Source organism: Erythrolamprus reginae, chromosome 1, assembly GCF_031021105.1.
Source record: "Erythrolamprus reginae isolate rEryReg1 chromosome 1, rEryReg1.hap1, whole genome shotgun sequence".
Taxonomy (NCBI): Eukaryota; Metazoa; Chordata; class Lepidosauria; order Squamata; family Dipsadidae; genus Erythrolamprus; species Erythrolamprus reginae.
In genome coordinates, this window is record NC_091950.1 from 37819495 (window position 1) to 37962570 (window position 143076).

The 143076-nt window shown below is 40.5% G+C and overlaps 5 protein-coding genes across 13 annotated transcripts in view; 4 read left to right on the top strand and 1 right to left on the bottom strand.

The window, feature by feature from the left end:
* Positions 1-21998: 21998 nt before the first annotated feature.
* MAPK1IP1L (mitogen-activated protein kinase 1 interacting protein 1 like) lies at positions 21999-38122 on the top strand. Its single transcript, XM_070749614.1, has 4 exons — positions 21999-22292; positions 30289-30317; positions 32239-32937; positions 34849-38122. The coding sequence occupies exons 2-4, from the start codon at positions 30294-30296 to the stop codon at positions 34858-34860; spliced, it is 735 nt and encodes a 244-aa protein (XP_070605715.1). The 5' UTR covers positions 21999-22292; positions 30289-30293; the 3' UTR covers positions 34861-38122.
* A 7677-nt stretch (positions 38123-45799) lies between these two features.
* Positions 45800-79364, top strand: LGALS3 (galectin 3). Of its 3 annotated transcripts, none has more exons than XM_070749627.1 (6): positions 45800-45985; positions 72036-72057; positions 72307-72810; positions 74343-74431; positions 76813-76981; positions 79090-79364. In XM_070749627.1, exons 1-6 carry the CDS (start codon positions 45936-45938, stop codon positions 79243-79245), a joined length of 990 nt encoding a protein of 329 aa, XP_070605728.1. In that variant the 5' UTR covers positions 45800-45935; the 3' UTR covers positions 79246-79364. The 3 variants fall into 3 exon arrangements, with proteins under 3 accessions (XP_070605728.1, XP_070605735.1, XP_070605744.1); XM_070749634.1 differs by lacking the exon at positions 45800-45985 and adding an exon at positions 55368-55836; XM_070749643.1 differs by lacking the exon at positions 45800-45985 and adding an exon at positions 55796-55836 and having other exon boundaries at positions 72040-72057.
* Positions 79365-82374: 3010 nt separating this feature from the next.
* DLGAP5 (DLG associated protein 5) lies at positions 82375-116784 on the bottom strand. Of its 4 annotated transcripts, none has more exons than XM_070749654.1 (19): positions 116636-116784; positions 113511-113733; positions 110997-111184; positions 108509-108586; positions 107832-107931; positions 107429-107533; positions 106939-107009; positions 105600-105871; positions 104068-104195; positions 103769-103862; positions 100640-100725; positions 99725-99885; positions 98224-98319; positions 93322-93526; positions 90577-90763; positions 88447-88504; positions 86954-87152; positions 86455-86489; positions 82375-82887 (listed from the first exon to the last, which is right to left on the bottom strand). In XM_070749654.1, the coding sequence occupies exons 2-19, from the start codon at positions 113725-113727 to the stop codon at positions 82768-82770; spliced, it is 2400 nt and encodes a 799-aa protein (XP_070605755.1). In that variant the 5' UTR covers positions 113728-113733; positions 116636-116784; the 3' UTR covers positions 82375-82767. The 4 variants fall into 4 exon arrangements, with proteins under 4 accessions (XP_070605755.1, XP_070605764.1, XP_070605779.1 ...); XM_070749663.1 differs by having other exon boundaries at positions 105600-105868; positions 116636-116761; XM_070749678.1 differs by having other exon boundaries at positions 104068-104192; positions 105600-105868; positions 116636-116725.
* A 1609-nt stretch (positions 116785-118393) lies between these two features.
* IMP3 (IMP U3 small nucleolar ribonucleoprotein 3) lies at positions 118394-121635 on the top strand. The gene is made up of 2 exons (XM_070733051.1): positions 118394-118525; positions 119939-121635. Exon 2 carries the CDS (start codon positions 119957-119959, stop codon positions 120518-120520), a length of 564 nt encoding a protein of 187 aa, XP_070589152.1. The 5' UTR covers positions 118394-118525; positions 119939-119956; the 3' UTR covers positions 120521-121635.
* Positions 121636-129905: 8270 nt separating this feature from the next.
* FBXO34 (F-box protein 34) overlaps positions 129906-143076 on the top strand; it is an 87435-nt gene continuing 74264 nt past the window's right edge. For 2 of the 4 annotated variants that reach the window (XM_070749691.1, XM_070749700.1), the window contains exon 1: positions 129906-130176. The gene's annotated coding sequence lies outside the window, so the exon portion shown is untranslated. Of the gene's footprint in view, positions 130177-130385; positions 130409-131842; positions 131898-143076 lie in introns of those variants that run through there. The other 2 variants (XM_070749719.1, XM_070749711.1) reach the window with 2 other exon arrangements.

Genomic DNA, 143076 nt, shown 5'->3' on the forward strand with positions numbered 1-143076 from the left:
TAGAAGACTGACGGCAGAAAAAGACCTCATGGTTCATCTAGTCTGCCCTTATACTATTTTCTGTATTTTATCTTAGGATGGATGGATGTTTATCCCAGGCATGTTTAAATTCAGTTACTGTGGATTTACCAACCACGTCTGCTGGAAGTTTGTTCCAAGGATCTACTACTCTTGCAGTAAAATAATATTTTCTCATGTTGCTTTTGATCTTTCCCCCAACTAACTTCAGATTGTGTCCCCTTGTTCTTGTGTTCATCTATGACAGTTTTCTGTGTCCCAGAGACATGTGATCATTTTTTGCAACCTTCTGACAAGCAAAATCAATAGGGAAGCCAGATTCATTTAACAACCAGGTTACTAATTCAACAACTACAGTGATTCACTTAACAAATGTGGCTGGTCGTAAAATGGGGAAAACTCACTTAACAAATGTCTCCCCTACCAACATAAATTCTGGGCCTGATTGTGGTCGTAAGTCGAGGACTACACCATTGGGCTGCTATCACTACTCCAGCCTATATTTTTATACATGGGCATAATTATTAAAACGTTCCGCAGTTATCTTTTCAAAAGAAACTAAACCTGGATAAATCACAGACCAAATCAAATGCATCTTGCTTTCAGAACTGAGGGCATTCCATGAGTTTATTAGCTTTCATTTGGAAATCGTTCGTTCGTTCGTTCATTCATTCATTCATTCATTCATTCATTCATTCATTCATTTATTGGATTTGTATGCTGCCCCACTCCGTGGACTCGGGGCGGCTAACAACAGTGATAAAAACAATATGTAGCAATCCAATAATAAAACAACTAAAAACCCTTATTATAAAAACCAGATATACATACTGACATACCATGCATAAATTGTAGAGGCCCAGGTGGAAAGAACATCTCAGTCCCCACATGACTGACGGCAGAGGTGGATTTTAAGGAGCTTACGAAAGGCAAGGAGGGTGGGGGCAATTTTGATCTCTGGAGGGAGTTGGTTCCAGAGGGCCGGGGCCACCACAGAGAAGGCTCTTCCCCTGGGTCCCGCCAAACGACATTGTTTAGTTGACAGGACTCGGAGAAGGCCCACTCTGTGGGACCTTATCGGTCGCTGGGATTCGTGCAGCAGAAGGCGGTCCCTGAGGTAATCTGGTCCGGTGCCATGAAGGGCTTTATAGGTCATAACCAACACTTTGAATTGTGACCAGAAACTGATCGGCAACCAAGGAATAATAATACACATCGAAGAGAATAGATATGTAATAATATAAATAAAGAAAAGAATAGAAGAAAAGATATAAAAGTATAGGTGAACATATTTGAAAGGAAGAAAAGATAAATGAGATAAGGAGAGACAATTGGACAGGGGATGAAAGGCACACTGGTGCACTTATGCACGCCCCTTACTGACCTCTAAGGAACCTGGAGAGGTCAATCATGGATAGTCTAAGGGAAAAATGTTGGGGGTTAGGGGTTGACACTACTGAGTCAGGTAATGAGTTCCACGCTTCGACAACTCGGTTGCTGAAGTCATATTTTTTACAGTCAAGTTTGGAGCGGTTAATATTAAGTTTGAATCTGTTGCGTGCTCTTGTGTTGTTGCGGTTGAAGCTGAAGTAGTCATTGACAGGTAGAACGTTGCGGTATATGATCTTGTGGGCAATACTTAGATCGTGTTTTAGGTGACGTAGTTCTAAGCTTTCTAGACCTAGGATTGACAGTCTGCTTTCGTAGGGTATTCTGTTTCGAGTGGAGGAGTGAAGGGCTGTTCTGGTGAAGTATCTTTGGACATTTTCAAGGGTGTTGATGTCCGAGATGTGGTATGGGTTCCAGACAGATGAACTGTATTCAAGGATGGGTCTGGCAAAAGTTTTGCCCTCTGCACATGCGCAAAGTGTTCTGCACCTGTGCAGAGGGAAAAGAACCCAAATGGCAGTGTCCGGGTGGGTCGCGCTGCCGTCATGACTGGCCCTCCGATCACCCGCAGGCACGCCCAAACCGGGAGCATTTTACCCCTGCCCCCTCCACACCACAATGGGCTAGCAAGGGGGAAAATGTTGATATAGCAGCCCTACTGTGCCTTGTCAGAGACAGGCAGCCTAGATGTCTCAGAAATTAATGAACATATCGATATTTAGGAACACAATCCTCTTGCATTAGTTCCATGCTGCTGTTACTGCTGTTATCTATGAAGCCCCATTGATTTCCCCCCCCCTCCTTGCCTCCAGCTTGTTGGATCAACTTGTCAGGGTTTCACTATCACTGGAAAAAACAACAACACACTTGCTGTCCTATTCCCTGTCTCTCCTTCAAAAAGAAAAATGTCTATGAACACATTTTCTCATAGACGACTTCCCCCTTTTCTGGATAAGTAACCTATTTGGGGAGTTTGTTTCTGTGATGAATGCAGTATCCCTATGATAAATGGAGTACAGTGTTAATCTTCGGTCTCTCTTTAGTGTCTATTTATTTAGTATACACTTATTCTACCCTCCTTCAAAGGACCACATTCAATCTTCATGTCATCTTGTAAAATACAGTGCCCACCCTTTGTGTAAATTCGGCTGGCACAAGTCTGCCCCAAGCGATACTTCTAAGCCAACTCTCTTAGACCTATGCTTTTTATTCTTGTCGGATTACAATTTCCATCTACAGTTGAGAGCATATGCACCAAGACAAATTCCTTGTGTGTCCAATCACACTTGCCTAGCTACCCAGCCAGGAAGGAGAGCGCGGGAAACGCGAAGCAAATTGTCACCCCAGCAAGTGAGACTGGTAAGGTTGTAAGTCGACGACTTAACAGTTCACTTGAACGACGATGATCATTCAAGACTCTCCCACCTGGTCACATGGCCGGCAAGCCACTCCTGCACAGTCACATGACCATTAAGCCACACCCACAAAATAAGCCACACCCACAATGTGGCAGTAAAAATTTTGGCTGCCCATTACTGGGTTAAGGTACCAGGTTAGATAGCAGGAGACAGTGAGTTCTAGTCCTGCTTTAGACATGAAATCCAGATGAGTGACTTTGTGCCCATCCCTAGGAGATTGGGAGTTCTAGTGCTGCCTTACATATGAAAGGCACATGGGTGATATGAGGGCAGTCTCTCTCTCAGCCCAAGTCACCTCACAGGGTTGTTGTTGTGAGGAAAATAGGAGAAGGAGTATTGCATATCGCAAAGGTGCTTTTTCAAGAGGCAACTGGACTTTCTTTTTTTTTCCTTTGAAGACTTTTCGCTTCTCATCCTAAAAAATTCTTGAAGAAACGTTTGTCAAAGAAAAACAAAAATAAATCCAGTCAACTCTCGAAAGAACTTCTTTGGGACAACCAAGACCTGGATGTTTGAGAATCTCCATAGACATGAGTATTGTATGTTTTGCAGGATATAAATAAATAGATAAATGTTCTGTCTGGGTCACTCCAGAAGCCAATACCAACCCAAAAAGAGAAGCCAGACACACTGGTAAAAGGCAAAGGCAGTTTATATAATTCATAGAAAACACAGGTAACAGAAAATGTCCTTACAAACAGGAAAAACGCTGGAACTTCAAATATATACATGAAGGCAATAGTCCATGAAGCAATACCAGATTCTTGCTGCCAAGACGAAGCTGTAGATAGCAAACAGACGCCTCCCACGAGTCTTCCAGACTGCTAGGCCACAAGCCAAGATCAGAGACGATGAGAATCAAAACAGGTCACCGCAACTCCAATTGATAACACTCCACATGGCTTCAAGGCCTTGCCTGCCTTTTAAACCCTGCTGATGAGGACCACACCCAAATCCAGCTGTTTCTAATTCAATGGTGATAATATTTCTTTAACTGCTCCTTTCGTTGCTCTGAACGTCTCTGTCTCATGTCAATGACAGCTTGTGCGTCATCACCTAATGACTCCAAGCTACTGGCTGGGGAGAGCCCCCCCCCCGGGGCTCTCATGCTGTTCTCCTTCATCCCATTCCTGACTCTCCTCTCCCCCGTCCGACTGTTCAGCCCCCTCCTCTGCACTGTCATCCTCCTCCGGGCATGGAGCCAGCAGAGACGCAGCCGGTCCCTGAGCAGCCTCAGGCTGAACCACAACAATAAATAGTGAACATCTGAGAAGATTGCACACATTACCATGTGCTTCTCTGGAAGCAGCCAAGATCAAGCTTTCTCCGTTGCCACCTCAACTGTCTGGAATGTATTCCCAGCAGAGATCGGAGACTGGCGTCTTTATTAATTTATTCAAACATAAAACACCTAACTTTGTACAAGCTTTTAACTTCTAACTATTAATTTTAATTATTAATTTCACTGTCATATTAACCTATTTTATTGTTTCAGTTTAGGAAAAAGTATCATAATGTGCTGAGAGGTCTGAATGGTTGACATCATTTTAATTTAAATAACTGTTTTTTCCTTAGCCCTTCTTAGAGTTTTGCAAAAGTAATACTGGAGAGAGGAAAACTATGTACATCACTGTAAAATGTTTGGGGAAAGGGGGATAAAATATAATAAATAACCAGATATTTGATTTCAATATACAGTGGTATCTCATCATACGAACTTAATTGGTTCCAGGAGGAGGTTCGTAAGGTGAAAAGTTTGTAAGATGAAACAATGTTTCCCATAGGAATCAATGTAAAAGCAAATAATGCGTGCAAATCCTTCAGGAAAATCCCAAACTTTAGAAGGGAGGCGAACAGAGGGCAGGGAGGAGCAGCTAAAGGGGGCGGGTGGAAGAAGCAAGGCTAGGCTAAAGGGTGAGTGGGAAGGAAGAAAGGCAAGGGGGACGCCCCTCCCTTTTCTTTCTTCAAAGGACACCGTTTCAGTTCCTTTGCAAGCACGTTGTTCTCTGCAAAATGTTTCCTACTCCAAGCAGCCCCTCCCTTTTCTTTCTTCAAAAAAGGGGGGGAAAGAAACCCCTTCATCCCAGCAGCAGCTGCTTGGGTTTGTAAGGTGAAAATAGTTCGGAAGAAGAGGCAAAAAAATCTTAAACACCGGATTCGTATCTTGAAAAGTTCGTTAGAAAAGGAGTTCGTAAGATGAGATACCACTGTACATGCTATCTAGGGAATTCCAGTTATTTCATTGTCCCAGGATTTATGATATTCTTCCTTATTTTTTATCTTCTTTTATATTACAAAATGCACATATGAACAGAACATCAGCCATCAACTTTACTCTCACATCTTTTTCTTTTCTTCTTTGCTTTCTATTATATCTTTTGTTTTATTATTTGTTTGTTTGTTTGTTTGTTTGTTTATTTATTTATTTGTCAAGTACATATTAGTAGTATACATAGATATAACACTGTTTATATACATGATATGGGTACTAATAAGAGGGCAACAATGGGACAGGGATGGAAGGCACTCTGGTGCATTTATGCACGCCTTTTATTGACCTCTTAGGAATCGGGTAAGGTCAATAGTGGATAGCCTAAGGGTAAAGTTTGGGGGGTTTCAGGATGAAACTACAGAGTCAGGTAATGAGCTCCAGGCATTAACTACTCAGTTGCTAAAGCTGTATTTTCTACAGTCACGTTTGGAGCGGTTTACTTTGAGTTTGTATCTGTTGTATGCTCGTCTGTTGTTGTGGTTGAAGCTGAAGTAGTCGTTGACAGGAAGGACATTGCAGCAGATGATTTTATGGACTATGCCTAGGTTGTGTTTAAGGCGACATAGTTCTAAGCTTTCTAAGCCTAGGATTTCAAGTCCGGTTGTGTAAGATATTCCGTTGCAAGTAGAGCAGTGGAGGGCTCTTCTTGTAAAGTATCTTTTTAATGTATTTATGTCCAAAATGCAGTGTGGGCTAAAGACAGATGAGCTGTATTCAAGGATTGGTCTGGCGAAAGTTTTGTATGCTCTGGTTAGTAGTGTGATATTTCCAGAGAAAAAGCTAGCCTCCCCGAGTCTGCAGAGAGGGGTGGCATACAAATCTAATAAATTATTATTATTATTATTATTATTATTATTATTATTATTATTATTAACTATTTATTATTATTATTATTAATTATTGTTATTATTACATAAGGGGCATACATAAGTACACTGGTGTGCCTTCCGTCTCCTGTCCTAATGTTCCTCTCTTACTAGTATCATGTTGATAAACATTGTTATATCTTTGTATACTACCGTACCAATACCTACTTGACAAAACAAATAATTAAAAAAAAAAGAAAAAGATAAGATTAACAACTCTTGAAGCCTTTTTGGCACTCAGGTCATTTGATATGAATATTCCAAGATGTTTTACAGAGTGAGGGTTGTTTGCAATTGTCTTGTCTATTCAGCTTGTCTTTGGTGTTCTGGTGGAGAATGCCCGAGACTGCAAAAGTTCCACGCCGGTTTGTAATCTTGAGTTGGCTTAATTTTAAAAAATGGATTTCCTGTGGGTTTTGCAGCATTGAATGGTTGAATCTTAGGTTTAAGTCGGCAGACGACTGGGGCTTGCATTCATCATAAAAAGAGTGCAGTGACAGAGAAGGGTAATATGGGGCTGAATATAACAGTACAGCTGTCTCCTTTAGAGACTCGGGAAAAAGATTGATGGCTTCGACTATACATTTGATTTCCTCAGATGTTGCCCAGGGCCACAGGAGCACTTCCAGTTTTCTTCTTTTATTCAGAGAGCGGGAAACCAGGCAATGCCTGATTCTAAAGCAGGGCAGGAGACAATTTCTGTCCCCACCCCCCTTTAGCTAGCTAGCAGGCACTTGAGTGAACTAATTTGGACCAACTGCCTACTCTTAAAACACTCCAGCCTCTTGTGATACTTGTAGCAGGGCTCATGTGCAGGAAGCCGGTGTTCTGTCTGGGTCACTCCAGAAGCCAATACCAACCCAAAAAGAGAAGCCAGACACACTGGTAAAAGGCAAAGGCAGTTTATATAATTCATAGAAAACACAGGTAGCAGAAAATGTCCTTACAAACAGGAGAAACGCTAGAACTTCAAATATATACACGAAGGGAATAGTCCATGAAGCAATACCAGATTCTTGCTGCCAAGACGAAGCTGTAGATAGCAAACAGACGCCTCCCACGAGTCTTCCAGACTGCGAGGCCACAAGCCAAGATCAGAGACGCTGAGAATCAAAACAGGTCACCGCAACTCCAATTGATAACACTCCACATGGCTTCAAGGCCTTGACTGCCTTTTAAATCCTGCTGATGAGGACCACACCCAAACCCAGCTGTTTCTAATTCAATGGTGAAAATATTTCTTTAACTGCTCCTTTCGTTGCTGTGAACGTCTCTGTCTCATGTCAATGACAGCTTGTGCGTCATCACCTAATGACTCCAAGCTACTGGCTGGGGAGAGCCCCCCCCCCGGGGCTATCATGCTGTTCTCCTTCATCCCATTCTTGACTCTCCTCTCCCCCGCCCGACTGTTCAGCCCCCTCCTCTGCGCTGTCATCCTCCTCCGGGCATGGAGCCAGCAGAGACACAGCTGGTCCCTGAGCAGCCTCAGGCTGAAGCACAACAGCCGGTAAGCTCCTTCTTTCAATTTATCACTGAAATGTCCATCAAACTCCCCAAGGGACACTGGCTGCTATTTTGTAAAGACTCTTTTCCAACTTCTCTTCGCAGATGGGAAGAGGAACTGGTAGGCATTACATTAATAGTTCTGAGAACTGGAAGAATTAGAGGACTAATGAATCTGTTACCCTTGTTATCAGAAGCAGCGTGAAGAGCAGGCGGGAAAATGGTGGGGGTGGAGATTTCAGCTATTTATATTATGCTACCAAAGGGGATAAGAATGAAAAGAAGTTTAAGGGGGGGGGAATTAACAGCCGGGGTGGTGCAGCAGGTAGAGTGCTGTACTGCAGGCCACTGAAGCTGACTGTAGATCCGAAGGTCAGCGGTTCAAATCTCATCACCGGCTCAAGGTTGACTCAGCCTTCCATCCTTCCGAGGTGGGTAAAATGAGGACCCGGATTGTGGGGGCAATAGCCTTGCTCTGTTAAAAAGTGCTATTGCTAACATGTTGTAAGCCGCCCTGAGTCTAAGGAGAAGGGCGGCATAAAAATCAAATAAATAAATCAATAAATAAATTAGCAGTGCTTGTTATTAAAGCAGTGTTTCTCAGTCTCTGCTACTTTAAGATTTTTATTTATTTATTTTATTTAACTAAGCAATGTCGCCTGGCGGGACCCAGGGGAAGAGCCTTCTCTGTGGCGGCCCCGGCCCTCTGGAACCAACTCCCCCCAGAGATTAGAACTGCCCCCACCCTCCTTGCTTTTCGTAAACAACTTAAAACCCACCTCTGCCGCCAGGCATGGGGGAATTGAGATCCTCTTTCCCCCTAGGCCTTTACAATTCTATGCATGGTATGTATGTGTGTATGTTTGGTTTTTATATTAATTGATTTTTAATCATCAATACCAAATTACTATTGTACACTGTTTTATTGTCGCTGTTAGCCACCCCGAGTCTCTGGAGAGGGGTGGCATACAAATCCAATAAATAAATAAGTAAGTAAGTAAGTAAGTAAGTAAGTAAGTAAGTAAGTAAGTAAGTAAATAAATAAATAAACAAACAAACAAACAAACAAATTTGTATGCTGCCCCTCTCCGTAGACTCAACGCGTGGACTTCAACTCCCAGAATTCTCTACCCAGAAACACTTTATTAGGATTAAGATAGAGAGCAGTGGAGATATCCCTTTTTAAAAAACTACCGGTTCTGTGAGCGTGGCTTGGTGGGCGTGGCAGGGGAAGGATAATACAAAATCTCTATTTCCACCCCACTCCTGGGGCAAGGATATTGAGAAATCTCTGGGCCAGCCAGAGGTGGTATTTACTACCCTGCTCAAAAAAATAAAGGGGACACTCAAATAACACATCCTAAATCTGAATGAATGAAATATTATCCTTTAATACTTTGTTCTGTACAAAGTTGAATGTGCACAACAGCATGTGAAATGGATTGTCAATCAGTGTTGCTTCCTAAGTGGACAGTTTGATTTCACCGAAGTTTTGATTTATTTAGTTTTTTGAGCAATGTATGATTTTGTAAGACAGTTTTAGAATAATAATTTTGCCACCTCTTGTTTTCAGAACTTTGGGAAGCAGTTTCAGAAGCAATAACAACGTAAAGACACTCATGAGATTCACTCCAAACAACATCCATATGTCATGGAAGACATTTGATTTACTTGGAGTTATATTGTGTTGTTTAAGTGTTCCCTTTTTTTTTTCTGAGCCGTGTAGTTCCCCAAACTACTCAAAATTTCAGCAAACCAGTTCTCCGAACTACTCAAAATTTTTGCTACCGGTTCTCCAGAACCTGTCAGAACCTGCTGGATTTCACCCCTTGATAGGTTATGAAATAAGCAAAATATAATTTGGGACACTGCTTGCAAAGGTAGCAGCATTTAGCTGACCTTGACTATCACGGGAATTACTGCAAAGACAATCTCCACCCACACTATAGTTGTGATACCCTGGAAATTCTAGAATTGTTGACTAGCGTAGGACGTCAAGAAAGTATTTCAGAATTAAAGCATCGGGAAACCACTTGCACAATGCAGCAAAAAGTGCATGAGTGGACCAGAACCTCCCACTAGTACTACCACCTTCTAGAAAATTATCAAATAACACTTCAATTTTTCTTTTTTTCTTTTTTTTTCTTTTACTTTTTATTTTATTTTACAAATGTGACTGACATACAAGACAAAGGAAAAACACATACATAAAAACATATATATACAACATTTGGGAAATGAAAGTTTCCCCACTTTTTTTTTTGGATATTTGATCAGAGAATTACACTTCTTTTACATAATATTAATTTTTAAATTCTTTTATTTGACGTGTTGCTTTGCATATTTCTTTCTTTCTTTCTTTCTTTTAGCCAATCATAAAATTTTGCCCATGTTTTATAGTAATCTGATTCTTCTTTTCCCTCTAATCTTTTGGATAGTCTGTCCATCTCTGCACAGTGTAGTATTTTTTAAATTATTATGTTTTCTTCTGGTATTTTATCTGTTTTCCACTGTTGGGCATCACACTGGAGGCAGAATGACAGAAGAATGGTTTTGCAATTAGTAGCTTATAACCAGTAAATGATGATCCTCAGTCTCGCTAGTGATGAAATAGAAGAGCCAATAAAATGAGTCAGGAAAAATCCCCTCCCCTTCAGTGAATAATTGATCACAATCCCACAACACATGACTGATAGTTTCCACAATGCCACAATCAAGGTGTGGAGTATCTGTCTTCCCAATAATAAGTAACTTGTCCTTTGCCCAGACAACACCCTCAGGAGAGAAACTTGGCGAGCTCTACTAGGAGCATCAAAACACCAAAAGTCACTACGCTTCTGACAATAAACGCCTTCTGACCAGCAACATCAACTAGAGTCAGGCAAGTCTTTGCTGCCCTCCGATGGAGTGATAACCACCAATTTATCTCAGTGCTTTATTCTCAGCTACTATATATTTTAATTTTGGCATTTTTAAAAATTGGTTTATTTTTTTTTAACATTTTATTCACCATCTGCAGTGGAATTGGGCAGCACAGATATCAAACAAACAAACAAATCTGCAGTCACTTGGTGAAATGGATGACTGTTAGAATGTTTAGGTAATATAATAAACCTTCAACAAACTTTAAGTAGAGTTAATGTAGCAATGAGGGTTAGTGCATGCATGAGGGTGGAGCATTTCCATGCGCTGTGCTGGGGAAAGAAATTGGGGAGATGGGAGAAGGCATGGGAGGGAGGAATCCAGGAGGAAACGCTCTCTATATGGGGCTATCTTTGAAGAGTGTTCGGAAACTTCAGATTGTGCAGAACGCGGCGGTGAGCTTTCGTGGGGCTCCCTAGATTTGCCCACATTTCGTCAACACTCCTTGACCTGCATTGGCTGCTGATCCGTTTCCGGTCACAATTCAAAGTGTTGGTAATGACCTATAAAGCCCTACATGGCATCGAACCAGAATACTTTCGGAACCGTCTTCTGCTGCACGAATCCCAGTGACCGATAAGGTCCACATAGTTGGCCTTCTCCAGGTCCCGTCGACTAAACAATGTTGTCTGGTGGGCCCCAGGGAAGAACCTTCTCTGTGATGGCTCCAGCCCTCTGGAATCAACTCCCCCCGGAGATTAGAACCGCCCCCACCCTCCTTGCCTTTTTTTTTTTTAAATAAATTTTTATTGATTTTTAAAAGTTTACATAAAACAAACATATAACAGTGCACAGTGCATGTGCCCATCACCTAACAACAACACACACCCCATCACCCCCACCACCCATACAAGAGGATTCAAGAAAAAAATTTTTTTAATTGTTTATCTATTATTCCTTGGCTCTATCTTGATCAAGTATTACTAAAAGAGTGATTGCAATTTATTTTTCATATTTACATCACAGATTCTACTTAACATATACTCTTTTACCTTGTTCCATCGCACCATCAGCTTCTCCAATTTATTCTTATCAAAATTATTTAATCTTATTTCCATAATTTCAAAATGTATGTGATCCACCATATACCAGTACCAATTTTGTAGTGTCCATTTTGTAGAATCTTTCCATCCTAATACCATCACCGCTTGAGCACTTTCCAATGCTGCGGTTTTAATTTCCTTAAATTCTCCTAGTTCTCTATATTTGATTAAAATTGCTATTTCTTTTGTAATAATCCAATTAATGTTTAACATTTTATTAATTTCATTCTGGACTACATTCCAGAATTTCTGAATTTCTGCACACTCCCAAATCATATGCATAAAAATCCCTTTTTTCTGGCATCCGTGCCAACATATGCCCTTCTCTTTCCCCTGAAAGTGTGCAATTTGTACAGGTGTATAGTACCATTTATGTAAGATTTTTCTTCTCATCTCTCTAACTCTCGTATTTTTAATCTTGTATATATTTTCTATTATTTCTTTCATTTCTCTTTCATCTATTTGTAAATCATCCTGCCAACATCTTGTTAAACTTTTTGTTACTTCTTCTTCCATTTGCAGTAGCATTCTATATATACTACCGGCTTGTGCTTTACTTTCATTTGTCTTTTCACTTATTATTTTTTCTACACTATTTTCTTCCCGTAAGAAGGCTTCTTTATTCTCACTTTTGTTTAAGTATGTACATATTGCATTAATCTGCAACCATTTCTGTTTACCAATCCACCATTCCAATCTAGTTCTACTAACTCTTCCATCTTTCTCATATAATTGCTCAATTCTCGTTATTCCTTTACTATTTAATATTTTAATAATTCTACTTAGATTAACGTCATCCCCTATATTCAATACATGTAACGTTGATAGCCTGGATACCTTTATTCCACTTATCCTCTGCCATTTAAGCCATATTTCTAAACATGCTTTAAAAGGATCACTTAAGGTACTGGTTTCAATTCTACTCCAATTTTTAAATAATAGTTCTTTATTATTTATATTATTAATTTCTTTTTCCATTCGTACCCATTTCTTTTCCCCCCATAACTGTAGCTCCATTAACCTTTCCATTTGAAATGCATTTCTATATAATACTAGACATGGGCTGCCCCACCCGCCCTCTTTCTCTTGTGCAATCTGCCAGTGTTTCCTTATTCTGGGTTTTTTATCTCCTTCAATCCAAAAATTTAGTCTGTTATCCCATTCTTTTAATTTTGCCTCAGGAAAACTACCAGGTAGAACCTGAAACAAATACATCATTTTTGGTATTATCATCATCTTAAGAGCCCTAATCTTAGCCATTCTTCCTAACTTTTTACCCTTCCAATTTTTAATCTGCTTCTGGATTTTTTTCCATATTAGGTTATAATTGGCCGTTGCTATTTTTATTGGATTCTTGAATAACCAAATTCCCAAATATTTCATTTTTTTACAACCTAGTTTTAGTCCTGAAGTTTTTTGAATCTCAATTTGCTCTTTAGGGCCTGTATTTAAACATATTATCTCTGATTTGTCTATATTAACCTTCAGTCCAGATTGATCTTTAAATTCCTGAAGTAGTATCATTATTCTTTTCATCATTTCAATTGGGGTTTCAGACATCACTATAGCATCATCTGCAAATAAGTTTAATTTCAATTCCAATTCCCCTATTTGATAGCCTCTCCATTCCTTATCATTTCTAATGTTGTTTGCTAGGGTCTCAATTGCTAATGCAAATAACATTGGGGATAGTGGGCAACCCTGCTTAGTTCCATTTTGAATTTTAACTATTTCTGTTCTATTGCCATTTACTCTAATTTGAGCCACATTATCCTTATACATTGTTTCTATAACTACAAAATATGTTTCCCATATTTAAATCTTTACATAATTGAAATAGGTAGTCATGGTTAACTTTGTCAAAAGCCTTATAGACATCTAATTTTAAAATGCATAATTTTCTTTTGGTACTGGTAGCATGGTGTAAAACATTGACCACGTTTCTTATTGGTTCATAAATTTTCCTTCCTTTCACAAATCCATTTTGATCTTCTCCAATTATTTTTGGTAATATATTCTCCACCCTATTTGCCAATATTTTCATAAATATCTTATAATCTTGATTTAATAAGCTGATGGGGCGATAAGAACTCGGATCCATTAAATCACGATCTGGTTTTGGGACCGTTATAATTTCTGACATTTTCCACGTCTTTGGAGTTTCAAAAGTCTCCAATACATTATTGAACAATTTCTCCATATGCGGTAATAATTCATTCATATACACTTTATAATATTCAGCAGTAAAACCATCTGGACCTGGAGCTTTGGCCGGTTTCAATCCCTTAATAACTCTAGATATCTCCTCACTTGTAATTTTTGCATTTAACATTTGGGCATCTTCTTCTTCTAATTTCTTTTTAACCTCTGAGGTTTGCGAAACAACATACTCTTTTTTATATAATTCCCCATAGAAATCTCTCATTATTTTTCCCATTTCTACATTACTACGTTTTATTACACCATCCTTATCTTTTAAAGCAGAGATGTAAGATTTCTCTTTTCTTTTTTTCAAATAATGTACCATTTGCTTCATTGATTTTTGACTCCAACCTCTAATTCTATGTTTCATAATCATATTCATTTTATTCCATCTTTCTTCATCAAGTAATTGCAATTTCTTTTTCTTAAATGATAATAATAAATTCCATTCTCTATTTCTTGTAATTTTTAATGTTTCTTGGATTAAATCTATTTCTTTTAATAAATTATTCCTCTTAACACCCCAGGATTTCCTAATAAAAGCTTCAGTACTAATGCAGTTGCCCCTCATTACTGCTTTATGTGTATCCCAAACTATTGTTTGTTTAACCTCACCTGTTGCATTAATACAAAAGAATCCACTAAGTTCCCTTTGTAATTTAATTCTACTCTCCTCATTTGCTGAGACAATGGGGTTATACCTCCAAATTCTTTGTTTACTACAAACTTCTATCTCTATCACAGCTAACAGAGGAGCATGGTCTGATAGCCAAATAGTTTTTACTTCCGCTTTCTTAAACTTTATCTTATCTGTTTTATTAATTAACATATAGTCTATACAGCTAAATTTATTATGTCTTGCAGAATAGAAAGTATCTCTATTAACTACGTTTTCATGAAGATCCATCATATTGAGTTTATTTAGATGTAATTTTTTCTTTTCCCCCTTCCCTGATGTTAATTCCAGATTAAAGTCTCCTGCTAAAATCACAATACCTTCCGCAAATTCATCTAGTTTCCATTTTACATTTATTATAAATTGTTTTGCATTTACATTGGGAGCATAAATTACCGCTAAGGTTACTAGCTTGTTACTTGTTTTCCCCTTAATAAATAACATTCTGCCATCTTTGTCCCTTTTAATATTACTTAACTGAAAATGCACTCTTCGGTGCAACAAGATGGCAACTCCTTTTGCCTTATTCGTTGCTCTCGACTCATAAACTTCCTGCCATTCTGCATTTGTGACTAATCTGTCTGTTTTTTCCCTTCCCTTATGAGTTTCAGATAAAAATAAAACATCTGCCTTACTGTCCTTTGCCAGCTTCATGATTCTATAACGTTTTTTCTGTGATGAGAGACCATTTACATTCAGCGATAATAATCCTATATCACCCATTTACATAATTTAAATTCATTTTTCCTTCCAACAAAACAGAGCCTACCGGAAAAATATTTTTTCATTACAATGAATCCCCACCCTGGTGCCCCTATCCTGGCCTCCCCCCCCAGGGGGAGGCAACGAAAAAAACTTCCGTTACTAAGAGGCACTCCTGGATCTGCGTTCCCTCAGAAAGCCCCCCCTTCTTCCCCATTTTACAACATAATAAAAGATTCCCCCCTCCTTCCCTCCTCTCCCCGTTAACTAACGAGAACAACCAAACAAGAAATACAGAAAAAAGAATAATTGGTTGAAAAACTTGATACCATATTAGCAAGTCAACTCAGTTCAGTTTATTATTTTTTTCTTCTGTCGAGTGACCCTTGGCTCGTCTTTCTTCTCTGCCTGGAGTGAGGCCAGTTCTCTCTGAAGTGCTGCAATCTTTTCTCCCTTACTTTGCCCTTCATCACGGAACGGTTGGAGAAACAATTCTTCTTCTTCTGCATCTGGTCGATCCACCGATGATTGACTCTGGGTTGCTCCCTCTGGATTTAACCCCAATTGAAAAAGCAGCTTTTTTCCCTCTTCTAACGATCTCGCCTGGAAAACCTTGGAATCTTTAAACACAATTATTGTAGCAGGATAGCGCCACGAAAATCTGATCCCATTTTCATAAAGTTGGGAGGATACTTCTCTCATCTGGCTTCTCATCTTGAGGGTTTCAGAAGACAAATCTTTTAAAACGCGTATTGGAGAAGCTTTGTAACGTAAATTTAAAATCTTTTTCAATTCTTTAAATATTTCTGCAGCTCTCCTCTCTGAAACAAATCTTACAACAATGTCCTTTGAGTCTCCACGCTTGCAGGATCCAAAAGCCCAATGCGCTCTTTCAAATTCTTGCAACTCACATTTAACTTTGTTCTCGATGAGCCACTGAAGGATTTCTTGAACAAGTTGTTTGCTCTCCGCAAAATCTTTGGGGAAACCTCTCAAACGAAGATTAGCTCGGCGCTGTCTGTCCTCCAGATTTATGATGCGAAGTTCCTGGCGGGATTTTCCCACCTCCAGTTTCCTAATTCTTTGATCTTGTGCTTTGGAATGTTCTTTCAACTCAGTCATTCCAGTTCCCAATGCAGATAAATCTTTTTTCATTTCTTGGAGCAGTTTCCCCATGTCAGCAAAGCCTTTAAGTAGCGAATCCATCTTTCCCTCCAACTCCTCGGTAGACGCCATCTTCTCTTTGTTCTCGCTTCTTCACACAGACACGTTAAAAACAGTCACTTGCTTCAATTTTTAACTCCTTCTAATAAAGTTTTTCCACAGCTTGCTCAGTTCGCTCTCCTCTCAATCCACTTTCACCAAGCTAGAGAGGTTGTTGAGGGTTAACTTTTACTTTTACTTTTCCACATCTGGGAGCTTCTTTCGGAGCGTTCAGCTATACCAACGCATGCGCAGATCTCGCCCCACCCTCCTTGCCTTTCGTAAGTTACTGAAGACCCACCTATGTCACCAGACATGGGGAAATTGAGATACCCCTAGGCTCATATAGTTTATGTATGGTATGACTGTGTTGTATGGTTTTAATGATGGGTTTTTAGATGGTTTTTTTAAATATTGGATTTGTCACTTGTTATTATTGTTGTGAGCTGCCCCGAGTCTTCGGAGAGGGGCGACATACAAATCTAATAAATTATTATTATTATTGTTGTTATTATTATTATTGTTGTTGTTGTTATTATTATTATTATTATTATTATTATATACTGGGGAAAGGAATTGCTGTGAGAGTCATAAATCTGAGGACCGATTTTTTTCCCAGTTCTGTTGTAATTTCAAATGGTCACTAAATGAATAATTGTAAAAGCAAAGACCGTGGGCGGTTCACAATTCTTTGTTAGCTATGTTCTGCTAGTTCTAATTGTTTACTTTAGATCGAACACACTAAATAAACAAATCAACAGTCTTAAATTAATCACAAAATATGGAGAAATAAGAGTTCGATGTCTTGTCATATTGAAGGACAATGTGGAGAAATGATATGTACAGCTGTGCACTGCCTGTGTGTTGCAACATGTGGGAGGCAGAAGGATATTGTTCTCCCGTTGGATTTGAACTGAAAAGCCTTTCAAACAGAGAATGATTCTTCATATAAAACAGAACCTCCAGCAAGGTCAGACTGACCATATCTTAAGAGACAGAGACTGTTTCAGCACACAATTTCTATGACAGCTAATCTTTTGGTTTAGGCAGGAAAATTCATCTGTTTTGAACTGATGGATTTAATTATCATGCATAGCTTTAAAGAGTGTAGCAAAGTTCTCAAAAGTAGCTCATTAACTCTGAGCTGGTTCTGTCAATGACCTGTAGTACAGTGGTACTATCCTCTACTACTATGGCAGGCCCTCCCAAGTTTTTATGACCTAGTATTTTCAAAAAGTGGTTTGTATATTATTGTAGGTTCTTTCTAACAGATGGTGCCAAGACCACCTAGAGCAGTGTTTCCCAACCTTGTCAACTTGAAGATATCTGGACTTTAACTCCCAGAATTCCCCTGCCAGCAAATGACCTAGAGGATAAATAAGTTCATTGAAGTACAAATATACTTCAAGATAAACATTCCTATTTGAAATATTTGTATTTTAAGAAGTTTGATTTGTTTTTGTGAAAGATCTATTTCTCAGACAGAAGCCTGGAAAAGCACCAGGCCCAGACAAGATAACTCCTTCTTGCTTAAAAGTCTGTGCTGACCAATTGGCCCCCATCTTCACCCAAATCTTCAACAAATCACTAGAGTTGTGCTATGTTCCTTCCTGCTTCAAACGCTCGACTATCATCCCAGTGCCAAAGAAGCCCTCCATCAAGGAACTGAATGACTACAGACCAGTTGCTCTAACATCTGTAGTTATGAAAACCTTTGAAAGGCTAGTGATGTTCCATTTGAAAGCCATCACGGATCCACTGTTAGACCGCCTGCAATTTGCATACCGAGCAAATAGATCAACAGATGATGCTGTTAATATGGCTCTACACTACATCCTTCAACATCTTGAATCTCCAATGACCTACGCCAGGGTCCTCTTTGTGGACTTCAGTTCAGCATTCAATACCATCGTACCGGACATTCTCTTAACCAAACTAAATCAGCTAGCGGTACCTGAACACACTTGTAAGTGGATCACAAGCTTCCTAACAGACAGCAAGCAGCAGGTGAAGCTAGGAAAAATCACATCAGATATATGTACAATTAGCACAGGTGCCCCCCAAGGCTGTGTACTCTCACCACTTCTCTTCTCTCTATACACTAATGACTGCATCTCATACGATCCATCTGTTAAACTACTGAAGTTTGCAGATGATACAACAGTGATCGGACTCATTCGAGACAATGATGAATCTGCATACAGACGGGAAGTTGAACAACTATCCTTGTGGTGTGACCAGAACAATCTAGAACTGAACACACTCAAAACCGTAGAAATGGTGATAGACTTTAAGAGAAACCCTTCCACCCTTCCACCTCTCACAATACAGTAATACCCCGGTTATTGCGTCCCCGACCATTGCGAACAGGGTAATTTGCGATTTTTCAACCCGGAAGTCAAAACACCATCTGCGCATGTGTGCCCTTTTTTTCTATGGGCACGCATGCGTAGATGGCGCCCGGCAGATCAGCTGCTGGGCGGCTTCCCTGGGTCTTCCCCCTCTTGCTGGCGGGAGGGCGAGCAGCGGGCATCAGCAAGGAGTTTCCCCACCGCCCACGCAAACTCCTCGCTGCCGCCCGCCCTTCGCTCGCCCACGCCGTTCATTCTCGCCGCTTTCGAGCTGAGTCCCGAAGCGAATTCGCTCCGGGGCTCAGCTCGAAAGCGGCGACAGCCAGCGCGGAGAAGCCGTTCGCTGGCGCTGGCTGTCGGCGCTTTTGAGCTGAGTCCCGGAGCGAATTCGCTCCGGGACTCAGCTCGAAAGCGCCGACAGCCAGCGCGGAGAAGCCGTTCGCTGGCGCTGGCTGTCGGCGCTTTTAAGCTGAGTCCCGGAGCAAATTCGCTCCGGGACTCAGCTCGAAAGCGCCGACAGCCAGCGCGGAGAAGCCGTTCGCTGGCGCTGGCTGTCGGCGCTTTTGAGCTGAGTCCCGGAGCGAATTCGCTCCGGGACTCAGCTCGAAAGCGCCGACAGCCAGCGCGGAGAAGCCGTTCGCTGGCGCTGGCTGTCGGCGCTTTTGAGCTGAGTCCCGGAGCGAATTCGCTCCGGGACTCAGCTCAAAAGCGCCGACAGCCAGCGCGGCGCGGCTGTTTTAAAATGTCGCCGCCGGCATGGGGGGCTTGCCAGCACCCCCCGGACCCCCAACCCGGGTTTGGGGGGCTGCTAGGAAGCCCCCCATGCCGGCGGCGACATTTTAAAACAGACGCGCCGCCCCCAATCTTCGGCTCCTCGCTAGCGCTGCGGGAGTAAAAACACCATCTGCACATGCGCAGATGGTGTTTTTACTTCCGCAGCGCTACTTCGCGAAAACCCGCTCGTTGCGGGGGGTCCTGGAACGGAACCCTCGCAACGAGCGGGGGATCACTGTACTAGACAACACAGTATCAACAGTAGAGACCTTCAAATTTCTAGGTTCTATCATATCTCAAGACCTAAAATGGTCACCTAACATCAAAAACATCATCAAAAAAGCACAACAAAGAATGTTCTTTCTGCGCCAGCTCAGGAAGCTCAAACTGCCCAAGGAGCTGCTGATTCAGTTCTATAGAGGAATCATTGAGTCTGTCATCTGCACCTCTATAACTGTCTGGTTTGGTGCTGCAACCCAACAGGACCGACACAGACTTCAGAGGATAATCAGAATTGCAGAAAAAACAATTGCTGCCAATCTGCCTTCCATTGAGGACCTGTATACTGCACGAGTCAAAAAGAGGGCGGGTAAAATATTTCACATCCTGGACACAAATTGTTTCAACTCCTACCCTCAAAACGTCGCTACAGAGCACTGCACACCAAGACAACTAGACACAAGAACAGTTTTTTCCCGAACGCCATCACTCTACTAAACAAATAATTCCCTCAACACTGTCAGACTTTCTACTAAATCTGCACTTCTATTCTACTAGTTTTTCTCATCATTCCTATCACCCATTTCCTCCCATGTTGACTGTATGACTATAACTTGTTGCGTATATCCTAAGATTTTTATTAATATTGCTTCTTCATTGCTTATTTGACCCCTATGACAATCATTAAGTGTTGTACCACATGATTCTTGACAAATGTATATTTTATTTTATGTATGTTGAGAGCATATGCACCAAGACAAATTCCTTGTGTGTCCAATCACACTTGGCCAATAAAATTCTATTCTATTCTATTCCCACAAATCATTTTTAGGTTTGATTGATGATCTCTGAGCTTGGTTGTTTTCTTGCAGATATTTCAATACTCAAACTAGATATATCATCATCAGTGATGCTACCTAGCTTGGGTAATGAAACATCTGCAAGAATGATTCAATTTTATTTTATTATTCTATGGTCTATTCAAGAATGTTGAAAAATTGTGAAGCTATAGGGCTAGAAAACATAATGGAAAAATAGTAGAATATGCATGTGGTTGTTTATAGAAGGGCTGTTTAATATCTGTGTGGAAACTGGATCTGTCTGATAATTGGGTGCATGCTATTATTATTCCCCAATGTAAAACACAAAGTAGCACGAGTCAATGCTCCAGTTTGGGTCATATTTCTTTTTTCCCCCCATGCTTAAATTCTGTAAATAGTTTAGTAATTCAATATTGATCTTGTTCTCAGATTGATACATTTTAGAACAATGGAGCCTACAATATAAATGATTTAGAGGGAAGTTTCATTTATTTATTCATCATATTATTTGAATGGGTATGTGTGCATGTTAATAGGCCTTTTAGCTATGTAATTCTAAATTTTAACTTTATTATATCTCGATGTATACTGCTTTTATATGTTGTAAACCGCCCCAAGTCTTCAGAGACGGGTGGCATAAAAATTTAATAAATAATAATAAATAATATTTTATAAGCGCTCATTACACACATACAAACACACACAACCTGCTCTATTAATATGATTTTGTGGGTTACTTTTGTGCATCCCTTTTTATTCTTGATAGATTTGTACAATGTCATCAGGTCAATCACATCTACATCTCATATATTACCTGAACTCAGATCATGTATGTCCTACAAACATATCCTGTAAGCTAGGAGTAAAATATACAACCCACAGAACAACAACTTCAAAATATACTGCAGACTCTTCATTTGTCCCTGTTCTACTGTCCTATTGTCTTTTTTATCATTATTTTCTATGTTATGTTTATATAAACTACTATCCTATAATTGATTGACAAGTAAATAAAATAAGTAATAAATATCACCACTTTAATTTTACTAGTAAAAAAAAAAGGATGCATTGCCATGTGCTTCATTGGTGGGTATCTTAAATTAATTTCCTGGCCAACACCTTCCAAGATTGTTGATATGCTCTTAAGAATTAGAAACTTCAACCCATATAAAGACAACATTTGAGAGGATGTTACAGAGAAGAGAGTGTTAACTTATTTGGCAAAGCACCAAAGGGCAAGACAAGAAATAATGGACAGAACTTTATCAAGCAAAGAGACAACTCAGAACGCGCAAAACGTGAACTTCCCTGGTGATGCAAACCGATGGGGAAGGTAAGTAGAACCCAGCCCCGAGTCAAAGCTGAAGAAGATTCTTGTATGAGAAGCAAAACGTCTTCAAAGAAAAAACCCAGAAAGTCCAACTGCCTCTTGAAGAAGGGGGGAAACACCCCCCCACACACCTTTGGTACATCCAAACATGTAACTTTCTCCTCCACCCCTAGGAGACGCTGTGAGCGAGAGGGAAGTCAGCGCCTTTTAAGGAGGAGGGCCGCGCACCTGGGATCGGTCACGTGCACAAGCCCTATTTGGGCCGCGGGAAGAGTTAAAGTTCGGGAATGGAGGATTGAGATCACGTGCCCTCCCGATCCAGCCAATGGAAGTCGCGGTAACGTGTTAGGTGGCGGACCCTGTCACGTGATCAGTGTTCTCTCCCCCCCGCCTTTCCCTTTCTCTCTCCGGGAAGGCGGATGCAGTGATAAAGTGACAACAACACTCACTTCCGCTTGGTTGAGAAGAGCGAGAGAGAGAAGAGGGAGGAAGGAATCAGCGAGAGAACGAGCAAGAGAGGATCTGTGGCTGTTGTGGCCGTTGGTGGCGTCCTTCTGTCGTCAAGCTCCCTCAGCGCGGCCAGGTAAGTCGACGCGGCCTGGCCCTTCTCGCCTTTCCCTCCTTTCTGTCTCGGGTTGAACCGGGGCGGGGAGAAGGAGGCCTGGCTCTCCTCTTCACTCTCGGGTGCTGGCGGGGCCTTCTCTAAAACGGGACCGTTTCCCCATTTCCCCCCCCTTTCCCTCCAGCTCACGCGGGAAGCGGCCGCGGGCTTTCCTAGGGGTTCGCTTCAGGTAAGTTTGCAGTGTTAAGAGCGGCTAACCGAAAGGGCTTCGGAAGGCCTCGAAAGTTGAAGGGCCAAAAGAGCTTCTTGTCCACACATGGCTGGCAAAACACACCGCGCTGCCTCAGAGGAGCTGCTGCTGTTTTAGTCCCTTGTAACGTGGCGACGAACCATCGTGCCTACAGTCCCTGTTCTATGGCCTCTTTTACTTGGACCTACCTTGCTAATTCTTATGTTTGTACCAGTACCTACTTGCTTGACAAATAACTAACTAACTAACTGAGGGTGGTTATTTTGTTGCCTAGTTGTAGGACTCATATAGATCTATCTTTATAAATGTATAAATATAACTATATATTTGTTTTCAAAGATTTTCACAGGTATATGTGAATATATGTGTTTTTTCTATCGAATCCCAGTGAGGGAATGGCTCCTGATGAGGACAGAACAAGGCCGAAATAGATCTATCCTAGCATCCCTTAATTTTCAAATTCAGCAAAAATATGTGGCATATATATATATGTGTGTGTATACATATATGTGTGTGTGTGTGTATAGGTATATGTGTGTGTGTGTGTGTGTGTGTGTAGGTATATGTGTCTACACACACACACATAACCCTTAACCCTTCCCTGGTACAAGCTGATTAGAGACTAGCCTGTAGCCTAAAGGCTAACCCTCTACCTTACAAGGCAGAGGCCCCAGGTTCAAATCCCAGTAAAAGGGTATGGCTACCTGATGAAGGCAAATAAGCCCGAAGAACTATAGATCTATAGTAGTTTCCCTTCCTTTTCATTATCAGCAAAATGTGTGTGTGTGTACTCTCCACACTTTGCACATTTATTTATTGTGCTTATATGCTGCCCAATTCCCAAAGGACTCTGGGTGGCTTTCAATAAATAAGAACAATGCATAAAACAGCGCAAGAATATTAATTTTTTTAAAAGCCCACTCAGACATACATATTCTCACTCTCATTTCTAGCCAAATCTAGGTTCCAATCACTCAACAGTTCCAGACCTGCTGGAAGAGCCAGGTCTTCACGGCTTTACGGAGGCCGGTAAGGTGGGAAGGGTGTGGATCTCTGGAGGCAGTTGGTTCCATAGAGTCTGAGCCCCCACAGAGAAGGCCCTTCCCTGCAGGCCTGCCAGTCAACATTGTTTGGCTGATGGGACCCCGAGAAAGCTGACTCTGGGCAAGTCTTCTTGGTCGCTGGGAGGTGTGCGACAGAAGGTGGTCCCGAAGATAGTCTGATCCTGTGCCATGTAGGGCTTTATAGGTGATAACCATCGCCTTGAATTGTGTTCAATTCAATATACATCAATACATATTACCTTAAGAATATATCAGTAGCATACACATTTCCCAATCAATCAAAATTCAATAGCCTATTTTTTACATGTGGTCTTCTTCTTATTAATCAGTCTCTTACTTTTATCCACACTCCCCTCTCTCTTACTACTTCTTTCCCCCTTCCTTCCTACTTCTTCTTTCTCCTTCTAAACCCTTCCCTGAGTGACTTTAATTCTAATACATATTACATTTAACAGACTGATAACATTTCCCTATACTTCTTTAAATTGTCAGCACCACTTTTAAATTTCTTATTTTTTAACATCACATCTGTACTGTTAGCTCTTTATTTTAGGTGTATGCTATTAATTAATGCCACCTCAGTCTAATTCATCTGGGTTACCTCAATTTCTTTTCCATTTTATTTTTCGTTTAATCATAATGGTTTAATCTCTATATTCCTTTTCTATCCATTCATAAAATTTCACCCATACATTATATTAATTATACATTATATTAATCATTAATTATATTTCCGAATCTTTCTTATCTTTGAGTTTCATTGTCAGGCTATTCATATAGACTTATCTAAAGCTGTATGGTTAGGCTTTTGCAGCAGTGATGTGGTTCACACACCAACCCTAAATTTCTAATGTGTTTTATAGGTAAGTGGGATATTGCACTTTGTAAGCTATGGTGGCTCAGTTAATGAAGGTGGGTCCCAAATGCTTCCTTTGTGCTGCCTCTAGCATTTTGAGATTGCTGCTTCTGGACAACGTGACTTTCTTTGGATTCTGGGGTTTGAAAATGTTACGTGCTATTTGTGGTGAAAATGGTGGTCTTTTCCTATTAATATTCAAGGCCCAGTAATCTCATTCAGATTCTTAACAAGCTCTAAAAGATGCTCATCTAAATATTGGGTATATATGATGTCCTCAGTAAAGGAAATAAGTGATGTATGGGAATTTCCTGCTATATCCTTTCAAAGATAATGAAATCATGGAACACCACCACTTGCAAAACACAAAATCACATTCCTGAAGTTTGAATATTAGGCAAAGGTATATTGCCTGACCTTACCATTCTGAGTGTAAAGATTGAAAAAATATTTTGGATGGAAAATGGAACATTTTTAGCATCAATCAAGATATCTTTTAAAGTTCTGGCTACAGTTGAAAGTGATTTGCTGAACTGGGTTCAAATTAGGTATTTTAGCAAGAATGCTGGATTTTAGCTCTTGAAATACAGGGCTGTCATATCTGGACCTCCAGATGGTTGCTAAATAGCAGCAGAGATTATTCTGTATCTCTCTTATATCTTGTAACTTGTCAGGATATTTTAAACCAAGCTTTAATAGCTCTGGTGAAGTTCAGAGAAATTCTTTGTCACATTCTTCTGCAGTGTTTCTAAAAGAACAAGTTTCTTTTGTAAGAGTACTGTAAACCTAGTTCTGATAAGGCTGAGAAAACATGGAACATATATATTTTCAAGACACTGAAATACCACCTGGTATCTCTTCATTATATATTTGAGCTTCTTTAGAGGGGAGAGTATTTTGGAATCAGAGTTGCAAGAGATCACAAAAAGATATTGACAAAATTGAACGGGTCCAAAGACGGGCTACAAGAATGGTGGAAGGTCTTAAGTATAAAACGTATCAGGAAAGACTTCATGAACTCAATCTGTATAGTCTGGAGGACAGAAGGAAAAGGGGGGACATGATCGAAACATTTAAATATGTTAAAGGGTTAAATAAGGTTCAGGAGGGAAGTGTTTTTAATAGGAAAGTGAACACAAGAACAAGGGGACACAATTTGAAGTTAGTTGGGGGAAAGATCAAAGGCAACATGAGAAAATATTATTTTACTGAAAGAGTAGTAGATCCTTGGAACAAACTTCCAGCAGACGTGGTTGGTAAATCCACAGTAACCGAATTTAAACATGCCTGGGATAAACATATATCCATTGTAAGATAAAATACAGGAAATCGTATAAGGGCAGACTAGATGGACCATGAGGTCTTTTTCTGCCGTCAGTCTTCTATGTTTCTATCTATCCAGTGCAACAATTTGAATCAACATCCTGAATTGTCCAGCTTCCACTTGAGATAACCTCACTCTTCTGGGCAACTTTTATTGTTATTAAGTTACTGTTACTATTAGAAAAGGTTTTTTTGTCACATTCAATGGGAATCAGTGTTCTGTGACTTAAAATCCACTTTTATCTATTCTTTGGTTTAGAATGGAAGTGGACAAATCTTGACTTTCTCATTGAAATCCTGCCAGGAATATAATAATTGTTTTAAATTCTAAGCATGCACTCAGTTCTTTCCGCTTCTTCTGATGAAGGAAAATTAAAAGGGCAGATGTCGGGAAGTGATCCTTTCTTCATTAAACACATAGTTTCTGGCTATATGATCATGTCTTTTGTCATGGCACCTGTTCCAATTTCTTTTCATTCTTCTGAATATAACTATTTGAGATTGGATTTGCTGAAAACAGAATAAAATTAAACTTTGCTTTTTTCAAGAAATTATACTTGTTTCAACCTAAAATTGTGCTTCTATCATTTCTATTCCAAGATTTTCTTTTGCTAATAGTAAGACATGTTCCCGTTTCACATCTATATTTGATTTTTAAAGCAAACAACACTGAACTTGTCTCTCTTAATACTCATGGTAACTGTAATTGTTTTATTTTATTGGAATTTTATTATGCTAATTTTGTTTCTACTGATTTCTTATGCATGCCTTGCACCTTGCAGCTTTCCTGCTAATATTTTTCTATATTTTAGTACCCATCTCCTTAAGCAAAATGATGCTGCTACACTTTAAGAGTATAAGCCAGAGGGCAGTTGATCCTACTTAACTCTCTGCTGTTTGAATTAGATGGGATTTTATCAGCTAATCAGTTAGCTAATGAGAAGAATGGTATACTGTAAGATTTAGAAATAGTTTCTTAGTTGTCTTTGGTTAATCATTGGGAAATAAAGATATGTTCTAGAACAGTGGTCCCCAACCTTTCCAACTTGGGACCACCCAGCAGGGGTATGTGTGAGAGAGTGGAGGGACGGGTATGCACGTCCTCCATTTGCGCGAATGGAGGCGGAGGGTACATGAGCTCACACACAAAGTTCCACTTGTGTGAGCCCAACTTCCCCATATCCTCTTGTCCATTGCTCACGCAACCTGGTTTTGAACAAGCCATGGCCCAGTATGGGCCACAGCAAAGGGGTTGGGGGCCTCTGTTCTAAAAGTTCTGATTACATCAGATTGTTTTGTGGTTGTTAAATAGGATGCCACTGTGATCAGAGTAAAATCATTATTTATGATAATAGTAGCCTTTAAGGGCTCTATAGGACATTGAACTTCCAGGGGGGTGGGATGGGCGGCAGCTTTGTTTTTTAGTGGAACCAATAACTGCAGCAGAACAAGGTGCCAGCAATTAAACTGGCATTTTGAAATCCCTCTGGATAAAGATGAGATCCTGGGATTGTCCACAAGTACTCCATACAGAAATACCCTGTGAAGAGACCATAAAACAGACTCTGGCAAGTTTTATTGGTCTGGAAACTAAGGGAAAGTCAGCTTTGCCTAATCCCTGATTTGGAGTCTTCAAATGGACATTGTGTTTACCCATTTTTCTGGAAATTGCTTGTTAGCTGTTTTCTATTTTTTTAAAAAAAGGAACATATACATTTAGAACCTTCAGAACAGGTTTCATTACAATAGGTGATTCTCCTTCAGTTCTCAGCTAAAGAAATTTCATATGCATTTAAGGACTTAACTTTTTTTTAAACTTTGAAATAAATAGAAAAAGGGTGATTAAACAATGATTTTTGGAAAATTATAAAACTAAGGGCCACATGGATTGGAAATAAGATTTTAAAATTAATTATAAGAAATCCTTCCTGTGGGTTATTTAAAATCCCATTAAACATAAATTTTGAATCTAAAAGCTGCATAAGCGCACCATTGTGCCTACCGTCCGTGTCCTACTGTCCTATTGTCTTCTTTTATCATTACTTTCTATGTTATATTTATATAAACTACTATCCTATACTTGATTGACAAATAAAAAGAAATAAATACATAAAAATAAAATAAATCTTCCTGTGGGGAAATGTGCTTTATTTCCCGTTTTAGTTTTTTCTCTGCACTTTTTTTGGTATGTTTTCCTTGGTTTGTATTTGTTTGTTATGTCTATACCTGCCAATTTTAATATAAATTATTAAAAAGTGTTTATAGAACATTAATTGTATAGTGTGTTAAATATTGTGTTTTAGGTGTTTAATATGTTTAATAAAACTGAGCTGCTTGTGGGATTATTTTCTCTCAAGAACACCTGCCTGTGCCACAGACTCCCATAGGGCAGGAATATTCCATGTTCCCATATTTAAACATTATCATCTTATGGAAGTTAGGGAATGTGTTATCAATGGCTGCCTTTGAATTCTGGAACAATCTACAGTACTTCCAATATATAAACTCTACTTTCCTTTAGGGAAGCCATTTTAAAAAAAAGTTCTTTTTAATAATAAAATAACCAGAAGAGATTCCATTAAACAACATTCAATGCCAATAGGATGGATTTTAATGGAATCTCTTGGTTATTTCATTTGGCTGCCATTTTACATGCTCCAAGGTAGTATGTTGCTCTGGGCAAACTTACAAATGCATTAAATAAATAGGTAAAATGTTTATATATTGATGTAAGCCACCTTTAGTCACCATGTGTGAATGGGCAGCAATATGAATTTTCAAAAATAAATATATAAATTAAAATAGTATCAATATTGAAACAAATATTGTAAAGAGATAATTGGTTACATCACTTGAGAGAATTCAGTTTATGGTCATTATACTGTCTTCACATATTTGTGTATCCTTGCCTAATATGAGCTGTTTCTTCTGACTCTTGTTACATTCTGCCATAAAATAGTATATTCAAAGAAATTATGCAGGCAGTATAGTATGATGTCTCTCCTTATACCTCTTGATCCGCTACTTGAGTTTCAGTGTTGCTGTCTTCTCAGTGGGTATTTTATTTCCTGTTTCTAGACTTCCTCCTGAGGGTGAGATGAGCAAGAACCTTTGTGCCACTTTTGGCCACAGCTAAGTCTAACCTAGGTTTAATAAGCAGCAAGCAAGAACTATCTGGTTATATTTATCTTTCCCCATTCCTAACCTAGGTGTGGTGCCAACAATGGTGATTAGTAGAGTAGCAGCTATTGCCACTGAAAAATTTCTATCTTTAGCTTTTCCATAACTGAATGGCAGAGTAATTATTATTATTTTTTTGCCAGCATATGTTCTTTTAGAATGCTACAGCTGAAGCCATTGATTTCCTCTTTCAGCACAAGGAGCCAAAGCCAGATTTGGTAGAATTCCTAAGTGCATATTGAAGTGGGGAGGAAAGAGTTTCTCTCATGCCGAAAATGACAGAAGCAGATTTTATCATTACTGGCTGGCTAACCTTGATATTTGGCTTATGGTTTGTGGGGCTGAATTGCAAGTAATCTTCAACTTACCACCACAATTGGAGCCAGAATCTTCACTGCTAAGTTATGCAGCCATTTAAATGAGCATGCCTGATTTTATGATTTATTTTTTTCCGCAAGGGTCATTAAATGAATCCGATTTTCCCATTGACTTTGGCGAAGCCTTCTGGGAAGATCACAAATGGTGATCATGTGATCCTGGGATTATGCAGCCATCATAAATACATGCTGGTTGCCAAGCAAACAAATTTTGATTACATGGCTCCTGGGATGTTATTAACAGTCATACTTGTGAAGACCAGTCATAAGTCACTTTTCCAGCACTGTTTTAACTTTGAACAGTTGTTAAATTAATGGTTGTAAGTTGAGGCCTAACACATTTGAGATTTAATAACTAAAGTTGGGAAGATGTGAATAATGCCAGCTGCAATAAAGATATCTGAGGACAACATTTATCTGTGGGAGCCCTCCTTTATACAGGTTTCGTTATAAATTGTCCTCAATGAATATTAGCTCAGAGGCTTGATACAGGCAGGCAGATCTTGGAGTTGTGATGTTTTGGAGAGCCATTCAGGAAGATCAAAACAGAATGTCTGATGGTTCTCCAAAACAGGTTTTGAAGACTTCCAGCAGGTTTTCCTAATGCTTCATGTCACACCTTATTGCTCACTTAAGAAGATGGAATCACCATGAACATTGTGTTTGGCAGATGAAGGTTTGTTATTTGACAAGCTTGTTTCCCCCCCTTTTTTCAAGTTCTGTCATAACCTCCAACTTCAGTCAGAATCCTTCATCTAAGCACTAATATGGTATATCTCTGTTTTATTGTATATTTATAGTCTTTGCTCCTAAATTGTAACCTATGCATATTTCTTTAAAGGCAGACTTAAAGATATGTAACTCAGGAGTTGCAGATGAATCCTGCAATCAGACCAAGAAATTTTATTTAATTTTTGTATACTGCAGCCAGAGGTTCATTAAACTAAACATTGTTTTTCTTTTTCAGGAAAAATGTTAGCGGCTGATGAATTTTCGGTGAGTGGTCCATTCTGCCAGCCTTATAAAGTATAAATAGATGTGTTTTTTTATAGAGGAAAATCTCACTATAGTATGGTAAATAGGTGAAAAGTGAGTTTTTAGTGTTTTCATAAAGTGATTTTTATAAGCACTAAATAAGCAAGGATGTACCCAAAATGGAAAATATGCTTTGTTTGGAATTGAAAACAAGCCCATCACATTTTGGAAATTATGCTGAAGCTGTAGCTCAGCTTAGTGCAAAGAAAATTTGGAATACGGGTAGTCCTTGGTTAATGACTAGTCATTCAGGTAATCAAAAGAGTAATAGCTGCATTCCCTCAACAAAACAAATACAGTGGAACCCCGACATAAGAGCTGCTCTACTTAAGAGCAACTCGAGATAAGAGCTGGGAGGGGAGAGATATTTTTGTTCTACTTACAAGCCCAAATTCGAGATACAAGCGCCAAGGAGCTGTCTCCTGAAGCCAAACGCTAACTTCCGCGTTCGGCTTCAGGAGACAGCTGCGAAGCGGCGCGCGTGTTTTAAAAGGTTGCAGCCGGCCTGGGGGGCTCGGGGGGGTGCTTGCAGCTTTCTTTCTTGCTCTTTTTCTTTCTCTATTTTACCTTCCCTTCCTCTATTTCTTCTTTTCTTTCTCCTTCCCACCTTCTTCTTCCCTCCCTCCCTCCCTTCACTCATTCCTCTCTTACTCTCCCCTTTCATAAGTTTCCTTGCTTCCTTCCTCTGTTCCTGTCCCTTCCCCCTTTCTTTCTTTCTTTCTTTCTTTCTTTCTTGCTCTTTTTCTTTCTCTCTTTTACCTTCCCTTCCTCTATTTCTTCTTTTCTTTCTCCTTCCCACCTTCTTCCCTCCCTCCCTCCCGTCACTCATTCCTCTCTTACTCTCCCCTTTCATAAGTTTCCTTGCTTCCTTCCTCTGTTCCTGTCCCTTCCCCCTTTCTTTCTTTCTTTCTTTCTTTCTTTCTTGCTCTTTTTCTTTCTCTCTTTTACCTTCCCTTCCTCTATTTCTTCTTTTCTTTCTCCTTCCCACCTTCTTCCCTCCCTCCCTCCCTTCACTCATTCCTCTCTTACTCTCCCCTTTCATAAGTTTCCTTGCTTCCTTCCTCTGTTCCTGTCCCTTCCCTCTTTCCTTCCTTCCTTCCCACCCTCCGTCCATTCATTCACCCATTCCTCTCTTGATCGCTTAAAGCCGGTCCCTGGTGCAAAAAGGGTTGGGGACCTCTGTCCTACAGGATTGGGTGGCAGAGAAGTTGAACATATGTAAATTTAAAAGTTTAAGAAAGTTTACAAGTTAAGTGAAAGAAACTTCATTATTCATTTATATGTACATGTACGTTTCTTCATTAAAAACATGTCTTTCTGCATAATTTAGACTAACTTTGTGAGTTTTTTGAGGGCTGGAACCAATTAAAATTATTTACATTAATTCCTATGGGGAAAAGTCGTTCGAGATAAGAGCTGCTCGACTTAAGAGCCCAGGTCCGGAACGAATTAAACTCGTATCTCGAGGTACCACTGTACATCATTTCCAGCATTTATCCTTCTCTGCCTCCCTCCCTGTTCCCTCCCCATAGATTTATTTATATTTCCTATTTCTGAACCGCCCATCCCCCTCTGTAGATGCTCCAGCATAGTATACAGCATCCCACCAACTTGCCTTTCGGGCTCACCTCTGACCTTCTCATTCTCTTCCATCCCTGCCTTCAGCTACTGCTGCCACTGAACTAGCCTATGTAACTGTTCCTTACTGTGATGGTCTCAGCACTAGGCTCCCAGCATGGCATATTCCACAGGCCTGTACACACACGTGCGCGCACATACACGCACACACACACACACCTCTCTTTCATTGTCTCCAGTTTTAAAAGTAGGTGAGTGAGTAAGGCATTAGTCTCACATTCCCACTGATATTTTGTTTCCCCAGCTGTCCGATGCTCTACCGGATAGTTCTCCAGCCAAAAGTTCCTCAGTGGGCAATACGAAGCCACCTCAGCAGCCCAGCCAGCCTCCACAAGCCTGGCCAACCTCCAGTCCCTGGAATAACGCACCGAGCGCTCCTCCTGCAGCTCCATCTGGTTTGCCTCCTAACTCATCGACTTCAAACGTGCCTTTTGGACCGCCACCAACAGGAATGTATCCTTCCCTCCCCCCTGGGGCACCAGTTCCTTTTCCTCCTCCTGGTTCTACTTGTCCTCCCGGTGCTCCATATCCACCCCCTGGTCCTGCCCCACCAGGGCAATATCCACCACCCAACATGCCCTACCCAGAGATTCCAAGGCCATATGGGGGTCCCACCGAACCAGGCGCTCCCCCTGCTGCTGTTGGAGCATGGGGATCCATGCCCACTGGAGGGTGGGGAGCCTCAGTTGGAGGACAGTATCCTGCACCTAGTGTGCCATATCCACCTCCAGGGCCATATTCCACTCCCACTCAGACTCCAGGGGCTGCTCCTACAGTGCCATGGGGAGCTGTCCCCCCAGGACCGTGGGGACCTTCGCCTCCCGGCCCATATCCTCCGCCAACAGGATCCTATCCAGCTCCAGGGATGTACCCAACACCACCTAATCCTTACCAAGTGCCACCTGCGCCTGCTGGAGCACCATCCATACCTGGTGGCCCTCATGTAAGTAAGACTTTTCTCAGTTATGGTGCAGCTAAACCTCAGAGGCAAAGGAGTCTAACAGATTCGTGCTCATTTGATGTAGTCCTTGTTTATTGCTAAGTGTTTCTGTGTGAATTTGTCTAAGAAGCTGTGGTTGGTTGCAAAATGTGTCTAGGGTGCACATTGTTTACATGGCAAACTAAACTTCATAATTGCCCCATACCAAACCTTGAAACTGGGTATTTCCAGGGAAAGTCCAATATCTGTGAATAAGATGACTTCCCCTGTTCTTTAGAACTTTTCCTAGAGTTCCCAGAAAGCAATATAGCTAAAATGATTGGATTTAACACAGATGTAAAATGATTGGGCCTACCGTCAAATTTATCAAACTCTTAAATTGTGAGAATATTACCTTCATCTCCTTGGAAAAGGAATAATTATAGTGCACTGTATAAACATGTGTTTAAAATAAATTATTAATCTCATTGCACTTCTACCAACAATAACTTATTCAACCCTTTCCTACTGTATAAGTGTAGTGAAGTCCAGTTAGTTCGCAATAACACCTTTTGTCAATAAAATGTCATGTAAGATACTTTTGGTGTTGATGTTGATAGTTCTACACACTGTCCAGGTAAAATTGCAAGCACAAATTCTTTGTGCAGTTGACTGTAACCCTTGGAGCAGAGGTCTTCAAACTTGGCAACTTTAAGACTTGTGGATTTCAACTCCCAGAATTCTCCAGCCAGAGTAGCGAATTCTGGGAGTTGAAGTCCATAAGTCTTAAAGTTGCCAAGTTTGAAGACTTCTGTCTTAGAATTTGTGTGTAAAATATCTGTTGGTTTAGGGAAAAAAGGGGGAAAGATCAGGCATGGCCCTTGTTGGTAAGAAGGTTGGAATTACCATACAGACTAGTCGCTTCACATTGTGTGTTGTCTGGCAACTAGAGAGTGTATGTCACAAAGAATGCCACTCTATGAGACAGTGCCATTCTCTGGCCAACGCCATTTAAAAGCATGCCATTTTATTGGCTTAGTAGAGGGAGTCTTTGACCTACAACCGCAATTGAGCCCAACATTTCCATTGATAAACAACACAGTTGTTAAGTGAATCACTGCAATTCTTAAGAAAGTAACAAGATTGTTAATTGAATCTGGCTCCCTCCACTGACTTTGCTTGTCAGAAGGTTACAAAATACCCTGGGACACTGCAAGCATCATAAATACATGCCAGTTGCCAGTGTTGATCATTTGACCGTGGAGATGCTGGATGCTAAGTGTGAAAAACAGTCATTAGTTGCTTTTTGAAGTATCACTGCGACTGCAAACAGTCACTAAATGAATGGTTATAAATCAATAAGTACCTGTGCCCATTTTCCACAAGCCATTCTGTCACAAGGGAGTGGCATGGTGGCTCAGCGGTTAGGATGCTGGGCATGTCAGCTAGAAAGGCAACAGCCAGGTTCTAGACCCAAGCGTCACGCAACAAGGGTAAGCTCCCATTGTCTCCCCAGCTCCTGCCAACCTAGCGGTTCAAAAGCATGCAAATGCTGCCACTTTGGTGGGAAGGCAACAGTGCGCCATGATGCACTGGGGTGGAAATGTCTTTAAATAGCACTGGCTCAGTGGCCCTAAAACAGAGATGAACAGCGCCCCCTACAGAGTAAATCCCCAGGAACTCCTTTATCTTTTACCTTTATTCTCTTCACAAGCATCAAATATTTCTGTGCCAATCATTGCTGTTTCCCCTTGTCAGAATTTGATGTTACCTGTTTTGACCCCATGCAAGTGGTATCAGGAAGCTTTAGGTAGTTCATATAAAATGGCAATGACAGATTCTATCTTTTTTATTTCATTATTTTTAGCTAAAATAGCTAATTTGATCTTGGAATAATAAAAACTGATTGTTTTCATATTTATCTTTTTTTTCCAGCCCTACCGTTGAACTTGTGGCAGGCTGATGAGGTACTGCCTCACTACCTATTTACACAGAAAAGTTTTTAGTAATCTTTTGGAGTCTTGAAAGGCCTATCTGTGTTCTGCCAGCCCATTTGTGGTGTGAGGGAGCACTCCTCCAACGCTTATTTTGTGTGAGATATGGATTAGGATAAACAAGTTGACTGCCCCAGCTCTCTAATCCTTACTCTAGTCAAGATTTTATCAAGTGAAATTAGCCTAATGAGTAAGGACTAACCCCGGATCAATACTACGACTGTTTCTTAATTGCTGATTTTAGAGGATTGACTGACCACATCTTAATTTAAATAATTTCAATTATCTGGAGAAGCTTTTGAAGAAATGATCTAGGCAACTTTCGTCAAATAGAAGAGAAGCAAAGAACAATCTGAAGCAGTTCTTAGTATCAGACTTGAAAAACCTTTGTAAAGATGAACACCTGATATTTGATGCTTAGTTCATACAACAAACAACCTTGGGGAACACCAGTTTTGTTTAGATGTTCAGGTAGTTCAAAGAGATATTTCTGATATGAGTTTTCCAGCTCTATTAGCAATCATATTTGTTGTGAGCCATCTAAAAATAAGCTGCTTTTAATTCTGAAGCTAGAACATTTTGGCTTTAGCTTGAGTGAGTCTCAAAAGTATTTAAAGAGTTTTGTGAGCTTCACTTCTGTAAAGCAAAATTTCTTTTTAAAAGTTATTGGAAGGAGGAGGGGGCTGTAATCAGTATAATCTCTTCTCTGGCAGCTCCAGAGTCTTTGAAAAGTAATTTGGAAACTTTACAAACTAAACAGGGAGGTTTCTCTACTTGAGGATGTCTCTTAATGCTCATGATTAGAATATTGCAAGGTAATTAGTTAAAATGTACTTGATGAATATTGGCAGTAGATGCAACAATCTAGATGTACAGTTTTCTCATTTCAGTTTTGGGGTGAACACCAAAAAGCCAATCCCTTGTGGAATTTCCCATGGAAGAAATATGTTAGACTCGTTTATCACAGTTCACAAAGAATACAACATTTCATCACTGTCTTACTGATAAGTCCATGTTCTCAACTTCCTTCTGTGGACTCCAGAAATTTGCTAAACACAGATGTCTTTTATCATAAATTTATCACAAATTGGCTATTTCCAAGCATTCTTTGGAAAATAACTTTGCAGAAGAGATTTTTAGGGAATCAATATTCTTTTAAAGAAATAATGGACTAGCTTAATTAGAAACTTAGGCATGGGTCCTGTAGGGTTTGTGGAAATATTTATTTCCTCAAATCAAATGGATTTGAAAAGGCTCTTCATTTTCTTCCTCATCCCTTCTTGTCCTAGTTTCCCCACCTGCATTGGTTTCATGTTATCTTCCTGTCTTTCCTCAACGGTTAGCTTCTCTTGAAGGATATTACATCTTCCCATTAATTTTAAACCACAGAAATGTGCATAGGCAATGGGTTTAGAATTCCAGTGATGTTTGGGAATACCAGATAATTTAGCTTAATAGTGAGAAATGCAGCTTTGCCAAAAAATTTTAAAAAGCTAAATTATTAGCTATTTTCAGTTAGCATTGATGAGCTCCAGTGCTAATGAACTTTGAAGTGACATCCCATTTAACTTTGTATTATCTAAAGTGGTTATTTGAGGATAGGTGCGTTTTTCTTCATTGTAGGGGCATCCCATTTTCTCACTTTTGAGTATGCGGTTGATAAATGGTAGCTGTCTCTCATGACATCTTCATATGTTCCAGTTTGCACTGCATGGTTGGCTTTGAAAAGGAGTCCGCTATAACGTAGAAATATTTAAATGAAGTATTGAAAAGTTTCAATTGTGTGAAGATACTAAGAAGCTTTGTCAGAATTCCAGTTCAGATTTGAAAAAGTGAGATATTTCCTATGTTGGCTTACAGTGAGGGAGACTAAATATGACTGACAATAAAAATATGTAAGTTTGTGATACTTGGCAGAACACTCTTGAGGTGAATGAAATTACATGAAATAAGAATTGTGGATCGAGATATAGAATAGGTTACTATTAATTCTTCTGTGCTCTGCCTACTCTATAGAAATATTACATTTTACAAACTCCTGAAGAATGCTGAAAGAAGTTTTGCAAAGTTTTTCTGACAATACTTTTTTTGCTAAATCTTAAAATCAAGCACATAGGATAGATTTGCCCTAATACACGTTGATTTCTCCCTAACCTAAAGCTAAATTATGATAAAAACACAATTTTGTGTTTCTAGCTATCGGTGCAATCCCAGTACAAACCTACTCAGAAGGAAATTCTGTTACCTTCAGTGATTTTTATGTAAGCGGCTATAGGGTTGGAGCTATGTCAGACTGGGACCCTGCTTAAACTAGAGGTAAAAGCATTCTGGCAGGACTTCCTCCATGCTACATCTGCTGGGGGGGATTGGCTGAGATTCTGGGCCATGTACCTGAGAAAGGTGGTCAGCCATTGCTACGAATAAAGGATTGTAGCATAAGAAAACTGCAATGCAGCATTTTATATAGCTATAAATCTCTAAATGTTACCTGTACATAGCATTCAGATTCTGCTGCATAAGGGTTGGGAAGGCAGAAAGGACTCCATTGGTAGCCCTGCAGCAACATTTGCGCCATCCTTCGTCGCTGGAACTTTTGCAAGCCTATTAGCTGTTTGCTTGACTTTTCTTGTGGCATAATACCACATTCAATGCCTTGGCCCCCTTTCCACAGAAATACTCCACAAACACCTTTTCTGCCTACATAAGACTCTGTCAGCCTTTAATTTACCTTTGTTACATCGCTTAGATGCATGGAGGCAAAGAGGACTGTTTAGAAACTTCAGGGGCAGCAAAACAGTGATATGCAGCTGACACAGTTCGTCTTTGTATTAAGACATTTGAGGCTAGCTTGTAAGTTGCATATAAGTGTGGTGCCATCATCCTATGCACGTTATTTGTCGTTCAATGCCCCTGGCTAGAATTCCGTTCATGTATTGTCCAAGAGAATATATATATACACACATACACATGCACATATAGGAAGAAAGGACAAAATACAATCAGATTTTTAAAACGGGCAAGCTCTGGTTCAAAACCCAACTAAAACTAAGCTTGCAAGTCTTGATGGTGGTTCAGCATCTCTGCTTATCTTATTCCTTCATGTTAAGAAGTTTTTTCCTCGCCACCTGGAGATACTATTCCTCCAATAGTGGAAGAAGACTCCCTTTCAGAAAGCAATTGTAGTTTGATGCTGTGTAGTAAAACCTTTTTAACCCTTCTGTCTCACGTGTGAGTGATTTGGGGCATGATGCTTGTTAAGCAATGAAATTTGTACTGTTTGTCTATTGTGTTCCTTGTGAGCTAAAGCTGCTGAGAAGTTTGGGGTGGATTGTTCAGCTTGTGTTTATGGGATGTTTATTTAACTGCTTTGTTTCTTCCATGAAATTATTAAGCAATCACACTTTTGAAGTATAGACCATATCACCTGCTGCTGTATTTTTTTTCTTTATAGATGACAAATATTTGCTGTATGATGGTAGCAAAGAGGCTTTAAATACAGGATTTGATATTTTTGGAAAAATGGTGTTAACTTTTTGTACACACTTAGACATTTAGAATATTTCAAGATGAGACTGTACACACAGTACACTTCATAAAAGTTTTATTTCACCTTTATAACGGGCTTTTACTGGTACTTACAAAGTGATTTTAATACACTGATTAGTTGACACATCACAAAAGATTCTAGGTAATTAATTTTGATTAGGTGCTAGATCACTGATGGCAAACCTATGGCATGGGTGGCATGTGGAGCCATATCTGCTGGCATGCGAGCTGTTGCCCTAGCTCAGCTCCAATGTGCATGTGCTGATTTTCAGCTCTCCAGAGGGTCTGGGAGGGCATTTTTGGCTTCCGGAGAGTCTCTGGGGGGATGGGAAGGGCATTTGTTCCCCTCCCCAGGCTCCAGAGAAGCCTCTGGAGCCTCTGAGGAATGAAAAACAAGCCTACTGGGCCCACCAGGGGTTGGGAATGGTTTGTTTCAGGCCTCCAGAGGGGGACGGGGGAGGTCATTTTTGCCGTCTCCAGGCATTGAATTATGGAGCCCACACATGCACGATAGCACACGTACACACCCTTTTGGTACGCGAACCAAAAAAAGTTCACCATCACTGCTCTAGATCTTTATTACCCCCTTACTTTAATTCATTATGTTTCAGAAAGTGGCACAGACGGAGAAGGGTGGCATACAAGTCTAATAAATAATAATAATAATAATAATAATAATAATAATAATAATAATAATAATATAGGGGCATCCAATTCAAATTGACAAATTCAGTTTTGCCAATTCAATTAAAAAATGTAATTTTGGACTATAAAATGGAACACCAAAACATTTGAATCTGTTTTAGCTTTGGACAGCACAAGGAAAAATCATAGATCCTTTAGAGCAAAATTTAGTCAGACAATTTCATGGGTATTTCTACTATTTCTAGAAATATTCTTAGGGTAGAAATAATAGAAATCAGTACAGCCCCAGATTATCCCCCAACCCTATAGTAAATGTGTGCTGTCCCAATATAAAACAATGTTCAACTTAAACACTTTCTCTGCCCCTTAATACTGGGAAAAATAAGTTTCTACTAAAGATTAAGCAGTGGGCTATGTCCTTCTAGTTTGAACAGTTCTGGAAATTGCTGAATCTCTTGGACAACATGATCTGAATCGGTGAATTTGCATACTGTACAGTAACTCTTAAATCAGAATATGGAAAGTAAGCTGCATAGGAAAAAGAAAATCCCTTGAATTATCCATAACCTGAACCCCCAAGTTCTCATAGAAGGGATCAGGATGAGTCAGAGCCAGCATTCAAAAAAGGTGAAGCCCCTGCCTATCCAAGGCAAGGCACCATGACCTTAACCAAGGATGTCCTCCACCCACCACCAATTCATCGGAATTAAAGAGGCAGCAACCAAAGGCACAATGTTGATGGCCTACAGCCAGCTAGAATCAGTTAATCCCAAAGGCCAGGGCAGATGAGATACAGCTGTGTTTGGGTGGAGCTTTGGGCTGAGGTTGTTTAGAAAACAACAGGTGAGATTTTCAGAAATGATACCTACCTTTTGAATATTGAAAGATTTCCTTCTTTCTGAAATCACGACCTTTGAGCAGTCTCAGACCGCTGCCTGCTTGGTATGTCTAACATACACAAACCCTAGGTCATAAATGTAGATTTATGACTAGGGAGAGACCTGATAATTTGACATTTGTCAGCAACTGATAAGCATTTCTGGAAAGCCTGAACACGCAGGATGAACAAATGCTGCTGTGGAGACAGACCTATGTTGGGATCCCAACCTGGTTGGCTGCCAGGATTTATAGAAGCACTGGTTTTAACTGGTACATTATTTATTCTATGTGCAATACAATACTTATTTTTCTTCGCACACAAGCAAACTTTTAAGGATAGTTGAACTAAGAGTGTTACTGGCCTAACGTCCCCCAATGAGTTTCTGTGTTTAATGGGGGACTCAAGTAGCATCTCAACATCAGTAGAATATAAAACAAAAGTAATTAGGGGCCCTATGCACATTGGCTCCGGAAAATAGTGCTACTCACACTTGAGTTGCTAAAATTAAGCCAACAACTTAAAATATATTGCATATGCTAAAATGAGCTAAATAAATTTCTATAGATTCCAGTTCTTTTTTTTAAAAAAACAAGTTTTTATTGAATATAAATATTGAACCACAAACTTCAAAACAAACCTATACAAACATCACATATAAGCATATAAAGAAAAATAAAAATTCCCTCCTTGGTGCTCCTTCAAAACGTACAGCACCAATTATATTTCTATCTTATTAACCATTATGCCAAAGTGCTTCCTTCTTTCTTTATACATTTTTCTACAAGCCAAGAAAACCTTGTAAAGCCAATCAGATGTTAACAAAAGAAAATTAAAAACAAAACAAACATATATGAATTTCAGATTTCTTACCCCCCTCTAAATAGCACGTTCCCATTTTGTTTTTTACTTTAAAATAAGGTATGTGCAGTGCGCATATGGATTTGTTCATAGTTTTTTTTTTTATAGTCCGGCCCTCCAACAGTCAGAGGGACAGTGAACTGGCCCCCTGTGTAAAAAGTTTGGGGACCTGTGTTCTAACCCTTTCTTTTACAGTAAGACTGTTGGTGTTATATTTCTATATCCCTTCTAGTATGTTAAACTATTTCTTCTACAGTTTTCAGTTTTCAATCTAATCTATCATTAATATCACATTTAAGTATATATAGTAACTCTAGTCTTGCTATATCTTCACTAAACTCTATATTGTACTATACTCACTATAGGACACTATATTTGTCCTATCATATTTATTCTTTTCTATATCTATACCCATACCTCTGTCTATTTCTATCAGTATATACACTATATAGATTCCAGTTCTATCAGATGTGTAACAATGTTTTACTGTTATTTATTGCTCACATATCATTCCACAATGCAACAGGACTCTCGTTGATTTTATGGAAATATACAAGCAAATATCCACAGTCCATTTAGCAATGCTTAATAAAATGGAAAGAAATAGGAAAAACATTCAAACACTCTAACAAAGGATGTTTTTAGTTGCTTCTAGGGGGCAGCTAAAGTTGGAATTAATCTAAAACGTACAAGGAACCAATCCATGAAGATTGGTGCTGCTATAAAAAATCTGTACTTCCAAACTTTCCAAAAGCAAATCCCCTATTCCTCCTGAAACTGAGGAACTGCTAGCTACTTTCTCCAAGAAGATCCAATTAGTTCCAGTGGGCAAATGCTCCTGATAACCTGGGCCAAATCATAAAAGGCTATAAATTAAAGCCGTCATTTAAAATCCTCGGGGAGTCCAGAGGGAGCCAATCCAGGGGTAGGTATCCCCATAGCAAAGCTATCATTTGCTCCCACCAGCAAGTATGGGATAATATGGGATAATTCTGAGTGGTCTTCAAGGGCAGCCCCATGGAAATGCATTGCAATAATCCAGTAATATTCTAGTAGCATCTCATCCTCGAATTTCTTGTATAAACCTCAGTTAACATGAATCTACAGTAGATCTTGTCTTAAGATCACAGTTGGAACCAGAATTTCTATTGCTGAGCAAGGTGAGTGAGTCATGCTTGGTACAACCTTTTTTTGCCATGTTTGTTAAGAAAATCCCAGTAGTTATACAGTGATCCCCCGATTATCGCGAGGGTTCCGTTCCAAGACCCCTCGCGATAATCGATATTTCGGGATGTAGTGGTGTGGAAGTAAAAACACCATCTGCGCATGCGCGCCCCTTTTTCCATGGCCGCACATGCGCAGATGGTGGAGTTTGCATGTGGGCGGCGGGGAAGACCCGGGGAAGACCCAGGGAAGGTTCCTTCGGCCGCCCAACAGCTGATCTGCTCCGCAGCGCGGCAGCAGCGAGGAGCCGAAGATGGGCAACGGGGAAACCCCATCTTCGGCTCCTCGCTGCTGCCGCGCTGCGGAACAGATCAGCTGTTGGGCGGCCAAAGGAACCTTCCCTGGGTCTTCCCGCCGCCCAGGCAAAGGGGAAACCCCAAGATCGCTTGCCCGTCACCCCCTCGCCCGGCTGCTCGCTTGCCGCTTGCCCGTTCGCCCGCCCGCCCGGCTGCTCGCTTGCCCGTTCGCCCGCCCGCCCGGCTGCTCGCTTGCCGCTCGAGAGCAAGAGGGGGAGAAATAGAGAAAGAGAGAGAAGGAAAGAAAGAGATGAGAGAGGGAGGAAGAGAGTGTGAGAGAGGAAGAAGCAAGATAGAGAAAGAGAGAGAGAAAGAAAGATGAGAAAGGAAGGGAGTGACGTCATCGGGTGGAAAAATCGCGATATAGCGTTTCGCAATGATCGGGATCGCGAAACTCGGGGGATCACTGTAGAGTGAACCAATGCAGTCATTAAATGAATTAAATGCACTTGGCTCCAACTTCCCCCATTGACTGCTTGTTTGAAGCTGTCTGAGAAGGCTGCAAATGGCAAATCATATGACCATGAGGATGCTGCCATGGTCTTAAGTGCGACTTCATAAGTAACTTCAGTGTAACTTTGCTAAACGCAATTGTAAAGCAAGGAGTACCTGTTCTTACAAGTGCAGTTCCATGGTTCAGCCAGAAGGTAGCACTGTTTTTCAACAAACTTCCAACTTCGCCACTCATTCTGCAGACTTGGGATATCTGAAAGAATGTCCCATAGAAGAGTACTGTATTAATGTAGTTCTTCATTCTATGTCCAGCACATGGAAATATAACTTGTAAGTCAGCTTCCTAATAGTACAAGGATTCTGAAAGTGCAAATAGTTTCCCCTCGAGTGGGGGGTAATGGGTTTCTTTTCATTCAGAATATTTTTTAATTTAATTTTATTTATTTATCAAACATGTATAGCAGTGATGGCGAACCTATGGCACAGGTGGCACGCAAAGCCATATCTGCTGCCTCGCAAGCTGTTGCTGTAGTTCAGCTCCAATGTGCATGTGTGTGCTGGCCAGCTGATTTTTGGCTTGCACAGGGGCTCTTGGAGGGCGTTTTTGGCTTCCTGAAGACCTCCAGGGGAATGGAGGGGAACGTTTTTACCCTTCCGCAGCTCCAGAGGGAAACCTTTGGAGGCTGGGGAGGGTGAAACACGAGCGTACTGGGCCCATCAGAAGTTGGGAAACGGGTTGGGGCAGGGGAAGCTGTTTTTGCCCTCCCCCGGCATTAAATTATGGGTGTGGGCACTCGTGCATGTGTGATAGCATGTGCACACACACTTTCGGCACCCAAGGAAAAAAAGGTTCGCCATCACTGATGTATAGGATTGTAATAGTTTGTATAAACATACCTAAAAAAAGTAACAATAAAAGAGGACAGTAGGACAGGGATGGTAGGCATTTTGATACCATCGAACATGGTATCCTTCTGCGCCGGCTGGAGGGGTTGGGAGTGGGAGGCACTGTCCTTCAGTGGTTCTCCTCCTACCTCTCCGGTCGGTCGCAGTCAGTGTTAGTGGGGGGTCAGAGGTCGACCTCTGGGCTTCTCCCTTGTGGGGTGCCTTGGGTCGGTCCTCTCCCCCCTGCTATTTAATATCTACATAAAACCGCTGGGTGAGGTCATCCAGGGGCATGGGGTGAGGTATCATCAGAACGCTGATGATACCCAGTTCTACATCTCCACCCTATGTCTAGTCAACGAAGCAGTGGAAGTGATGTGCTGGTGCCTGGAGGCTGTTAGGGTCTGGATGGGTGTCAACAGACTCAAACTCAACCCTGATAAGACGGAGTGGCTGTGGGTCTTGCCTCCCAAGGACAATTCCATCTGTCCGTCCATTACCTGGAAGGGGGGATTATTGACCCCCTCAGAGAGGGTCCACAACTTGGGCATCCTCCTCGATCCATAGCTCACATTAGAGAACCATCTTTCAGCTGTGGCGAGGGGGGTGGTTGCCCAGGTTTGCCTGGTGCATCAGTTGTGGCCCTACCTGGACCGGGAGTCACTACTCACAGTCACTCATGCCCTCATCACCTCAAGGTTCGACTACTGTAATGCTCTCTACATGGGGCTACCCCTGAAGAGTGTTCAGAAACTTCAGATCGTGCAAAATGCAGCTGCGAGAGCAATCATGGGCTTTCCCAGATATGCCCATGTCACACCAACACTCCACAGTCTGCATTGGTTGCCGATCAGTTTCCGGTCACAATTCAAAGTGTTGGTTATGACCTATTAAGCCCTTCATGGCATCGGACCAGAATATCTCCGGGACCGCCTTCTGTCGCACGAATCCCAGTGACCGGTTATGTCCCACAGAGTTGGCCTTCTCCGGGTCCTGTCGAAGAAACAATGTTGTCTGGCGGGACCCAGGGGAAGAGCCTTCTCTGTGGCGGCCCCGACCCTCTGGCATCAACTCTCCCCGGAGATTAGGATTGCCCCCATCTTCTTTGCCTTTCGTAAACTCCTTAAAACCCACCTCTGTCGTCAGGCATGGGGAAATTGATTCCCCTGGGCCGTTTCTGTTTTATGTATGGCTTATATGAGATTTATAATTGATTTTTATATTAAGGGTTGACTTTGTACTGTTTTATTGTTGTGAACTGCTCGGAGTCTTCGGAGAGGGGCGGCATACAAATCAACTCAACTCAACTATAAATAAATAAATAAATGTGCGCTTATGCACGCCCCTTACAGACCTCGTAGAAATGGGGAGAGGTTGACTGTAGACGGTCTAAGGTTAAAGTTTTGGGGCTTTGGGGAAGAAACCACAGAGTCAGGTAGTGCATTCCAGGCATTGATCGCTCTATTGCTGAAGTTGTATTTTCTGCAGTTGAGTTTGGAGCGGTTTACACTTAGTTTGAATCTATTACATGCTTGTGTATTGCTGCAGTTGAAGGTGAAGTAGTCATTAACAGGAAGAACATTTTGCTATATGATTTTATTCACAGAAACCTGAAATCTGACAACAACCAATAGAATATTAAGAGGACATGTGCTTGCACAGGAAGCTCAAATATAAAGCCCAAAGAAGATATAAAACCCACTCACTCTCAACTCCATTTTGTCAGCTGCCCAGAGTCACATGTGGTTGGTGGTTCTGCTTCATCAATAAACCCTTTTTTCCAATCGGCCTCCGTGTTTTCTAATGTCTCTCTCCCAACTGAAGCAGATGGATTTTCCTTCCAACACTTTCTTCACAGGTTTGCTGGATAGGTTCCTGGGGGAATGCATATTATGTGGATCTTTTAAGACTGGGAAAGGAATTTTAATTGCTTCAAAATGTGTGACTCATAGCTGTTTTTGCAGAATAAGTTGTGTCATCAATCTGGAGCTGTGGCTTGTGACTTAGATCCATCTGATTCCAATAGATAGGGTACTCACATGATCTGATTGCAGCAATAATAAGCTCTCCTGGCTACTCACTCTCCATGTGATTCTGATGTTTGTAGAAAAGGAGGAAGGTCTTGCATCACAAGGGGCTACCTTCCACCCCATTGAATGCCACTGAGTTAGAAGAGCTGCCTTGACTTAAGCCAGGACTAAAAACTCATGACCAGATGAGAACTGAAGCTCAATAGGTAAAATGAGAAGAGGCATATACCCCAGTCTTACCCACTATATGCCTGCAGAAAGGTGAGTAATTCTGATTTTTTTTTAACCTGGACATATTAAGAAACAGGCACCCATTTTAAATAACTATGAGCAGCCCTGAATGGAAAGGTGGCTTGGAATGAAGAAATTATGCAGCTTTAGGCAGAAATTTATTTATTTTATTTATTTATTTTGTCCAATACACAATGAGGGTTTTAGTGGGTATATATATACACATAGTAAAATACATGATGAAGGTTATAGAGGACATTCTCATAGTAAAATATATCTAAGAAATAATAGAAAAGAAGATATAGTAATAGAACATATCAATGAAAGAATAGAAGAAGAGATATAGGAACAGAAGAAAGGTATAGGAGATATAGGAGAGCAATAGAACAGGGGACAGAAGGCACTCTAGTGCACTTGTACTCGCCCCTTACTGACCTCTTAGGAATCTGGATAGGTCAACCGTAGATAATCTAAGGGTAAAGTGTTGGGGGTTTGGGGATGACACTGTGGAGTCCGGTAATGAGTTCCACGCTTCGACAACTCGGTTACTGAAGTCATATTTTTTACAGTCAAGTTTGGAGCGCTTAATATTAAGTTTAAATCTGTTGTGTGCTCTTGTGTTGTTGTGGTTGAAGCTGAAGTAGTCGCTGACAGGCAGGATGTTACAGCATATGATCTTGTGGGCAATACTTAGATCTTGTTTAAGGCGTCTTAGTTCTAGGCTTTTTAGGCCCAGGATAGGCCCAGAAATTGGTCACTGGCTCCCAGTTCATTATTTGCTCAAAAACTTGAATAAAAAATTCAATCAGTATGCACATGTGAAAGAAATGAGAGGTACGTGATTCCCCCAAATAAAGTTCATCCCAGATTAGTTGGATTTGAAGAGCGGATGGCAGTCGTGGCTAGGAGGACCCTTTGCACAACTTTGTGTTTTATGCCACTTGCGATTCCTAGATCAAGTGGGTTCACTCGGAGTCATTCACATTCATACTCACTTATTATTATTATTTATTAGATTTGTATGCCGCCCCTCTCCGAAGACTCAGGGTGACTCACAACAGTAATAAAAAACAGTATAATAATGGAACAAATCTAATAATAAAAGTTACATAAAAACGCCCAACAATTAAAAGCCATACAACACATTCATACCAAACATAAAATATAAGAAAGCCTGGGGGAGATGTCTTAGTTCCCCCATGCCTGACAATATAGGTGGGTCTTGAGTAACTTGCGAAAGACAAGGTGGGTGGGGGCTGTTCTAATCTCCGGGGGGAGTTGATTCCAGAGGGCTGGGGCCGCCACAGAGAAGGCTCTTCCCCTGGGGCCTGCCAAATGACATTGTTTGGTCGACGGGACTCAGAGAAGGCCAACTCTGTGGGACCTTATCGGCCGCTGGGATTTGTGCAGTAGGAGGCGGTTCCAGAGGTATTCTGGTCCAATGCCATGAAGGGCTTTCTATGTAGTCCACACGGAGTTGTCCTTGAAGAGCATTTGAAAGCTTCAACTGGTGCATAATGCAGTAGCACAGGCAGTTACAATATGTGTTTATAGTGGAGCTGCATTGGTTACCAGTTTGTTTCTGGATCCACTTTAAAAGTGTTGTTTTGACCTTTAAAATCTGTAGCTGCCCAGACACGTTTGCTGAGATGGGTAGCTATAGAAATTGAATGACTGATCGACAAAATATACAACCAGGCATAGAATGGAATTAGGCTATTTGAAAAAACTGTCTCTGTACATCTACCCCAACCCAACTGATCCAAGAGAGAGGATATCTGCGGTTCCCATTGCCTAGGGAGTTATACTTGGTGAGCTCTAGGTGAAGAACCTGCTTTGATGCCCTCTTTATGGAGCATGCTTGCCATCCAAAGTGAGGCTGACTTCATCACTTTTGACTTTCAGAAGATCCATTAAAACCTGGCTTAGGCATCAGGTCCGTGGATCAATAGGTTAGGTCAGTGTTTCCCAACCTTGGCCACTTGAAGATATTTGGACTTCAACTCCCAGAATTCCCCAGCCAGCTGGCTGGGGAATTCTGGGAGTTGAAGTCCAAATATCTTCAAGTGGCCAAGGTTGGGAAATACTGGGTTAGGTGAATGATTGAGGTGACTCCACTATTATTGATATTTATTTTATTAATTGGACTTATATGCCGTCCCTCTCCGTGAATTATCTCTTCATCTATTTTTTTTTAGTTTTGTTTTCATAGCTTTTTAATGACAATTGGATTTTTTTTTTCATAACTCCCCCAAAGACAATGTCCAGATTTACACAAACTACAATCCTTAAGCTATGGCTTACAAACCACATTGGCATGTAAACCTATGACAATAATCTACGAAGCGGCCTGTTTAGTTTGGTTTGGCCAGTTTTGTCTCCTGTCAAAGTATTAGCCTAGCACCAGCAATGTTAATAAAAGGACTTCCCCATCGCCCCTTCTTGCCGCTGTGGCAACATCACAGGAATAAAAAACAAGTGATGAACAATTCTTGTGCAGGTCTCCATAGCAATAAGCCCACCGATGTACTTCACAAGGCAAACATTTAATCTAATTGCAATAGCCAGAACCTTGGATTTATAACTGTGAGAGGATGACTTCCTGTGGTTGCCACACATTGGAGATGGTTGATAAGGGTTATGCTTGCTTTGGGTTCACATTGCTACATGGGGAGGAAGCAGGGGTGGGCTATTGCCCAGACAGGGGGAAACGCAGTGCGGTAGCAAAAATGGAGCTCCACTCCAGAGCGCTCAATTTGCACTGGAAGATGTTGAAAGAAAATGCAGGGCGTCTTGCATAAGCCATGCCCACAGTATGATAGTAAAAATTGTGGTAGCCCTTCACTGGGACGAAGTCGGGGGTGGGGGGATATTTCTGCAGCTGTGGCCTGGTTCTCTAATGCAATAAATGGAATGTAGTTCCTTTTGTTGTGTCAACAGCCAATTGTGGTTTATATTTAATATAACATGGTTCATTTAGTTATCTGAAGCGTAGATATCAGAGGGTTGTTGTTAATGGCGAGTATTCTGAGCAGAGCCTGGTTACAAGCTGTTCTGTCTGGGTTTTCCCAGACCTCCACACCCACTGAAAAAACAGCCAGACACTCTGGTAAAATCCAAAAGTAATTTATAGCAGGAAAAAATAAGCACAAAGGAAAACCTGTCTTCACAGCAGACAGGTTACAATACTTTACAACAGGGTCCTGATGTCCAGTCAATTCCAAAAGCTTCTTGCTGGCACCCCCCCCCCAAGGTTTCAAGAGTCCAAGGCACAAACCAGGATTGTAGCCACCAAAGTTCACAGACAGGTCTCACGAATCTCCAAGATAAAACTCCACAAGCCAGGAAGGGTGGGGCCGCCTTTTATCCTTTCCCAAGAGCACCACACCCAAACCCAGCTGTGACCTCTAATGCTGGAAATATCTAGCCAATTGCGTTCTTCTCTCGTTAGCTCTCCTCTGTCGCATATCTATGAAGTCACTAGCATCTTCCCCCAGGGAATCCAGGCTGCTTGCTGGGGAGAGCTCCCCCTGGTGGAACTCTGGCTGTCCTTCATCTTCAGCCTGGGATTCAGCTTCTTCGTCAGTCTGCCCCTCCTGGTCCTCAGCCTCTGAGCTGGACACCGACAGCAAATCAGCCATTCCCAGAGGGGTCCCAGGCTGAACCACAACACAAGCGGTGTGCCACAAAGATCTGTTTCTATTTTTTTAAATATCTTTTGAAAGTGACACAGGGGAAGGTTTGGTAGGGAAGGTTTGCCTACTTGCCGATGACTCTAAAGTGTGCAATAGGGTTGATATTCCTGGAGGCGTCTGTAATATGGCAAATGATTTAGCTTTACTAGATAAGTGGTCAAAGCAATGGAAACTGCAGTTTTAATGTTTCCAAATGTAAAATAATGCACTTGGGGAAAAGGGATCCTCAATCTGAGTATTGTATTGGCAGTTCTGTGTTAGCAAAAAATCTCAGAAGAGATTTAGAGGTAATGATTTCTGACAGTCTCAAAATGGGTGAACAGTGCGGTCAGGCGGTAGGGAAAGCAAGTAGAATTCTTGGCTGCATAGCTAGAGGTATAACAAGCAGGAAGAGGGAGATTATGATCCCGCTATATAGAATGCTGGTGAGACCACATTTGGAATACTGTGTTCAGTTCTGGAGACCTCACCTACAAAAAGATATTGATAAAATTGAAAGGGTCCAAAGATGGGCTACAAGAATGGTGGAAGGTCTTAAGCATAAAACGTATCAGGAAAGATTTAATAAACTCAATCTGTATAGTATGGAGGAGGGAAGGAAAAGGGGGGACATGATCGAAACATTTAAATATGTTAAAGGGTTAAATAAGGTTCAGGAGGGAAGTGTTTTTAATAGGAAAGTGAACACAAGAACAAGGGGACACAATCTGAGGTGTCGCTCTTTGAGGTGACAATTTGCTTTGCGTTTCCCGCACTGTCCTTCCTGGGTCACTCCCTGCCTCAGGCTAGCTAACTAGGCAAACAGGTGCCAATCATCTGTTAAGAAAAGAGGGGGGAGTAAATGGGCCCCCTGCAACACCTGTTGGTGCTGGTCGCCCTGCCGCTTTCCGAGGAGGAGGAGGATGGGAGGTGGGCATGGTCAGATACAGCTGGGCACACAGCTTCATTTCCACCGGGGGAACTGTGCTCCACCCCGTCCTGCCTGCTGCCCACCCCTGTGTGTGACCCATCTGACCCACAAGCTTGGCGTTTGATAGTCCTGCTCTACACCATTTCATACAAATGGTTATTCAATCTCCTCTTTAAAGCTTCTAGTTGTTTCACAACTTCTGAAGGCAAGCTGTTTTACTGATTCATTTTTTTGTCAGGAAATTTCTCCTTAGTTCTAAGATGGTTCTCTCCTTGATTACTTTCCATCCATTGCTTCTTGTCTTGACTTCAGGTGCTTTGGAGAATAGGTTGACTCCCTGTTCTTTGTGGCAACTCCTGAGATATTGGAACATTGCTATCATTTCACCTCTAGTCCTTCTTTTCATTAAACTAGACACACCCAATTCCAGCAACCGTTCTGTGTTTTCCAACAGTGGCAGTTTCCGTGTGTAGATTTCAGTCTCCCGAATTCCACAACCAGCATGGCTGTTGAAAATAATTCTATGAGCTGAAGTTCACACTAGAAGTTGTCAAGATTAGATTAGATTAGATTTATTGGATTTATATGCCGCCCCTCTCCGCAAACTCGGGGCGGCTCACAACAAGGTAAAAACAATACATAATAACAAATCCAATACCCACCAATCCAATTACAATGTTAAGCTAAAAAATTCATAAAAAACAACCCCAGAATATTAAAAAACAAGCACACAATCAATCTAACACCAGAACAACATGGGCAAGGGGGAGATGTTTCAGTTCCCCCATGCCTGATGGCAGAGGCGGGTTTTAAGGAGTTTGCGAAAGGCAAGGAGGGTGGGGGCAATCCTAATCTCAGGGGGGAGCTGGTTCCAGAGGGTCGGAGCCACCACAGAGAAGGCTCTTCCCCTGGGTCCCGCCAGACGACATTGTTTAGTCGATGGGACCCGGAGAAGGCCAACTCTGTGGGACCGAACCGGTCGCTGGGATTCGTGCGGCAGAAGGCGGTCCCGGAGATATTCTGGTCCGGTGCCATGAAGGGCTTTATAGGTCATAACCAAGGTTGGAAGACATGGGGTAAACTCCTTCAATCTTGGTGTAGAAATCAGTTAATAAAGCTAAGAAAATGTTGCTTTCTAAGTTTCCATTTTTATCATAGGATATAAAGTGAAACCCTTAGTATAAATAAGCTGTTCCACCTCTCCTACTGCCCCACGAAGGTCTACACTACAAGGGGCCAGTTGATGGACAGGGACCAGATTACAGATTAAGATTATCAAGTAGTATGTATATATACTTTAATGCATATGTTATGAAATGTAACTTGGACAACAAGATACTTATCTCAATGGCAAAGACAACCTTCTGTATATTTTAAGGCATACAGTATCATTATGCATTAATATGTAACAATATTTTTATTTTCTTACATCCTCTTGACTTTATGTACACCCCTTCCCCCTTTTACCATTTAAAACTTAATAAACTATTTTAAAAAAAAAGAGTTGGAAGGAACCTTGTAGGCAGTGAAGGGCTACAATTTTTTTTACTACCACACTGTGGGTGTGGCTTGCCGCCCATGTGACCAGGTGGAAGTGGCTTGATGATCATGTGACTGGGAGTGGCTTAAAGGTCATGTGACTGGCTTAAAGATGGCAAACTTGATGTCACTCATGTCAAGGGTTTGGGTTAGGGTGCCCGGCCTCTCCTTGCCTCAAAGAGATACAACTTCTCCAACTATTTACTATTACTGTACATTCAAAATATACTATTTAATTCTATGTATATATGCCATATGTGTACATACATATTACACACAGGCACACAAAAATATACATTATCTACTATATAAACTGTATGTGTATGTACGCACACACACGCACGCACAGCTCTTCTAAAATTATACACATTCAACCTCATTTACTGTGATAGGAAAAACATACCCAGAGCCCAGAAGGGGAAAAAAGAAAAAAATGTCAAAATTTTGCTACCGGTACTGTGTACCTGACCATACCTATAGGAGCCCACCACTGCTTGTAGGTCATCTGGTCCAAACCCCCGCTCAAGCAGGAGAACCTACACCATTTCCAACAAATGGCAGTCCAATCTCGTATTGAAAATCTCAAGAGTAGAAGCTCCCACAATTTCCCTGGTTGATCGTTCTCACCATCAGAACGTTCTTCCTTATTTTCAGGTTGAATCTCTCCTTGATCAATTTCCATCCATTATTCCTTGTTTAGCCTTCTGGTGCTTTGGAGAACAGCTTGACCCCCTCCTCTCTGTGGAAGCCCCTCAAATATTAGAACACTATCATGTTCTTTATCATTACCCTTAGATTATCTACGGTTGACCTATCCAGATTCCTAAGAGGTCAGTAAGGAGCGAGTACAAGTGCACTAGAGTGCCTTCCGTCCCCTGTCCTATTGCTCTCCTATATCTCCTATACCTTTCTTCTATTCCTATATCTCTTCTTCTATTCTTTCATTGATATGTTCTATTACTATACCTTCTTTTCTATTATTTCTTAGATATATTTTACTATGAGTATCTCCTCTATAACCATCATCATGTATTTTACTATGTGTATATAGATATATACCCACTAAAACCCTCATTGTGTATTTGAATGAATGAATGAATGAATGAATGAATAAGTAAATAAGTAAATAAATAATTAAGTAAGTGAGTGAATGAATGAATGAATGAATGAATGAATGAATGAATGAATGAATGAATGAATATGTCCCCTGGTCCTTCTCTTCTCTAGACTAGCCATGCCCAGTCCCAGTTCTTCATGTTTTAGTTTCTAGTCCTCATTTCCTATATGCTTCATGAAAAACTGGAACAGATAGTATGTCACACAGAGAGAGAGAGAGAAAGAGAGAGAAAGCGAGAGGGGGAGGGAGGGAGGGAGGGAAGGAAGGAGATCCAACAAAACTGTTGAATTTTGAAAGTGCTATATGTCTGACATTTCCTTAGTGACTATTCTCCACCCTGGCTTTCATGACAGTAAGGGCGTGATTGCCTAATCTGATTACTTTGTGTTTAAAAATACCAGTGTACTATATTGTGCAATCTCAAACACTGGTCTACATTTACAAGTTGTGATTTTTAAAAAACGGGTAGTGTCTTGTGTAAACACAGCTCATCTATGAATGTTAAAGGAACTAATCAACTGGATCGCTTTGGCTCTATTGAATAGGAATCTCTGGGTGAAACTATGCTGGTTAGATTCCTGCTTTCCTAACAACTGTTTAAGAAAGTCTTTTTTTTTTCTTTTTGACAAAACCAGCCTGATATTTGCTCACCTTTTCAACCCGATTCTTGAGTAAAGACAGAAACTTTTCCAGAAAGTCCATTGGCAGGCAAATAAAAATCCCTTGCTGTCTTGGGGAGACAGGCTATCCCCATGGAAGATACTTCCTCCAGTTGCTGGACTGCCAAATGGCCAGCACTGCTCCATGTTTGTTTGTTTGTTTATTTATTTATTTATTGGATTTGTATGCCGCCCCTCTCCGTGGACTCGGGCGGCTAACAACAGTGATAAAACAACATGTGACAATCCAATGGTGAAACAATTAAAAACCCTTATTATAAAACCAAACATACATACAAAACATACCATGCATAAATTGTAAAGGCCTAAGCAGGAAAGAATCTCAGTTCCCCCATGACTGACGGCAGAGGTGGGTTTTAAGAAGCTTATGAAAGGCGAGGAGGGTGGGGGCAATTCTAATCTCTGGGGGGAGTTGGTTCCAGAGGGCCGGGGCCGCCACAGAGAAGGCTCTTCCCCTGGGTCCCGCCAAATGACATTGTTTAGTTGACGGGACCCGGAGAAGGCCCACTCTGTGGGACCTAACTGGTCGCTGGGATTCGTGCAGCAATCAGAAAGGTGTAAGCCTTTAGCTTCCCCTTAAGTCTTATACGATTTCCAAATTTCATAACTTTTAGGGATAAAGGAAGAACCCTGCATTTATTAGGCATAGCATCAGTATCTCAATTTTCTCTTTCCCGGGAGACACAGTTCTAGGTTGCATTAAGAGAGCAATAAAATCAAGATCTATCAAGATATTGTTGTGAGCCGCTCTGAGTCTTCAGAGAGGAGCTGCATACAAATCTAATAAATTATTATTATTAAATTAAGATCACGTGAAGTGTTAATACCACTATATAAGGCCTTGGTAAGGCCACCCTTGGAATACTGCATTCAGTTTTGGTCGCCATGATGCAAAAAGGATATTGAGAGTGCTCTAGAAAGAGTGCAGAGAAGAGCAACAAAGATGATTAGGGCACTGGAGGCTAAAACACATGGAGGAACTGGGCATGGCTCGTTTAATGAAAAGAAGGACCAGGGGAGACATGATAGCAATGTTCCCATATCTCAAGGGTTGCCACAAAGAAGGAGTCAACCTATTCTCCAAAGCACCTGAGTGTAGAACAAGAAGCAATAGGTGGAAACTAATCAAGAAGAGAAGCAACTTAGAACTAAGAAAAAATTTCCTGACAGAACAATTAACCAGTGGAACAGCTTGCCTCCAGAAGTTGTGAATGCTCCAACACTGGAAGTTTTTAAGATGCTGGATAACCATCTGTCTGAAGAAGTGTAGGGCTTCTTGCCTAAGCAGGGGGTTGGAGTAGAAGACCTCCGAGGTCCCTTCCAAATCTGTTGTTATTATTATTTATTATTAATTTATTATTATTATTACAATTATTGTAAATAATAGCAATGTTGTTGTGTTGTTGTTGTTGTTATTATTATTATTATTATTATTATTATTATTATTATTATTATTATTATTATTATCCAGCAAATACGGTTGAGTTGGATTCCTCTCACAAGCACAAATTCCAAGCCCAATTTATCTTTGCAACTCTGCGAAGTGACTGTTTGTAGCTTAGTGTTGAACCGTCCCTGATGCCTGGATGGTTTCCTCACAGCCCTTTCTCTCATCACCCGATTCACTGATGATGTTATCTACTCGGGCCATGAAACATCTGCCACCTCAGAGAGCACCAAGGACCTGGGCGAAGTGGGTCTGAACGTTTCTCCCAATACGTATTAGAGTTAGTTATTATATAACGCGTATTATAGGGGAGTGTCGCTGGCAAGTCAGGCTGAGCGGGGGAAGCCGGCCGGGGCAAGTCAGGCGGCCGCCGGAGCGGAAAGGACGGGGCGGTCCGGGGACGAGCCCACAAGTATTAGAGCTGCTCTGACGTCCCGCCCAGCCTGAGTCGTTCTCTGCCGCTCCGCCGAGTCAGCCTAGGGATCCGGCCCGGGTAAGTCGCGGCGGGAAGCCGAGGACGGGACAGCTTTGGCTGGACGGGCAGGGTGGGTAGGTGAGGGCGGGGGGGACGGACGCGGCCCTCTTCCTTCGCCTTTGGCCGCTTCGCCCTCGCGTGCCTCCATCGCCAACTTTTAATTTGGGAGGGAAACAAAAAACTCCGGAGCTCGCACTTGTGGGGGAAAAAAAAAAAGCTTGGAAGGAAAAGTCTGCCTGTAGCTGGATTGGGAGACAGATCCATCCCGCCTTTTCGGGAAGCCGTGTGGAAAAGTTGGCCGGACTTTTTCTTCTCTTCTTTCTTCTCTCTCGCCCCGCCCAAAGCAGCAATTTGGGAGAAGGGGTGGATTTCCCCAATGGAGGCTCCGCGAGGAGCCGCCAGTCAGGGCGGATCGGAGGGAGGAAGCCGCTCGAAGAGTCGAGCGGTGTGACGCGGGAGCTTCTTCCTAGAGATAATATAAAACGAGGGGTGTGCATAAGCACACTCATTGTGCCTATCGTCCCTGTCTTACTGTCTTACTGTCCTACTGTCCAAATGTATCCATATCGACTTTGCTTTTGTTTATGTTCATATCAATATTTGACGGACGGACGGACGGACGGACGGATAGATAGATAGATAGATAGATAGATAGATAGATAGATGGATAGATGGATAGATGGATAGATGGATAGATGGATAGATGGATAGATGGATAGATGGATGGGTAGACAGACAGATGTATGTATCGATAGATAGACAGATGGATAGATAGATAGATGGATAGACAGATGGATGGATGGGTGGATGGAGGGATGGAAGGATGGACAGACAGATGGATGTACGTATGTATGGATAGATAGACAGGCAGACAGACAGACAGACGGATGGATGGATAGATGGATAGACAGATTGATGGATGGGTGGGTGGGTGGGTGGGTGGATAAATGGATGGAGGGATGGAGGGATGGACAGACAGACGTATGTACGTATGTACGGATAGATAGATAGGCAGACAGACAGACAGACAGACAGACAGACAGACAGATAGATAATACATATAATACAGATAGTCCTCGATTTACAACACTAGATTTAGTGACTGTAGCTACAATGGTCCTGAGAAAAAGTGACATGCCCGCTTTTCACCCTTATGACCAATGATGGGCGGCACTTACCTTTTCCTACTCAATCGGTCTCAGAGGCCTGTGGTAGCGGCAGGCACGCACACCCTCTATGGGGAGATTTTGCATGTGGGGAAACCAAGAAATCAGCAAAAATCGACGAAATCTCAAGAGGATGCTCATACACATGAGATTTCAGCAATTTCCAGAATTGGAAAGGACCTTCCCACTGCAGGGTTTACTTTCCTATCCCTGATAGATGACCATCCACAGGATGTTTGAAAAACTCCAACGAAAGGGGGGAAATCTTTCATATCATACTTCTATTCTAGTCAAATAGGTAGAATTTCTGTCAAGGATTTCTTCCTAATTTCTAATATGTACCTTAACATCTTGACATGATATTCCATTTCAGTGTTACAGTATTGAAATAGCATCAGGTAACTGCAAAATCCCCCCAGTTGTCAACTTCTTGAAAGCAGCCACCCGTGTATAACGTCAGACCAGGAATGGTTTAGATGCAGAATTTGAAAGTTGCCATCATCAGACAGAAACAATAGAGAATAGTTTCAATCTCTACCTACTGTGCAGAAATCAAATGACAAATGATGTATTTACCCCAAGTTTTAACAAATTGGGGGTAGCCCAAGAACAAAACACTACTTTGATTAGTAGCCGTGGTTAATGCTTAATTATGGATTGCGCTACAGTGAGTTAAATTAATGCAATATGCTAAATTATTAAGTATAATTTTCAAATTACATTGGCTAGGTTCATATAAGATGTTCAGCCAAAGCTACTTTTTGAGTTAGTATAATACGTAAACCCAGACAAAGCTTAATTTCCATCTCCTTAACTCTTCCTTACTTTATTGCATTTAGTGCAAATTCAAATCTAATCTTTGTGTAAAGCATGACCTTTAGGAAGGGAGGGAAGGAGAGAGGGAAGGGGGAGGAAGGAAGGAAGGAAGGAAGGAAGGAAGGAAGGAAGGGACACAAATTGGCATCATCTAGTGGCAGATAGAAGAGGCAATAACTGGGAAACTGAGTTCTAATCCCATTTTAGGCAGTAATCAGCTGGGTGACCTTGGACCTGTCACTCTATCTCAGCCTTGAAGGTAGAAAAGAAAAAGGAAAAAGGAGTTGGATACTTTACATTAAATGTATGGTCGTTACTGTATTTGTATATTACAACAATAATAAAAAAAATGAAAAATAATAATAAAAACAGCATCTTTAATCAACTGCTAGGTAGCCATCCAGCAGGCATATTTTAATTTGGACACCCCACTGAGAGGTGGGTGTGACTTTTTCTAAATCTAAGCTGTTTTTACCTCCCTCCTGCCCCCACCCTTCCCCTGGGGCTTTGCATTCCTTCTCAGATGAACCCTGATGTCATAAATGAGAACATTGCAGGAATACAAAATACAAATTCGATGATTAAAAAGGCAAAACAGTTAAAAACCCTTGATTAAAAACACTCATACAACCCAAACAAACCATACATAATTTCCCCATGCGTGGCGGCAAAGGTAGGTTTTTAGGAGTTTGCAAAAGGCAAGGAGGGTGGGGGCAGTCCTAATCTCCAGGGGGAGTTCATTCCAGAGGGCCAGGGCTGCCACAGAAAAGGCTCTTCCCCTGGGCCCTGCCAGACAGCATTGTTTTGTCGACAGGACCCGGAGAAGGCCAACTCTGTGGGACCTAATCGGTCGCTGGGATTCGTGCAGGAGAGATTGCAGTAAGAACAGGAGGCTTCTGGCCTACTTCCCCTTCCCCCTGCCAAAACTCCAGGTCCTGGTATCCCTTCCAATTGGCTGCATGGCTGCAGGTGCTGGAAATGGCATCGGACCAGAATACCTTCGGGACCGCCTTCTGCCGCACAAATCCCAGCGACTGATTAGGTCCCACAGAGTTGGCCTTCTCCGGGTCCTGTCGACAAAACAATGCTGTCTGGCAGGACCCAGGGGAAGAGCCTTTTCTGTGGCGGCCCCGACCCTCTGGAATCAACTCCCCCCGGAGATTAGGATTGCCACCACCCTCCTTGCCTTTCGCAAACTCCTAAAATCCCACCTTTGCCGCCAGGCATGGGGAAATTCATTCCCCTCAGCCGCTCCGTTTTATGTATGGTTTGTTTGGGTTGTATGAGTGTTTTTAAATCAAGGGTTTTTAAGTGTTTTGCTTTTTTAATCGTCGGATTTGTATTTTGTATTCCTGTTGTGAGCCGCTCCGAGTCTTCGGAGAGGGGCAGCATACAAATCTAATAATAAATAAATAAATAAATAAAATAAGTAAATAAATGACCCTTCAGCAGTACAGAGCCACAGGTTTCAGTACAGGAAAGAAAACTGCAGTGTGAGGGGAATCTTACCACTTACTCTTACCTTTCGAGGAAGGCAGGTCAAGGTTCTAGCAAGTGGATCTGTTTCCCTCAGCTTGGTTCTTTTCTTGTAGGGGTTTGTTCACCATAAACTAGATAACTTCGTTAGTACTAATGATGTTACCTAGTTTTAGTAATGAAACGTCTGCTAGTAAACAACCAAGCTCAGAGAACATCAAGGACCCCTCATTTCAACCTTGAGCTATTAATTTATTGATTGATTTTGTCTATTACACAATGAGGGTTATAGTGGGTATACATATAGTAAATACACAATGAAGGTTATAGAGGATATACTTATAGAAAAATATATCTAAGAAAGAATAGAAGAGAAGATATAGGAATAAAATATATCAGTGAAAGAATAGAAGAAATATAAGAAAAAAAGAATGGTATAGGACAGTGTTTTCCAACCTTGGCAGCCTGCTGGCTGGGGAATTCTGGGAGTTGAAGTCCAGATATCTTCAATTTGCCAAGGTTGGGAAACACTGGTATAGGAGATACAGGAGAGCACTTATGCCCACCCCTTACTGACATCTTAGGAATCTGGAAATGTGTATATGTATGTATGTGTGTGTGTGTGTGTGTGTGTGTGTGTGTGTGTGTGTGTGTGTGTATGTATGTATGTATGTATATATATATATATCAAATGTTTTTCTAGCTGAAATTTTAAAATTAAGGGAGACTAGGATGGTACCATTTCGGCCTTATTTTGGCCTCATCAGCTAGCCATTGGGACCTGAACCTGCAACCTTTGCCTTGTAAGGCAGAGAATTATCCTCTAGGCTACAGTATCCAAACCCTTCAGCTCTGCACCAGGGAAGGGTTACATATTTTTGTGTCAAATCACCCTGGTGTATTGAAGGAACATCACAGCTCCTTATTTGCCTCTCGGCCCAACTCAGGGCCATTTCAAAGGCAGTTAATTTTTATTGATAGCCGACAATTCTATCTGTATGTGTTACATTTTTTTTTTTGCTGAATTTGAAAATTAAGGGAGACTAGGATAGATCTATTTCAGCCTTATTTTGGCCTCATCAGCTAGCCATATTTATATATATATACACTGTAGGTATAGGTATAGTTGTTCTCCTTTATTATTTCTGTTTCCATGGCGAGGCTGGGCCTCTTTGGAAAAGAAAAGAAATTTTACTCGTGGTCAGGTATTATGTCCCCTGACAAATACAGCTGTGTGTTACTTGATCGGCGTTCTCCTATGACACACTTACCCAGGTCAGTAGGAGGAAGGTGAGTGTGATACAGCAACAGCACGAAAGAGCCAGTCAACTGAATCAGCTAACTCTGAGAATTAGATTAAACCCAGAATAAATTCAGCCATGCATAGGATTAACTAGCGCTACAATCAGTTGTGTTGTATAAGCAGCTGGAGGGGGGGGTGTAGGAGAAAGCAAGGTTTTCCATCATAGAACTCAATGTGGACATCTAGCAATGGAGAACACGCCTGCGGACATTGTATACAGTGTCCACATTGTGGCTACTGCTGCCTGGTTGTCCAATGAAGAAGGAGCTAGTGATGCAAGGAAGTGTGTCAGGGTTCACTTGGTAATTCCAAAATGCTAGTTAGTGTGATTATGTGCAGCTAGAACCATCAGAAAGAGGATTTGATTGAGCTAATTGATGATAGTGATGGTGCCAACAGGCCTGGGGCCATTAGATACTAGCCCCTGGCTGATGAATGAAATGTATGTTTGATTGTTTGAATGAGAGTGATTGATTTTTAAGAAACTTGGGATTTTAGACTAGTTAGTTTAATTTTAAAATTGATTTAGGATATTTAAATTGTTCTTTTATATGTTGTAGGACGCACTGAGTCCTCAGAGAGGAGCAGCATATAAATCCGATAGATAGGTAGGTAGGTAGGTAGGTAGATAGATAGATAGATAGATAGATAGATAGGAAGGAAGGAAGAAAGAAGAAAGAAAGGAAAGAAAGAAAAAGAAGGAAAGAAAGGAAAAGAAAGAAGGAAAGAAAGAAAAAGAAAGAAAGAAAGAGAAAGAAAGAAAGAAAGAAAGAAAGAAAGAAAGAAAGAAAGGCTGACTGATCTAAGGATGTGGTGGGAAGGAATGACTATTTCATCTCTTGGTTTAACCAGATTAAATGAGTTGCCACTGAATATGTAACATGGTAGAGTTAAAAATTGGCATTGATAGAGATACCTATATAACCATTTTTCATTTAATGGTGTGAGTTGCACAAAGGGGACTCAGAAGTAGTTTAGGTGGGATATGGGTCGAGCCTTAATGAAGTATTTAGAAGTTACCATAAATTGTTTTCCCAGTTGCAATATATGGCTGTGAAAGCTGGACCATCAAAAAGGCTGAGCACTGAGGCCTTTGAACTATGGTGCTGTAGAAAAATTATTTTCTCTATCACACAATACTAAGACAAGGGGGCACTCCCTAAAGCTCATAGGTAAGAAAGTGAGGACAAATCAAGGGAAATATTTCTTCACCCAGAGGGTCGTTGGTTTATGGAATTCACTTCCAGAAGAGGTTGTGACAGCTGTTAGCCTGGATAGCTTCAAGGCAGGATTAGACAGATTCATGGATGCCAAGTGTATCAGTGATTATTGAAACAGGTGTCCATGTGCCACTTCTATGTTGGTTGAGGCAGGCAGGATTCCCTTGAGTACCATTTGTTGGGGGTCAAGGGAAAGGGAGGGTCTTGCCTTCTCTTTCTGCTCAAGATCCCCATGGACAATTGGTGGGCCACTGTGTGACACAGAATGCTGGACTCGATGGGCTTTGGACTCATTCAGCATGGCTCTTCTTATGTTCTTATGTTCTTAAGACTGCTTTGTGCAATCTTGCCATGGCAATTTGTGAGGCATTTAGAGGCCCATGAAGATGTCTCCATTATGTTCTTAAGGATAGAGAAAACAGAGGAAGATCATCCTTTACAGCATGTACTAAGCTATTTGGTTTTTTTGCCCAGTTATCAGGATTATATCCTCTGGATTGAGGCATATTGATACTATATTTCATTGTGGGAACTGAATCTCATGATTCATCCCATGTTTATTTTTTCAAGATGTTCAATATGTTTAATTCTATACTGGAACCCTTGGATAGAGGTATCCAAACCTGTTAAACTGGTTTAGAACATGTTTGAGTACAAATAACTCCTATCCTTATTGATTTGGCTAAATTGCTTGGAATGCTTGATATGAAGCTTCTGCCTCACATTTTAAACATTTTTATTTCTTCTGTCACCGATATTTGCCCAGAAAGAGGAGGATTCTTTTTCAATTCTCTCAATTCTCAAATCAGAAGCGGGGTTAAATGACCTGGATTGATTTGTGAAGCTGCCAAATTTTGAGTATTTTTATAGCTCTCCAGTAAATTCCAATCTTGACATAGTCAGACGGACAAAGAAATACGTATCTTTTCATTGTTTTTTATAGGATTATTGATGTGCTTCCTTCTAAGGTTAGTCAATCATCAATCAGTTGTCAGAGAGACAGCCTTAATATTAGTGGCTACTGTTTGCCTATGATTTAGGCTGTTTGTTGAAGGCTCTAGTCCTTTTCTTGTTACCTAATTTTTAAACCAACCCAGCCCACAAGAATGTGACAACCAGGGTATCTGTATGCTAAATTTTACTAACGGATTTTTAACACAATGAACGCAAATAGTGGAAAAATGGAATAGAAAAAGGAAAAGAAAGATGTACGAAACGCTAAATGATATTGGCATTTAATATTTTGCTTTTATTCTATCCCGAGCAACCTTCCTAAACATTGTCGTCCTCCAGATTAGTTAGGATCACAACTCCCAGAATTTTTGACCATTTGATGGGGACTTGTGATCCTAACTCAATTGGAATGTGTCAGATGGGAAGTTTTTCTAAATGCGAAGAGGAACAAAGAGAGGCGCTGGTTTCACACATGCAATAAACCATATTATGATTTGTTTGGTTTTTGTTTAAGGAGGTATATGACTCAGCCAGGTGTTTCCATACAGAAAGTTAAGAAAATGTTTATGTATTATCCTGGTTGAAAGACTGGTTGAGAATCAAAATTTTCAGCAATGAAATAAAATAGGAAAAAAATGGAACAAAAATTCTTTTGCAAACCTTGTGATACATAAATAAACTAGATTTCCATCTCAACGTAGATGCCCTCTTTGAAAGGACATATCTCTGAAAGATTTTTGCTTCTTTCCCTTCCTCTTGGCATCCAGCTAAAGGAATGTGCAAAAAACCCCTCAGCATATTTACAGTCAACAATAAAATCCAGATACCACAATAAATCTTCATTTCATTTATGTGCTAGAGTGCCACAGGGAATAAAGAGGTTTTGGTCATTGAGTTCTGCAAATCAGCTTTGATTAAGGAATAGGTCATGGTAGGCATGGACTCAGAAAAAGTTTTCCTTTTTTAAAAAAAATATTTTTTATTAATTTTTAAAAATTTTAAAAATCAGAAAAAGCTTTCCTGTGAGGATGTGTTTCAAGAGGGTTATCTTCCACAACAGAATTATGATTTTTTTTTTTACCTAAGCACCAGAACAAAATCTGTGAACACCAGATCACTCACTCACTTAGTCCTTCCATACCAATGAAATCCTCCTTTTCATCGGCCAAATCACAATAGGCCCTTGGATTATTCTATATATTCTGCAATATTGGGACTGTTGGCGAGTCCACAGCAGATCAAAGGAGGAGTCGCAGTGGGACAGAAAAGCTCTTTGATTTGATTTAAATCAAGCTTTTTACTAGTGATTTAAATTGCGATTTAAATTGTGATTTAAAGTGACTTGATTTAAATCAAATCCACCTTGCAATCATTAAATTTCAGATATTTTTATCAACAAATATAAGTTCTCATCGCTTTACTATCTGACCATTAACCTATTCTCTTAGTGTTAATATTCAGGCAAGCTAGCATGTGAAAAATCAGTATCAAATAGATAGAAGGACAACAAGCAGAGTTGTGGGGTGTTTGCCTTTTGACTCTGCAACTGGGAACATATTTAAAAGTGTGCAGTGGCTTTTGCTATAGGCAAACATGAGCCGGGGTGGCGCAGCAGGTAGAGTGCTGTATTGCAGGCCACTGAAGCTGACTTGTAGATCTGAAGGTCAGCGGTTCAAATCTCATCACCGGCTCAAGGTTGACTCAGCCTTCCATCCTTCCGAGGTGGGTAAAATGAGGACCCGGATTGTGGGGGCAATAGCCTAGCTCTGTTAAAAAAAGTGCTATTGCTAAACATGTTGTAAGCCACCCTGAGTCTAAGGAGAAGGGCGGCATAAAAATCGAATAAATAAATAAATAAATAATAAATAAATAAACATGCAAACAGCAAACTGCTTGGGTCTTTATAGTGAGAAACTCTGTTTTCAAGCCGCAAAGCATTGTTTTGTTTTTAAAAAAAAATAAATGACAAGGACCATTTTTGGACCAGAAAGGACATTGTGAAACACATTTTCCATTCTTGTTGTAATTAGGACCATTTGGACTACTGCCTCGTCTGGAGTTGTTTGTTAAAACTGTGCCCAAAGCAGCAATACAGATTATGCCACACAACAAAGTATTTTTGAAACTAGGACACGCTATTGGCTGCTGTTAAAGTGTGAGGTTGTTTGTTATGAAAGAATTTCCTATAGCAGAAAGATGAAGTGCATCTTTCCTATAGTGCATCTGATGAAGTGTGGTGCATCTGATGAAATGAGTTGTAGCTCATGGAAACATGTCTTTTAATAAAGGTTGTTAGCCCAGAAAAATTGCTCTCATCCCTCACATTAGCAAGGTTTTGCTTAAAATTATAGGATGATGTTTAGCACCCACCATCAAAAGGAAATTCCATTCCCCTGTCTAAGGGGCGTGCATAAGTGCACCAGCGTGTCTTTATTATTATTATTATTATTATTATTATTATTATTATTATTATTATTTATTAGATTTGTATGCCGCCCCTCTCTGTAGACTCGGGGCGGCTCACAACAATAAAACAATGTACAGTATAACAAATCTAATAATTTAAAAGTCACTAAAAAGCCCTTATTAAAAATCAAAAACATACACGCATAAACTGTATAGACCCAGGGGAGATGTCTCAATTCCCCCATGCCTGATGGCAGAGGTGGGTTTTAAGGAGTTTACGAAAGGCAAGAAGGGTGGGGGCAATTCTAATCTCTGGGGGGGAGCTGGTTCCAGAAGGTCGGGGCCGCCACAGAGAAGGCTCTTACCCTGGGTCCTGCCAAACGACATTGTTTAGTCGATGGGACCCAGAGAAGGCCAACTATGTGGGACCTAACCGGTCGCTGGAATTCGTGCGGCAGAAAGCGATCCCGGAGATATTCTGGTCCGATGCCATGGTCTTCCGTCCCCTGTCCTAATGTTTCTTTATATTTTTTTACTAGTATCATGTTTATGAATATTATTATATCTAATTTTTTTTCTTTTTCTTCTTACTAGTATCATGTATATAAATATCATATCTTTACATACCTCCAACATGTACTTGACAAAACAAATAAATAAAATAAATCAATAAATCAAACAGAACCAGGCCACCAAAGAGCATGGACACCATCAAAGGTGCCACCAAGCCAGAGCATTAAAAAAAACTGGCAAGATTGGAAGATGTGGAGAGACTTGGCCCGTAGAATCTCCAAGAGTCAGACAGGACTGAATGGATAACATCAGCTGCAGCCAGAAAAAGTGTTCATTCATTCATTCATTCATTCATTCATTCATTCATTCATTCATTCATTTATTTAATTGGATTTATATGCCGCCCCTCTCTGAGGACTCAGGGTGGCTTACAGCATATAAAAGAAAACAATATAATACAATATCTTAAATCCAATTAACCTAAAATCCCCAATTATTAAAATATCAAGCATTCTCACTCAGACCACAAAGATACATTACATTAATCGCCCAGAGGGCTAGAGTCTAATAGCCACAAGCCTGGCGGCATAGAAGAGTCTTAAGACGCTTACAAAAGGCGAGGAGGGTGGGGGCAGTACGAATCTCTGAGGGGAGCTGATTCCAGAGAGCCGGAGCCCCCACAGAGAAGGCTCTTCCCCTAGGCCCCGCCGAATGACATTGCCTAGTTGACGGGCTCTGGAGAAGGCCAACTCTGTGGGACCTAACCAGTCGCTGGGACTCTTGCGGTCCTGCAAGTAATCTGGTCCGATGCCATGTAGGGCTTTATAGGTCATAACCAACACTTTGAATTGCATCCGGAAACCAATCAGCAGCCAATGCAATTGAGTGTTATCAGACTCCTCCTGATATTTTTCAGCCATTGACTATAACACAGCTTTCCTCCGCTGGCGCCTCCAGGCTGGCTGAGATTGGAGATCTCAAACGTGGAGCATTTGGTTTCTTCATGATGCAAGAGAGAAAACTAAAAGGCTGCCTAGGACAGAACATTTGGATTTGGATAGAGCTGGTAAAGCCCTGAATTGTTGGCAGGTGTTTGGGGAGGTTTGTCAAAACAGTCAAAGATGGCATCTACAACAACTGCATGATCGAAACCTTGCCCTTTTTGACACAATGCATGTCAGAATTAAGTAGGGATTAATTATATAGTCATGGTTATCTTGATCTTTCGGGCACCACTCCTCAAATTCCTGCCAACAATTCAGGGTTTACCAATCACTTTGACAGTAAAAATAATAGTGGAAATGAGAGTAGAATTGCATTAGGATTTTGATTAAGCTATTAAGTTATTTGTTGACTCTAAGTGACCACATACTGGTAGCTTCGAATTGTAACTAGTGATGGGCAAACCCAATGGTGCTTGGGTTCGGCAAGTTTGGACGAACTTTATGCAAAATTCAGCCGAACTCGAACCGAACCCGAACCCGAACGGGGAATCCCACCAAGAGATTCTGGGGGCGGAGCTTTGACTTCACGTATACAGGCAGGTTGCTAAGGACGCCAAGGTGATCACTTCCTGGATTCCATGGAATCCAGGAAGTGATCACCTTGGCGTCCTTAGCAACCTGCTGGTGACGTCAAAGCTCCAAACGCCGAACGTGACCCTGAACTTTGCCTGAAGTTTCAAAAAATTTCAGGTTTGTGTTCGGCATACCGAACACCGCAAAATTTGGTACAGACCTGAATTGTGCGGGTTCGGTTCGCCCATCACTAATTGTAACCAGAACTGGAACCAGAACTTCCGTTGCTAAGCGATGCGGTTATTAAATGACTTGCACCTGATAGCACTTATATTTCCAAAGCCATTAAGCTAATTCCCTTAATTGAATCTGGATTCCCCAGTGACTTTGCTTGCCAGAAGTGACCCTGGGCAGGCCATACATTGCAATCACAGGTCTATGGGGCACTGCAACTATTGTAAACATGACAGTTGCCTAGCATCTGAATTTTGGTTATATAACTGCAAGGATGCTGCAACAGTTGTAAGCCCGAGGACTGGTTCTAAGTTACTTTTTTTTCCAGGGCCACTGTAACTTTCAATGATTGTGAACAAATGATTGTAAGTCGAGGACTACCTGTAGATAGACTTTCTCCAGGATGATCTGTCACCACTATTGTCCTTCAGGTCTTTCAACAGCGCACACATCACTGCAGTAATCATGTCCACCCACCTTGATGTTGGTCATTCTGTTTTCGTTCCCTCTATTTTTCCCAGCATCAGGAATTTCTCAAGAGAACCAGGTGTTCAAATAATGTGTCAGGAATATGACTCTTTGAACTTGCCATCAGTTAGACCAACCGAGATGGTCTTCGTTTTACTGATCTTGGAAAGATGAAACACTGAGTCCGTCATAAGCCGGTTAGGATCGAACTCCTGGCATTGGGCAGAGTCAGTCTGCAATGCTGCATTCTTACCACTGCATCCCCTCGGCTCTTGTTTTCATGACATTTCCAGCAATCATTCTCCAATGCCAAAATTTGAAAGCACCAATACCCTATTCACCCTACTTCTTCAAAGTCCCAGTTTTCACTTCTGCAGAGGGAAAGCCAGGTAGAGATAAAGAATAACAGACTTTAAAGGGACCTTGTAGGTAATCTAGTCCCAACAGGATATCCTACCTATACTGTTTCTGACAAGTGGCTGTCCAATCTCTTCCTTGTCATAGAGGGAATACAGAGAGAAGAATTGTTGAATCCAAACCCTTGGCGTGGGAACTCATGACTCGCGTTTGCACAGGGCATATACTTGGCACTACACAAACAATGACAGAGTATTTTTAAAGAGGCTTCTGTAGCACGTGCCCTGAGAACACAAAGTTTGCTTATATATGTGTGTGCTTTTGAAGCTTTCTACGATATGTGAGGTTTGTATACAACACAAGCTTCAGACACCAGCCAAAGGATTGATCTCTCTGAACAAACAGTTCTATTTATGTTATGGAAACCAACAATGTTTTCATTGTTCATTACAGGATGAGTCCTTATCATTCTTCTAGAAAGCAAAAGCTAAAATTCATTGGATTGCTCAATGCAAAGTTTTGACATTGGGCTGCTTTTGGAATCAGACTTCTTCAGAAATCTATTCTATTATTTTTTTAAAGTCCACCTGAAAACCTCCCCCATTCTATTTCCCCTTCATTTATCCTTTGATTTTCCTCAGTTTGAGGCCATTCATTTGAGTCTGAGAATTCTAATTTCCACTCTGGAGGCATTTGGAAGGCAAGAATATCTCCGGGACCACCTTCTGCCGCACGAATCCCAGCGACCGATTAGGTCCCACAGAGGTGGCCTTCTCCGGGTCCCGTCGACTAAACAATGTCGTCTGGTGGGTCCCAGGGGAAGAGCCTTCTCTGTGGCGGCCCCGACTCTCTGGAACCAGCTCCCTCCAGAGATTAGAACTTCCCCCCCCTCCTTGCCTTTCGTAAACTCCTTAAAACTCACCTCTGCCATCAGGCTTGGGGGAATGTATGGTATGTTTGTGTGTATGTTTTAATAATGGGTTTTTAAAAAGTTTTTTTAAATTTATTGGATTTGTTATGAATTGTTTCATTGTATGCTGTGAGCTGTCCCGAGTCTATGGAGAGGGGCGGCATAAAAATCTAATAAGTAAGTAAGTAAGTAAGTAAGTAAGTAAGTAAGTAAGTAAGTAAGTAAGTAAGTAAGTAAGTAAGTAAGTAAGTGGCGGAAGGAATTAAGAGCAAGCAAAAGACGCCTGAAAAACTTCATTTTTCTGCATTAAAATTTGACCAGAGGTCCAGCCTAGTCCATCTGTAAAAAGGGAACTTAATTTTTACTTATAAGGCTTCTTATAATTATCTCCCACACTCACCACACCCACAATGAGGAAGATAGAAAAAAAATCCTCTTCCATAGAAACATAGAAGATTGAGGGCAGAAAAAGACCTCATGGTCCATCTAGTCTGCCCTTACACTATTTCCTGTATTTTATCTTAGGATGGATATATGTTTATCCCAGGCATGTTTAAATTCGGTTACTGTGGATTTACCAACCATGTCTGCTGGAAGTTTGTTCCAAGGATCTACTACTCTTTCAGTAAAATAATATTTTCTCACGTTACTTCTAATCTTTCCCCCAACTAACCCCAAATTGTGCTTTTTTAATATGTATCCTAATGTATTTTGTACATTGGGCTCATCTAAATGAAATTGCCTCCACTGAAAATTCTGTTTGGCCACTTTGGTCTAGTGGTTAAAGCACTAGGCTAGAAACCCAGGAGACTGTGAGTTCTAATCCCAATTTAGGCATGAAAACTGTCTGGTTGACTTTGGGCCAGTCAATCTATCACAGCTCAATCCACTTCAGAGGAAAGTTTTGAGGAAGAAAGGAATACAGTATGTTTTTGCCACATAGAATTATTTTTATTTTATTATTTTTTAAATATGTAAAATGGGATATAAATCAAATTTTTTTTTTTTAAATTACTGCAGGACAAATGAGTCTTTTCAGATAGTTAAAACCATTTTACAATTCTATACATTCTTATGTATTCCCCGTCCAACAAACCACATATTACTTTTTTTTTTTAAACTGGAATTAAAAATGTTCAGAAACTGATGAAATCTCATGCAAGAATATAAATTTGATTTATAGATACGATTAGCTCATGAGATTTGGAGCACTGAACTGGCTTTTGAATGATTTTCAGTTTTGATATTATTTAAAGTCTTGGAGCACCCTCTGTTGAGATCACAGGCTTCACTGTGTCCAGGGAAATATTGTTACTTATCCCTTTTCTTCCCTCTATGTAATAAGATAGGCTTGACTACTGTAACGCTCTCTACATGGGGCTACCTTTGAAAAGTGTTCGGAAACTTCAGATCGTGCAGAATGCAGCTGCGAGAGCAATCCTGGGCTTTCCCAAATATGCCCATGTTACACCAACACTCCGCAGTCTGCATTGGTTGCCAATCAGTTTCCGGTCACAATTCAAAGTGTTGGTTATGACCTATAAAGCCCTTCATGGCACCGGACCAGATTACCTCAGGGACTGCCTTCTGCTGCACGAATCCCAGCGACCACTTAGGTCCCACAGAGTGGGTGTTCTCTGGGTCCCGTCAACCAAACAATGTCGTTTGGCAGGGACAAGGGGAAGAGCCTTCTCTGTGGCGTCCCCGGCCCTCTGGAACCAACTCCCCCCAGAGATTAGAATTGCCCTCACCCTCCTTGCCTTTTGTAAGCTGCTTAAAATCCACCTCTGCCACCAGGCATGGGAGAATTGAGATACATTTTCCCCCTAGGCCTCTACAATTTTATGCATGGTATGTCTGTATGTACGATTGGTTTTTATAATAATGGGTTTTTAACTGTTTTTAGTATTGCATTATTGTTATGTGCTATTTTATTACTGTTGTTAGCCGCCCCGAGTCTGCGGAGAGGGGCAGCATACAAATCCAATAAATAAATAAATAAAATAAATAAATAAAGATGGAAATAATAATAATTATCTTATTATTATTATTTATTAGATTTGTATGCCGCCCCTCTCCGTAGACTAATAATAATATCATAACTATATTTTCTATGATCCATGAAAAGGATCATGGAGACTGAGACCAATCAAAATGTACAAGATTTGAGTTTTTCATCTCATCATCAGCCTGTGCTTAAATGGCCAAAACAGAGGAAGAAATGTGTATCTAGGTACAACACAAAACCACACATTCTTTTTCCAGCAAGATAGTCATTGGTTACATAGCAGTGGTGAAATCCAATTTTTTTTATTACCGGTTCTGTGGGCGTGGCTTGTTGGGCGTGGTATGGCTCGGTAGGCGTGGCAGGGGAAGGATACTGCAAAATCTCTATTTCTTCCCCACTCCAGGGAAAAGATATTGCAAAATCTCCATTCCCACCCCACTGTGGGGCCAGCCAGAGGTGGTATTTGCCGGTTCTCCAAACTACCCAAAATTTTCACTACTGGTTCTCCATAACCGGTTAGACATTGCTGGATTTCACCCCTGTTACATAGATTGTATTGATTTAGTTTTTCTATTCTACAAGAGCAGGGCTGCCCAGACTTGGCAACTTTAAGACTTGTGGATTTCAATTCCCAGAATTCTCCAGCCAGCTATTCTGGCTGGAGAATTCTGGGAGTTGAAGTCCACAAGTCTTAAAGTTGCCAAGTTTGGAGGTCTTTGTACAAAAGACACCCAAATATACATATTCTTAGTTTCACATTTTTTCCTCTCTGTCTTACAACTGAAGTTCTACTAAAATATGGGTTGGACCTGAAAGTCTTTAAAAAATCCTGAGCTCTGCTAATTAGCCTGTTGTCTTTTTTCTTTCAGGAAGATGTCTGACGGATTTTCGGTAAGTCTACAGAAAATGGTGCTTTACTTTTCCTTTTGCTTTTAATTATTATTAAATTTATTACCCATTTTCAGTTTGTCTACTCTAGACCTCTAGGCCCTATTGTCATTTAAAGAAGGGGCAGTAATAATTTGGTGTGGATCATGCAACTTTCTGAGAAAGCCAAAAATTCCCAAAATTCAGCAAAAATATTACTACTGGCTTAGGAAAAAAGAGTTCTATATAACAATTTTCTTATTTTCTTCACAGCTATCAGATGCCCTATCGGGGTCCAACAATCGTAATCCAAATATGCAACCGTCTCCTTGGGGGAGTCAGGCGTGTACTTTAGGTTATCCTGGAGCACCAGGCGCATATCCTGGAGCACCAGGTGCATATCCTGGAGCACCAGGCGCATATCCTGGAGCACCAGGCGCATATCCTGGAGCACCAGGCGCATATCCTGGAGCACCAGGCGCATATCCTGGAGCACCAGGCGCATATCCTGGAGCACCGGGAGCATTTCCCAGTGCACCGGGAGCATTTCCCAGCGCACCGGGCTCATATCCCACAGCACAAGGCACATGCCCAGGAGGAGTAGTACCTGTTTCATGCTTTGGAGGCCCACCAGGGCCCGGCACATTTTCCAACACACCAGGAGTGGTTCCACCAGGAGCCTCAGGAATGTATCCTGTTCCTGGGCAGCCCCCAAGTGACAGAGGAGCACAGCCCACTGCGCCACAAAGTGGACCTGGAGGATTCAATGCTCCATTGGTGAGAAAAATATACTGTATTCATGTTTCTGATTTGTGCACGGTAAGGGGGTACCTGCGTTGTTTTTTCAGGTTTTGATTAAAAATTCTCTTTTTTTAAACAAAGAAACAGCAACTCTTATTGGTAAGACCAAAATTAAACTCTGAATGTTTGGTGGGTGTTCAAATATTTCACTTCGAGAACAAGACCTTTTGGCTCCAAATTGAAGGTCCCAAAGTCTAGTCAATTAGATGCAGATTGAACATCAGTGATGGTTTATTGTAAATGCATTTAATGACACTCAAGCCCAACACATACGGATACATGCATTCCACATACATGTAGATGGGAATGTGGCAGGATTGTCTAAGCTCCAGAAACCACGTTGAGGATCTTCTGAGCAGCTTCCTTTGCTGTTCCTCACCCATAGTCAGTGTTCTCTCTAATTTTTTTTGGGGGTAGGCGGAAAAGTATAGTGTCTGAGCGGCAGTCCCTTCGGGACTGGGCGGCACAGAAATATTAAATAAATAAATAAACAAACAAACAAACAAATAAATAAATAAAAAACCCACCCTGTTTTGCCTCAGAGAATTTCAAAATAAAATACTGTACTGTGTGTCTATAACAGGGAGCTCATAATATCAATATCAAAATGCCACTTAAATAGTTGAGCTAGTTTCAAATTAGATTTTGATTTTCTTTCTCTCTTCCTTACTCCCATTCTTTTTCTTTCTCTTTCCCTTCCTCTCTTTTTTCTATCTGTTTCTCTCTCTTCCTCTCTTCCTCTCTCTCTCCTTCCCTCTCACTCTTTCCCTCTCGGCTTCTGGGCAGGTTTGGAAAACTCTGAGTTGATGATGATTTTTAAGTGAGCGATTGCTCACTGCTCAGCTTAGAGGGAACTATGCCCATAGTTGGAAATTTTGCTCAACAAAGCAAACTACTTACACTATGAGAACTTAGAGGGAGGAGATGCCTTAATTTTTTCTTCCCACATAAAACTGTCCGACACAAGAAACCAGGAATCAAGGTAGCGTTCAAGAGCACAGTGAGTTTATACCATGCAAATTATAATTAAGAATCAGATCTAGTAATGGTCAAGGTTAACTGATACCAGATAAGAGTCAACATACTTCATTGGGGAGACTGGACTTAGGTCTCTTTTGGGGGCATTAGGGACTCCAGGCTGATGATACATTTGACCCTGCCCTTAGGCTCCATCTGGTCCTCTCCTATATAAACTAAACTTTGCTCTTCTGGAATGCCCGCTCTCTCTTCTGGGGATCAAGACCACAGGTCAGAGATAGAAACTAGAGGCGGAATAACTTGGGAGAAAGCCTTTATCTGAGACCAAGAGGGGGCCCAAAGGAAAACAAGTTCAGAAATAACTTTACAAAAAAAGGTGGTGTGTGTGTGTTAATGATGACAGGAGATATATTTATAATAAAAAGAAAGTCAAAAGTCAAGGCAGGCTACAGCATTAGACCTTGTTGGACTGTGGGCTCTTCAATGTTGTTAATTGGTTTGACATGATGTAATCTGTTTTTTGTCTTCAGATTGTCCCTTTTGAACTACCCCTTCATTCAGGACTTGTGCCTCGCTTGTTAATAACTGTGACTGGGACAGTGAATCCAAAGCCGAACAGGTAACAAGGCAGGAATGATGGGGTGGTGGGTGATAGTGAGCCTGTTTCTTGCAGGACACTGTTAGGTTTACTGCTGGATGGACTGCCCTTTGACATCCATTACTTGGGTGGGTGGGTGGAATTAGGAGAACCAAATTAAATCAAGGATGCATTAGGATTTGTGTGTGTGCTATAAGATGATGGTCCTAATCAAAACCCTCCCCTTTATTACATGTATTGTAGCCAGTGGGATATAATGGGTAAGGTGTTGGGACAAGGATTATGAATAATCCTTCACAGGCTTGCTATTGTAAGAAAAAAATGGAAAGATGATCACTTTGAGATCTAAGATAGTTGATGAGGCCAGAACAAGGCCGAAATAGCGCTATCCTAGTCTCCCTTAATTTTAAAAATTCAGCAAAAACATGTGATATATACAGAACATAGTTTGTTGGCTAAATTAACTGCCTTGAAATGGCCCTGGGTTGGGCCTAGAGGCAAAAATTGTAAGACATTTGGCATATTTGCTATGGCTAGAGCTGGTGGAGCTTATGTAATGTCTAAGGATGTCTCCCTTGGGCCTTCCTGGTACCCCACCCCACCTCATCCTCTTCATTATTGTTGCTGTTGTTATTTTAAATGCCATGCTGGTAGGATGCAAAGCAAGGTGCCAGCTTGTAACATCCTCCTTCATTGTAAGGATGAGTAGCTGTCCTCTAGTACAGTGTTTCCCAATCTTGGCAACTTGAAGATATTTGGACTTCAACTCCCAGAATTCCCCAGCCAGCATTTGCTGGCTGGGGAATTCTGAGAGTTGAAGTCCAAATATCTTCAAGTTGCCAAGGTTGGGAAACACTGCTCTAGTACTTGGTCTGGGATTGTGTCCACCTGTCCAGAAAACTCTTGACTTGCTTCAAACACTCAGAAGATAAATAGGAGACATTGTAATAGACTGTTCTACCCCACTCCCCTCTTTGGCTTCTGGTTTTATTAAGCTTAAGTGATTTTAACGTTCTAAGAATGTGTATGGAACCGAAATGGATACAGAAGTATGATTACAAATAAAATATATATGTGAGAGGAGTACTTTGCTTTACAGCCCACAAGGTTCTCATTTAAAGTTTTTATAGTAAAATAAAATAGCCTGACGATTCCCTTAGGCACATTGACAACTGGGGAGCCAGGTTTTCAAGTTAATAATTAAATTGATGAATGTAATAAATAGAGCAGCTTTGTTTTATAAGCTTCCTGTAGAACATGGGTCTATGGAGATTCTCAGTCAGAGGTGTGTTTTTTTTCTTTCAAGAGGCGACTGAACTTTCTGGTTTTTATTTATTTTATTTATTTGAACTTACATGCCGCCCAACTCCCAGAGGACATTTTTAAAATTTATTTTTATTTTATTTATTTGTTTTGTCAAGTAGTTATTGGTGATATACAAAGATATAATAATATTTCAATTCAATTCAATTTATTAGATTTGTATGCCGCCCCTCTCCGAAGACTCGGGGTGGCTCACAACAACAATAAAAACAATATTATAATGGCACAAATCTAATATTAAAAATAACTAAAAACCCTATCATAATTAAAAACCAAATAGCACAAACATGCCAAACATAAATTATAATGAGTCTGGGGGAAAGATGTTTCAAATCCCCCATGACTGGCGGTATAGATGGGTCTTAAGTAGTTTATGGAAGACAAGGAGGGTGGGAACAGTTCTAATCTCTGGGGGGAGTTGATTCCAGAGGGCCGGGGCCATCACAGAGAAGGCTCTTCCCCTGGGGCCCGCCAGACGACATTGTTTAGTCGACGGGACCCGGAGAAGGCCAACTCTGTGGGACCTAATCGGTAGCTGGGATTCGTGTGGTAGCAGGCAGTTCCGGAGGTACTCTGGTCCAATGCCATGTAGGGCTTTAAAGGTCATAACCAACACTTTGAATTGTGACTGGAAATTGATCGGCAGCCAATGCAGGCCATGGAGTGTTGTAGATACGTGGGCGAATCTGGGAAGCCCCACGATGGCTCTCGCGGCCGCGTTCTGCACGATCTGGATCGTGTACATACTAGTAAAAGAGAAACATTAGGACAGAGGACAGAGGGCACTCTAGTGCACTTATGCACGCCCCTTACTGACCTCTTAGGAATTGGGAGAGGTCAACAGTGGATAGTCCAAGGGTAAAGTTTTGGGGGTTAGGTGACGAAACCACAGAGTCTGGTAGTGAGTTCCATGCATCAACTACTTGGTTACTAAAGTCGTATTTCCTTCTCATCCAAGACATTTCTTCAACTCTGATTGGATGGTGAGGGATGGAAGGATTTATATGCCTTGCAGACAGCTGGTTATTTCATTGTATTACAACCTTGCAATAACAAGTTTGTGTCCTCATTTCTCGCAGATTTCAAGTAGATTTGAAGAAAGGCGATGACATTGCTTTCCACTTTAATCCTCGCTTCCATGAGGACAACAGGAAGGTGATTGTATGCAACACCAAGATTCGAAACGTCTGGGGGACGGAAGACCGGACGGCACCCAGGTTTCCTTTTGAGGCTGGCAAACCTTTTAAGGTAAAGTTTTTGTGTCAGGTGCCCTTTGGATAGCTAAGGATGGACTTGATTGCCTGCGAATTATTTATGTGAATATTGCAAGGATAGTTTAATTTATCTGATTCCATTTCTATTACTCGTGTTCACGTTTAAGACCACTCCTATCAGTATTCCCAGAAATACCCAAACTGAATGGGAATTTGAATAGTTGGGAATTGTAGTACCCCTGGAAGGGCTTCAGGCTGAGAAAGACGGGTTGCATGTACAGTATTACATTCATTCAACAAACGCTGGAAAAATACTTAGTGATTGCATTTAAACCATTTGCTCCCCTTTACTGTTAGTTTCGGTGTGTATCTATGCTGTTGGATACTGTACAAGTCTAAATTATTTGATTAGTAAATAGTTCAATTTATTACACAGAAAATGGCTCAATCACTAACCATTTTAAGCGAGCCCTGTGAACGCATCTAATCCTGCCGCCTTGTTTCTGCATAGCACCTAAAGCAAGATAGAGAACTGGTTCTGATATGAGGGTTGTAAATCAGATGAGGTTCGATTACTGCAATGCTCTCTACACTTGAAAAGTGTTCGGAAACTTCAGATCGTGGAGAACGCAGCCGCGAGAGCCATCGTGGGGCTTCCAAGATTCGCCCACGTTTCCAAAACACTCCGTGGCTTGCATTGGCTGCCGATCAGTTTCTGGTCACAATTCAAAGTGTTGGTTATGACCTTTAAAGCCCTACATGGCATTGGACCAGAGAACCTCCGGAACCGCTTGCTACCGCACGAATCCCAGCGACCGATAAGGTCCCACAGAGTTGGCCTTCTCCGGGTCCCGTCGACTAAACAATGTCATTTGGCGGGCCCCAGGGGAAAAGCCTTCTTTGTGGCAGCCCCGGCCCTCTGGAATCAACTCCCCCCGGAGATTAGAATTGCCCCCACCCTCCCTGTCTTTCGTAAACTACTCAAGACTCACTTATACCGCCACGCATGGGGGAGTTGAGACACCTTTCCCCCAGGCTCTTTTATACTTTGTTTTATGTTTGGTATGAATGTGTTGTTTGGTTTTTAAAATAATGATAGGGTTTTATATGTTTTTTAATATTAGATTTGTTCTACTATAATATTGTTTTTATTATTGTTGTGAGCCGCCCCGAGTCTTCGGAGAGGGGCGGCATACAAATCTAATAAATTATTATTATTATAATCAAAGGATGAATAGGAAGCTTCTCACTTCCCCCCCCCCTCCAGGGATGCCCTAACATCCTCATTTTTCTGCATAGGAAGCAGAGCATTGTCTTTCCCAGTGTATTTCAACAGAGGCAATCCTAAAGGTTCTTGGATGATTACCAGAAAGTGATTAAAAACTAGGCTTAAAATGAGAGTAAAACGCAAGAGAACATTGTCAGTTTAGTCGAATTGAGTTCCATAAGTTTTTGTCAGTATAGTCTGATTGCACTAGTCCAGTGATGGCGAACCTATGACACGGGCGCCAAAGATGGCACACCGAGCCATATCTGCCTGCACGCGAGCCGTTGCCCAGGCTGAGCTCCAACGTGCATGTATGTGCCGGCCAGCTGGTGTTTGGCTTGCATAGAGGCTCTGGGAGGGTGTTTTTGGCTTCCAGAGAGGCTCTGGAGGATGGGGGGAGGGCATTTTTACACCCACACACACACCAGCTCCAGGGAACCTGGGGAGGACGAAACACGAGCCTACTAGGCCCACCAGAAGTTGGGAAACAGACTGTTTCTGGATCCAAGAGGGCCTCTGGGGGCCGGAGGAAGCTGTTTTTGCCCTCCCCAGGCATTGAATTATGGGTGTGTGCATGCATGATTTAAAAAAAAATAAAATCACTCACCCAAAAACCTCTGATGCTGAATTTAGCATTGCTCTCTTTTGAGGCTGATGAGGCTGGAAGGGGCCACTTTTCTCACCACATTTCCTGGTTTCATACAGTATTTGTGGTGGGGGTTTTTTGTGTGTAAGCATGTCAAACACAAAATGCTAGTTCTGCAACTCCATAGTGCCCAGCGCAAAACCCCCGAGATTTAGGTTGCATGAATTCATGGTGTTTCTGTAATTTTTATTATAACTTTTTAGGAATGTTTAAATCTGTCCTTTTACAGATTCAGATTCTCTGTGAAGCAGATCAACTGAAGATAGCTGTTGATGACGCTCATCTCATGCAGTACAAGCACCGCATTAAAGAGCTGCAGCAGATCACCAAGCTGTATGTTTCCGGTGATGTCACCCTCACCAGTGTCTCGCCTTTCATGATCTAAGCCAAGCCTTCGGCCCATTGCAGCCTAGTGCTTAACATCCGTATAAAACTAAAAAGAGATATACTGTATTATATAGACTGTATTGGTTGGTAACTAAGAAATAAAACTCTTAAAGGCTACCAGTCTTGTGTATGAATAGTTTTGCTCAGAATGATAGTTATGAGCCATTGCAGTCATAAATTTAGGCATCATGTGACCGGACCTGCTTTTTTCCCAACCTACTTTGCAATGGTTGTTAAGTGAATCAGTTTTTCCTGAGTCTGTGTCTTAAAGTTGCTGACATTGAGAAACATAACACAGCGCATAGGGCACATCTGTTCTGATGCCAACAGTATCACGGACATTCATCACTCTAAGAAAGTTATGAAAGGCACATGCCTTAATCTTTTGAATTGCTGCTTTTCATATTGGAAATATATGAGTCCATCAGAAGGACAGCCTATAAATCAAAATAATAAATATTTTTTTAAAAAAAGCTACACTGGCTTGATTCACAATTGCACTAAATTATGGATCGCTTCAGGCTTAGAATGCTGTGTGAAATTAGCCAGTTAATGGTTTGTCGATCAAGATTTATAGCTGAAATAGATAACTGGTTGGCCAGGAATGCCTTTCTTCACATTGAAACTCTATTTTGGGATCCTCACAACCTTGTCAGGAAATTTGATAGGAAAATGGATGATTTTCAGGTCATTTTATACCAAAATGAGACCCGAAACATGAGACCTGGGTAAGGATTTTGATCTAAGTTCATAAAACCCAACATTTTTCATCCCTTTCATTCAGTGATATCAATATACAGTATCAGCAGGCATGCCCTGTAACTCTTAAGAGGCTTAATAGAACTGTCCACATTTGATTTATAACTTAATATTGTTAACACCCAGCCAAATTAAAGGTGGTCCTTCATTTATCATTTGTTCAGTGACCTTTTGCAGTTAGGAGGATGTTGAGTGGTGATGCTGCAACTGGTCCTTGGAATTATTGCTGCCCAAGAACCCTTGTGGCCACGTGATCATGATCTGGATGCTAGACAACTCATTCCATTTTTTGCAAAGCGCCCAAAATCATATGATTGCCATCTGCAACCTTCCCTCCTTGGCTTTCTCAGGAAGACAATGGGAAATCTGGCAGAAAATATCACAAGTAGCTTGGAAGAGCCTCCCTCACCTGTACCCCCTCCCCACCTGTTCTACATTTGCTGGATGCAGACCTTGAACTCTCATGGTACCTCTCATGCATCCTCCCTGACATATATTGTACCTCTCCTATACTCTCACCAATTTGGGTGATGCCTCTTATGCACTCCTGCAAGCTTTTCTCCACCCAGAGTGCACATACTTCCTTACCCACACCTCTCATGGATTATCCCTTACATCCTCTTGCGCCCTCTTCTACCTGGCAACAGCCTCTTATCTACCTGGGACCTGGAACTTCCCGTCAGTTTCTCCACCAACTTTGGTTATGGGAAGCCAGTAGGAAGTTGCCTCACCTAAAGACATTGGGATTCAGTTAACAATAGCAACAATAGTTCTGTGTTAGCAAATACTTCAAAAGAAAAGGATTTAGGTGTAGTGATTTCTGACAGTCTCAAAATGGGTGAACAGTGCAGTCAGGCAGTAGGGAAAGCAAGTAGGATGCTTGGCTGCATAGCTAGAGGTATAACAAGCAGGAAGAGGGAGATTATGATCCCGCTATATAGAATGCTGGTGAGACCACATTTGGAATACAGTGTTCAGTTCTGGAGACCTCACCTACAAAAAGATATTGACAAAATTGAACAGGTCCAAAGACGGGCTACAAGAATGGTGGAAGGTCTTAAGTATAAAACGTATCAGGAAAGACTTAATGAACTCAATCTGTATAGTCTGGAGGACAGAAGGAAAAGGGGGGACATGATCGAAACATTTAAATATATTAAAGGATTAAATAAGGTCCAGGAGGGAAGTGTTTTTAATAGGAAAGTGAACAGAAGAACAAGGGGACACAATCTGAGGTTAGTTGGGGGAAAGATCAAAAGCAACATGAGAAAATATTATTTTACTGAAAGAGTAGTAGATCCTTGGAACAAACTTCCAGCAGACGTGGTAGATAAATCCACAGTAACTGAATTTAAACATGCCTGGGATAAACATATATCCATCCTAAGATAAAATACAGAAAATAGTATAAGGGCAGACTAGATGGACCATGGGGTCTTTTTCTGCCGTCAGACTTCTATGTTTCTATGTTTCTAACTGGGATTGCAGTGACTGCTGTCACTGGAAATTCCGATCTCAGTTGTGAATGTAAATGAAGGACTCCCTGTAATCATGACTTAATGTAATGTGTGAATTGGCCTTCTACTCAATTATGATTCAATGTTTGGATCTACTTAACTGTTTTAAAAATAGTTATTAGTGGAGAACTTGATTTAAAGCAATGATTTAACATAACATTTTACTTGATTACTTTGATTTAAAAACTAAAAGTTTTTTTTTCACACTGTAAGACGCACCTGACCATAACACACAGCTAGGTTTAGAGCAGTGGTTCTCAAGTTTCACGGGTCGCCTAAGACTATGGGGAAAGACAAATTTCCCATGGTGTTAGGAACTAAAGCTTCTATTCTGGCGCCTTGGAATGTGTTTTTGCAATCCGACCAATCAGGCATTTACAGTGGGGGTGTCCCTCTGATCTTCCTGCCAATCAGCTTATAGCTCTCTTGGGAGAATTGGCGGTAGACTTATGGTTGGGGGTCACCACAACATGAGGAACTGTATTAAGGGGTCGCGGCATTAGAAAGGTTGAGAACCACTGGTTTAGAGGAAGAAAACAAGAAAAAACAAAACAGGCAGAGCCTGAGAGGACCATAGATAGGTATCCTCTCGTGTGCCAGTTCTGGCTATTGACTCCGGCACTGCGGAGAAAAGAGATGGACAATGACTAAGACAGAAGAAGCAGGGTTCGGCACCCCACCGCTGCTATTCACCAAAGGACCGGTACTGATGCACAGACATTTCCACCCACTTTTTTTTTGGGGGGGGGGGGGAAGTGTGTGTTATGGAGTGAAAAATACGGCACATATGTGGAAATGGCTGGAGAAATACTGTAAAATCCAAATAAAACGCAGATACAGATCACCAGAGATTAATTTACAAAACTTTAATAATGGTGTTTATACACTGAATTGAATGTATAATCATTAAAATATTTAAAAACATACATTTAAAAGGCATCAGCCAAATACTCTTAAAATATTTTTTCCCCGCTCCTTCTTCTACTCATTGCCACATTTAGTGACAAGCAAAATATTACTATTCATGTCTTAAGTTCCAAAACGTTTTAACTGATCAAGTCATGTTAAGCCACGTTCTCAGGCGCTGTTGCATTATAATTCAAGAGATACAGCCTACAGAACATTCTAGCATTTATATTCTCCATAGGTGTCTTCTCCAGCAGAAGTATACTTTTGAAAGGGCAATTCAGTTTAATAACAGAACTAAAGCTTATGAATTCCCAGATTAGGATTTTAAATGTAACTTATTTCTTCATTTCCGGAAATGGAGAGAATTCAATAAGGTTTCTGGATGAATCAACTGAAATATGTTTTTCAGCATTGTTTCTCAGAGGAGTGAAGAAAATGCTGATATCCAGATTTGGCTGTGGGGGCAGAAGAAATACATTTAATGTACAATTAAAATGTAAGTCTTTCCAAATCCCTTCAAGCTGTTTGCTTGTGGCTGAGCTTTCAGATAGAAATATTTGTTGCCATTTTAAGTCAATTTAACGCCACCCCTCTATTCCAATTTTAATAAGAATTGTATATATATTTCCTTATAATGCTAAATTTAAAACTTAAAAGCGCCCAAGACCAGACTAACAAGATGTGCAGTAAATAGACTGACAGATGTAAAAAAAGGTCTCCCATCTGAGTTCCATTGGACAGATGTATGAATCTAGCCACTCATCTCCAATCATAAGCTGACATAGCAGTGAAGATTCTTTGACTCATATTTATTTATTTATTTATTTATTCATTCGTTCGTTTGTTCGTTCATTCATTCAACTTCTATGCCGCCCAATCCCAAAGGACTCAGGGCGGCTTACAACAGTGGTATAAATATAAGAATAAATACAAAACAGTAAAAGAAGTCAAATACTTACTTGAGATTAAAACATAACAAACTAAAAAACCCATTAAAAAGTTATTATAAAATAAAAATAAAAAGAAAAAAACACACTCATATACATACACGCCATTCTTACAGTTGGTCTTATACTGCTTCCTAACCAATACTCCATGGTGGAATCGATATCATGATTCTAATACAGTTTTGTCCCAGTGAAACTGTCATGTGTGCTCATACCCATGTTATTTGAAAATACTGAGAGCCGTAATGCAAGATGGATGAAGGATAGCAAATGAGGGAAAATTATATAAGAATTGTTGCTCAATTTGGTTCCAATTACATTATATTTCTGTGCTCCCTTTTTCCTCTGATGTTGAGATTCAGAATGTAAGCCTTTCTGGGGATAGACCCCAGCCCTTTTTGATGACGAAACTATCATATTTCAAATGCACAGGCAATAAATTGATGCTACTGTAAGAAAGGATAAAGCTAGATAAGACTAGCTAGACCATTTCCTATCCTGTTTCTCCGAAAATAAATCACCCCCGAAAGTAAGACGTAGGAGACGTTTCATTTCGCAGCATTCCCGAACAGAACATATACAGTGATCCCTCGAGTATCGCGAGGGTTACGTTCCAAGACCCCTCGCGATACTCGATTTTTCGCAATATAGTGGTGCGGAAGTAAAAACACCATCTGCGCATGCGCGCCCTTTTTTCCATGGCCGCGCATGCGCAGATGGTGTTTTTACTTCCGCACCTGGGAAGACCAAGGGAAGGTTCCTTCCGCCGCCCAGCAGCTGATCTGCTCGGCAGCGCCGCAGCAGCGAGGAGCCGAAGATCGGGGCTTCCCCCCCCCACGCAAAGGGGAAACCCCGATCTTCGGCTCCTCGCTGCTGCTGCGCCCGCCGCTTGTCCGCCGCCTGCCTGCCCGCCGCTTGTCCGCCCGCCTGCCTGCCCGCCTGCCCGCCGCTCGGTGCACGAGAGAGGGAAAGTGAGAAAAAGAGGGAGAGCAAGAGGAGGAGAGATAGAGAAAGAGAGAGAAGGAAAGAAAGAAAGAGATGAGAAAGGAAGGAAGAGAGTGAGAGAGAGGAAGAAAGAGAGAGAGAAGAGTGGAGTATTTTTTAATTAATATTTTCTGAAAAATCGCGATATAGCGTTTCGCGAAGATCGAGATCGCGAAACTCGAGGGATCACTGTATAACACTGCTGTCCATAAATTGCATCCCAAAATGCTGCATCAATCAGATTTAAAACACATCCACATGCATCCAACATGTGGCTGGCTGCGTGTTTGGATGTGTTTTTGCTGCAGCAGGATACAGGATACAAATTCATGGGGAAAAAATAAGACATCCCCTGAAAATATGATGTAGCACATCTTTGGGAGCAAAAATTAATATAAGATACTGTCTTATTTTTGGGGAAACAGGGTATTTTAAAAGTTTTACGTGCTGTTTAGATGCACCATAAATCATCTTTAGTAAGCAATTAGTTTTGGAACTGATAAATTCTGGTTATGCATCATAATTGCAAGAATAAAAACAGATACATTTCACCTAAACTAATCTTAGGCATTTTTTATTGTGAAAAGTCAATAGGTAACAAGTATAAGGACTACTTTGGTATCATACAGCCAGAATAAGGACTACAGCGTTCCCTAGATTTTCGCGAAAAGTCTATACCACATTTTTTCAAAAATATTAATTAAAAAATACTTCGCGTTTTCCCCCCCATACCATGGTTTTTCCCGCCCAATGACATCATATGTCATTGCCAAACTTTTATCCGCCTTTAGTAAAAAAAAATTTAAATAAACTTTAATAAATAAATATGGTGAGTATAATAATCTAAATGGTTGCTAAGGGAATGGGAAATTGTAAATTTAGGGGTTTAAAGTGTTAAGGGAAGGCTTGTGATACTGTTCATAGCCAAAAATAATGTATTTACTTCCGCATCTCTACTTTGCGGAAATTCTACTGTCGCGGGCGGTCTCAGAACGCATCCCCCGTGAAAATTGAGGGAACGCTGTACTTTGGTGTCATACAGCCTACCTCGCAAAAGGTGTGCATATCATATGGCTCAGTGTTGAAACTGTGTCATACAAAGAGGCTTCTACATGAGCTGAAATTTTGACAAATGCCAAGTTTCTATTTACATGGATATTTCTTCATATATACTGTATCTATGAGCCCTTATACCTACAGAGGTTTGCATCACAAAATTTACCGCGGAGATAATGTATCCTTAAATCAGCTCCCCCTGGAGATTCGCACTGCCCCCACCCTTCTCGCCTTCCATAAAAGCTTAAAGATCTATTTATGCCGCCAGGCTTGGGGCCATTAGACATTAGCCCCCTGGCCGACGAGTGTAGTATGTTTTGCTGTGTGAATGGTAATGAATGTTTTAAAATCTTATTAGAGTTTTTAAACGTTTTTTAGTATATTAATTAGATTTTTAGATATGTATATGGTATATTGTTTTTGACATGTTGTGAGATGCCCCGAGTTCTTGGAGAGGGGCAGCATACAAGTCAAATCAAATCAAATCAATAAATATGTTTATTTAAGGATGCATTATTTATTTATTTATTTATTGGATTTGTATGCTGCCCCTCTCCAAGGACTCGGGGCGGCTAACAACAATGGTAAAAACAATATGTAACAATCCAATTTAATAAAACAACTAAAAACCCTAATTATAAAAACCAAACATACACACAAACATACCATGCATAACTTGTAATGGCCTAGGGGAAGAAATATCTTAACACCCCCATGCCTGGCAACAAAGGTGGGTCTTGAGTAGTTTGCGAAAGACAAGGAGGGTGGGGGCCGTTCTAATCTCTGGGGGGAGTTGATTCCAGAGGGCAGGGGCCGCCACAGAGAAGGCTCTTCCCCTGGGGCCCGCCAAACAACATTGTTTGGTCGACGGGACCCGGAGAAGGCCAACTCTGTGGGACCTTATCGGCCGCTGGGATTCGTGCGGTAGAAGGCGGTTCCGGATGTATTCTGGCCCAATGCCATTATCTCCAAAATGTAATTCTTTACAGTTTAACTAACATCTAATGGTGCTTCAACTGATTCTAGCAAACTTACCTGGGGTTCAAATACTTCATCATCGCAGGACGAGCCTGGAAAATAAAATCTCATTTTCAGAGGAGTATTTTTGAAATGTATTATTAAATAATACATAGATATTAATTATATTATCTGGAAGCTCCCAATTGAAATAAATGATACATGCAGACAACATAATGAGCAGACTTATTTAGTACTGCTTTCACCTTATATATCTCTAACACATTATTATTTAAAATTTAAAAGGTTTCTATATTGATTGCAGTGAGGACATACTTATATAAAGGCATGCCCAAATTGCAGCCAGCAGCTTTTATCAGTAGCCTGAAGCAAAGTAACTTAGGCATCTGTGACAAAACATGCAGACAGCTCTGAAAATTTGATTCCCAAATAATTCTTACATGATCTCAGATTATAAGATCAACCAAAGAATTTCTTTCTTTGCTTAAATTATTTGCTGCCATCTCATTTTGAAATGACTTTGTACCACAAGAAAATCCACACCAATTTTACTTACGTTCTGGAATATGCTGTACTTGATCACAGGTTTCTGCAGCCGGAGTATTCTCTGTGGGAGTAAGAAAAACCTGTTTGACCTGTTGATCTGTCGAGGTCTGCTTCATCTCCCCTCCAATTTCTAAAGCTTCTTCTTTAAATTGGAAAACATCCATGTCACTCGAGGATGTGCTCCTGTCACAACTGGTTGCTTCTTCAACCTGGATTCAGAAGCAAAGATAAAAGTTCAAGGAAAGACTTAATGAAGGAAAGACTTAACGAACCCAATCTGTATAGTCTGGAGGACAGAAGGAAAAGGGGGGACATGATCGAAACATTTAAATATGTTAAAGGATTAAATAAGGTCCAGGAGGAAAGTGTTTTTAATAGGAAAGTTAACACAAGGACAAGGGGACACAATCTGAAGTTAGTTGGGGGAAAGATCAAAAGCAACATGAGAAAATATTATTTCACTGAAAGAGTAGTAGATGCTTGGAACAAACTTCCAGCAGACGTGGTAGATAAATCCACAGTAACTGAATTTAAACATGCCTGGGATAAACATATATCCATCCTAAGATAAAATACAGAAAATAGTATAAGGGCAGACTAGATGGACCATGAGGTCTTTTTCTGCCGTCAGACTTCTATGTTTCAAGGACCTTGAATGAAGATGGATCATTCTTTAGATCAGAATTCCCCAACCTTTCTGGCTTTGCGGAGCAGCAGGGGGGTATGAGCAACAAGCAAGCGCATGCACAACTACATTTGCACAAGTGGGCACGTATTCCCCCTGCTTATACAAATGGGCCCGCTTGCCCGCTACTTCTGCGGCCCGGTTCCAAACTGCTCAAGGCCTGCCAGTGGGCCAGAGCCTGTGGGTTGTGGACACCTGCTTTAGAATACAGAAAAATGAAGACAAGGTTTTTTAAAATCACTGACTGGCATTCATGCAAGGGCATAAACTGACCCTTTCCATTTTCATTAAATGAATGAAACCGAGTGAGTGAATGAATAAATGATTTAACCAAGATTTTTTTTTTTTAAAAAAAGTAGTTCAGATTTCACTTTCATAGCATTTCATTGCATTCCCCCCTTATATGAAAAAAGAAGATAGCCACCACTTGTTAGGGCGTTACTTCTGTACATAAGCAGGGTGACTTTGACAGAAATGTGCAAGGGCTAAGCAAAAAGGGCTAAAAGATTTATTAAGTTCTGAGAAACAAATTAATATTTAGAAGTGGCTCCAAAGGACCCCTCCATCATCCACTGGGATATAAAAAGCAGCAGAAGCAGCAGCAGCGAATCATTGACTTGCAAGATTCTTATAACCAATCTTATGGAAATCATTTTGGTCTTCGGGTAAAGTTGATTTTCTGGTCTGGTTTGCCTACTGGGACTGACATGTTTCCACTGCCAGCAAATTCTGCAGTCCCAATTTTTGAACCAACAGCAAACAATTTTGTGACCTCCTGATATGAAAGAAAGATATTCTTTAAAAAAGATAATACTTACAGTTTTTATTTCTGCTTCGCTTGTTCTAGCACACAGTTCCTCTGTTGCTTGTTCGCCACTGGAGAAAATAAACAAAAACAAAGAGGTGCACATTTGAAACTATATTACTCCCCAGCATAAAACCTAATTAGTCAAGCTTTCTATTCCCATTGTGCCCACCAGTATCTATGAGTAGCCTACAGGTAAGATTATTTGGCAGTTTGAGTCCCATAGGCTCAAGTTTGACTCAGCCTTCCATCTTTCCGAAGTTGGTAAAATGAGGACCCCAATTGTTGGGGGGTAATATGCTGACTGTAAAACGCTTAGAGAGAGCTGTAAAGCACTGTGAAGTCTAAGTGCTATTGCTATTATCAGTGGTGAAGAATATTAGGATTAGCTGTTGGGCTGTTCAAGTTGCTCTTCACAACTTCTATTCCTTCAGTTGCCCAGAGGATGTAAAAAGTATCTGGGAAAATCACAGACCACACTTTATCCTTGAAATTATTTTCCTTTCAAGCTTCTTGAATTAAAATTTTGTCCCATGGAATAATTGTTTCAATGTTATTCAAAATCAAAACGTATACCGTATGTGTATTAGCAAGATACGGCTTGAAGAAGATTCAATGTACTTAACTTATGGGGAAGAGAACTTGAGGAGCTAAGGGAAAACTGCAATGGGAAAAAAAATATCCCCCAAATCAAGTGGGTATGGGAACCAAGCTAGCATGATAGCCAAAGAAAGAAGCCTTGGGCAACAAGGAGGTTGGAGTGTTTCAAATATCACACAAGAAAAGACAAGGCATTTTAATCAAGACTCAGCATATAAGAAGCATATAACATATATGTTTCTTACATAGAAGCATATAACAGAAAAGATAGTCTTTGCAGGAATATACCCAAGAGGTCCTTTTTGTAAAGAGAAAGTGAAATACAACAGGCAACAGCTCCAAGTAATTAGAACAATACAGTATTTATAGAAAACAATTAGAAATAGATAAAAACATTGTTAGGGACAAGGGGGAAAATTGTTACAAAAGTTTATAACCTATTTGTAAGATTCAAAATGGAAGAAAAACTTTGAAAGAGACAACAATAAGTTGGGCCAGAAATTTTGGATATAGTATTGAATTAGACCATTGGGAAAAATTATGGGGGGAAAATTATAAATTAACAATGTTGTCAAGCTATAGGGAAAACATTTACAAGATGTTTTACTGTTGGCATCTACCTCCAGCAAGATTGGCCAAAATGTACCCAACTGTTCGCCTGAATTCTGAAAGTGTGGGTATAAACAGGGTACCTTCTACCATATGAGGTGGACATACCCTAAAGTTAGGAAATAATGGCACAAAATAAGGGATTGGCTAAAAGTAATCACTCAACAGGCAACAGATCAAACAGGATAGCACAAATGCTATCATCTAAAATGAACATTAATTTATCCCAGCATATTTGTAAGAATGAATGCATTCTCACCACCTTTTCTATTTTATTCAACATATTGGAAATATCAGCCATATGATTAATAAAAATTAAGTTTAACATAATTGCTGGAAGGACTAGAAATCTGAAACAGGAGGTTTAAAAACTTTATCTGTTATATATCAGCAGCAGAAAAATTACAATCACTATTTCAGGACAGTTTAAATCTATGGTATATTATTAAATGAACGATGGAGGCCTTAGGAATTTAGTTTGGATTGCTAAGATGCAGAAAGAAGTTTCTGGCTTAACAGAAGAAAACAACCATCATCATCATCATCATCATTATTATTATTATTATAATATAATAATGGTTGTTTTCTGGTGTATGCCACCCCGAGTCTTCGGAGAGGGGCAGCATACAAATCTAATAGATAATAATAATAATAATAATAATAATAATAACAACAACAACAATAATAATTTATTAGATTTGTATGCTGCCCCTCTCCGAAGACTCGGGGTGGCATACATGATTTGATCCAAAGCCCCAGCTCCTTATGCAAGAATTATGTTCTGTACACTGAATGCTGAAGAAATATTTTGCTGTGAAAAACCCCATGATTTTTCACGCAACCCAAAAGCTATTATTGTGCTGTGAGACTCCACTGGATCTCCCCAAAAGGGTTGTTATTCCGCCCAAAGCAAAGGGCCAGTTTAGTTGCATACCTTTGTTCAGATGTAAAGCCAAGGTGGTGAGTACTAGCAGGATCTGGAAAAGGAGGAATGGCTTTGGACGTACTTGATGTGCCTTGCTTTAAAATACAGATCTCTCTACAATTCTGAAGCAAAGCCTTATTGGCAGATCTTGGAGTCGTATACTGGGAATTCCTGACAGCTGATTTAGGAGTCACACCTGTAGGCAATAGATGAATAAGCAATTGAGGAACTGAATGTTGTATAATATTAATATGTTATCTGTGACAAATTTGGGATTCTGAGCCCCACATCTACAGAAAATAAGGGGGAGAAGGATGCCGAATGCTTGAAATATGAATGTGTGTGTGTGTATACATGACTGTGTGCATGAATTTGTGTGTATACACATACACAGAGGATTAAGTCATCCTCAAAGGTTTTCCTCACATTGTATGCTCTATTGAGACACTGAAAAGTTTTAGCAGATTTGACCTATAGTACAGGTGAAACTTGAAAAATTAGAATATCATGCAAACGTTCATTTATTTCAGTAATGCAACTTAAAAGGTGAAACTTAATATATGAGAGAGACTCATTACATGCAAAGCAAGGTAGTTCAAGCCATGATTTGTCATAATTGTGACGATTATGGGTTACAGCTCATGAAAACCCCAAATCCCCCATTCTCAGAAAATTAGAATATTACATACGATCAATAAAACAAGGATTGCGCATAGAACGGTATCAGACCTCCAAAAAGTATAAGCATGCATGTGTACTCAACACTTCGTTTGGGACCTTTTGTAGCAAGTACTGCCTCAATGCGGCGTGGTATGGAAGCTATCATCCTGTGGCACTGCTGAGGTGTTATGGAAGACCAGGATGCTTCAAAAGTAGCATTAAGCTCTTCTGCATTATTCGGTCTCATGTCTCTCATCTTTCTCTTGGCAATGCCCCATAGATTCTCTTTGGGGTTCAGATCAAGCCAGTTTGCTGGCCAATCAAGGACAGTAATCCCATGGTCATTGGACCTGTTTTTTGGGGATTTGGGCACTGTAGGCAGGAGCAAATCCTGCTGGAAAATTTAAGTCACCATCCCCATAAAGCTGGCATGTGGATGGAAGCATGGAACACTCCAAAATCTCCCGGTAGACAGCTCTGTTGACTCTGGACTTAATGAAGCACAGTGGACGAATACCAGAAGATGACATGGCTCCCCAAATCAACACAGACTGTGGAAACTTCTACATCTCATTTGGCAACCAAGGACCCAAAGTATGGAGGAAGAATGGAGGCACACTCTGCAAGATGCTTGAGGTCCAGTGTAACGTTTCCACAGTCTGTGTTGATTTGGGGAGCCATATCATCTGCTGGTATTCATCCACTATGCTTCATTAAGTCTACGATTCATGCCATAGATTCACTATCATGGACCAGGGAGTGGGTGGGGTAGAATTCTTCATCCATACCCAGGATCTCAAAGTGGGTAACCAAAACAATATAAGACAAAATATTAAAAAATAATATATGTATTAGGGAGGTGACAAATGATATAAAATGTAGAAGGCTACATACTGTTGGATGCCATAATCATACAACATTGTGCTTGTTGTCAATTGGATTTTGAATCCAATCAGAATGTTATCTGTGAAGCGCCACTGTTTGGTCACCTAACTGCTTCCTCCAACTAAAATCAATTTATCCAATACTTTATGTACTAAGTAGAGGTGGCTAAAGATTGCCCACCCCACATGAGTTTCAGGAAAGGTGGACTATGAAGTGATATTTCTTATGGAATATTTCTTTATGGCATAATTTGCTCTCAAAAAGCTGTTTGGCATCTTATTAATGTTCTTGAGGAAAACAGTGAAACAGAAAGAAAGCTTTTAATGTTTAATGCTGCAGAACTTGAACAGTGAAAAGAAATGAATAGTTTCATGGTGGTGTGGATATGTTGTTGTTGTAGTTAGCTCTGGCCCAGCTCCTGCCCCAAGGACTGTGGATGTGGGGGAGACATCCACATGCTGCAGGCCTGTTTTGCCCCCGGTGAAATCTGAAGATGAAGGCTCCTCTGACCAAAAAGACATGAGTGACAGGGAGGAGGAGAGTGTGGCAGACAGCTCAGAAGGAGATCAATTATCTAGCTCCTCCTTGGATTCAGAACAAGAGTTAATGATACAGCCATGCATGCAGAGAGCGATGCATAGGCAACAACAACTGAGAGATTATTATCAAAGAAAATGAGGCCACCTGTGGTTGGGTGGGGCTGTGGTAATTAGTGAGGCTGCTATAAATGGTTTGGCCATTGTGGAGGATTATCTGATCGTTGTGTTTCATGACTGCTTTACTGACTTTGACCTTTTGTGTGCTGATTTTCCCCCGCTTTGAAACTAAACCAGAGCAAAGTGTGTTTCACTTTGTGAAAGAAGGACTGCGAATTGCCTCACAGCTGCAAGCTAAGTTTCACAGAACTGATAAGGGACTTGTACAAATTACCAGTTTGTTTGGAGACCAGTGTTCTTTGCTATACCAAAAGAGGGCTTAGTTTAAGTGAATTTTCATTATAAAGAACATTGTTTTGAATTTTCAAACGTGTGTGTGTCTGAAATTTGTATCTGTGAATTTTTGGGAGGAGTGTACCAGAGAGCACGACAGAACATGTTGTAAACTACCAGGAACTCATGCGGAGTCAGCAACGTGTAGCTACTGCAATAGTTGTCATAATACAGTACATATATTCTTGCGCAAAGGCCGTGGTCTGGAATCTGGACTGACCTGGAAAGGGTTTGGCAGGAGATTCAATTCTGAAAAACCCTCCATCAAATATCCGTTCTGCTCCTTGGCCTGCAGCCTGTGCTGCCAACCCTTCTTTTGCCTTGTTCTTCATGGCTGCTTTTACAGTTGCAAGGCGTTTTCTGGCTGCTCCGCTTTCGGCAGACCCCTCTGCTGCTTTGACTGTCCTCCGAAGGATGGGCTTTTTCTGGAAATCAAAAAATACCTTGACAAAGCTGATAATCCCCAGCCTTCAAAAACTCAGGGCACAGGGAAGGAATGCAACCAGACCTCTCTAGAGATCCTGCCTGTATCATGATAGACCCAATGACATCCAATTTACATGCCTTGGCAGCACCCTCTCCAGTGCAGTGACAATTGATATTGTGGTCAACTGCAGAATCGCCAAGGCAAGCTCTGCATTTGGCAGACTAATGACCAATGTGTGGAACCGACGTGGAATAAGCCTAGCTACAAAGCTCAAAGTCTACCAAGCAATAGTTTGAAATCTCCCTTCCCCCTAGGCTTATAGAATTTATACATGGTATGCTTGTATGTATGAGTGGTTCTTTAAATTGGGGTTTTTTAAGATTGTTTTTAATATTAGATTTGTTTACATTGTCTTTTTATATTGTTGTTAGCCGCCCCGAGTCTTCGGAGAGGGGCGGCATACAAATCAAATCAATCAATCAATCAATCAATCAATCAATCAATAGTGCTAACTACCCTGTTCTATGCCAGTGAGACCTGGACTGTATACAGGAGGCATGCTAGGCAATTGAACCACTTCCACATGACCTGCCTCTGTAGAATTCTGAGGATCTGGTGGCAGGATAAGGCGCCTGACACTGAGGTCCTTTCCAAAACAGGCCTGCTATCAATTCCCATCCTGCTGTTGAAAGCCCAGACACGCTGGGCAGGCCATGTTGCTAGGATGCCGGACTATTGCATCCTTAAATAGCTCCTCTGTGGTGAGCTGCTAAAGGAAAGTGATCACATGTGGGACAAAGGAAGCAATACAAAGACCCGTTGAAAGCCTCCTTCAAGTCCCTCGATATCACCACCACCTCCTGTGAAACCATGGCAACAAGATCAACCAACATGGCGCATGCTGATCCACCAAGGCTATCGGAGGCCAGAAGAAGATTCAGAGCAGTAGAGAAGTTTCAAGTTTTATTGGATTTATATGCCGCCCCTCTCCGAAAACTCGGGGCGGCTAACAGCAATCATAGACAGTATACAATAATAATCCAATACTAAAAGCAAATTAAAACCCCTTAATATACAAAACCAAACACACATACAAACATACCATGCATACCATTGTAACCGCCTAGGGGGAGAAGAAATTTTAATTCCCCCATGCCTGGCAGCAGAGGTGGGTTTTAAGTAGCTTACGAAAGGCAAGGAGGGTGGGGGCAATTCTAATCTCTGGGGGGAGTTGGTTCCAGAGGGCCGGGGTCACCACAGAGAAGGCTCTTCCCCTGGGTCCCGCCAAGCGGCATTGTTTAGTTGATGGGACCCGGAGAAGACCCACTCTGTGGGACCTAACTGGACGCTGGGATTCGTGTGGCAGAAGGCGGTCCCTGAGGTAATCTGGTCCGATGCCATGAAGGGCTTTATAGGTTATAACCAACACTTTGAATTGTGACCGGAAACTGATCGGCAACCAATGCAGACTGTGGAGTGTTGGTGTGACATGGGCATATTTAGAAACGCCCATGATTGCTCTTGCAGCTGCATTCTGCACGATCTGAAGTTTCCGAACACTTTTCAAGGGTAGCCCCATGTAGAGAAGCAAGCACCCTGCAAAGCCAGGGCTGCAAATGCAAATGCTGTGACAATGGTGCCCATACATGTCTGCCCAACATGTGGCAGAACATTTTGTGCCCGTATAGGCTTTACCAGCCACTTGCGGACACATCGTGTACAGCTCACAACCCATTAGATATCAAGGTCCTCCTCAAACACGATGGATAAACATCACATCATCAAGACATTGGACTACAGTCTTGAGTAGTCTACAGAGTATGGGGCACAGTTTCCCTAACTGTGGAAACTTGAAGATGTGTGGACCTCAACTCCCATAGTTCCTTACTCAACCAAAGTCTTCAAGTTGCCAGCATAACAAAACACTGGTATAGGGCATATGATCCAAAGAAAATAAAAACAAAACCCTATGCTTCTGATGCTATTATTATTACAATTGTACAACCACCCAACTCATTTAACCAACTCTGGACAACTTACAACAGGTTAAAAAAATAATCCAATAAAAGAAAGTTAAAAATATGTAAAAACCATTCACAATCAATTTAGAACCGAAAATCTTTGCCGACAGCTTTGCTAGGAAGTATGGCCTCCTGCTTAGATAGATGATAAAGTAGTAAAGAACAGCCAACAACAGTTTGATTTCTGGGAAAATCAGTTTTGTGAGTAGGCAATTCATTCATTGCAGCCATTGAATTAATGTGTGACTCTGTCCCAATTGGATGCCCCAAATATATTTTCAAAATTTAAGATGTGCCTCCCAATCCAAATGGTTTGTCTCTCTCAGGGGATATCTAACCAGAGAAAACAGTATTTCAGGTAGGAAATAAAAAAAGGTTACTTCTATTTGGGGTTGTTAGAGGTTGAGGTTCTGACTCAGAATTGCAATATATGAAAGTTAAAATATACCTCCAACAGGACATATTCCTCTGCCAACACCTCTCCTGACTATTGAGGCAATACTGTAGAATGGTAGCAAATAGAACAGAAAAAAAACAGGGTTTTCCCCCCAAAATAAAAATATATTACAATTCCAAAGTTGGAACTGCTTGCCATGGTATATTTACCAAACCCTACTTTCTGACTCACAAAGATGTCCAGTACTAAGCCCTCTAATGATAAACTATGATATAAGATGGCTTCACTTCTAGGAAACATTGAAAGGTCACCCACCTGAAACTGACTATAATACTGATACATTCAGCACCGAATATTGAATTATTCAGTTCCTTATCAGATTCCACACAGTGTTAACCTATTCTTAGCAGCTAGCAAAAGTCAAGAATGTCAGGGCTAGCAACCTAAGGATCAGCCATGGGTCTATAAACACTTTAAAATTCACTGAAAATATAAAATGTCAGATATTAGAAGTTTATATCAAAATCCCAATGATCAATGTACCTATTTGTTTACAAGAAGAAAACTTTTGGTGCTTACAGGAAAATGGGTGAAGGAGGGCAATAGAATGCATTAAAAAGCCAGGAAGTGGCTACAAAAAAGAAAGTTGGAGAACAAAGGGATGCTTCACTACAGTTAAGGGTCAGCTTAAATATGGGTGGCAATGCAATTAATTAGCCATCAAGATGTATAATGTTTTATAAAGTACAATAAGTTATTATTATTATCATTATTATTATCATCATTATTATTATTATTTATTGGATTTGTATGCCGCCCCTCTCCGCAGACTCGGGGCGGCTAACAACAATGATAAAAAACAACATGTAACAATCCAATTTAATAAAACAACTCAAAACCCTTATTATAAAAACCAAACATACACCCAAACATACCATACATAACTTGTAATGGCCTAGGGGAAGGAATATCCTAACTCCCCCATGCCTGGCGACAAAGGTGGGTCTTGAGTAATTTGCAAAAGACAAGGAGGGTGGGGGCAGTTCTAATCTCTGGGGGGAGTTGATTCCAGAGAGCTGGGGCCACCACAGAGAAGGCTCTTCCCCTTCAAATGACATTGTTTGGTCGACGGGACCCGGAGAAGGCCAACTCTGTGGGACCTTATCGGCCGCTGGGATCATCCATCAACGCAACCAAAGCAGTTTCCGTGCTGTAGCCGGGCCTGAAACCGGACTGCTGGAGACCTAGTTGCATCTCCACTCCAAATAATTCAATACTGAAGAAACATAGAAGAGGCAAAGGAGGCAGAAAAGCAATATTTGATTGTTTCACTCATATATGCTCAGTAAGGCGAGGCATGGGTATGTTTATGGCACCTGAGGTCACCTCCTTAAAGAAGCTGGGCCTTTCAGAGTTCAAACAATGCTGACAGAATTCCAGGACAGTATCAATCTACATTGAGGAGGCACCAGTACTTTAATGTCTGGGGCTCCACTGATGCCATGCCAATTTAGGAAAAGGCAGAGTCATTCAAAAAACACCACCTGACAAGGTGCAGCAAATATGCCCATGCCCTTACAAATCACATTTTCCAATTTTTAAAATCTGAATTGCTGTGCATCCTTGGTTCTTGGACTTGGTTACAGTTCTCAGAAGATGAACAGGTAGCTTAAGTTTAGTAAAATTCTGCTCCATGAGAAACTTAATTGTACCTTTTTGTGCAATTGCCTAAATCACTCAATAAAGTTGCCTTTCAGAAATAGTCTCAGTAATTTATTTATTTATTGGATTTATATGCCGCCCCTCTCCGAGGACTCGGGGCGGCTTACAGCATATAAGTAACAATACAAAATATCCTAAATCCAATTTTTAAAACTAAACTAACCAATCTAAAACCCCAATTTATTTTTTTTTTAAAAACCCAATTCACTCATTCTAACAAACAAACATACATTCCATTCATCGGCAGGGGCTGATGTCTAATGTCCACAGGCCAGTTGGCACAAGTGGATCTTCAAACCCTTGTGGAAGGCAAGGAGGCTGGGGGAGGTACAAATCTCTGGGGGGAACTGGTTCCAGAGGGCCGGAGCCCCCACAGAGAAGGCTCTTCCCCTAGGCCCCGCCAGGTGACATTGTCTAGTTGATGGGACCTGGAGAAAGCCGACTCTGTGAGACCTGACCGGTCGCTGGGACTCATGCAGCAGAAGGCGGTCCCATAGGTAATCTGGTCCAGGCAAAAAATCATCCCCTAAAAGCAGAGCCAGCAAAGTTTCATACCTTGGCAGGTTTGTGGGGCTGGACATCATCCACCATTTGCCAACCATTCGCTTCATGTTTCTTCAAGTTCTCAAATTTTTTAGTTATGTCTTCTACCTATTTGAGGAAGAGAAAAGGTTGAAGAACAAAATTAAAGGGGACCAGGTTACCAACCCTCACCCCTTTCTTACATTAAAAAAAACAATAATTAAGTGTTAAAAAGCACAGCAAGCTTCCTTAGAAAATAGCTTCACCAAGAAATCAAAGAAAAAGACACATTTAGCCATTTCTTAGGAATATCTTGCAACATTGCCTTGTATCTTGCTGCTTTGGATGAGTGGGAATTTAATATGGATCGCTCAGTTTAGTGCATTCCGGAGAACTCTAAATTTTATTATAAGATGCGAGTTTCAAGTTAACAAGATGGCCAAAACAAACTTGAGTTTTGTGTGGAAATCAGTATGCTCTCAGCAGCCAAGAGACATGCACGTTCAAGGTGAAAAGTGATAGTGATCCCTCAATTTTCGCAGGTTCAAACTTCGCGAAACGGCTATACCACAGTTTTAAAAAAAATATTAATTAAAAAATACTCCGCGGTTTTTTTCTATACCATGGTTTTCCCCACCCAATGACGTCATACGTCATCACCAAGAGTCACCTCTCTCTTTCTCTCTCTTTCCTGTCATTCTCTGCTTCAATCATTTTCTCATTTCTCTTTTTTTCTCCCCTTTTTTCTATCATTTCTCTCTCTCTACCTTCCACTCTCCCCCCCTCTTGCTCTCTCTCTTTCTCCCTCTCTCTCTCTCCTTTCTATCTCGCTCTGTCTGTTGCTCTCTCTCTGTGAGAACACCTGCCCCGCCTCTCCTGCAGCCCCTTCGCTGACAGCTGGGACGAAAGCGCTCTCAGCTAAGGGACTGTGAGAGGGGCAGGGCAGGCATTCTCAAAGCGCTCAGAGCGGCTAGCAGCCGAATGAAGAGGACGAGAAGCCGTAACCGCCAGCGCTGCTGCAGGAGGACCCGTGCCCCAAGTAAGCCGGTGAAAGGGGCGGATCGGGCGGGCAGGGGGTAGCGGTGAGGGGACCAGAGGCGCTGGGGGGGGGGGCGGCCGTCATTGAAAACAATCTTTGCCGGCCTCCGCACTTTCGTCGCTCCCCGCCCCCAACTTCAAGCCCGGCTCCATGCGTGGCCTTGGAAAAGGGTGCGCGGGGGTAGTTTTTGGCTGTCCATAGCCAAAAATGGTGTTTTTACTTCCGCATCTCTACTTCGCGGGCAGTCTGGGAACGCAACCCCCGTGAAAATTGAGGGATCACTGTATTTCCTTGTGGTATATTTTTTATAAGTTTCATTTTCCTCAGTTTAGGATATTTCTTCTAATTTACCCTTTTTAATCAACCAAAGAATCTGCATTATCAGGTTAGGATTGATTTACTGTTGATTAAACAAAGGTCTGGCCAGTAAGTGAAGGTAAAAAGACCAAGTCAGCTGAATGCAAACAGAGGTTTAACAGTTAAAAAAAATCTTACCTGAAAGTTTACCATCTCCCAAAAGCCGAGCAGATCTGTGCAAGTTGTCTCTTTCTCTCCACTTTTGAATTCACAGTTATTTATCAGCCCTTCAAACTGTTTGAATCTTTCTGCCATCAACAATCGGGTTTGCCCAATGGTTGTGCGGACAAGATCTTTTGCTGGAAAAAACAGTAGTAAATTGTTGCATTAAATAGTATATAAATTAAAACCACTGATATATGAAGATAGGCTTCAATTCATGTATGTTTCAATGTGATATTCAAGTTAATGCATATGGAAAATGAATTCTAAGTCATATTTACTGTGACCTATAATTCAGTTAATGAAAGCTAGCAGGAGTGCAATTGAGGCTAGTGCATACACAGCTGCAGCTTTAGATGGTGCTAATCTTTGTGCAAAATGCAGAACAGTAAAAAATCCCGTTAACATGCAAGTGAAGAAGTTCACTCTCAACAAATCTGAAGATATCTTTCAAGCTATAGAAGTGGTGAAGCAAAAAATTATGAACACAGGCTCTAACTGTTTAAAGCATGAATACTCGGTCTGCCAGCATATCTATGAAGATTTAAAAAGAAAGAAGTTCTCTTTAGCAGTCTACCCTGCTAAATGTTTTGATCAGGATAAGTTAGCTTTTAGGAATGAAACTTAGATTTATTTTTGTTTTCATTTTGCTTTTAGTAATTTTGTTAAGCATAAATCTTTACAAAATTTGTTTAATTTTTCCCCATCATGCTGAAACAAATTACTATATTTTCTATAGAAATATCACTTTGAAGAGTGTGAATCCGAATAATGCAACAATTTTATAAGAATTCATTAACCACACTAATCAAGATCAATCTATAGGTGAAGATATATAGGGATACCAGAGTCATAGATAAACTCAGAAGTACTTTGTGTTTTCTCTCTTACCCTCTTCTGGAATATCCATTTCAATACTTTTATCCCATTCAAGACAAAATGATGTCAGTCTCTCTGTCTCAGATTGAAGAATGTTTCTTTTAAAACAAAAGCAGATTTAGACAATCTCATTATTTCAATTAAGGACCCAATTTTTACCCATAAAATACTCAAAGGAATTAATGTATAAGATTATAGTGCTTCAAAACCTACAGTAGCAGTTAAAATATTAATTTAAGTAAAAAGCAGCAACTTACACTACAGTGGTACCTCTACTTAAGAACGCCTCTACTTAAGAACTTTTCTAGATAAGAACTATATGTTCAAGATTTTTTTGCCTCTACTTAAGAACCATTTCTACTTAAGAACCCGAGCCCAGAAAAATTTCCCAGGAAATTTGAGAGCGGCACGAAGGCCCGGCCAGTTTCCTGCCATTCCCCCTTTAATCCTGGCCATCTTGGGCTATTCTGGGCTGCCAGTGGAGACTTTCAGTGGTGCTTAAGGAGGCTTTGGCAGTCCAGAGCAAATGGAGCGTTTTCCTTTCTCTGGGCGCTTGGACAGGGAATAATCCTCTGCCAGCTCCCAGAGAAAAGAAATGCTCCCTTTGCTCTGGGCAGCCGTGGAGTCCCCACAGCGAAGGAAAGGCGCCGGCTACAAAGCGAGCGAGTGAGCAAGAGGAGAGACCTTCAGCATGGGAAGGAAGAGGCAGCAGGTAGCAGTAAGTAGCAGCCAGTATATGGGAGACAGCCTCACGCCGGGTGTATTGGAAGCGCGTGCTCCTCCTGGCCGCCTCAGAATCCCTCTGTTTTATTTTTAAAGCCTTAAAAGTTTTGGATTTTTTTGATTGCCCTCACCTCACCTTCTTACTTCCACAGCAACTCTCCTCCTCCTCTTCCTCCTCCTCCCACCTACATTCCGAGCTTTTCTTTCTTTTCTAATGGGTTTGCATTATACTTACCTGGCAGGGGAGACACCATGATCACGAAAAATGTTTCTGCTTAAGAACCTGATCACGGAACGAATTAAGTTCTTAGGTAGAGAACTTAGTACATAGGTAGACAACTTAGTACTTCGGTAGAGTACATAGAATACTTCTCTCTATGAAGCTAACTTGTTGTGAGCCGCTCTGAGTCCTCGGAGGGGCGGCATAAAAATTTAATAAATTATTATTATTATTATTATTATTATTATTATTATTATTATAATATATTGCCTAAGGATGGACATGTGACAATTCTTTAATTCAAGAATCGCACTTCACTTCTGCTTCTTTTCCTACTCACACCCTGTTGTAAACAAGAATTGGCAGTATGTGCTGATTCACTTTCACACATGTAATATTTTTAAAAATAATCAGTTAGGGTTAAGATTGCAATTCAGAAGCATCAATGCCTACAGTAGCAGCTGTGAAATATGGTTTCAATAACCAGAATGATTTCTAGGCTAGATCAGACTCAATAGACCCTGTTTTGCCAGCCATTTTACTTCATTGCTTTTCATTCAAGGAAAGAGAATAGATAGTAAGAAAAATGCCATTCCTACCACTCTGTTCACATTCTACTTAGACAGTGTTGCAGGACTGGTGTATAATTTTCAGAAATGACTTGCTTGGAAAGGTATATAGCTGTGACGGTGAACCTATGGCACACTGCCGCAGCCAACACATGGAGCCCTATCTGCTGGCACACGAGCAGTTGCCCTAGCTCAGCTCCAGAGTGCATGTGCGTGCTGGTCAGCTAATTTTTGGCTTGTGCATGGGTTCTGGGAGGACGTTTTCAGCCTCCAGAGGGGTGGGAAAGGGCATTTGTACCCTCCCCAGACTCCAAGAAAGCCTCTGGAGCCTGGGGAAGGCAAAAAGCAGACCTACTAGGCCCACCAGAAGTTAGGAAATGGAGGGTCATGCATTGGGAACAGGGCAGCACGGGGGGAGGCAGGGAAGGGTTGCCTGCGCATGTGCTAGGGCACATGGGGCACATTGAATTAGGGGGGTGGGCATGCATGTGTGTGTGATAGCACACATGCACATGCTTTCGGCAGCCGAGGGAAAAAAAGGTTCATCATCACTGGTATATAGTATTTGGCACATAATAGCACAAATAGATACAATCTCATTTTAAACTCCAATTACAGCAGCAAGTAAATGTATCCCTAAGGACAGACATGGGCAAGTGTTGTCCGCCGGCCGCATCCAGCTCACCCGCTATCTGTGACCGGTTTTCTGGGGGAGGAAGCCATGGAGTGGGGGGGAGGGGGAAACAAGCGCCTCGAATGAACAGGACAAAAAAAGCACCCACTACCAAGGCTCTCTTAGAGCCCCACCATCACAGGATAAATCGGGGTCACCCTTTTTAGTCCCTTTTTGCCACAGGAAAGCAACAATCCCTCCGTCCTCATGGCCCTCTCCTCTCTGCGGTGCCGAACAAAAGACAGCGGGTTGGGAGGGGGGGCAGTTGCTGAGGCTCAGGGTGGCAGCAGCAGCAGCCCAACCGTGGCGGGAACAGGCAGGGCAGCCAAGACGGAGGGGGGGGGGTTAAACGGGATGGACAACAGCCCAGAGGATAGGATGCAAGGGTGGAGGGCTGTTGGGGGAGGCGGCGGCAGGCCCACAGAGGGGAGGAAGGTAGGTGGGCGGCTTCATGCCATATTGGGTGTTATTGTGCCATAAGTGAGTGTTACTGTGATAATGTGGGGGCTGGGCCAGCCGGGAGTGGGAGTGTGGGCTGCTGGGGAGGGGCAGCGTGAGTGAGGAAGTGAAGGGAGGAGGGGGAAGAGAGCGGAGGGGCAAATAAATAAATAAGGAAGAGGGGGGAGATTGAGCTCTTTGTGTGTGTGTGTATGGGGGGGGAGGTAATTTGGGACAAAGAAAACAAGGAAGAGGGTGGAACTGAGTTAATTATACTAGTCTGGCCCTCTAAAACCATCCCAATTTCTCATTCGGCCCCATGGTAAAATTAATTGCCCACCCCTGCCTAAAGAGGCAGAATGGATTGGTTACCATTTTTATCTCACACTATCCATGAATAGCTAATCTGTTGATTACTTTAATACAAAGGTGAATCTCTTTGAAGAAGATATTTTAACAAGCATCCGTATTAACCAGGCAGTTTATTACGGTACATCCCTTTGATCTTGTCTACAAACCTGAAATAGGGCACATCTTGCAGCGTTGTTGTTGGCCGCACACTGCTCTCACCTTCAAACGCAATATTATCCCCCATCTCATTAGGTACCCGTTCTGGAAAAAGAATGGTTTTATATAGAGAAATGTTAGAAACTGCATTAAATATAGGAAGAATATAATCTGCAGCTAAATAGGTCATAGGTGCTCTTTTTTAAGTAATTATCCATTAAATTTAAATCATATTAGCTAAAGCATCAGTATTTTGTATATTTAAAATTGTCTCTTAGCACCAGCAGTACAGACATTTTCTTAGATATACCTTCTTTTAATTCTTCCAATAAATTCAAGGCACACTGATGTCCTTCAGTGGTTTGCTTTGTGACTTCTGGGTTAGAGGACAACTGTGGATCACAATCTTGTGTTTCTTCTTTGTAGACTTTACTACTACTAATAAATAATAATAATAATAATAATAATAATAATAACAACAACAACAACAACAACAACAACATTGTGAAACAGTGGAAGTTGCAGATCACAACTGAATATTAATTATATTATATTATATCCATTATATCAAATGTGATTGTAGCCCTCAGAGCAATACTTAAAGAACTTCCTGAATGTCTGGGAATATTCAAATTTTTGTCAGATTTGGAACATCCTAATTACAGTATACCAAATCCTCCCCCAAAAAAACCCCCTACTAACCTACTTGAAACTGCCTATATTCTTAGACACTGTCTTAATAATTCTTTGGTCTTTGGTTAGAACTTGAATTACCATATTTTTCAGAATATAAGACACACCTTTTCCCCCCTAAAAGAGGCTGAAAATTTGGGGGCATCTTACCCTCTGAATGTAGCTTTTTTCAAAGCTTTCCCCCCCAGCTCTTCCCGGCCTGCAGGATTCTTTCATTGCTACTCTGAAGGTTTTTTCTAGCCCTAAGTCTTTGCAGGCTTGTTTTTATTGCTATTCCTTCCTAAGATGATTTTTTTCAGCTCTAGCTAGGGGATAAAATATTAATAAATTAATAATAATAATAATAATAATAAAATAATAATAATAATAATAAAAAATAATAATAATAAAATAATAAAATAAAATAAGGTGACCAGACTAAGGATGCTAGCCAGATAAATATCTGGTAGGTAGATTTTTTTCTCCTATTGATCTCCCCCAAAGCTAAGGTTCATCTTATATTCTGAAAAATACGGTATTAGATTTCCACCAGTCTTAAGACTGTGAATTTAACTGTGGATTAGCTACACATTATACTATCATTTAACACAAAAGGATCTAACGTTGGGAAAGGTAGAAAGAAAGAGAAATCCAGCAGAAGATGGATGGACTCATACTGGGGTGAATAGGGAAAATTGAAAGAACAGGCTAGAGATAGATCATCACAGAAAAGGCTGTAGGTGTTCAAAACAACTTAATGATACAGAATGAAATCAATGTTGTAGTCCTATTTTTGTATGCCTACTTGAATTCAAAGTTTGCTCCTTCTCTCTGCTTAGCTTTAATACAGGTATACTCCCAAAATTAGGTTAAATAACTGCACCATCTGAGAAACCAATACTGTTTTGATTTGGTATCTCCATTTGAAAGACATCCTCATATACAGCCTTGTAAAGTTGAGGCATTTTAAGAGGAAACTAATTGCAACAGGAACAAGGACTGGAAATTAACGAGTGAGGAAATTGGAATAATAATAATCTTCCTTACTGTTTTCTCTGTATCTGAGCTTGAATTTGAAGCAGTATTAAGAAAGGGAGGGTGAGGGAAATCAATAGTTTGAACAGATACATAAAATATTTCATCAGAAAGTCTGAAGTAGGACATCCTTACTTGGTTTTTTCTAAGGGGCTCCAGAAAAGATTGGGTGATAAGAACTCATCTGCACTGGAAGGCGTCATTGGTTTCACTTTGTAATTAGACAAGCTTTTGGGAGCTTGAAAGACAAAATTCGGAGGGGCAAATGAACGGCTTCTTTTTCGGGTTGCTGACAGGTTTTGTTTGTCAAGAAAGGCCTTCTGTTCACTGCTTTCAGCAAGTTGGGGCACCAACACTTCTTTCTTTTGTTCCATTAGAATATCTTGATCTGTATGGTACGCTACCTGCTAAAACACACAAGTGATTTCTTTATCATTTAAACACGCTTGTACATAGTTTCCCCCCCCTGAAAAATATTAACAGATAACATTCCAATTTCATATGCCTCTAGCTCATATTTGAGAATATGATCCATTTTAAAACTAACTTAAAAAACACAAGCAATTGGGTTTTTTTCTTGTTTCCAGAATTGTGCATATAAAATCCTTGCGGCTGTAATAATGTGAATTATAATATATCTGTTTTCTTTACTAAAGTTTAGTCTTATGATTCCTAATAAAAATAGTTTGGGTTTTGCATGGATGATCTGGGAAGTAATTTGTTCTAGCATAGTTTTGATTTTATACCAATATTATTGGGTGGTTTCACATGTGCACCAGATGTGGTAGTATGTACCTGGTTTTTCCCTGCACTTCCAACATAGTGGTGATAGGTTTGGATACATTTTTGCAAGTCTAGCAGATGGCAAGTGCCATCTGTAGAACATTTTGTAATGATTTTCCTTATATGAAGTTGCCACTGATACGTATTGGCACTAATAATTACATCAAAAACATATGGACAAAACTTTAGGGAAATTTACACCACCTATGTGCTCACACCACAGGCCGCAAAGCATGAAAGCCCCAGCTCTAACGCTGGCCTTCTCTTCTTACCACTCCCCTTTTGCTCCAATTTCCCATCCCCCTTCCCCTTATATCCCTTTCCCTTCTTTCCCAACCCCCTACCTTTCTTCTTTTCTCCCTCCCCACCTACGTGTACTATATAAGTAAATTATAAACGTTAGAATGTATATTATATATATCCCTTTTGCTTTTCTGTACCCTGTTTTTAATGTATATATTCAATAAATTTATTTTTTTTTAAAAACAACCACAAGCAATTGAGGAATATTTCCATCATCATGATTTGCCTGAACTCAGATGAGTTGAATCAGGAAAACTTCCATTATTTCATTTTAGGCAAGTTACAGTTGGATTTCTGAGCTGCCATTAGGGACAATAGCACCATACCTATGATACTACAATATAAATGAAAAAAGAAATACAATTATACTGTGAAAAAGCACACTTACTGTCATATTTTCCTTTCCTATCACTTTCTGTGGCTTTTCTTTAATTTTAACTCTTTTCTCTGGCAGATTACCTAAAACAGAACAGACTGAACATTATTCCAGAATATTTTTTTTTGCCACAAGGAACTCAAAATAATAACAGAAAGCAATAAAAGACAATTATTTCATAGAAGCAGAGATAAAAATACATTGGAAGTGTAATAAAAATCAGAATTCAACTCAACAAAGCCTACAGCAAAATTATCAAACAGATGGCATCAACCAGATGATCTTATTTGCACTTAATAGGTCATGCTCAATTATAAATTGGATAGAAAACCGTCAAAAATACACAAACTGAAAGCAAAACTGAGAAATTGAAATAACATCCCAGAAGTAGGCAATGACAAAACCAAGAAAATTGCATGGCTGTGCTCATGTCATTAGACTTCGAATCTGAATAAAGGAAAGGTTTACCTTTAATTGGCCATGTAAAGTATATTTCACCCACCTGAAATTATACTTGGTTTTGATGCTTGTGGTATTCTTGACATAGCTGCCACTTTTGCTCTTGTCATTCTTCCATGCGTGATTTTTGGGATGGCAGACTGCACCTCTGAAAAATGAGAAAGCTAAAATCTTAGGTGTTCTGTGTATAAGGCAAGGACAAGTGTCTTTTTTTTTTACAGGACAAAAATGAAACAAAGTTGATTGGATCATTTTATGCAATTGGTCAGGGCTGGGATTTTCTAGTTATTTTGGTATTAAAACTACTGCAGAGCTCATATTATAATTATCATATATTTCCTGCTCTACAGCGGTGTGAAACTGCCATACCAACTTCTGGTTATTTCCTCATTAAAATTCACAAGAATCACCAAAACCCTTTTTAAATAAAAACAAAGAATGGAGACCTTTATTCTCTTTTTTGGAAGGCTTGTCTATGTAGATCTGCTTCTGTTCTTGCTGAGCTACCTGCCGACTGCAGACCTTGCTGGTGTAGCTGGATGCAACCTAAAAAAAGAAATATAAATATAAAAACACACCTCTTTTTAAAATAAGATAATAATCACACTGTTATTCATTTAATTCCAACCAATAAGCAGATGTTGATTAGCCATTTACTCCCTCAGTGACCTCTTTTTGATCCAGCCTTTTAAAAATCTGTTTGCTTATCTGGTGTGTGCCCTAAATCTCTACCATCAAACCGTGAGCATTTTTAAAAAATGCTTCAGTAACAAGAGTGAACATTTAAAAATGTGTCCCTCCAGGACCCCATTTTCAGCAGCAAGGGCTTTTTGCAAAGATGATTGGATCCTAGAGGGAAATAGCAAACTGGCAAGGCATGTCCATCCTGTTCTTCACACTCTGCTTTTGGAGTGCGGGGATTCCTAGTTGCTTATTTGTACTCTATGACAATTATTAGGAGTTGCACCTCGTGATTCTTGACAAATACATCTTTTCTTTTATGTACACTGAGAGCATATGCATCAAAGAGAAATTCCTTGTGTATCCAATCACACTTGGCCAATAAAGAATTCTATTCTATTGTATTCTATTCTATAATCAAAAACAAACACGTAACACAAACCGATGATAACTGTGCCTTTGTTGGTTCTGGCAACTGTTTTGTTTTCGACCTTGTCATTCGCATGACAACTGGAGCTTCCTAGAAAAAATCCAGAAATAAGAATGAGCAAATTCCAATCTCCATATTATATGTGTACCTTTTAGCAAGACATTTTTTTGGAACAATTTAAAAGCAATTAGGAATTCTCATGCAACTTTTTAAATGTATTATTTTGCTCTTGCTTATTTATTTTGTTAATTATCATTACTTGACTACCAATTGATATTCTAATATGTGCCTTTTGGGAGTTCTCCAAAACCAATTTATAAAAATGTTGAAATAAAATATTTAAAATAAATATGAAGGATACTGAACAATTCTAAGTTCATATAAACTGCTCAATTATCTCATTCCAACCAATTTTTTGACTTTTTTGTATAATAAAGAATGCCCCCTTTCATGTGTTGGTGATTATTTCTTCCAATTATTTTGAGTAACCTACATATGCACCTTGGCATTTTTCTCATAAAAGTCCCTATAGTTTGCATATGTATTCATTACTGGTCAATATCATGGAATCAAATTCATGGTCAAATGCAATTTCAATTAATTTGTCCTCCCCAACAGTTTAAATCTAAAGTAACAGAACATAAAGCATAATCTAATAGTACAAAATATAGTGCAATGTAAAATTAAATAGGATTAATTCAATGGTGGGTTTCAATTTTTTTTACTACTAGTTCTGTGGGCGTGGCTTGGTGGGCATGGCAGGGGAAGGATACTGTAAAATCTCCATTTCCTCCTGACCAGCTGGGACTAGGGAGGAAGAGAATTAGATGGGGGCTGGGCCATTCAGAGGTGGTATTTAATGACCCTCCAAACTACTCAAAATTTGCACTACCGGTTCTCCAAGACTGGTCAGAACCTGCTGAATACCACATGAGTTATAAGAATCATTTCACCAAATTATATCAACACCTGTACATACTGAATAAAATATTTGTATAAAATAACTCAATGAAACTTGCATTATTTAAACCAGAGAAGCCATCTAACACAGAACATGTAGAATTTTTCCTTCTAGACTCCCTTCAAATAGAAAGATCAAATTGGTTAATCATAGAGAAACTGCTTTTTCCTAGCCTGATAATGTAATCAGAGCAGATTATCAAGTGACTATTTGCTTTCATGGAACACATTCTATCTATTTGGAAGTGATTGGAAAAAAGATTGTGAGCCAATCTTAGGTTTATTTATCATTCCTTTAACTTGAAAATTAGAAACTTATTCATAGTTCCTCTTGAGTTTAAATAAGGCAATCTGATAAGGAATCAATTTAAAGAGTTTGCCTTTCCTGGGAATATTCTGATGAGCATTATGGCATCTCACATAACAAGAAGATCATGATTTGGCTATTGTAAACAGATTTTATATTCATGTAATCTTTCCTTCCTAATTTATACACAAATCCCCTTTCCCTTTCTGGTCCATAGAAGCTATTATTATCCATTAAACTACAGCTAGATTTGGATTTATTACAATTGGAACTGCAATCTCAGCTGTGAGTAAAGCAGTCATTAAGCAAGATGCCCATGTGTCTGCTTACTCAACGTCTAATAGTTCTCCAAGTTGCAGGCTTTAAATGACTATGTGAGTTGTTAAGTGGAGGAAAAGAGCTCTCTGCCGAAGGACAGGCAGGTTACCACCTTGAGAGGGAACTCATGTGTTGGGCTGGAGAAATGAAATGAGGGGTCACAAAGGTATCTTCATTCTTCCAATTTAGTGCATGATTCCATACTGACTGAAGAAAGTCCATCCTGAAATCGATGGGATATTTGCAGCATGGGGCGCTTACATCCAGCCCCCAGATACAAGAAGACTCTCTCTGGTTCCAAGGGACTGGCTGCAAACACCCTGGGCTGAGCCTGCAACTATACTTAATGCTAACATCCTGCTATGATTTTAGGACAGATCCTTTTCAGCCTGCCCCTAGAAACCAGAGGAAGTCTCCCTGGCAGGCAGCAGATGTCAGCATTCCAAATAGCATCCAAGGTTTTGGCCTGCTAGCAGAAGCTTGCAACCTTCCCTGTTGGCTTTCCAATTGACTTTCTGGGGAAGCCAGCAGGGAAGACTACAAATGGTAATCACATGATCGTGGTATGCTTGGCATCCTATTGTAAATGCAAATGGGTTGCCAAGTTTCCAGACTGCAATTATCTGAACATGGAGGCTCCACAATAACCATAACTTTAGGCATGGGTCATAAGTCCCTTTGCACAGTGCTGTCCTAATTTTCAACAGTCACAGACAAATTAATTTCTAAACCAGTTTCCAGTTCTAAATAGAGAAGGACAAGAAATGGAAAAAGTTTAAGAAGTTCAGAGAACTTATGAAGTTCAACTCATGCTTTATTAATGCAACATATGAAGTAACTGTTTCAGACAACTTGAACTCAGTAAAGGAATACAAGATGCACCAGAGTTAAGCTTAAGTATTAAATTATTCTTACTTTCTCTTTTGACTTGTTTGATACAGGAATATGTGATAATTTTGTGAGAAAAGCAGGGGTCTCTGGTTTGAATTGTCCACATTTAAAAACAGGCTTCTCCCTCTGCTCCTTCAACCTGCGGAGTTCTTTTTCACTCTTGTAGCGGTGAAGCATTTTCAGGCGCTCTTGCTCACGCGTCTTGGCCACATCTAAAATTGAACATATGCGAGTTGAAATCCCACGTAAAGTGTGAGATCAAGATTAAAACATATCTTGAGTAGTTAGAACAGTAGACACAAAACAAAAAGAGATAAAAACAATGTCCAACAATTAGATAAACAATACACACACACACACCCAAAGTGCACAGAAAGATCTATGTTGGCAATGATATATGTGAAAAACATTATATTGTAAGTTCTATAGCAAACAATATCTAAAAAACAAGAAAATTCCAGGCTACTTTAATAATAGCATGATATCCAGAACACAAGAAATAAGAATCCCTGTCTATGTTGATCAGATCAAATGCCAAATCATATTCTGCACACCATGTTTTAATAACACTTATATGAAGAAGTTTCTCCAGAAGAATTGAAACAAAGTGAATTTGGTGGTTGTGGTGATGATGATGATGATGATGATGATAATAATAATAATAATAATAATAGTAATAGTAATAATAATAATAATTTATTAGACTTGTATGCCACCTCTCTCCAAAGACAATTAAGAGCTTGGATATAGCATAGAAGAATAAAAATTAAACCTAGCAGATCTCAATTGTCCAGGGGACAAGAATAGAATAAAAAGGGAAAAAGCGTTCTACACATTAGACACATAACATAAGAATTGCTTCAAGAGGACAGGGCTTTCTTTGTGATAAATATTTAAACAACAAACTGTTAAAAGATGCTACAACTTTGCAAATTCTGCACTGAATGGCATGTAAATCCTTTCCAAATTTACAAACATGTTAACTGTCAATTTTCAAACAAATTTAATTCAAGTGTAGGCTAAAACCAAAACAGGTTAAAAAGTTCAGAAAGTCCCCAGGCTATGAACCTCTGCATTACAAACAACCACTAGATATGAATGGGCTGCCTGACGTACTTAAAATAGTGGACAGTTGACTGGCAGTGAGATTCAACTCAAAAAGAAAAAGACAGATGCATGCAAGGACAGCCCCAGTACTAAAGGTGGTGAAGCAAGGCAGTCTCTCTCTCTCTCTCTCTCTCTCTCACACACACACACACACACACACTGCATCTCTTTCCTGCAGGTAGGGAGACTATCCCTGAAAAGCACAGCACTATCTATTTCTTCAATGCAGCATTTCAAAGGAGAATGGGACAACTTGCCCCATACAGCCAACTCCCCAAGGGGAAGCTTGCCATGGCCAACTTGCCGCAGGGCAACTCACTGCGGGACAATTTAACAATTCAATTTAATTATTTAAAACAAATTTTAAATTGTTTTAATCTTTGCCATTCACATTTCATTTTGTCCCTCATTTGGCATCCTTTAATAATTGTATCCCACTATTTCCTGGATCAGTGTTTCCCAACCTTGGCAACTTGAAGATATTTGGACTTTAACTCCCAGAATTCCCCAGCCAGCATTTGCTGGCTGGGGAATTCTGGGAGTTGAAGTCCAAATATCTTCAAGTTGCCAAGGTTGGGAAACACTGTCCTGGATATTAGTGTAACTCTTGCTCCATGGTGAAATGGCTGCAGCAAGTTGGCAACGGCGAGTAGGCCATGCCGAGTCCTCCATGGCAAGTTGCCATAGAACAGTGATAGTGAACTTTTTGTGGTTTGCGTGCCAAAAGGGTGTGTGTGCATGTATTAGCACACATGCACGTGCCAACACCCATTCCCCCCCCCCCCGCATGCACACATACCCTAAACTGAAGCCTGGGACGGTGAAAAAACAGCCAAATCGGCAAACTGGAAGTTGGGAAAAACAGGCTTCTGGTTTGCCCATTGTGCCATTTCTCACACTCTGGGGCTTCAGAAAGCTTCTATGAAGCCTCCGGTGTGCAAAAAACAGCACAACGGGCAAACCGGAAGTCCATTTTTATGACCTTTCTCTTTGCCCATTGGGAGGTTTTTCGCACTCTGGGTTTTCAGGGAAGCCTCTGGAGGGCGAAAGGGCCTTCCCCAAGGCCGGAAACCAGCTGTCTAGCACATGCATGTATGCTGGAGTTGACATAGGGCACGTGTGCCTTTGGTTCGCCATCACTGTCATAGGCAGAGCCCTCTCTCCATTTGCAGACACCTGAAATTCCCATCCCACTCGGGGTCTGTGCACACCTGTTTTCAGCAGTTCATAATAAGAGAAACATTTCACCACGTAACAGTTTAGGTACAAATTCAGCTCAAGGATAGACTTAGAAATGAAACCTTTTCTTAACCTGCCTGAAGACTTGTTGTATTGAAAAATATAATAAAATAACTTAGTAAACTTAGGAAAGACAACAAAGATAAAAACTGAAAACAACTCTTGATTAATATTTAAAAAGCTTTTACTTACTTGGCTTTGGCGCACAAGCTTTGCTTCTTTTGCCCAGCTGAGAAGGAGCGTCGTCTTTTGATGGTTGATTCGCATCAACTTGGCCAAATTGCCTGCCCTTATTAAACTCCTTATGTCTATTCTCCTTTTGAATTATACATTTTTGGAGAACAAGTTTTGTCCTCAACGCATCGATACTCAGATCTTTTTTGTATCGACTGGAAAAATTAGTAGCCATCTTAATCTAGATATAAAATAAAGGCAAGAAATCTTTTACATTACACATCTTCCACTGAGCCATCTGAGAATTTTACTGATAAGGAATTTGTGTCTGTACATATTGGTAAATTCATGCAGATAACAAAAAACAGAATGTGCCACTGCCATACCCCAAGCAATATAACCTTTTTCCAGAATGGGTTTGATTTAAATCAAGTTGATTTAAATCATCAGTAAAAATCAACTGGATTTAAGTCATAATTTTTAAAGAGCAACTGTCATCTCTGTCCCGCAGCGCCTCCTCGACTTCCATTCAGTTTAATGGGATGGCTGCTGATGTGGCAGTGACACAACAAAGTAAGGGACATAGTAGGCAGCAGGTGAATGGATGCCCGCTAACAGGTACTGCCTGTTCGATCTGAAATGACAGGTGTTCTTTAATATTATATTTATAAGCTGCTTAGAAGGTTTCACATTCATTTTTATTGCTTACCCTTCCTCTCACACTTAGAACCTGGTGGTACAAATACAATTATCTTCAAACTACATGGATTTGCAAAACAATGCAAGTAAGGAATATTCATGGACATTGTTTTATGATTTATCTCATGGTTACTGTAAAATTGTGCGGATGCATCAATGCAGTGCATGATATCTCAGCTTGCAGAGCTTAGATTCATTGAATGAGTTTATAAAAAATGTAAATATTGCTGTATATTGCAGAACATACAGTCTCATGCTGTACAACTAAGCTCCATTTCTTGCTGAATGTATTAATGTATCTTAAATAGAAAACTATCCTTAGATAGATTTTTATTCCAAAAGCATTTTATAACAATAAATTTGATAAAAATCAAAGAAATCTGAATTAATTTTTTAAAAAACCATCAATTTAAATAAACTAATCCAATTTGTTTGATTTTTTTAAAAAAATCATCAATATTTATCCACTCTGCTTTTATCACAGGATAGTTGCTACATCTTTGATAATTATAGTTACTATTTTAGTTTATTTAGTAAATTTAGTTACTATTTTCTATGTACCTCTAACAATCTAGAACAGTAACTAGACAATTGGGTCAAAAGACCTCCAGTGACCTTACCAAGAAATGCCAAATAGCTAGTTGCAATGAAAAGCACTGGACCCATGCCCCCACGCTTTTATGAATGCCCCCAAAACACATGAACTAGATATACATTGCTGACCAATTGTATCATTATCAATGCACGGATGAGCTTTGAGAGGGGTGGCATAGAAATATAATAAATAAATAGAATAAGTGAATTCTTCTATATTCCATTCCTTTCTGTATTCTATTCTATATTCTATTCCATTCCATTATATTATATTGCAATGACCCAGAACCGATCTCAATTCTTTACCCTTCAACCTAACGAGAAATATGTGCAGCTTTTCCTGCAGCTGATGTCTTTTCCAGCATACCCATTCTCACGGTCCGGAGTCCATTAAACCTTGGTTAGAAAGAACCCTTTTGCCTGCCTCTTTCTCCCTCCCTGAAATCAATTACTCTCCAATATACAGTATTGGGAGAAAGGATATTCTATCAAACTTTGATTAGGGTTACACCGAACTGGGATCCTGGCAAAGGGCAGGAACATACATACATACATACATACACCCGCCCCACCCCTCTTGCTAGTAGTCCGGCCTAGCTCTGCTCTGCCCGCCGCAGCCTTCCCATTTCCCAGGACCACAGGAGCTCCGCCCGGCTGCTCTTGCCCGATTTTGTATCTGCAGCGTTTGGGAGCCGCCGCCTGCCTGCCCTCGTCCTCCTGGCGGAGGCTGCTCCAAAAAGGCCCCCGCTGCTGTCGCCCGGGGCCTCCAGCCTTGGCAAGACGGCAATGGAGAAGCCGGGAAATGGGCCGCCTGTGGGTGGTGGCGACCTTCCTTCCGATCGTTCGCCCTCCAGCCATTCCCTTCGATTGCAGCCGGGCCCCTCTGGCAGCCCCCCCCCCCCTGTGGGAAGCTACCAGCGCAGCCCTCCTGCCCGCCAGCCCCCCCTCACCTCCCGCTGTCTCACTCCCCCCGTCCCGTCCAGCCCTCCCTCCCCCCGCAAACGTCGCCCGTACCAGAGCCCCGCGGGGTGACCCAGAGACCCCTTGGGAGGATTACCTTACCGGAGGAGGGTCCTGTGTCCCGCGGTAAAGGCTGCCTGGCTGCCGCCTGTGGCACCTCAGGTCTCCGCGCATCTAGTCCCCGCACCCGCCTCTCCTGGGGGGGTCCGCCGCTCCGTCCCTTCTCCGTCCCTCAGTGGGCCCAGGCTGCTCTCTTTCTCCGGCGGAGCAGATGGCAGAGAGGGTCTCCCGGCGGCTAATTGAATTGTTCTGGGCGAAGGCGCCTCAGCGCCAGGGGCCGGCACACGGTGGCGGGCCAAAACCGCCCCCCCCCCCAATTTTTCAATTTGGCCGGGCCTCTGACGCCAGTACCAGGAATACTGGCTTATCGGCGGCCCTGCCCCTGGGGCTATGTGTACCACACTTTGGGAAAGACTTAAAGACATGATAAGGTGCTGACTGTGGAACAAACCATGAACTACTTCAAATGCAAAACACACGACTCAAACATCAGAAGAATGCAATTGCTGCATTGGAATTACAGTTTATCGAGCTGAGCCTCTTTCTTGCCTCTCAGAGCAAAGCAGAATGACAGACCCCACCAAAAGTGATGTACAGCTATTTATGTTCAGTGATAAATTGTCTTTAATCCCGGAGTTTCCTTACAGTCTTCTCCTGCGTGAGCAGATAATCGGACTTAGAAGACCACCAAGGTCCCTTTCCACTCTGTCCTTCTCCAGAAAACATGGTCTTCCTCCGCCCCGACTCCAAAGCCCATCCCCACGTTCCCCGAACCACGTTTCCCCAACCCACATGCCCTTCTGAGTTGTCCCTGGGGGACGTCGCCATACCTCAAGGGCAACCGCAAACTCCGCAAACTCCGCTCTCCGTTAGATCCAAGCGCGAGCTCCAAAGCCTAACCGACCAGGCAAGGCGTGGACAGAGCTCCGGTTTTAAATTTTTTTGTTCCCGTCTCCGATTGGCCGTTGAGACCACAGTATTTGCTTTTTCATTGGCTAGATTCTTACTCTCCCTGACGCCAGTTCGTCTCCCATGGGAGAGATGCGATTGGATGACGCTACGGGGCTTTTTATTGGCGTTCTAATTAAAAAGGTCCAGCCTCCGCAGTGCCCGGATTGGTTGGAAGATTTCATTATCTCGATTGTTTTGCTGCTTTTCGGGTTATGCTGTTATTTCTCGTTTTTTCCTGTGAGCAGTTGGCCGTAAAGAAATTGAAGGCAGGAAACGTTGCGATACTATGTTACTATGACAGTAACACTCGTAAACTACAAAAAGCAGAGGGAGGGACTAATAAGTATTCATAATATTTATTTATTATTAATAATTATTTATTTATTATTATTAATAAATAATAATAAAGGGCGTGCATAAGTGCACCTTTATGCCTACCGTTCCTGTCCAAATGTCTTTTTTATCTTTTCTATCTCTACTTTATACTTATGTTAAACATACTACAATACAATGCTATATTTATAAGACAAATAAAATAAATAAGTATTAATACTTATTAAGTATTAATAAGTATTAAAAACTTATTATTATAAGTATTAATAAGTGTTAAAAACTTGTAATAATAAGTATTAAGTATTGTGAGAAAGTTGCAGCCCATCAATTTTCTCCTTCCTTAACTGGAGAATAGTATTTCAGCCCTCTAGGAAGGGGTTTTTTTTTGGGGGGGGGCGGCATTTCTTATACTCTTCTATTGAGAATTAGCACTTGGGGTCGTTCTGATTGCTGAAAAAAACACACTGTTCAGCCCCTTGGTTCCAATTCTGCTCGATTAATTTTAGGGAATCAGATAAGGGCTTTATGATTCCTCGCCATCGGAATGTCTATGGAGATTCTCAGTCATCCAGGTCATGGTTGTCGCAAAGGTGCTTTTTTTTTTCAAGACACAGGTGGACTTTCAGATAGGTTTTTTTCAAAAATCAGAGAGTCCAGTTGCCTCTTGGGGGAAAAAAAGCAATTTTGGATCGTCGTAGGAATGGCAGATTTTTTTTCTTGCTGTTGTTCTCGTGCTTACTTATTGCTTGCCCCTCGAAGCTACCTAACGATTGGAACGACCTTTCGTAAAACTTGACAAAATAATCACTCCACCTCCCAATTGCTTCCCCAAAACAGATTCTAGGCTGGGGATAATGATTTTTTTTTAAAAAAAATCATTAAGCATTTTCAAGATTAAAAACAATACAAAAGACCATAAAACAAACGCGCAATTTTCCTCATTACAAGCGAGTTCCTACCACTATCACTAATAAGTTATTTATCTAAATTCTAATTTTTAATCTACTCTATTATTACATTATTATTTACATTACTATTTACACACATACAGTATCTCTTTTTTTACATTCTCTTACATACATGCATATAGATATCTATATGTTCTTATCTAATTTTTATTTCCATTTTCTAACCAAGATACACAATCTACTCCAAATTTTGTAATATTCTATGAATAATGATTTTAATAGAATTGCAGTAAACGTTCTTTCAGCCTTTCTTGCTTCCCCCTTGGCTGCTGTTGCATGCTACGGAAAATCGCAAGGCAACCCGGAAGTGACCGGTGTGAATCCCATCTCCCTTGTTTCATAAGTCTATGCTCAGAAAACACGGGGGCTTGTCTGACTTGCCGGGACCAGAACAGGAAGCCGTTGCTGCTTCCTTTCTCTCGCGTGGGAAGCTCGTGTTATACGTTCCGGCTCTGCGTTAACGAGTGGGTAAGTAGAATTTGATGAGCAGATGTCGCTTTTTGGATAGGCAAACACGGAGGGAGGGGAGGGAATGCACCCGGAAGTTAAGGGAGCCCACTCCCAAAGAAGCGTGTTAAGTATTGTTTGTTTATTTATTTATTTTATTATTGATTGATTTTGTCCATTACACAATGAGGGTTTTAGTGGGTATACACATAGTAAAATACATAATGAAGATTATAGAGGATATACTCATAGTAAAATATATCTAAGAAAGAATAGAAGAGAAGATATAGGAATAAAATATATCAATGAAAGAATAGAAGAACAGATAGGAATAGAAGAAAGGTATAGGAGATATAGGAGAGCAATAGGACGGGGGACGAAAGGCACTCTAGTGCACTTATGCACTATGCATAAGTGCACTAAACTGTGCATTAAACTGCTTCAACATCTTTTCAAGGTAGATTTAGTGCAGGTATTTTCTTTCTTCGCTTTAACTTATTATAACATTGATTGATTGACTGTATTTATATGCCTCTCATTCCAAACGGACTCAGAGCGGCTAACAAGAGACATAAATTACAACAATAGTAAAAATGCGATCAAAATACACAACACAATCAATAATATAACAAAACAATAATATCATAAAAGAACCATACATGCAGTACTATCAATCTAATTCCAGATTTTGTATAAAATCTCTTAATTTTTAAGGAAAGGGTAAATAGCCGTTTTAAAGTGTATACCAATGATTAAAATATAAAGCAGAATGAACATTGTTAAAGATGTTGTATGAGAAGAGACGCCATGATAAATACAATCTGGTTAACAATATTATTATCAGTCTGCTCAATAGAAGATCTTAATTTCAACTGAAGTCACTCAAGGGAAGGTTAAGAGAGAGAGAGGAAGTAGTTTTTGAGAAGGTAGTGGGGTGGAGAGAAGAAGGAAGGAAGGAAGGATGGAGAGAGGGAAAGGAAGATAGACAGGAAGGCTGGGAGACGTGGAGAGCGTAGACGGGGAGTGAGAAAGAGAAAAATGAATACAGACTGATAACTTAATAAGACAGGGGTGTTATGAAAGATTTGTCAAGAAACTTGCAATTATGTAATTATGAATATTTTTGAGATGTATATGCAATGATATTTGTAAGAATTTGAAGCGGAAAATAAAATAAACTTTTTTAAAAAATCTCTTAAATTGTGATCTGTGGGTAAAAAGTGGAGCTTTTTCACAAGGTTCAAGTGTCTGGTTACAAATGGTCAGCTGCATTGATAGAAACCTGATCACTTCTGGTATCGGATGAGCAGCAGTTATTGTTTATTTTTATTTGTTTTTAGAACATGTTTCTCATCCTGAACTTAGAACAGTCTTGGTCTTTTGAAGGCATGTCATAGTGTGTAAAAATAAGTTAAATCTGTTTCTCCCCTTGAGGTAACCAAAGAGAAGAACATGGTGCGCAAACTGAAATTCCATGAGGAGAAGCTTCTCAAGAAGCTAGACCTGGTGAATTGGGAAGCTGCATCAGGCAACCTAGCTGAGCTGCGCGTGCTTCGTCGTTTCCGTATACAGCGGAGGGAAGATTACACTCGCTACAATCAGCTTAGTCGGGCTGTTCGAGAACTAGCACGCCGGATCAGAGACCTGGGTGATGTACCTGAATCAGCAGGTTTCCGCGCTAGGAGCACTGCTGCTCTTCTGGACAAACTTTATGCCATGGGTGTGATACCTTCTAAGAGCTCTCTTGAGCTGTGTGATCGAGTCTCAGCCTCTTCCTTCTGCCGTCGCCGTTTGCCTTGTCTGATCATAAAGCTCCGTATGGCGCAAAACCTGAAATCTGCTGTGACATTTGTGGAGCAGGGGCATATCCGGGTGGGACCAGAAGTTATAACAGACCCTGCATTCTTGGTCACCAGGGCCATGGAGGACTTTATTACCTGGACCGATTCCTCTCGTATCCGACAACATGTGCTCAACTACAATCAGGAACGGGATGATTTTGACTTCATTTGTTAAGAACAACTTTTATTTTGTTAACCATTTGTGTGATTACACCTTAAATATGTAACTGAGTTAGCTTTAATACATTTCAGTCTTTTATTTGTTTTGCTTGTTTAGTTGTGCAAACAGTATATAGTTGTATACAAGACTATCAGCCAAACCACACCCTTTTGTGATGGAGTGCAATTTTTATAACTACATGATTAGGGTTTCTATCAGAAAGAAATGGAGAACAAGAATTTTCTATGGGCATCTTGTAAAACATCCTGTGTGTTCCTTTTTATTGATTTCATTTTGGATCACAGTAAAGATTAATAATTGGATTGCATCTAACCTCTTCCCAGAAGATGGTGTCTAATCTTGTTCCATCTAGAATGTTTTAATTAAAACAGACTTTATTATTCCCTTTTGATCAAGATTTGGATGGCTGCCTACAACAAAATCTATGCAGTCATTATTTTAAGATTAATTTTTTTCTTGGCATCTCAACAACTTTATATTGTTTCTATAGTAGCATGTTCTCTATTAGTGTATAAGCTGTTATACCAATGTTAAATTGTTGGCTAGAACTTAAGGTTTTGAACTTGTTAATGAATGTACATTTATCTTATCCACAGCATTTACAATAATGGAAAGAATTTTGCTCTGATTATGGTTATAATGTGTAATACCGCAAAACATTAATTTTGAGTTCAGTTTTGGAGCATAAAGCTATTTAAAATCTTTGTGTTCTCTGTAAAATCTCTAAAATTTACTCCCAGCTTTCTGCAGTTTAAAACAAAGGTGCTTCCCAAATTGTATTAATAAATTGCAGATTGGAACCAGTGGATTGATGCTTTAAGGCTAAGGATTTACATTAATCTTCTATTATTGCTAGCAAAGTTAATTGATGAAATTTACACAGATTTAGCCTTTGGTTGTTAAATGATTAATTAAAAAGTTAAATTCTGGCATATAGTAGTAAAGTAGTAGTAGAAAGCAGAAAAATGCATCTCTGATCTGTATTTTGAAATGATGCAACAGAAACTGACTGCAGCAACTAGAAGTCAAATTTTGGCAAAGAGGTGACATGAACATTTAGTGATTAAATCACTTTCATTAAATTAAAAGGATAAATGACTGGAATATCAGTATTGTGTCCGTTTACTTTCAGTGCAGTTCTTCAGTTCATTTAAAATAACACAGCATCTGGCAATATCTTAGTTTACCTCCATAAGGAATAAGATGGTGATCCCATAATTCTGGGTATGTTTCTATGAGTTGTAGGACATGATACAGTGATACTTCTACTTAAGAACTTAATTTGTTCCGTGACCAAGTTCTTAAGTAGAAAAGTTTTTAAGTACAGTAGAAGCAATTTTTCCCATAGGAATCAATGTAAAAGCAAATAATGCATGCAAACCCATTAGGAAAGAAATAAAAGCTCAGAATTTGAGTAAGAGGAGGAGGAGGACAGTCACTGCCGAAGGAAGAAGTTGAGGTGAGGTGAATCAAAAAAATCCAAAACTTTAAGGCTTAAAAAAAAAAGAGGGACTCTGAGGCAGCGAGGAGGAACATGCGCCTCCCATACACCCGGTGCGAGACTGCCTCCCATACACTGCGCTAGAGGGAAACCCAGGGGGAATGGCAGGAAACTGGCTGAGCCTTCGTGCCAGTCTCAAATTTCCTGGGAAATTTTTCCGGGCTTGGGTTCTTAAGTAGAAAATGGTTCTTAAGAAGAGGCAAAAAAATCTTGAACACCTGGTTCTTATCTAGAAAGGTTCTTAAGTAGAGGCATTCTTAGCTAGAGGTACCACTGTACTTTGTGAGTTCTTCTTTAGTACAAAGTACAAATACATCAAGAAGCCCAAGACTTTTTAGTTCATATAAAAACAACGTATTTGCATATTTGCTAAAGTATTAATACAATCTGAATTCACATATATTTATATTTATTTATTTTATTAATTGGATTTCTATGCTGCCCCACTCCGAAGACAATTCCATATTGATGGAATTGATTGCAAAACTAGTTAGAAAAGTGTAATTTGCAAAGTTTTCCATGCAGCCTTGCCTCCAGTTGCATATCATCATCTGATCTTGGTAGATGGAATATTTTAAATTGCATTCTTACACAATAAAACTCCATATAACAACACTTTCATCAACATATAAAACTCAAACTTGAGCTTTTGAAACAGATGCTCAAAATAAGTCACTTTTTATTTATTTATTATTTATTTATTTTAGTTGGGTGGAGAGAGAGAGATTGCCTTGCTGCTATTTGTTTACATATGTATATTGCAATCCTGTTTCTTTTCATTGTTATATGCAGTTCTATCTGCTCTAACAAAAAAAAACCAAGGAAGTTTTAAAATATTTCCTAACTGCACGTTATCTGTAGTTACTGAGATGCAGATGACCCCAACCTTTCTGGCTTGATGGCCCAATGGATGGCAGGAAGAGAAGCTAGCACATGCAATTCTATTTGCACTCACACAAATGGAGTTTAGCACAAGGTGCCCACTGTTGCACAAGTGGAGCTTTGCATGTGAGCACCCGCCACTCGGACAAGTGGAGATGCAAGTGCATTTGCCCACTGCTTGTGCGATTCACTTCCAAACGGGCCAGTTCCAAATGGTCCATGAAGGGGGAGAGGGGATAGTTCTGTGCAAGTGGCTGCCACTCACACAAGTGAAGTTTTGCACATGAGCACAAGTGCCTGAAACTCTCACAAATGGAGCTATGCACATGCATACACATTCACCCTCAACTCATCTGGCCTGGTTCCAAGTGGGCCGCAGCCTGGCTATGATGCTGGCCAGCTGATAATTGGGATTTCTGAGACCTCTGGGAGTCAGGAAACAGGCTGTTTCCAGCCTCCAGGGGAGGTGGGCAAGGCCCATTTTTGCTCTCCCCAGGTTCCATAGCCTTTCTAGGAGCTGGAGGAGGGTTAAAACGGCCTTCCCCACCCTCCCGGAGGTCCTCTGGAGGCCAGAAATGGTCTGTTTCCCAATTTGAAATGAGCCATTTCTGGCCTCCAAGGGGTGGGGGAAGGCCATTTTCACCCTCCCAAGGATCCTAGAAAGAGCAAAAAAGGGAATTTCTGGTCCAACCAGAAGTCGCCAAACTAGCATTTCTGGACTTTGAAAGACATCCAGGGCGTGGGTGGCCGTTTTTGCCTCTGGAGAGCCAAAAAATGGGCCTTCAAGTTTAATTGGAAGTTGGCAAATGGGCCATTTTCTGTCTCCAGAGGGCTTCCGCGAGGGGTGGGGAAGGCCATTTTTGCGCTCTCCAGGCTTTCAGAAAGGATCTGAAGCTTGGGGAAAGTGAAAAATGGGCATACCATTGTATTCCAGCCGTGTGTGTGGGGGGGGGGGGCTGCATGGAATTATGGGTGTGAGCATGCCCACGCGTTTGCTCGCCCCTGCGTTCCCCCCCTTTTGACATGCAAACCAAAAAAGATTTGCTATAACTTCTCTATAACAGTGTTTCCCAACCTTGGCAACTTGAAGATATTTGGACTTCAACTCCCAGAATTCCCCAGCCAGCATTCACTGGCTGGGGAATTCTGGGAGTTGAAGTCCAAATATGTTCAAGTTGCCAAAATTGGGAAACATTGCTCTATATCGTTACTAGCGAATGGCTGTTCAATCTCTTGTTAAAAGTCTCCAGTGATGAAGCATCCACAACTTTCTGAGACAAGCCATTCCACTGCTTACTTTATTGTTAATAATAATAAATTATATATACATTTAATAAATATGTAGTACTGTATTTATATACTGCTCAACTGGCGATGTCTAGGTACATATACTTCAAGTTGTTTTCTCTGTAGGAACGGCTTAGGTGAGACAAGCTTGTTCTACAATAGATCAATGAGCGTTGTCATTTAAAGTGTGGTCATTTTTCCACTTCAGCCAGAGAACTAGTGAACACTACTGTTCCTTATTCAGTGAACAGGTAAGACCCAAAACTATTGGTACATTGCAGAGGTGGGATCCAGCAGGTTCTGACCAGTTAAATACTGGTAAATACCACCTCTGACTGGCCTGCCCCCATCTATTCTCTGCCTCCCAAGTCCCAGCTGATCGGGAGGAAATGGGGATTTTGTAACTTTATTTATATATTGATTGATTGATTGATTGGATTTGTATGCCGCCCCTCTCCGGAGACTCGGGGCGGCTAACAGCAATAATAAGACAGCGTATAACAATAATCCAATACTAAAAACAATTAAAACCCATTATAATAAAAAACCAAACATACATACAGGCATACCATGCATAAAATTGTAAAGGCCTAGGGGGAAAGGGTATCTCAATTCCCCCATGTGTGGCGGCAGAGGTGGGCCTTAAGTAGCTTACGAAAGGCAAGGAGGGTGGGGGCAATTCTAATCTCTGGGGGGAGTTGGTTCCAGAGGGCCGGGGCTGCCACAGAGAAGGCTCTTCCCCTGGGTCCCGCCAAGCGCATTGTTTAGTTGACGGGGCCCGGAAAAGACCCACTCTGTGGGACCTAACTGGTCGCTGGGATTCGTGCAGCAGAAGGCGGTCCCTGAGATAATCTGGTGCGGTGCCATGAAGGGCTTTATAGGTCATAACCAACCTTCCCCTGGAGTGGGGAGGGAATGAAGATTTTACAGTATCCTTCCCCTGCCATGCCCACCAAGCCATTCCCCCAGAAACAATACTAACATTTTTGAATCCCACCACTGCTACAATGCCTGTAAGGTAACTCAAGTCCAATAACTGTTTGCTGTACAGATGACAGAGGAACCCTATCTGAAGTTCTCTTATTCCGATTTTTTATGTTTTTATGTTTCAGAAAAATGCGTTTGTGGCAAAGAAGGCATTCTTACTTGGGGCCCAGTAGGTGGCACTGTTGAATTGAGGGGAACCAAAGAATGGCAACTCTTGCCAGCTTTTACTGGGTGGGCAGACACCATGGAAGATGGGTGATTCCTCAAATTCCTTAGGCCTATTTTATTTATATAAATAGATATCCATCCATCCATCCATTATTAGATTTGTTACCATGTATTGTTTTTATCACTGTTGTGAGCCGCCTCAAGTCTACAGAGAGGGGCGGCATACAAATATAATAATAATAATAATAATAATAATAATAATAATCATCATCATCATCATCATCATCATCCCTCCATTTATTTATTTATTTATTTATTTAGTCCAATACACAATACACAATGAAGATTATAGAGGTTATACTCGAGTAAAATATATTAGAGAAGGAATAGACGTGAAAATTTAGGAATAGAATATATCAATTAGAGAATAGAAGGATATTATGAGAGTAGTATAAGAATATTAGAATAGAGTAGTAGATATGAGATATGAGATATAGGAGAGACAATAGGACAGGGGACGGGAGGCACGCTAGTGCACTTATGCACGCCCCTTACTGACCTCTTAGGAATCTGGAGAGGTCAACCGTGGATAGTCTAAGGGTAAAATGTTGTGGGTTAGGGGAAGATACTACGGAGTCTGGTAATGAATTCCATGCTTCGACAACTCGATTACTAAGGTCGTATTTTTTACAGTCCAATTTGGAGCTGTTAATATTAAGCTTGTATCTGTGGTGGCTCTTGTGTTGTTGTGGTTGAAGCTGAAGTAGTCGTTGACAGACAGGACGTTGCAGCATATGATCTTGTGGGCAATACTTAGATCATGTTTAAGGCGTCGGAGTTGTAAGCTTTCTAGACTCAGGATATTGAGTCTAGTTTCGTAGGGTATTCTGTTTCGGGTGGAGGAGTGAAGGGCTCTTCTGGTGAAGTATCTTTGGACATTTTCGAAGGTGTTAATGTCCGAGATGCGGTATGGGTTCCAAACAGATCCATCCATCCATACACACATACATACATTGAACCTTGGCAGGATATTCATTTTTCTGCTAGCTACTCTTCCCATCAATGATACTTGTAGATTTTTCCATTTCTCCAAAGCTGTTTTAATTTATTGCGCCAATTTATAATAATTATCTTTTTAAATTGTTACACACCTTGCCATTAGGTGGATCTGTATACCTGTGTTCCTCATTAGTTATTTTTTACTGTAGGTCTGTAACATCATTTTTTGTTTTTTTCTTTATTTTCAGTCCTGCAACTTCACCATATTTTTCGATTTTCCTAATGAGTTTGAGTCCATTTTCTTGTGGGTCTTCCAAGATAAAGACAAAGTCATCTGCAAATGCCTGCCATTTATAGTCTTCCTTTTTAAAATTTCCGTGTGTTTAATTTCCATTCTTGTCTAATATTTCTATTTAAGCACTTCCAATGTCAATATGAATATTGGAGGAGAATATAGGAGATAGTGGACATCCTTTTCTTGTGCCTTTGTATTAGGAAATGTTCCCGGTTCGCTTGTGCTGGTCAGTTGTTGGAAAGCCGGTTGTCAGTCGTTGGGAAACCCCCATTTGGGTTCTTTTACCCTCTGTGCATTCCTCATCCAAAGGAGACTTCCCTCCCCCCCCCTCTTCTCACGACCCCCTGGCTGGCTGTGGCGGAGTGCACTAGAGGTGGAGGAGGAGGAGGAGGGAAGCCTCCATTGGATGAGACAAGGAGAAACATGTTTTAAATACAAAGCAGCTTCCTGCAACCCCCCACCCTCTCCTTCAGCTCTAGGGTGATGTCCTTACAACACATACATGTAGATGGAACTGATCAGAAGGAATATGATACAGTAATTGAAAAATAGCTAACAAACAAGAACTGACAGAAAACCCTCACGCCATAAAAGACCTTGGAATACAAATATCAAATGACCTAAGTGCCAAAGCCCACTGCAACAACATCGCCAAAAAGGCTTCAAGAGTTGTTAATCTAATCCTACGTAGCTTCTGCTCCGATAATGTCACACTATCTATTAACCAGAGCATACAAAACTTTTGCCAGACCAATCCCTGAATACAGCTCATTTGTCTGGAATCTACACCACATTTCGGACATAAACACTCTAGAAAATGTCCAGAGATACTTTACTAGAAGAGCCCTCCCCATTCTTCCACTCACAACAGAATACCCTATGCAACTAGACTTATAATCCTAGGTTTAGAAAGCTTAGAACTATGTCGCCTTAAACACGACCTAACATAGCCCATAAAATAATCTGCTACGTCTTTCCTGTCAATGACTAGTTCAGCTTCAACCACAACAACACATGAGCACACAACAGATACAAACTTAAAGTAAACCACTCTAAACTCAACTGCAGGTAATACAACTTTAGTAACTGAGTAGTGGATGCCTGGAACTCCCTACCTGACCCAGCCCCTCCAAAACTTTTCCCTTAGACTATCCTCTCTCGATTCCTAAGAGGTCAGTAAGGGGCATGCATAAGTGCACCAGCGTGCCTTCTGTTCCCTGTCCTAATGTTACTCTCTTACTAGTATCATGTATATAAACATTGTTATACCTTTGTATACCACCAATAGCACTTAACAAAACAAACAAACAAACAAACAAACAAACAAACAAATAAAAGGTATGACTGGGAACATGAAATTCTACATTAAACTGTAATCTGGTTTGCCTAGTTTATCTAAAGCCTGAAAGTAGGAAATCCAATTAAGTAGCTTTACAAACCATGTATTAACCATGATATGTCAACCCAGCCACTATATCTTCTGTCTTCTCAAATGCTATTCTTTTAGTTTTTTAAATTGTTCAGTGAGAGGGTTTTCTGTTCTCTTCATATCCCTTGATTGGCAAATCTGCCACCTTGAAAAATTGGGGAAGCATCTGCAGCCAATCATTTTTCTCATTAAAACAAACACCATAGTGATAAAGGGGTATTATTTAGCAGTTAAAAACCTTGAGCAGTGCCGTTATTAAATCTCCTGGCCTCACAGAAACAACAGTGATATTTTCATTTATCTCTGGCAAGATAATAAAAGAGAGATAGGCCTACTGATAGGAAAAAAAATATACAACATGCTATTTTTAATTTTTAATAATGGTATGCGAATCCCTGGCAATGCAAAGGCGGCTAACATGCTAGATTTAAGCGTATGTTTTAAAAAGAGATTTTATCACTCCGCCATTAAAGATGGTATTACACTTCTAAAAATAGAATAGAATAGAATTCTTTATTGGCCAAGTGTGATTGGGCACACAAGAAATTTGTCATTAGTGCATATGCTCTCAGTGTACATAAAAGGTACATTTGTCAAGAATCATAAAATCCAACACTTAATGATTGTCATAGGGTACAAATAGGCAATCAGGAAACAAACAACCCAGCTTTAATAGGTTTAGTTCTACATTTTTAAAATAAATACACCTTTTCCTAAGTTTAATTGTATTGTTTTATTTGTGTTCATTTTGGTGTTTGGTTTTTTTTAGGGGAGGTGTATACATTAAGAATAGATTCAAGACAGATGATTGCAAAAAGTATAGGTGCCCGTTTTTAAAAAAAAAATAGTACAGTATTAGGTTGTCCCAAAATTAACATATTGTGTTAAATTTTAAAAAAAACCCATAGCAGGTGTCTGAATTTAAAAAGATGTAAACCCAGATCTAATTTTGCGTGTAAACTAAGCCAAACTGGTAGCAAAAAGGTCAACACCTGGCTTTTAAGCAAAGCTCTACCACTTTGCTTAACCACTGCTCTAGCCTGCTCTACCACTGGCATTTTAGAATGGAATAGAACAACAGAGTTGAAAGAGACCTTGGAGGTCTTCTAGTGACTAGTCCAACCCCCTGCTTAGGCAGAAAACCCTACATCAATTCAGACAAACATCTAAAGATCTAACATCTTTAAAATGTTGCCTTCTGTCCACTGTCCTAATCTCTTACTAATACATGTATTATATATATAGACATTGTTTGTATACTATCAATATGTACTTGACAAAACAGATGGATGGATAGATGAAAAAGATGGATGGATGGATTGATGGATAGATCAATGTTTCCCAACCTTGGCAACTTGAAGATATCTGGACTTCAACTCCCAGAATTCTGGGAGTTGAAGTCCAAATACTGTATCTTCAAGTTGCCAAGGTCGGGAAACACTGGGATAGATGGATAGATAGATAGATAGATAGATAGATAGATAGATAGATAGATAGATAGATAGATAGTTAGATGGGTGGGTGGGTGGGTGGTTAGGCAGATAGATAAGAGAAAAGATGGATGGATGGTTGGATAGGAGAAAAAGCTGGCTGGTTGGATAGATATATTAGATAGGTAGGTAGGTAGGTAGGTAGGAAGGTAGATAGATAGATAGACACATGTACTGTATTCATATCCTAAAAGAACATGGCTTTTGTACTGCCTCTGCTGCCACTAGAAGTGGCCGTGGGGGAGCGGCGTATATACGACGGCTTCAACTTGGCTCCCGGCCTGAAATTCACTCAGAAGTGGGCGGCCGGTCCGCCGGTTCCTGGTACGGCGGAGGAAGGCGAACGGGCGGAGGAAGCTGCCGGGGTCAAGAAGGGCCTCCTCGCCTGGGCGGGCGCCAATCGAGAGGTTCTCTCGGGCGGTTCCGGGCTCGGCACCGCGGCTCCGCCTCGGGCCTGGATTGGCGAGAGGCCTCGGCGGAGGCTCCTCCCCGCCGAGTTGGGGCCGAGCCGAGGGAAAGAGGCAAGAGGAGACGTCGGCGAAAGGGACCGCTGCGGGAAACGGCGGAGGAGGCCCCCGCGAGAGCTCACCGCTCGGTTCGCCGCCTCTTGAGGTAAGGCACCCGCGCAAGGCCCCTTTCAGAAAAGGCGTGGTAGTCGCCTGGACCCAGCTGCCGTTCCGGCGGGCCCGGGCTGCGCTTTCTCCACGCCTGATGCCCGCGAGGGGCTTCCCGGCCATCATTTAAGGGACGCATTTCGGAAGAAGGCGCCTTGGAGACCTGCTCCCCCCCCTCTCTTCCCGGGTCTATTTGGGAGAATGGCCGTGCGATAATAAGAAGCTGGAGGGTAAAATGAGGAGTTTAGGAGCAGGCGGGACCCCTTTCCCACTCCGGTGTGTGGGAAATTGAGGGTGGGGACTCCTCCCCTTGTCTTTCATGAAGGGATTTGAATTATTTCCCCCCATATCTGAAGGTGGTGGGAAGAAGGGGAGAGGTGGAAGGGAAAAAAGGGGAAAAATAATGTGTCGGGCTATATCGGTTTTGGAGTTTCTGCTTCTGCAAGAGACCTTCTCCCTGGATGGGGGATGAAGCTCCTCCATGTTTAGATTTTGCTCGAAGATGTTGGCTGCATTTGCTTTCACGGTTGAAAAAGGCGGTTCAACCTTTTGGGGGCTTTTTAATTTGTTTTTAAAGCAAAGGGGTCTTCTCTAACGTTTTATCATGCAGGAGGAAGTGCAGAATTAGGGACGCAGTTCATTTGATACTGGGAATCAAATGCACCACCGTTCCCTGTCCTAATGATTCTCTCTTAACTAGTATCCTGTAGTATGTAAACATGGTTGTATCTTTGTATACTAGAATAGAATACAATTCTTTATTGGCCAAGTGTGATTGGACACACAAGGAATTTGTCTTTGGTGCATATTTTATTTATTTTATTTATTTATTTTGTTTTGTCCAATACACAATAATACACAATGAAGGTTATAGAGGATATATACGAGTAGAATGTATCAGAGAGTATAGAAGAGAAATATAGGAGTAAAATATAACTAGAGAGAATAGCAGAAAATATAACAGATAAAAGAGATATAATAGATAGATGATGGATAGAAGAGATAGAAGAGAAGATATATGAGATAAAGGAGAGACTATAGGACAGGGGACGGTAGGCACCCTGGTGCACTTATGTACACCCCATATGCTCTCAGTGTACATAAAAGAAAACCATACATTTTTGTACTTGGCAAAATAAATAAATAAATAAATAAAATGCTGATTGAGGGGGTCTGTGTTCGGGCTTTGGAATAACAATTCATTTCAACCATAATTTAAGATTTCTGTAAACCTTAGAATCAAAATTTAGCTAGAGCAGACTGTTATCTGCAATATCTGCAATAATTGAGAGTGCAGGGTTGGAATCCCAGGCGAATGAATTGATAAAATCTGGAAAAATGATCACCTAGCTGTATTGTAAGGCCTTCTATGGTTTTGGAACTTACAGTATTATTATTTCTCTGCGTCTGTCTGTGTTTCCAGAATGTGGAAGAAACTGGTGCATCTTTGCACCTTAGGGAACAGCTTCAGTGTGTAGGAAAGATGCACTTATCTAGGCACTCTCTTAGGCCTTACAGGTAAAACCAGAGGCATGATGTGCTATCGATTTCTTTCCAAATGAAAGACTTAATAATCGATTTTTAAAAAAAATCTCAGTTCAACTTTACTTGCTGTATTTCTTCTCTCCCCCACGAATCTTTTATCCAGGTTTATGTTAACTGTTACAAATCAGCTTCAAACCTGAATTGCAGTTGAATGGTAGTGATGGAGGAAAAATGGCAATTATAATTCAGTCTAAAAATCTGGTGGTGGTATTTTGGGTACGTTAGTGTGTGCTCTTGTCCATAATAGTGGCAGCTCTTATTTTTGATTGGGGTTATACCCATGAATAATGCTATTATGCTAGAACCAGTTTCTTGATTTTTCTGAACGAAAGACTTTCTCATTTCCTGTGTGGTTGCAAAATTTATAAGATTGCTTTTAGATTTTACTTACACATTTATTTACACAGGGAATGGATCACATGTGGCTCTAGGGTAGCATTCAAGTCTTGGTTTAATTCCAAAGGTCTTCTGAAATAGAATTGATCAGACTTCTGATAAGAGCTGTTAGTCCCTTTTCTGCAACCTGTAGTTTGAGAGAAAAAGAATATTTAAAAAATATGAGAGGTAAAAAAGAATAAAGAGTATTAGAGGGGTGTTTTTATTTTGGATTGTGGCTTCTGTATGGTTTGCTTCAATATTGCATGTAACATGATTCACTATAGAGTTTTTGTGTAATGCAGCCCTTGACAGAAAAAAGTAGCTTATCCCCGCTTTAAAACTATAGATAAAACTTGAAAAATTAGAATATCGTGCAAAAGTTCATTTATTTCAGTAATGCAACTTAAAAGGTGAAATGTAAAATATGAGACTCATTACATGCAAGGCAAGATAGTTCAAGCTGTGATTTGTCATAATCGTGATGATTATGAATTACAGCTTATGAAAACCCCAAATCCACCATCTCAGAACATTAGACTATTACATGCGATCAATAAAACAAGGATTGTACATAGAACAGTATCAGACTTCCAAATAGTAAAAGCATGCATATGTACTCAGAACCTGGTTTGAGCCCCTTTTGCAGCAATTACTGCCTCAATACAGTGTGGCATGGAAGCTATCAGCCTGTGATACTGCTCAGGTGTTATGGAAGACTAGGATGCTTCAATAGCAGTCACCAGCTCTTCTGCATTGTTCAGTCTCATGTCTCTCATCTTTCTTTTGGCAGTGCCCCATAGATTCTCTTTGAGGTTCAGGTGAGGCAAGTTTGTTGGCCAATCAAGCACAATAATCCCATGGTCATTGAACGAGGTTTTGGTACTTTTGGCAGTGTAGGTGTGTACCATGTCCTATTGGAAAATTGAAGTCAGCATCCCCATAAAGCTTGGCTGCGGAAGGAAGCATGAAGTGCTCCAAAATCTCCTAGTAGATAGCTGCGTTGATCTTGGACTTAATGAAGCACAGTGGACCAACACCAGCAGATGACATGGTTCCCCAAATCAACACAGACTGTGGGAAACTTCACACTAGACTTCAAGCATCTTGCAGTGTGTGCCTCTCCATTCTTCCTCCATACTCTGGGTCCTTGGTTTCCAAATGAGATGCAAAAGTTTCCACAGGCTGTGTTGATTTGGGGAGCCATGTCATCTGCTGGTATTTGTCCACTGTGCTTCATTAAGTCCAGGGTCAACACAGCCATCTAACCATGAGATTTTGGAGCATTTCATGCTTTTAAGTTGCATTACTGACATAAATGAACTTTTGCATTATATTCTAATTTTTTGAGTTTCACCTGTATATAAATGCAAACATTCAAGAAAATTTAGCGTGCAATGAAAAATCTATCTTTACATTTTCTGCTTCTGTTGATGAAACTTCAGCCATTCATCCTTTAAAATGATCCAGCTATTGTTGCTAGTGCTTACAGTTTTTTCTTCAAGCAGTGATAGCTAGGACAGTTTTCTTGTCTGTTCCTTTTCTGTCATGCAAGCATTTATATCACTGTTTTTACTGGGAAGCGGTGAAGAAAATCTGGTGAAATTGACAAGTAGTATCAATTAGATATTACAGTTTAAGCTTCCTGTTCTTGAATCTGTAGCCTTCCTTAGTGCCCTTCAGGTATATTGGACTGCAGCTTCTGTAAGTGCAATTCAGCATGGTAATAGACAATGGGAGTGAGATATTTGATATTAAAACAGTCCTTGGGAATCTTGCAGTAGTAAGGAGTAAACAATCTGCAACCATCACATTCTCTATACGCCACTCTGGTAACATCCAGTTTATTACCATTTTGAAATAGAACAGAAAATATGTAACGTAACAAAGATTTAAACACTGTTAAAAATAAATTATGGATCTTTTTTCTCATTTACCGGTATTTATTTATTGGATTTGTATGCCGCCCCTCTCCGTGAACTCATGCCCCACTTTATTTGTAGGAAATTATCTCATCCTCTGTGCCTTCGGCTTACCCTCCCAGTTTTTAAGAGAGGAACCTGGATATTAAAATGTTGCCATAAGGTTCAGAGTTACCTTGATAATGAAGTGGTTACTATTATGTACCATCATGGAGATATACCTCAATGTGACACGAAAACAATTCAAAAATTCAAAAGCTCTTAATAAAACACCTTAAAAAACCCTAAACAGAATCTTTCTGGTTTTTCTTCATGTAAACAACAACAGTGTAACATGCAATACCTGCAGTGCCATCATCCTGATTAAGCTTCAGGTTTCATTTTGCTGAATGTCTAAACTTTGTCTTGCATGTTTAGACATCTATAAACTATTTAGTTCCACCTAACTTTGGAATGATGATGTGTAGCAATTGGTGGTGGTGGTATGGTGCCTCTATGACTTCGGAACCATAATTTATAGATAAGCAATGTTTTCTTTACATGCAATATATTAATGCAATAGATATTAAAAATAGTTCATGGAGTTTCCTGCTTTTGTGAGTACCGTATTTTGTTGCCTTCCTTTCCTCTGTCTCACTGTTGTACAATGACAGTTACATAAAGAGAGTATTGTGAAATTGGATTGGACAAAATGTTGTAACATGCAGAGCAGCACTTCTCAATATACTAATATTGCATATTGATGATCTCAAAAGAGTGCGTAATGAATGAGATAGCATCACATTTAAAATATTGAATGTCTCTGAAACCAATAATGATGTGTTCAATGGCCTGGTAAAATACCGCATTTTTCGGAGTATATGATGCACTGGAGTATAAGAAGCACCTTAGTTTTTGGGAGGAAAATAGGGAAAATAATCTGCTTAGGAGGTATTCATCTGGCTAACATCCTTAGTATGGTTAGATTCAGCATATTATTTTTTCCCCTGGTTAAGGCTTTAAAAAAAACTTTATTTGGAGAGAGAAACAATGAAAGAACTTGCAAGCAGTAAGAGCTGGGAACATTGCTAGCACCTGGTTAGGACTGGAAAGAAATATATTCTTTGCAGAATGAAACCATGAAAAAACTCCTGCAAATACTTAGGGTTTGGAAAACATTCTTCACAGAGAGAAATAATGAAAGAGCCTGAAAGGTAAGAGCTGGGAAGATAGTTAACAGCTAGTTAGGGCTGGGGGCAGGGGGGGGAAGCTACATTCAGAGTATTATTATTATTTATTATTATTTATTGGATTTGTATGCCGCCCCTCTCCGTAGACTCGGGGCGGCTATAAGACGCAGCCTCTTTTAAGGAGGAAAAGGGTGTGTCTTATACTCCGAAAAATATGGTGTGTTCATATTGTTCTCTTTTTAAAGCAAAATCAATATTGATGGTAACTTTGGTGATGCTTTCCAGATTTGAATTTACCAAATGTTTACAGATGCACTTTCAGCAACACTATTAGATTACCAGCCTGAGCCTTTTATTAACAAATGGAAAACGCTCTGGGTTATTAGATTAAAATACAAACATAAAGAATCAAACTTCACTTTTTCTTACTTGGTCTTATTTTTCATCAAACCAATGGGTTTCTATGGGCAGAATAATCAGAAAGTGTAATTATGGTTAGATTTAATCTGTGTTGCATCTTCTAAAAGACACCATGTATAAGAATGCCTCCTTCTTCATACCATCACATTCTTGTTTGCAGCTTTCCTTGATCCATACTTACTGAATATATAGATTAAAAACCTTTATCAAATACAATTTGATTCCCTTGATAAGGAAGTATAGAATTCCATCTTTCAAGCCTGGCTAGAATACATGGGTTCCATTTAGACTGGAAAGGAAGAAAGAATTTGATTTCTTCATCACTTGTGGTTCCATTGTGTAGCTAAAATATTGACTGGTTGAAAGTGTTAATATTGCTGTCTTAATACCTCCTTATGTTTTCCCCCTTGTTTGTGTGCCAAAAGGTGTTGTTTGCCAGTAATTTGGAAGGGTGAAAATTTCATGAATTTAAAGGCTTTAAACTTAAATCAGCCATGTTAATTTGCCGTGAAATCACAATGAAATTATATTCTATTTTGAAGACAGGTATCTTATTTTTCAGAGCATAAGATGCACTTTAGTTTTGGGGGAGGAAAACAAGGGGAAAAATATTCTGAAAAATATGGTGCTCCGATGGCTTTTAAAGATAGGTACACAACTTCTTCCATTTAAACTTAAGGAACTCCAGTTTTGCTGGTTTGAGATATAATGAGTGGTTTGGGGTACTGTATACTGTTTAATACCAAATAATTCATCTTCTGTTTTTTAAAGAGTAGTGAGGCTTATAAGAGTGAGTTTGTTGACTATTTTATTTCAAAAAAATGACATGGCTGACTATACGTAGATGTGGTGATATGCTTTTATCTTGGCTGCATGTTGCAGTCAGTACTTCAGGAATAGTCATGCTTATAGCATATCATGTGAACTGCCCAACTTGTGTTGGGAACTGATATACAAATTGTTTCACACTTAATCAAGAGAAGTACCTTTTAAATAGAATACAGTGATACCTCGTCTTATGAACCCCTCTTCATACAAACTTTTGTGATACGAACCCTTAAGATTTCTTTGCCTCTTCTTCCGAACTATTTTCACCTTACGAACCCGAGCTGCCGCCGCTGGGAATCCCCACCTCCGGACCTCCATTGCCGGCCAAAGCCCCTGTTCTTGCATTGCTGGGATTTCCCTGAGCCTCCCCTCGCTGGGATTCCCTTCATTTTTGCTGGCGCTGCTTTGAATCTAAGCGAGGGGAGGCTCAGGGAACTCCCAGCACTTCGGCTGGCAATGGAAGTCCGGAGGTGGGGTTTCCCAGCGAGGGGAGGCTCAGGGGAATCCCAGCATTTTGGATGGCAACGGAAGTCCGGAGGCGGGGATTCCCAGAGGCACAAGGCAAAAGGGGTGACTTTTGGGATGGGGTTGCACACATTATTTGTTTTTACATTGATTCCTATGGGGAAAATTGCTTCATCTTACGAACGTTTCGACTTACGAACCTCATCAGGGAACAAATTAAGTTCGTAAGACGAGGTATCACTGTATTTGTAGCTCAAGGTTGAAATGGGGTCCTTTGATGCTCTCTGCACTTGGTTGTTTTCTTGTACACATTTCGTTACATAAACTATAGATAATATCATCAGTGTTATGTCTTCTCAGTCATGCAGGTCATGGTTGTCCCAAAAGTGTTTTTTTCAAAAGACAATTGGATTTCCTTTAATTTCCTTGAAGATGTTTTGCTTCTCATCCAAGAAGCTTCTTCAGTTCTTTCAAAGCTTCTTGGATGAGAAGCCAAACATCTTCAAGGAAAAACACTGTCCAGTTGCCTTTAAAAAAAAAAACACTTTTGGGATCATCAATGCTAATGATGATGTTATCTATTTTGGGTAATGAAATTTCCACAAGAAAATAACCAAGCTCAGAGAGCACCAAAGACCCCTCAGAGAAGTACCCTGATAAGCACTTTCTCGCTTTGCTGCCAAGACCAAATATCATAAAAAGCATTTCACCAGGAAGCACTTCCTATTTTTAAAATATATGTATACAAACTGAGGGCCATTCTGCAGGCTTTGGAAAAAGGCTAATCTTTTTCATTAACTTTTATGTTTCCCCAAAGGTATGCCACATACCTCAATATATATGAAAAGAATAACACCATAATACAGTAGTCCCATGTATCATGCCCTTTCTGTAGATCTTCTCTAACTGTAAACTAGTGTAGTAGCTGGGATTTAGATATGTCAAACTATGCTTACGGCAAGTTAACATTGACAAACGCATGTTCTAGTTTTAGCTGCCACCGTAAGCCAAAATTTAACCTGGCTTAGTATATACAGTAAGACAATCAAGGAAAGCAATTATTGGTAACTTTTATTTTATTTATTTATTTGTCAAACCGTGTACAAGATAATAGATATAGTATAAACAAACAAAAGCAAGTAGGTATAGGTAAATTTGGACAGTAGGACAGGGAGAGTAGACACGATGGTGCGCTTGTGCACGTCCCTTACAGACCTCTTAGGAATGGGGTGAGGTCGACTGTAGGCAGTCTAAGGTTAAAAGTTTTTGGGGTTTGGGGAAGAAACCGCAGAGTCAGGTAGTGCATTCCAAGCATTGATCCCTCTGTTGCTGAAGTCTGACCATTTCTCTCTTTGTTTCTGCTCCAGCACTCTTAGAGACAATTTGGTGCTAAAAAAATATGCATGAAGTTTTTTCAGAGATATCTCCCACATCTTCTGTTTTTCTTTGGGGGAGATCCCAGTTTTGGAGCCTGACTTCAGCATGGTTATCTTCTGTCAAATTCTGTAGAATAAAAAAAAAAAGCAAAATATTCTCTGGTCATGTTTAGAGAGGCATATTAATGTGGCTGCTTTAAAAGTAGCTCAATAGTTTACAAACTATATGTGGACTCTCTTCAGATACTAATCCTCAGTGTTAGTCCCAGAGGGGCATATTTGAGAATGGAACAATAATTTACAGCATTTCCCAGATGTTATTTAAATTGCCCAAGTAGAGTTGTGGCATTTGACATATTTCCCTTTCTCTCCACTTCCCAGCAAACCCATAAATTACACTTGCTGTTTCTACTGTAAACTTCATTTACCTCTGGACGTTTACCAGCATCAAGTGTGGTCCTTAAAATCATAAGTGGAAAATACTTGCAGTGCATTTCCTCAATAATAGAATGCCTAATCTTTAGCTTCAGGGACTGGGTGTGCTTGGGATACTGAGAGCTGCAAAGCGAGGGAGTGGCAGCGACAGAATGAAATGTTCAGAGTAGTTTCAGTAGTTGTGCTTCTTTTGCTCTCTATATTTTTTATATACATATTTTATAGTGCTTTCACCCTCTAGGCCGCAACTTCTCCTTCCTTATCAGCTGAGCCAGGGCAAAGATTAAATGTTTTTCTGTCGAGTCACCTGGTATACCCAAATATGGGAGGGAGCATACTGCTTCCTTTTGCTTTTCAACCGCACTCCAGGGGCCATCCAGGCTACAAACCATATTTTCAAACTGACAAAGAAGTGATAAAGAAATAAAAGGAATATGGTCCCTCCCATATTTGGGTATACCAGGTGACTCAACAGAAAAACTATCTTATCTATCTGTCCGTCCGTCCGTCCGTCCGTCCATCCATCCATCCATCCATCCATCCATCTTTTTCCTCTATCCATCCATCCATCCATCCACGAGTCCACGGAGAGGGGCGGCATACAAATCCAATAAATACAAATGCAAATACATCCATCCATCCAACCTATGTGTGTATGGTGTATGTGATGTTTATTACCCAGATATATAGATATATACATATACATTATATATAATGTATATGTATATATCTATATATCTGGGTGCATGACCCTCTTTTATCAATTGTTTTTACTGGGATTTCAATAAACAAACAGCAGCAAAAATAAAACCTTGTTGTATTGAGTAATCATTAAACAGTCAGCACCACTCCCTTGCACATAGTCTATACCCATTTCCTGGTCTTGTATGACTTGTTTCCCTTTAGAAAATATTTTAAAACAGGGCTGTATTGTGCATACTTCTATCCAATTTTATGTTGTGATTTGTTCTCAATCACATGATCTTGTATAGCAAAAGGGCTCCATTTCTTGAACCACAAAAGGTCTCTCAATAATACACACATATACAGAATATTCTTTTTCTGTATTTTTAAAGTGATAAAATAGGTCATTTTATATAAATATTATATCCCACATTGCTTTGCTGGCTGGCTTGGAGATGGGGAGCCTGTGGTCTGAACTGACATCTCCCAGCTCTAGTCTGTATTGAGCATGCTGGATCACCGTGTAGAGCGGTAGCATTTAGAGAATCCTGGGGTTGCCATTCCTGGGCTAGCTGATACTTTGGTGAACATACTGATGGTTTTTTTTAATGCATTTTAACACAGATTGTGGCTATTCTTTACTGTATGGAACCAGATTTATCAAAAATAGTAAATATGTCATGTCTAATAATTTAGTAAAATTGCTCAAAAATGTATTATCCTAATCACAGTATGTTTAACTGCAATTTGTAAAGCAAATTACATTGCAAATAACAATGAGACATTGTATGTACTACCTATACATTTTTAGGCTTGATTTCTGTGAAATGTCTGAGACTATCTGAAAAACATGTAGTTTTCTTGGCAGTGGTTTGCTTTGCCTTCTTTCTAGGACTGAGAGAGTGAGTGACTGGTCTCTAAAGTCATGCCTAAGGCAGGATTAGAACTCGTTCCTTTTTTAACCTAAGACTTCAATTACTACACATTATAAAAATAACAATTTTATTATTTTCACCATCATAGGGTTTCTGTAATAATTACAATGGCATTGATATATTTTTCTTATCTTCAGAAAATATTTTTATAAAATCATGATCACATGAATTTTACAACTATTCAGACCTTTACATAGCTAATTGAAATAAACATCTATCAATGTATTTGCATCTGCAGCATTAATATGGAAGTATGTCTTTGCATTTAGATTAGAAAAATTTTAATGTACTGTATTCTAGACAGCCTAGTGAAAGGCAGTGCTTCTCAACCTCAACAACATGCTAGCTGAGAAATTCTGGGAGTTGAAGTTCATAGATCAGAGTTGCTGAGGCTGAGGAACACTGGTCAAAATGTCAAGAGCAAGTCCATGTGCCTGTCCATTCTGATTTAGATTTAAGTGTGTTTGTGGAAGGAAAGTAAATAATTTGGCCTGTCTCCCAACTGATGCATATACCAGAAGAGGGCACATCTAAGTGGGAATATATGTCTGTTTTGAAGAGAGAAGGTGTAATGGGAATTTTATATTTTGGTGCCATAAAATAGCTTTAAAAGCTTAAGTTTCAAAGCCATTTATGGCCTGAGAGAAGGCTACATGAACAGTTTGCTTGTCTCAATTGTCAGACATTCATATCTTTATTGAAGGTCCTCTGGGGTTAGTCATTAATAAAACAATTATTGATAATGCCCCCCCCCCCCAAAATATAGGCATTTTTCATTCCTGTTTATTTTTTGATCCCAGTTTAACATCATTTTTTTAAAATTTCAGAATAAAAAGTTAAAACTATTTTTCAAAGTTTTAATGAGCAGTGGATAGAATTAAATATTCTGCAAATGGAATAACTGCTTGCATATTGCAATGTTCTCTTGCTCTTTTTTTTCTGCGAATCACCTAAATTTATTCCAGTTGGTTGAGTGATCCTCTGGATGAGATTTTGAAATGACATGGAATCATTCTCCTTTCCTGTAGATTTATTCCTGAATTTTGCTGAGGATCTGGCTGGAAATGATTTTATGTAGATATTTTATTTTTATTGGTTTTATATTATAAGTTGTAAATCAAAGTGTCCTTATTTTCAATTAAATTTGAATTGCAATGTCATTTTGCAAAAATTATGCAAAAGCCTGGGATTTTGAAGTACAGTAGTTTTCTGTTCAGTTTTAGATAGCTTAAAATTGCATAGCTACAGAACTGCAACATCATTTTTACTAGAATATGTTTGTAAAATATATGAAATTTTTCACTACTGCTGCTTGTTCCTTTCCTTGATACTGATAATAGCATATAATTTTATGGGATGTTTCCATCAAAACATTAGGTGTTTTTGTTGCTTTTGAAGTCTGTTATGAAATATCGATGAGTTTTTGTTATGCTTCAAAGGACTCCACAGTGCAACGTTCAGTGTTAAAAGCATTGTTGTATCAAACAGTCCAAAAGAAGGCCAGGACAAAACATCCCTATAATACTCAAAAAGCACCCTCAATGGAACAGTTGTATTGGCTGAACAAAACTTGGCAAAGATAGGACTCATCTGATCAGTTTCTGAGGGGTGGGGGGTACATAAGAGGATTGCTGAAGAAAATGATAAAGTTAGAGCAAGTTTATAGAGAGGGACTGAAGGCAATTAATTTTCTTTTGTCCAGATTCCAACTGTTTAGAACTTTATTGTATTAAAACACATTGGTCGAAGACAGTGAATTTATTTGGGTTGAAGCTGATCCTATGTATCAGTCTGATATAAAATACATAACACTTTGTATAGCTTTTTAAAATAAAGTGTTCGCTAGAAATTAAACTTGTTGTCCAAGCTCTAGTATTTTAGTATTTTTGAACCCTCTTCAAAGATAGGCCCAATGCCCTAATCTAAATGGGGAAAAATTATGGTAGAGAAAAGAATGGCGTGGAAACATGTATAGCCCCAAGTCTCTCATTCAAGAATAGTAGCATAGGAAAATGCAAAAAATATTTTTGATTTGGAAAAGTTTACGGTTGTTAACACTGAGCTTCTTTTTTCAAAATGCCCTACAGCAATGGCAATTCATTGCTGACAAAGCCATCCTGTTTACAACTTTGGAAGTTAAGTGGTTTTTCCAGCAAATATTTTGAATCATTTAAAGCCAACATGTGAAGCTTTGAAGCGAGTTCTTTGCAGTGCAAATCTAAAACATAGATGTGAAATCTCTAGGCACACCAGCTGCTGTTAAAAGAGCTCTTTTTCACGAAGGCTTGTTGATGTGTGTTTTCCAGAGAACACAGTTGTTTTGTGAGTTCAGAGGTTGCAATAACTTACATATGCTTGCTTTTCCATTGACATGACTTTCTGGAAGAATCTGGGAGCTGAGCAATGAATGGCATACCAGCAAGTCTGAATGTATTGAATATATTTTTTCTTTTCTGCTAAACAATTTTGTCATGAGGAAATACTGTTGCCAGCATAAAGCATTCTAAGTAGGGTCTGTTCTGGGTCCTATTCTTTTTAATATGTTTGTGAGTGACATATGGGAAGGTTTGGTAGGGAAGGTTTGCCTATTTGCCGATGACTCTAAAGTGTGCAATAGGGTTGATATTCCTGGAGGCGTCTGTAATATGGTAAATGATTTAGCTTTACTAGATAAATGGTCAAAGCAATGGAAACTGCAGTTTAATGTTTCCAAATGTAAAATAATGCACTTGGGGAAAAGGAAT

Bases quoted from the DNA above. Each gene is read 5' to 3' on its own strand.
- DLGAP5 (XM_070749654.1), bottom strand. From the start codon at position 113,727: ATGGCTACTAATTTTTCCAGTCGATACAAAAAAGATCTGAGTATCGAT. The intron at 107,010-107,428 runs GTGGGTGAAATA...GTTCTGTTTTAG, and splicing joins AAAACCAAGTATAATTTCAG to GTAATCTGCCAGAGAAAAGA. The intron at 100,726-103,768 runs GTTTGTAGACAA...TTGTTTTAAAAG, and splicing joins CAAGATGTGCCCTATTTCAG to AAACATTCTTCAATCTGAGA.
- MAPK1IP1L (XM_070749614.1), top strand. From the start codon at position 30,294: ATGTTAGCGGCTGATGAATTTTCG. The intron at 30,318-32,238 runs GTGAGTGGTCCA...TTGTTTCCCCAG, and splicing joins TAGCGGCTGATGAATTTTCG to CTGTCCGATGCTCTACCGGA.
- LGALS3 (XM_070749627.1), top strand. From the start codon at position 45,936: ATGAGAAGAGGCATATACCCCAGTCTTACCCACTATATGCCTGCAGAA. The intron at 45,986-72,035 runs GTGAGTAATTCT...TTTTTCTTTCAG, and splicing joins CACTATATGCCTGCAGAAAG to GAAGATGTCTGACGGATTTT. The intron at 76,982-79,089 runs GTAAAGTTTTTG...GTCCTTTTACAG, and splicing joins AGGCTGGCAAACCTTTTAAG to ATTCAGATTCTCTGTGAAGC.
- IMP3 (XM_070733051.1), top strand. From the start codon at position 119,957: ATGGTGCGCAAACTGAAATTCCATGAGGAGAAGCTTCTCAAGAAGCTA.